Below are 144,179 nucleotides of genomic sequence, written 5' to 3'. Positions count from 1 at the left end.
CAGAGAGATGTGGATTTCAATGCAGCCCACCTTCACTCAAAACATTTTCAACAGGGCTGGAGGCGAGTGAATAGTTAGTGAGCTATGCAGCTAAGAAAGAATGCTTTTTAGTAATCAAAGCATCAGCAGGGGGACAGACATTTTGTCTCCATCATTGATCTCGCCTCGGTTGTTTGTTTCATTTCTGTTTCCAGCTTTCAAGCAGACTTCTGTCTCATTACAACTCTCAACGACTTTAAAGCCCCGTCACTTAAAATCTATGCAGACGCGCTGAAGTCAAGAGAAATCAATTTCACAGTGAGCTGATACAAAACGATACTGTTGGAATGACTCAGCTCAACTTGTGGCAGTGAGATAAACTCAGATTGAGAGCCGTGCAGAGATGTGTGATTAGATCATCCATTTTCCCCTACTGCTCTGGTTATTCATGCTATTTTTTTAAGAACAATGTGATGGAAATGAAATTTGCATACTTAAAACATAGCAGCAACTGTATTCAAACTAAATAAGTCAATATGTCAGAGAAACTATAACCACGTGTTTTTTGTGCCTAAACATAGCACATTAACCACAATGGTGTTGAAATGCAAAGTTTCAGAGTATCCATTGTATAATAACATAAAAAATGTAACCGGCAGGTGATTTGAAGAGGGGTGAGGGAGCATTGTTAGCATAATGACCAAAATGTGTCCAACTTATTAACCTCCCAAATATAACCAATACATTATAGGACATTTGAATTTTGATGGAGTGTTTCAGTTTTAACCAGTGCAGCAGTGTAACACTGGTTTACTGGACTCACAGACCAATTGCGTGCATTGAATCATCTCAAATCATTTGATGCCAATTAAGTCTATGCATTCCAATAAGCGTTGCAACTCAAGAGAGTGAGATACAGAAGACAGAAGACAACAGCCAGAGAAATAAGAGATTCAGAGAAAAGTAATTTCACATGGAGTGTTCTAAATAGAGGAAAGTAGACAGCAAACGCTCATATATCCAAACTGAGAGCACAGAAAACAAGTTATTATTGATGACGAGGAATCACTGAATCACAACGCAAGTTATCATCAGGCCATTAGTCCATCCCTACATTACAAATGAACAAAAATCATCCATTAAATGTTACATATCTGTGGCCACATGTAACAACACCAGCAGAGTGGTTAATGTTAAAAAGTAGCACAGCAGTGGCATGAAGCACTAGTTAGTTAGCTGGCTCAGAAATGGCTGCATGGTGGCTTCATTAGCCACCATAAACAATTGGTCAGTTCAGACCAGGGGCGCCGCCAGGAATTTTGGGCCCCATGAAAAAAAAATCACATTGGGCCCCCCTACTGCGCAGCTGTTGTCACCACATCTCTAGGACCTAACTGACCCATTAAAAGCTTCACATAACTCTAACTTTGAAGGCTTGCAACTGTCTTGCTTCTTGTAGGTCAATACTACCAGTACAATACTTACTGCTAGTTAGTTGTACATGCAACAGTCTGCATACAGTATGCAATTCACTATTTGATGCAAGATTAAAAGCAGCCATAAAAAATGTCCTAAGGGCCATCTTTTACAGTCTAAATGTAATTTTCATTGTAAAATCCCAAAATGGAAAATTCTCTTAACATTAAAAAAAATAACTTAAATATACATTAACTTTTCAATCAAAATAAATTAAGATCATCACCTCAAAATAATAAAAACAGCAGATTTTTGAACTTAGTTGCACATATATGCCAACAAGAAACCTAACTGGATTATTTTAATATTGCCTGTAACATTAATACAGGCTGAGTTAGGCTACTTAATGTTTCCAGCTGTCCAGCATACAGTACAGACAGCTGTAGGCTGGTTTTTATTACATAATAATCATTATGCGGAAAAATAATTTGTTTGAATTTCTGTCATAAAAAATATTTCGTTTTCTTTTCTGTAATGGTAAAAAAGAGCAAGAGAGAGAGAGAAATTGCCACAGACTCCCTGCAATGATGCTAACTGGCATGTCATTCAACACAATGTTGCTCACCTTCTTCACTGGGACGGGGAGGGGTAAAGTTATGGGGAGACAGGGCTGCTGCTGCTGACTCATGTGTTGTTGAGTCTGGTAAAAGGGGCAGGGACAACTGATTTAATATGAATATCCTGCTAAACATTTATCCGCACTGATTAAATGCAGGTTAAAAAGGAGTGAAGTGTAGGCTAACACTTGTCTGTAGCTAGCTTCTTTCACTGTGAACATTAAGCTACCACATTTCTACCACTCACAGACTATAGGCTACCCACCTTTCTTGGAGAAAACTGGCTCACATTGACACCCTTTCTTTTGCCTCTCCTCTCTCTCCTTTCTCTCTTTACGTTTTTGAAAACAGGATTTTCTTTTGGTGCTAGCCTAGGTAGCATGATGATGACTGTAGCGTTCTTGCGCAGCTGTTAACTGCTGCTAAGCACCGTCACCGTCAGTGCGCTAAGGCAGGACCAAACCATTTCATGCGGATACAGGGGGGTGGTCAGTCAATATGCATGTTTACTTTTTGGTCAGTGGGGATATTAAACTTTTACTGCCAAACACAAGTAAAAACGAGACCATTTTATTACTATATTTGAAAAAATATATATTCTTAATGATGATGGTTTAATAATTTTATATTAATTTTTTACCTATTTTTGGGCCCCTGTCAGTTAGGGGTTTGGTTCAGACTAAATAAGGCTGTAGCAGCAAAACTCTTGAGTTCTCTGATCTGAGTAAGGGCTCATTTATGCTCCCTTCACGTACGAAAATGTATACGTCTGTTTGAAACAATGTTACCGTCACTGCCCACATACTTCCATGCGCCCTTTACGTTGGCATGGATGTTAACCAGTATATCCACCAGGAGGCAGCCCAGCGTCAAAAGTTTATGACAACAACAAACTCAAAAACAAACACGGCGACTGTGGAGGAGATATTGATAATGTACCTCTTGCATAAAAGACAAAAAAGGAGGCAGCGTTGTAGGAGGCAGTGGTTGGTGAGGCCGTTAAATACATCGCGACTGGAGGACGGAGAATTCTTTTCTCTAGTACTGCCGATCAGAGAAATTGAATTGTTATTTCTTCTTCGTGTCTCACGGGAGCTGCGTATCGGGTAGTGACAGCAACACTGCCCCCGCATTTCCCGGTGGTACTGCTCCATTTGGCCATATCCGTAAGCTTTATGGAAACGTGCAGAAATACGGACGAAATGAACGCAGAGCACGGACAGAAGGCTCCATCCGTATCCGGATCCTTATTTAACGTTGAGCATAAATGAGCCCTAAGGGAGCGATCACACCGAGATGAAATGCTAGAAACGTGACGCCAGTAAAACCATTGTTTTCCTATGATACGGCGCGTCTGACTGGCGTTCAAGCGTCTTTTTAGAGAGCCATTTTTCCGGCGTCTTTTAATACATGCGTTTTTGTAGGCACACGTTTTTAGACACGTGTAGATGCTGAAAAGTTAAAATATTTTCAACTTTTTGAGCGTCAGACACCAGTAGCTAGCGCGCATTGAATAAGCGCTTCCAGCGTTTCAAGCGTCTTTGAAGCGTCTCATTTCTGTGTGATCACCCCCTAAGTGTGTTTTATTGCTTATGAATTCAAGTGTCCATTTGTAAGATGAGTTTGTGTTTATTCAGTACATTTACATGCACAGTTAAGTTGAGCTACAGTTAGCTAGCTCCACTAGGCCATTTAATTGGACTTCTGTCCTTGTCCCAGTATACAAGCACGGGAGAGGAATCAATTTATTGACCAAAGTTTGTCTGACTCCACTGTGGAGATATGCCCCCTTTCATCTTGTTAGTATTGGACCTTTTTTCTGTTGACCTATTGCATCACAGACCAAACAATCAACCAACAAGTTAGCTAGAGGCAAACTGGTACTGGACTTTACAGCTCTGTACATTTCATCCTTCCAAAAAATGCATGGCTCTGGGTGTCGATTTCGCCATGTTGTTACCAGCTTCTTCTTCTGTTACGCACTAAATGCTTTCGATGCTTTCATAGCCAGGGATCTACACTTTGGAGCATGTGCCAAGCACCTAGGCCAGTTTGGGTCTGATTGACTGTTTACATGCAGGAGGAATTCGACTCCCAATCACATTATCAGGGCATGTTAGTCCAGCTTTGAGAAATTTGATTTAGTACAATTTCATTCGCATTAACATGTATTTTAAAAGTCTGGTTTTAGCAGACTAGCACAATAAATTGATTTTCTTTAATGTCATGTAAACAAACAAAACATATAGAGTTTTAAGCAACAAAAAAAACATAGCTGAAGAGATTGTGTCTTTGCTGTTGGCCGCTTGCTGCTAATAAATGTTAAGTGTTTCACTGATTGCACCTTTAAGTTGCAGGCACAGGTATGGTGATAGTGTCATTATTTCTTCATGCTAAGAGACCCAAAAGGGAATACATGTGTTGTTTAAGATGCTGGTACTATTGTTAGGGCAGCAGTTACTCTGACTGTTCCAGCCTAATTATGCAATCAATTCAAGCACCTGAAGAGTTTATGCATTTGTTCGTCGTTTTGCTTGTTCCCTGATTTTGTTTTAATTAAATAAGAACATGGGGCGAGCTCAGTGGGTAGAGTGTGTGCCCCATGTAGGCTGAGCCCTTTGCTGCATGTCATCCCATACATACATATGACAGATGCCTGAACTGACAGCCTGCAAATTGACCAGACTTTTCTTGTTTATCGTTCACTAGAGGGCAATGGTGAGGTGAGGAGATGAGATTCAGAGCAGTGACCCTGAGGTTCAAGTGCTGATCCTTTATCTCATGTTGCAGGAACAAAGTGCATATTTTGTATCTCAGGCTGAATCTGGAATGAGTGGAATTCAGATGAAAATCGAGCAGTCTTGTGATAGCTATGTTGTCCACACTGAAGAAAAGCCCATTGGGAAATATCTATGGATATGTTATGAGGTCGGATGCAATCACAAAGCATAATGCAAAGGAAGTTCGAGCACATTGCTATTTAAAGTTTTTGCACCACGGTAAACAATGAGATCTATTCAGAGGAAATTGTTTGGGGCATTATGTTGATTTCAGTGGTGATGGGAGTCAATCTGACCTGTGTCACGTGGAGTGAGTATGTGACTTCAGGAGTATTGTATCCCAACAGTCTCCCGCCGCGGTCGCACGTTAGACCCCACCTTGTTGCTATAAATGCCTCCATGCACTCCAATGGCTACACCATCTGGTGGAGTGGGGGAACAAATCCCTCCTGCTTACTCCCCTGAGTGCCATTTAAGAAGGTCAAGGAACTGTACATTTCCCTCAGGCTGAAAAAAGAAATAAATTAAGAGAGTATTATATGCATCAGTCCTTCATAATTTGACTTACTTTGCTTTTTATCCCCTCTAACCAAACCAAGGACAGATACAGCATGTGGGCAGAGGCAGATTCAAGTCAGGACAGAATATACAGCACACATAAACTCCTACACAAGGTTGCAATAAAGCAAGTGTGAGGCTTTCTCCCAGCTCCTTTTCTCTTGCATTAGCAGACTATGATGAGGACTCTCGTATCAACACATCTCAAGCAATTCATACCAGTGAAACATTCTTCAAGCTTTAGAGATGAGCCTATTTTGTCAGGTTGTTCTGACCACCCTTGAGAGATATTCAGAGTTGGGAAAACTCCTGAGCACAGAGACCTGTACTCCCACTAGACCTATCAAGCCATAGTTGATAGACCCTACCCAGCAATGTGTGGAATTAAGAAGGTCCACCGACAACACAACGCAAACTTACTCGGGATGTTTGGTGCAAGTTTGCAATTTAATCTTGTCTTGCCTAATCTGTGTTTGTTTTTCTCCCCTCATCATTTGCAGAGGGGTTTTGATTTTTATCTGCTCTTTGAATGATAAAATATGTTGGCTGTTTTCACCCTTTGTCATCTGTCATATAATCTATTCCATCAGTGCAGGATTATTAAGAGCCTTGTCATTAGAAAATAAGCTTACATCAGCCGCTAATAATTACCAGAACATCCTCATTTGTTTTTTCTTTTCAAACACTGAACCTGTTTTCTGATTGAAAACAACAACAGGGTGATGACTGAGCGTTTCCATTTCATCTTATGCAGTGATAAATAGCAAACAGCATCCATGCGATACAACAAACCCCAAAATTCCATTAATGAGAACTTCATGGGTGGCCTGTCGGGCCTCTGGTGAATGCAAGGTATGCCCTGATACCAACACAGATAAAGTGATACCTATATGGAGCTCTTGACCTTTGAGGCAAACCTTAAAGGCCCTCCAGAATGTCACAGTTGATATGTAATGGTATATATTTACACTTAATGACTCTGGAGATCATTAAAACTGATACGGGGGGATCTACATGAAGCTCTCAGTGATCACAAGGATGTCTTTCTTCCCTCAAATGATCACAGGTTTACCAAAGTTCACAAACCCCAGTTGTTCTGTCCCAGTTGAGTGTGATCTACCAGAGCGCAGATCCAGTAGAAAATATTATTGAATCAGAAAGTATTTGAAAGAAGATTTGTGGTTTTTATGGAGCTTTTTTCCCATCCTATCCCATCTTACAATGGCAGGATACTGAGTTGAAATAACATGCGGCCCATACCTTCCTTATTTTGAGTTCAGCAGAGTGTTATCCTAATATTTGTACAAGTTCTTTGTCAATACTGATGTTTCCTGTTCTCCCATTTTACTTTCCCCAAATAATCTTCATCATGAGACATTTGTAACCAAATCTGAACCACAATGCTCCAGTCAAAGCCACTCTGAGGGCATCGCTTAGGTCAGGGCAGATGCGAAAAGCAGCAATTAACGTCCTACACAAAATGAAAAGTTTGGTTAATCTTTGCTTTTTTGCAGACGTTACCGTTTTGTCTCGATTGCTAAGACATGCCAAGTGAAACTGGGATCCACTTGATCTTCATCATCCCCTCCTTAGCACAGCAGAAGTCTTCTTTTGCCAATGTGTAAGGATAATTTTCACACCCTTTTTCAAAAATAGTCAACACAGACACACATTTATTCACAGCTGATATTAATTACTTGCATAATAATGAATCTCTAATTCACCTGTGCAGGGTACAAAATAAACAACCATCCACTGGCAAAATGCTGATAAAATATGCAGCCAAAATTGCAGTAGTAATGTATTGTAGTGGCTGGTAAAATCTAAATATTCACTGTACAACTCTTCAATCAGCATCCCTCCTCATCCACTCGTATGGTAAAAAATGTCACCTCTATGTTGCTTTTGGATGCAGCATGGATCAAAGAGGCCAAAGGAATGAGAAAATGAATAATGAAAGTCATTATATGAGTGATGAAAACTTTCTAAGAAAATATCTCCTTAGTTTTTACAGTATTCCAATAGAACATCTAAAGAAGTGCAAGTGCAGAGTGTAGCAGGGTTTGTTATTTGTTTCAAGTCATGCTGTCTGCTTGCTTGACTTTTCTGACACTGCACGGGGGTCACGGGGGCAGCAGGCCAAGTAAAGTACTCCAGACATCCCTCTCCCCAACAACACTTTCCAGCTCCTCCTGGGGCACCCCAAGGCGTTCCCAGGCTACATGAGATATGTAATCCCTCCAGCTTGTTCCGGATCATCCAGAGGGATGTGCCCACAACACCTCCAATGGGAGGCGCCCAGGAGGATCCTGATCAGATGCCCGAACCACCTCAACTGACCCCTTTTGACGCGAAGGAGCAGCGGCTCTACTCCGAGCTCCCTCCGGATGTCTGTGCTCCTTTCCCTATTTCTAAGGCTGAGTCCAGCCGACGCATGGAGGAAACTCATTTCAGCTGCTTGTATACATGATCCCATTCTTTCAGTCAGAGAGCTCATGACCATAGGTGAGGGTTGGGACGTAGATGGACCAGTAAATCAAAAGCTTTGCCTTCCAGCTCAGCTCCCTCTTCACCAAAATGGTCCGGCGTAGTGCCCGCATCACTGCAGAGGCCGCATCAAACTGCAGATCCATCTCACACTCCATTCTTCCTTCACTCGTGAACAAGACCCTGAGATACTTTAACTCCTTCTCTTGAGGCAGTAACTCTCTCCCAACCCAGTGGGGGCAATCCACCAGTTTCCAACAAAGAACCATGGCCTCAGATTTGGAGGTGCTGACTCTCACCCCGACTGCTTCACATTCAGCTACAAACTGCCCCATTGCATGCTGGAGGTCACGGTGTGATGATGCCAACAGAGCCACATCATCTGCGAAAAGCAGAGATGCAATTCTGAGGTCCCCACACCAGCCCCCTTCCTCCCCCTGGCTGCGCCTCGAGATCCTGTCAATGAAAATCACAAACAGGATCGGTGACAAGGGACAACCCCAGTGGAAGCCAACACCCACCGAGAATGTGTTTGACTTGACGCTGAGTATGTGGAGGCAGTTCTCACTTTGGTCACACAGGGACCAGATGGCTCGTAGTTTATATCTATTTATTTATTTAGCGAATGCAAATTTCTCAAGCCAAGCAGTAGCCTCTTGATCAATATTGTGGAGGGAAACTAGACCTCCTTTTAGTCTTTGGAGAGGACAGGCTTCAATAATATGCTCCATGGTTTGCTCCTCTCCACAAGCACACACTGGGCTCAAGCTGCTCCCCCATCTGTGAAGGCTGGCCAAGCAGGGACCTTGACCAGTCCTAAATCTCTTCAAGGTGGACCACTGAGACTGGTTGAGTCGGGTCTGACACTACATGTTTGTTTGGGATGTCTTTGGATTCCCATTCAGTCACCCAGGCAGACGGGGCATCAAAGTCAGTGGGTGGGGGGTCCTTCCAAATTGAACGTCTAGATCGGAGACGAGCAGGTGGTGGGTTGAAGATGTCGGTGTGGATTGGTAAATGGGGGGAGTTTTTGACCTTTTGGAGCATCCTATAGGTGAGTTCAGTTCGTCTAATGTTGGGGGGGAGTATGTTAGATAGGACAGGGAGCCAGGGGAGCGGTGTTGAACGAATAGTTCCAGTTATGATTCGTAGTTTATATTGAAAGCTGTATTTTGTGTTTTGTTGACCACTGTGTAATGACTGTGTGTTCGAGCATTTTGCAAACGAAACGTGTCATTTCAGCTACCAACTTTCAGTTTAGACTTGTGCGTGAACTGTTTTGAAAATGTACAACAGAAAAATGTGTTAAAGCAAATGAGAAAAACCGTAGACAGGCTGAAGGAAAACTGGGAAAAAGGTGACAGACTCATTGAGCAGCAGTTTTACACACATAACTCTACAACAGGTGATAAAAATGGTTCTAGATGGCCGAAAATGAACCCGGTAGACCGAGCTGTTCCCCACTCCGCATATGAAGTCACATTAGGCGAGTCCATTATAGCTTATTCCATTTAATTTATATTGGGCACCATGAATACATAATTTATTCAGAATTACCCAAACTGAGTTGATTTGGTTTCTCAAGCTTCTGAGCATGTTCTTGGGAAGCAGAATAATCAGGAGCAGTGCACTTTGGGTAGAAATCAGTTCCTCTGTGTGAAAATGGCCACATTATCTGATGTGAAGGGATTGTTTTGAGTCTGTTATGGTTGGCCCGGTGCAATAGTGTTGTGTAAGAAAACATGATAATGTTTTATCTGTCGCCTGGATACAAAAGAGTGGAATTGGTTGAACAAGGCCTATAGTTTGTGAGAGAATGTTTCAGCATATCTCTGTATTACAGACTTTAACGTGTTCAGCAATCAAATCAAGTTTTCGATGGGTTTAGTAACAACACCTAAGCTGAGTAAGTTGATCTTTTTTTCTTGCAGAAATTTATAAAAACAATTTGTGGATTCTGCACAGGAAGCTTTTCTGTAAAATACACAAGTTCCAAATAAATGCCGACTGGGCTGTGCGCTTGTGAATGGAGCTCACCAGCTACCCACTGGGACAGGATGCATCGAACATATCAGACTTTCCAAAAGAAAACAAGCCAGCCAGTCCAGTCTGGAAGGCATGTTTTCAACTTGGCAAAAGTCTGTCACAATGACTGGCCCTATGCCTGATAGGCCCTGATTTATAGACGACATCTGCTCTGTTGCTACTTTAACTGATTGTGTAAAATTCTCCACGGAATAAGAAAACCACTGCACATGCATGCACACATCCTCAACATGTATGCATAATTTATTGTGAGAGCTCTGCAGTCAGGTTTTGGCATTTAGTGACATTCTCACAGCCTACAGCATGATCTACTGGTCTTTTGTTTAACAGGAAGTGAGCCCAGTCACTATTTAGTGCACTGATTGACTGGGATGTTGCTTTAATCAAAGCAGTCTAATTTATTCTGTGTACATAGGGTAAAAGGAGAAGTGTATACTGCATGCTCTGAATCAGAATGCCTCTCGCCTCTTGTAGTGACTTTTCGCAGACATACGTCACTGAAATATGACAGGAAAATTACAGAATGCTCTAACTGCCCAGAAAGACGGATCATTTCCAGACAATTTGTGGTGACTAATAGGACTTTAATGCTGAAACAGCTGATGATTTTCACACTTATGCCAGCCATGCTGCTATTGATGTGTGAAATTGCAACATAGGAATAGACAAAAACATTTATGCTGTCTGTTCTCCAAGGTTAGTGACGAATGTTTATGTGCTTGGTTTAGTCTTCAGTCTTGTTCACATCCTGAGTCAGAGCTGCTTCAGCAACGGCCTCTTGGCAGTGCTCTCTCATTAACATATAGGTCTGAAACAGCCTTCTGCTCACACATTTGATCCCTTTTCAACAGAGGGGCCTTACACCCGAGTTGCCTCAATAGCTTTTTTATTCCTCACTATGGGGGGTTTGGTAGGAAACGGCATTAAAAACGGTAGCAGATCCTTTCAGTGCTGTGTAGCTGGAGAGAAAGGGCCAGCATCCCATCAGTGGTTTCAATAAAAAAAGTAGAAGTGACCTTTTCAAATACCAGGGATTTTGTAATTACACTTTGTGATATTTATATTCTGACCTGCTCTCATTCAAAGAGGGAGAGCGCAAAGGTGGCCTGTAGAGGTCAAAGTATTTTATTCCCTCAGGTCTATTCCAATTGCAGTTTCATAACCTTGTTCTCTGCAACTTGAAATTAGCACATATCATTTCCACCAATGAGTGCTGTGATTACACGAGAGGCTTTACATCTGAGGGGGTTGATCTGCATCAAGTGATGTGACATTCAAAGTAATGGCTTGAAAACTGCACCTCTCTAACCCCATTAAGCAGATGGGCAGAGACGAAGATGTGACTATTTATTCATCCGGAGGGAAAGATTTGGCATGTGGCTCTCTTACTGCTATGTTTGCTACTTTTTTTGGTGGGACAGTATGTTTTAATGGACAGCGCACAAGTGTTACTGTGGTACTTGAGATTTGTCTTTATCAAGATCAAGATCTCGGTCCCGTCTTGGAGTCAGCTATGTTTTTCATTTGCTGTCTGTGGGTGTTTTTATGGGAATCAGGATCTCTGAGATCAGTTTGAGAAGTGCCTATGGTTTGCATGTTCCATATATTATCTTAATGTAGTGTGGGACTCGCACTGGTCTGGTCTGGTCTTGAGTCAGTCTCAGTGCTCAAAGTCTTGGTCTTATATTGGTCTTCATGACGTAGTCTTGTTTTTCGTGATCGTGAAACTGCTGTTTTTGTCTTTCTCATCAGGGACCTGGGCTCAGATCTGAGTACACTTTAGCCAAAGTCGAGATTGTGCGATTAGTGTGAACACTGTGTACTGTGTCCTGGCACAGTAAGCTGATCTGTGCCTGGGTCCACTTGAAAAGGTGGTCTTGAGTTGGATAGACACAGAGTTGGACTGCTGTTTAAGGTGAATACAACCAGTAATGAAAAAGCCTCAATTTAACACTGATGCCTCTACATCAGATGTCAATGCAGCCCGCTGCAGACAGGCCCGGATCTGGCTCTGCTGCCGCCTTCGACCTCCTGTCCATCGGGAGGCTGAGAGCTCCGCACCCAACAGCAGCTGTTCCTCCTCCGGCCAGGAGCACAGCTTCATCTTGCTGCTGCACCAGTCCTCGCTGATGACCGTCCCCGGGGAAGCAATGTCTGTCTGCAGCACCCTTTTCTACACTGTAGCATTGCAAGCAAAATTACCACATAGATGATAAAGGTACTCAGGTATGGAACAACAATATTAATGTGAAAGCTCAATGGTGAGGGAGTAAAGAGGAGGGGCAATTGTACTCGGACACTAAAATGAAAACGCCCTTAGTTATTGGCACTACGCGTGCCAAGCTTTTCACTCTAGCACGTCAGGAAATTTTGAGCTGAATTAACTCCAAACTCTGCAGCCACATTCAAAGTATTGCTCATACAACAGTCCCATGCACACAGCTTCACCATGTGGGGAAATCCAAAGCATGACAGGCCTGCTGTCCCATTGAGAGAAAGGGTTTAGCAAACGGGCAGGCTGTTTGAGACTGATGTGGTTGCTGACTGATCACTAGAGAATAATGAGAGGGCACCAGATTTAAGTCCTGGCCAGGTGATAAGAATATCAGCAATAACCTTCAGATGGCTTTAAACAAGCACCACTAATTTGACAATCTAGAAGCATGAGGGAGGGTTGGAGTCTTTCGAAAGATAAATCTAATAAAGTGCACCATTCCCAAGAGAGAAGTCCCCTAAACTCCTTGTGACTGATGGATTCAGCTTGGGTGAACTAGCGTTAAGGGGAAAGTGTTGGTCGTGTTACAAGTCTCTTTTGTAACAAGGCCTAGCTGAACAGCCGCCCATGATTTCATTGAGCTGAGAACATTAATACAGCGTTCACTGTTCAACCTGTCAGCAGCCCTCCCAACATCCTAGCAAAGTCTACCGCTCAGCTCCAAACATTGCTGCGCATGATCGGACATTCAGTCATCCATCTGTTCTCACACTTGCTTAAAAATTGGACTGAGTGGTGTAGCAGTGAGGCCATATGTGACAGATAGCATAAGAGAAAAGTGGTGGTTAAAAGTGTCAATGTTTTAATAATGTGGATGTGGTCCAAGAAATGGAAAAGGACATCCTCTGTTCTTCTACCAAGTTGGCATAGTGTGTTTTTTGGCAGGGTTGTTTGCCAGAGGAAGTGAATGGATGGGGCTCTTACTATGCAGCTGCACAACTCAGCTGTTAAATGGATTTCAGGTGGAGGGACAGTTACTATTAGTTGGAGGATAAAAGCTCACCCAGGGATTTTTAAGAGCACCAAATGATGAGTGTGTAGGAAGATATGTCCAAAGAAGGGAGAACTGAACTTCTTATCCATGCACTCCCAATTTAGGGAGCTGTCTTGCATATTTACACTGACTGTTCTCACCTATAGTTTATAACTACATACCAGGTTCTTTATAATCTCCGAGGTTCCTCTGTTTGTTTCCTATTAGTCCAAACAATTGATATTCCTAGAGAGCACAAACAAACTTACCTTGAGCCACCCGTAAGCATTATCTCCCTCCTGCTGACTTATGCAGCCTCCTCTCACTAGGGGGAACAATAACACACAATGCAGGGAAACAGCTCTCAAATTATTTCCTTCCCTTGATAAGGCAGTGGCTACTACAGAATCGGAGACAGGAGAGTCCATTCGGCACCCTGGGGACCAGCACTGTGTGAGAAGATCCTGTGACTTTGGAGCCAACACCTGCCCTATTGCCACCCATGAACTCCCGCTTCTGTTCCCAGTCGACCTCCCGCTGATTATCAGCCCTCGCTGCTTTCCACCACACAATGCTGTGCATGTCATATTTAGCGCTGACACTCAGGCATCTAGGAAATGCTTGCAATGTGGTATTATTGTCTGTCTGTGGTTTTGGGAGGAGTGAACAGAGTGTACATAATTGTTTTGTTTTTTATGCAATCAAGATTGGTCACTTGGTAAGCGCCCAGGTTTCATAATGAAAGAATAAATTCAAGTGTAGTGTTGACGGCCATGTGGACTGAGTTGTGTAGCCTCAGCCTGTCACAACTTAAAAAAATAATGGGCAATACATTTTATATTTTTTATTAAAGCAGTGAACACATTCACCCTCAGAGATGCTGCAAAGTTTGCTCAGCATCTCCGAGGTTTGAAATGTTTCCTCACTGACTGATGTCCATAAAATCCTCTGGTCCTGTGCCAAGATCGTTGCATGCACCTACACTGGAGTTTTGTGAAATCACAGCTAAATATGCTTCCGCCAGATCTTAGGGTGAAGTCAAAATATACAATGGAGTCTCTGTAAATAATAGCTAACTGTGATATATATTTGTTTGCACTTACGTCAGCCCGGGAGCTGGCAGGGATACTGTGCCTTGTTTAAAACCACTTGAGCTTATTAACATGGATGCTAAAGCCACTTTCCCCATGCAGTTCAAGGACAGTTCCTCTGCCTGCAAGGCCACTCAGAGGAACCTGAATCCCTAATGTGACTCTCTCCCTCACCAAGGAGCTTCTACTCACAATACTGTCATTTATCATTAACACAAAACTACTTGGACAGTTTGGGACATTGTCCAACTCGCTCAGCGTTCCCCCCACATTGTTCTAGCCACTGATTTTTTAACCACATCAAAGACCCCGACGCCCATCACCACTGACTCTCACAGAGACAGGATTTCTTGGAGAAGGTGGTGAATATGGGAAGGGAAAGAGAAGTGCTTTCTCACTTCCCAGCATGCAGAATTGTCCCTGTGTAGTTAGGAAGACCTGAGTGGAGTCGTGCCGACAAAGGATTTTATCACTTTAACACAGATATAATTACAGCTGCAGCTTCTTTTAAACGTTGCCCGTCATGATGCACAAAATACTTTTTTGCAAATTATCAACAGCAGCCACAAAGGTCAACCTGAGGTCAACCTCACTGTTTTCTGACAGTCAGTACTCCTCATACTTTACCATTAATCATCATAGTCACTGGACATACTCTAACAGTGAGTGACACTATGTCATATTAGTGAGTCCAGAGGGGAAACCACAGCCCTGTCCAAACATCAACAGTCTGCTAAGTTTAATCTGCATCCTGGCTGACACGACTGACATTTCACTCCATCCTTTCCCCAGATAGCATTCTTTTGTCTTGCTCAGTCTATTTGTCTTGGGTGAGGCTGAGGCAGGGGGTCCCTTCCAACTCTTTTCCTTTTCTTTAAAAAAAGTACAATTCTGATGCATTTCCACTCAGAGGAAAAAGAGAAACTGATGATGGGATAAACCTGTGATGTAACTTTCTATTGTACTATCTGATCTCTCGCTGCTACAAAGATCTCGTGGCAGATTGTGCACATCTGCAATTCCTTGTATTGTCAGGGGGCTGAGGTCCTCTCCAACTACCTTCACACTGACCAACAATAATAAGAGATGTAAAAGCTGCCCTGGCAACAAATTGTTCCAGCTCCCTTTTCTATCCCAAAAAAACATGAGGATGCTTTTTCATTTACTCATGCGCCCCTCCTGTGTGCCGTGTCCATAAAAACAGAGATACTGCACGTTGCAATTATGAGAAGAAAGAAAAAAGTGATGAAAATTAAAAAAGCAGACATCAAATCAGCACTAAACAAATCCAGTAAATGCGTGGTAATGGTGTAAGAGGATGATTAGAATTGAATTATGAAGAGCTGAGTGCTGAGAAAAAAAAGAAAAGACCTTGAAAAGCATATTGTTCAGTTTTTTATTTCCACATCAGGAAGAAAAACAATCTAATCAAGCACATTAAACAATGAACAAAATAATAGCAACTATCAGTCACGTAGTCATCACTAAATAGCAGCGTCTGAGAACTGCAAGACTTATGGTTTCTTATAAGATAACAAAAGAAGTTTTCCTAAACTGCCTATTAAATAATAATGATGATAATAATATCTTTCTTTGTAGAGCACTTTTTGAGCTGAAACCACAAAGTACTTTCCAATGTAAAGAAAATACAAAGCAAAAGTGATACTAATAAAACATAAGCATATACATACCCGAGCATCAGAGGTGGGTAGAGTAGCCAAATATTGTACTCAAGTAAGAATACTGATACTTTAGAACAATATTACTCAAGTAAAAATAAAAAGTAGTCATCCAAATAATTACTTGCGTAAGAGTAAAAGAGTATTTGGTGAAAAAATTACTCAAGTACTGAGTAACTGTTGAGTAACGTCTAATTTATTTGTAAAATAAGAAAATGAACGTAATCAATCAAAAATAATAATCTGCAAATTCATGTATTTTAAACGATACCCCTTTAACTAAAACAAAAATAAATTAAATCTTTACAAACATAACAAGTAAAAAGTATTTTGCATTAAAACTACTCTGAAAAGTACAATTTATCCAAAAAGTTACTCAAGTAAATGTAACTGAGTAAATGTAACTAGTTACTACCCACCTCTGCCGAACATATACACTCAGCCAAGGGGTTTCCTATCTGTGCAGCTGAGCACCGCAGCACCTCCACGGACTATTACATCCAGTCGGTCCCGGTGTTTCCTCCGCAGGCTCCACTTCACTCAGCTGCCCGATAAACCTGCTGCTCCTTACCTGAATAACAAACTAGGGCTCGGTGATCCGGTTGGATCCAAACGGAGAGCCGGGGCTAGCTCAGAGACTAGCGGAGGCTAACTGGCTGTGCTTCCCTCCGGTCATGCTGCGGCTAACGCTCTGCTAGCCGCTCCCAGCTAGCTCCAGTTTGTTATTCAGGTTAAAGTGGGAAGAAGCAGCGGGTCTGTGGGGCAGCTGAGTGAAGTGGAGCCTGAGGAGGAAGCACCGGTTAGCCTCGGTTTCACTACAGGCAGATTCACTCGCTACAGGGGCGAGGGAATAAAACCTGAACAGCCAATCAGAGTGATCTCTCTCACCGACAAGCTCCACCGCTGATTCAACATGCTCAATCGGCCAAAAAGACGCTGAAGTGCCGACGGTGCAGGACACGCCACAAAAACTAGGGCGACAGATGCTCACCAACGGCCGACTTTGGTCGACGGCCGACAGTCAGCTTGGTGTGTCAGGGCCTTTAGAAGACCCAGACTAGCAGACCTGAGGGGCCTGTTTGAGCAGTACGGTGTAAGGAGCTACATACTCTGGTGCCAGATCTTTGAGAGCCTTGTATGTGTTTTGTGTGTTTTTTTTGTTTTTGTTTTTTTTCTTGGTCATTTTGCCTTTAATGGACAGGACAGCCAGGTGTGAAAGGGAGGGGGAGAGAGAGAGAGGGGATGACATGCAGCAAAGGGCCACAGGCTGGATTCAAACCTGGGCCGCTGCGGCAACAGCCTTATACAGTGGGTGCGTGCTCTTTCCGCTAAGCCACCGATGCCCCATGTATGTTATTATTATTATTATGTTGTGAATATTCTATATAAGTGTGCTCTCCAACTGTGTGAAATGTGAAACACTCAGCCCACTGTTGGCTTAAAGTAAAAAGATTTGTAGCTTGCTTCAAAACATGCAGATTTACACCAGTTCTGAGACCACTTTGTGGAGGAGTCGTTGCTCTTTCCCCCCAATTTATACAAAGTTTAGATGAGTTAGTGCTTTCCCCCGCAATAAATATGATTCAGGGACAGAGTTTAGGTATTCGAAGTCCCTAACCCAAACCAGGCAGCCTCCATGAAGAAGAAAACAACAAATGTTTAACAACCGTCTTCCAAGTTCAGGAGATCAGTGTTTCAAATGTACAGTTTGCATACAGTCTCTTTCAAAATAAACACACTTCATCGGCACTACACTGCAAATTGATGTTGTTTCCCTTCAACAAAAAACACTAGTGGTTACATTCGGCCAAAACTTGCATGTGGTTGGGTTTAGAAAAAAATAACGGGCTTTACAATCACATGGGAGGCGAACACTGGCCTCCCCGGTGCTGTTAAGCAATAACAATAAGTATGATGCCAACGTAAAAACGCTAACATGTACCTAAGTCCATTTACACCACTGTGACGACAAAAAAAACCGATATTGTATGAAATCATAATGAGAAACTCTCTCAAAACAATGACTCCGAAAGTTTCTTACTATTTAAGATACTAACTCATTATTTTGAAAATCTTTTTATTTTCAGATCCTAAGTCAGTGTTTCACGTTTCTCATTATTTTGAGAAATTTTCTCTTTATTTTGAGATGCTAAATTATCATTTTGAGAATGTTTCGCATTATTATGACTTACAGGATGTATTTATATACTTCTAAGACCTTTCTATAGAGAAAGTCATCAATGTGTAGAAGGGGATTCAATGATATAATTTGCTGAAGCATGTTGATTGTATTGTAACAAAGATGTATTATTAATTTATTACAGTATTATATTTTATTCTGTACCTATCTGGCTGGTAGCTGCTTTATCAATGCAATGATCTGTCTTCATCTGTCACTGACTGGCCTCTCTGCTCTGCCTTTATTTCCCTTAAGCGCTCCAGTCATGTTTTATAGCTCTTTCATGTTTCCACAGGCCGTGGCTTCCTCTGCTTCTGCCGTTGTCCGTCTTTTGTCCCCTTTCTTCGCAGACTCTTGCCTCCCCGTGGGCTTGCATACACTCTGCCACCATGTGCTGACTCTGTCACTGGTCTTGCGTAGTCGTTTGTTCACCGCTTCCTTTCCCTTTTGTCGTATCTCGATCTTCTGTGTGGGTTCTGCTGATAGCCATTCCTTCTGTTGTTGTTTCCTTGTACCCGGCACTTGTTGATAGGTGAAACCTACTTTACATCCTGCCAGAGGGCATCAAGGTGGTTCTCCTCCTCATATAGCTCCTGATGTGGCTGGAATATGAGGCTGAGTGCCAACCTGTAATCTATCCGGATCTCTGGGTCTTTCAGGAGCTATACATTCAACTTCTGCCTTTTGTTTTACCTCATTGTGAAGTTCTCTCACAGTTTCCTGCTCAGTCTTGCGGTTAGTACAGGGTGGTCTCTTTTTACCACAATGATCTCTTTTAATCACCACTGGATTCTGGTTACCCATTCATTCATGCTTCTATCACTGAGCTTGTCCAAAGATGCTTGACTGTACTGTAGAAGATGTCTGTGCTTCCACACTCTGCTCCAAAGGTCCAGTCAACGGAAGAAAGTTCTGCAAATGTACATTTCTGCAAACCACGGATGCGTTACATTTGTATGTTTCATATATACCATATCAAAGTTTCTAAAGTGAAATAGTTCTGATTACATATATTAGCTGACCTTATCATTGGGAGGTGGAGGGGATGGTGGATGGCAAGACAGCGGCCAAGCTGCAGACCTCTGATCGAGACCCAACACTGGTTGATTTTCAGCGAGACATGGCTACGTTTCCAGCAGGGACTTTTTGGCAAGTCATCCCTGAGTTTCCAGCTTTTGCCATATTGTCACTTCTAGAAATGTCTTGGCTTCAGAACCAGGTGTTTCAATCCAAGACACAGTCTTTTCCTAACCATAGTCAAGTGGTTTTCATGCCCAGATATAACCACATGTTAATCACAGTGTTGTTAAAACGTTCGCTAAGTTTCAAAATATAATATAGACGTGCAATACCAACATGGGTTTTGTCCAAAGCAGAGGAGTTTTTCTCTTATTCATTTCGAACGTGGTCATTATTGTTGACCTTGGGCCTTTTGTGAACTGCACCTACTGTCAACATAAGTCCTATACTCCATGTTCAGGGTGTTATCACTCTCATGTCCAGAGTACAACGACACCTCTGCAGTTTTCAGCCTGTGTTGGTCTGACTTCAGCCATCTGGTCTGTCCCATAAAAAAACACCTCCAGAGGCACTAAAGGTGGACACAGGTACAGCTCAAATGCCTTTCATTAGCACCATTTGCTAGTATATTACAGCACCCTTTCTTGTAAGTCAATCTTTGTACCACTGCTATTTATGCCTTAAAACTTATTAACCCCATGTCACAAAATATGCAGTGAGAGCTGTGCTGGAAGGACATGGTTTCTCATCAGTTTGACACTGCTGCCAAATGATCCCAGGTTTCTGTGGTGGTTTAGCAAGTGTTTTTTTTTCTCCATGATTAAAGTGCCACTCAGTGTGCGACCTAAACCACCTTTAGAAACTTCACTTTTGATACAGATGCACATCTGTTCCTTAAAATCAGAGACCACTCTTTACCTTATTGATGGATGGAAAGTTTCTGGGGTTATGAAAAATGTACTTATTGGTACAAAAATGCCCTTTCCCTTATTTTTTCCTTTTAGTATGTATGTGAGAGAGCACTAAAGGATGGGAAGATAAGATATCTTATCAAGATGTCAGTGGAGGGTGCCTTTAACCTTTTGAAAATCTACAAAGGTATTGCACTACTGGCGGTCCAAGGAAAGGTTATTCGGAGAATTTTGTCGGAGGGATGAAAGACTTCGGTGTGAGACCAGAAGATGAGAGACGAATGCTTTTCTGAGGACAGTCTTGCATAAGATCCTTCCACTTCACATAATCATACCAATCACTGGAGTACAATTCTTCTTCATACGTTAACTATATGTAAAAGAATAGACCAGCTATTTAGAAACTTGCAGGCATGGCATGTGGCCATTTGGCAAGAAGTTTTAGGGTTAAAGGATAGACAGGGGTGCCTGCCTGTCACCATTTCTGTTTCTAACCACCACTGACTGGTGAAGACAGTATTCACTATAGAAGAGAGAAGGAATCCAGAACCTTGTGGACACAGTTCAATGACCTGCACTTAGATGTAGGTGAACTTGTCTACACTTTCTCAAAGACACCGATAGATGCAGATGATCTGTAAATCAGTACCACCAATAAGGAGCCAGTCGTGTTAGAGGCAACATCCCTGGTATTTATCAGAGTACAATTTGTGATAAGACACTGATGCAGACGTGAGGGCAAACGTTTGTTAGAAAACATTAGAAAGTCTAATACGATCAGGCTGCAAACAAAGATATAACCACCTCATTCACACATAAAGGCAGTCTTATCATCCAGTCCAAGATAGTGAAGAATCTCCACCTTAATCTTGTTTAACTGATATGTTTAAATCAGCACAATCAACTAGAGGCTGACTCACTCTTTAAGTCAAAATCAATCATGTGAAGTTCATGTCCAGGCTTTTAGCTCATACAGAGCTGGTGACTGCCAGCCTGTAAGAAAATACAAACCTCTATAATAGCTGCCTTTGACTGATTCTACATATCCATTATTTTTACATGCCCGCTCAAACCACACAGAGAGGTGTTTTCCTCTATGAAATCATTTGTCTGTGCCTTCCAAAGCTGTTGTGCTGTGACAGGATAACTGTGCAATCAGCAAACACAACACATTTAATGATACTGGGGAAAATGGCATTTAGAGTATTTTCATTTTGAGGATGATGGGTAAAATGTGCGCCAGTGTAATGCCTCCTACAGAGGGAAACTCTTCTTTCCTAGTATCATTGTTCAGTATTGATGAACACCTTAAGGCCCTGACACACCAGTGAGCGTCTGTCGGCCTAGTTTTTGTGGCGTGTCCTGCACCGTCGGCACTTCAGCGTCTTTTTGGCCGATTGAGCATGTTGAATCAGCGGTGGAGCTTGTCGGTGAGAGAGATCACTCTGATTGGCTGTTCAGGTTTTATTTCCTCGCCCCTGTAGCGAGTGAATCTGCCTGTAGTGAAACCGGGGCTAACCGGTGCTTCCTCCTCAGGCTCCACTTCACTCAGCTGCCTGACAGACCCGCTGCTTCTTCCCACTTTAACCTGAATAACAAACCGGAGCTAGCTGGGAGCGGCTAGTGGGGGGTTAGCCGCAGCATGACCGGAGGGAAGCATAGCCAGTTAGCCTCCGCTAGTCTCTGAGCTAGCCCCGGCTCTCCGTTTGGATCCAACCGGAGCACTGAGCCCTGGTTTGTTATTCAGTGAAGTGGAGCCTGAGGAGGAAACACCGGGATCGTCTGGATGTAATAGTCCGTGGAGGTGCTGTGGTGCTCGGCTGCACAGATAGGAAACCCCTCGGCTGACAGGATGTACCACTCTCTCACTTCGCTCTCTCTCACGCAGGCGCAGAACGTACGTGCCACTTGGCCGTCGGGTGTAGTCCGTGTGGTGTGTTCCAATGCAACTGACACAGGGCGACGTGGGGGGCAACGTAGACGACGCAACAGTTGGCTTTCGTCGCCGCTAGTTCTTTGATGTCGGTTTGGTGTGTCTGCACCTTTAGATATTAGGTTGCACATTTTACCAACAATGATATTTCTTCATTTAGCCTACTTGTAAGTAAAGTTAACTAAAATCACAATATCAGATAAAAATGTATGGTGTTTTAGTTCTATTACAAAATGTATATTATCAATCAATCAATCAATCAATCATTTATTGTACTTTAGTCCTTTTTGCCTCCTCTTACTTTGCAGGCTGCTGCTTTATAACTGTCCATGTTTTCAGAGGGTTCTGGTTATCCATGGTTTTTGGATGCTGAATGACTGAAGTGTAGTTTTGGGAACAGTTCCTTATGTTGTTTTACAAATTAAATCCACCACTGAATCAGTCAATTCATTGATGTTATCGGGGATGTTGACAGTGGTGTCCTGAATGTGCTCCAGACTCTGATTGGCCCCAACTCACTCGTCACTGCGGCATGCGCTGTACTTTGTTTACATATCTTGACCTCAACAAGATGGCCACATGGTCGCCCCTCCCGAACGCAGGCAGCACCTCAACTCTGGAGCCGACACTAAACAGCATATAGCAGTAATATAAGGTGTTTATTCCCATTGTGGTGCAGGTGAGCAGGAACAGGACAGCACCTCACAGTCCTACTGTCACACATGCCTCCTCCCCTTCTCTCGGCAGAGTCCTCTTCTCTGTCAGATTAGTATAGAAAAAGGGGCACCTGTTCAAATGCTGTCCGGTGTTTCTGGATTTGGCCAAGTTTCGTTGAAACAAAAGCTCCTGGTGTCCCGTTGGAAACAAATGCGGGCACAGAGGTTGTCCACTTTGTCCAACGTTGTGCAATGGCTGGCAGGATGCTGAAATCATGACCCCTCTTAATTTGTTTAATATCTTTTTATTTTATTCATAAAAGGGTTGCACAATCATAAATTCACACATAATAAGCATACTGTATATGAAAGGATCCATTTTGATATTAAAAGAAATCACTACTTAATCAAAATCAATAAACCATATTTATTTTATATAATATATTATATTATATAATATTTTTTGATGATGTTTTGTCCTCTTATAAATATCTGAGGACAGTCTGAGTTTTGGAAAGAGCACAGCAGGACTTTTGTTGCTCTTTCTCAATCTCAGTTTCGTCAGACAATAACTGCTACATGGGACCATTTTGTTTTCAACTTTGGAACCACAAGGAGGGAAAATTTATGGACCCTACGTGATGGGTGGGACTCCAGTTTGAGCTTCAGACACTCTCTGTGAAATTAAAAATATTTGAGGATCCGTCCTCCCCTGACTGCCGACCATATTTGCAACCATTGTCCTCCGACTACTCTCCCATGAAAACATGGTGTGAACATGTACGCAGGGACCATATGTAGCGTCATATGTGTTCCTCCTTGATTACGTAAACACAGAGTTGTACACCGAGCACAATGACTCGCCCACTGCCATGTGCGATATAATGCAACTTACTATATGATAAGGAAGTCCGTTTTGTTGTCATTTCTGGCCTCCAATTGCTTGTCTCTTAGGACATAGTCTAATTTGGCTTCATTGTTTCCCTTCAGTATGAAAACAGATGGCCTTACACACCCATACACACGCCCACACCAACTCTCTTGTGCATCTACACACAGATGTACTGTATATATAGTAATGTCGCACTGAATGACCCCCCTTTATTCAGACAGGGGAATGAATTTGTCTTCACCTTGTCAGTGGTGGTAATCATACGAATAAGTTGTAGCTCTATCTTTTCTTTTAAACCCGTCGTTGTCGTTGGAGACACAAAATATAAAATGAGTGTAGTGATACTTCATTTAAGTAAAGGCGGTTGACAAATACAGATGACCTTTTACTCAAAACTAGCTCTAAAGATGTTGCAGCAAGAGGTTAAGTAAGAAGGGAGTCTCCACCACAAAGTTCAGAGGGTCAACCGCCCATGACGGCAAGTATCCAACCTCATGTAAGAACACTCTCGCTCTTTCAGTGTTGCCAAAAGAGATAAAGTGAATAATACTGATGATGTTTTTAGTATCCAATGTGCCTCTGTTACAACATCGCTGGCTGCTTTGTTTAGCATGACGGTGTTAATTGATAGGCATTCTGTGAAATGTTTATCTACATGTGTTAAGCTGACGAGAGAGAGGTTTTTGCAGACTCCGCTGAAGAAGACATCAGTGTTTGGGATCAGTGAGACGCTCCTTTTTTTAGAACCATGAAATTTTACCTTAGATGACACTCACGATGTGTTCACTTTGATTAGATCTTTTCACATTTTCCTCAGTTTGCATCTTCTCTTTAGTTTTATTGGGAAGCACCCAGCCTGGATATCAAATTGTTACGGATATTTTTATCTCAGTGGGTATGCTTGTAAAATCCGAGCTGATTTGTAAAAGATAATCATTTGATTAGTTCTGCCTGAATAGTATGAAATAACCCAGCCGAGACAGTGGTACCACTGCTTACTCCTGTTTCTTATCTTGAGCACTTTAGAGTTGCTGAGATGGTTTGAAAGAATGAATGTTGTAATGATATATTATATATCACCACTAAGATTTACTATGGTATATGGAAAGGGTCTTTCCACAATTTATCTATGTATATACAGGTCGTCATAAATAACTGGTAGTGCTGCTCTGTTTAGAGAAGAAGGATCGCCCTAATAGTGCTGTTTCATTACAAGCAAACCTCACCAGAGTTTATCTGCCATGAAAGCAGCTTAGCATCTGATGAAACAGTGCTTGTTCTAGGAGAGAGATATATTTTTGTCCATAGAATGTACAACACTGTTTTTTTTTAATTATTCCCCCAAAAAAGATCCTTTAAGTATTTTCAGTAGTTTCATATTGGATCAAATGACCATGTGTAATGTGACACTCATAGTGACGCACCTACAGACAGTTATCAATGTTTCTTTCCTTCTCATTTTAGCATCTTTCAGCTCATTGTTTTGATTTTACAGCCTGCAGCTTAACTATTTTGGTTCAGTCTCACGGCCCTCATCAGCCTCATTTCCAGCAGCTGTTAGCAACTACCTGATGGAAATAGTGAAGCACGTCAGCAGCTGCAGAACCATATTTTTTGCTCAGGAGTTGGTGGAGACCAAAACAGTTAAAAGAAGAGATGACTCACGACCGCCAGGTGGACAGAAACACAAACGAAAATGAGTGCTAATGTTGCATTCAATGTCGATTTAAGGGGGGATCAGGAGGGGACGCCATCCTTCTTGTTAGCAAATGACCTAAATGCGTCCCCCTTTGCTAACCGGCACATCCCCCTCCATCCCCCAGGTCCAGACCCACACATCGTTCTATCAGAACCTGGAGCAATAACTACTGAATTATGGACAAGATTTTGACAAAGCATTTCTATTTTATCCTCCTGAGACCCGAACTCTTGTTTGGTATGCATTTTTAATTTCTCCTAGCTATTTGGGATCAGCAGGACCCGATAAGTATAAAAAACTAAACAGTGTCAACGATAACAAAGTCCCAATGTCTTAAAACGAGTACTTCCTAATTAAAAGCATCTTATCTTTTTACTGTTGCTAAAATCGGTCAATTTTGTTGTCATATCAAACTACAAACATTATTAATCGTAAATAAACAAGTTTAAACTATAAAATGTTTAAACTTTTGTATCGGGATCAGCTGCAGACTGACTCTGCAGAGATGGCCGTCATCTTGTTTTTACATGGATTAGTATATCTAGGTTTCACTACTATGGAAGCGTATTGCATTCACTTGACAAATAAAAAAAAATCCGTTTTATTGAGTCATTTTTTCTGTTTATCGGAGTAATTATTTCTGTTTTTCGTGATAATTTTTTTTCAGAGCATTTTTTTTCTGAGTTAAAAGAACAATAGTAAGGTGCCTGCGTAAAGTCGACAAACTAATGATAACACCATCTATATGGCTTAAAGACAAGAGTGTCTCCCAGTGTCTCAAACCCAAAACAAAGTAAAACTGGATTAAACTAAAAAACAAGTGCTTCATGTTTGCTTCCATTATATTGAGCTCTCAAGAAAGAAATGAAAGCGTCTGTTGTTCTATTGCTCTCTTAACTCAGAAAAAAACATTCAGAAAAACAGAAAAAATTACCCTGAAAAACAAAAAAAACCCCACGAAAAACAGAAAAAAAATTACCACAAAAAACAGAAAAAATTACTCCGAAAAACAGAAAAAATTACTCAATAAAACATTTTTTTTTTATTTGTCAAGTGAATGCAATATGCTTCCGTACACCACCACTAGATGGGCCAAAAAAGTGTCCACTAATGAGGACTACAGGTCTAATATAAGTAGAATTTAGCATAAGGTCAAGTAAACCCAAACTGTGATGTCCTCATATGAGCACATAGGGTCTCAGGAGGTTAACCAGCATAGCATTTGTAGCACTGGTTAGCAACCAGGAAACCAACAGACCAATGACATGCGTTGAATCGTCTTACGTGATGCTACTCAGCTACTCAGATCTGTGCATTCCAGTGAGCATTGTGACCCGAGTGTGTGAAATACACACAAGAGAGAGAGACGAAAGACAACAGTCAGGGAAATAAGAGAGTCAGAGAAAAGTAGACAGTGAAAACAGAGCTTCTTATCAAGAATGGACAGACTACTACACGTGCATTCTTCTGATAAGCAGTTAAAAACCAGCATGTCTCATCATGCGTTTCAAAACTGTGACAATTACTAAAAGCGGCAATGTAAAGCGTCACTATGAGACAAAGCACAAAGCATTTTTTTGAGCAAATACTCTCATTCCAATTCAAACTGAGATGAACAAAAAATGTTTTTTTTATGTGTCACTGAATCACTGACTCATAACCCATGTGAGATATTAGTAGGGGTGTGTGTGTCCGTGTTCAAATCATGCTGGCTGCAATAATAACAAAACAAAAAGTTGGGATTGAATGGAGACACGCTGGAGTGGAGAGCAGTAAGTTATGTGAACCACTGTAAAAACAGAAGAAGTAATATTACCACTCTGGTCTCCCCCTAAATCACAGGAAAATGGTTGCTCCCAGCTGTGTTAACACCTCTACTGCTTACATGCATGCTGAACCTGGTGGCTCGCATTAGTATGCCAAGGCATTCACCCTAACAGAACATGAGTGTGACAGCTTGTTTCACTGCCCACAAATGTTCAAAAAATGTTATCATTAATGATTTAAATGAAACATGTACATGTAGTGTTTGTGATCTTTGGACTGGAGAGATGTTTGGACGGATATGCACTTCCATATAAATCAATGAAAACAATTTCTTCTCTCCCTGAACACTGTTCCAGCTGTTACAGGGAATGTAAATAAACACATCAAATCAAATTGGCCTCACGGGGGAGTTTAGTGCTAATACCGTATCATTATCCCTTTTGGATTAAAGCCAGAGATGAGCTCGCCGACAGTACGAAGTCCATCCTTATCAGTTGGCACACTAAATTTTATTATTCTATAAACTTGTTTTCATGCCAGAGAAGTTAATGTTATCCGAAAGCATCCAGGATGGCAGCTCGCCATAAAGTCCTAATAAAGTCTCGTGTTATCTGAGAGGAAAAAAAGGTTTTATTGGGAGACAGCTCCACTTTACAGGACACTGTTATTCTACAACGTGTGAAGCCATTGTAAAATAATCACGTATTTTACCCATAATTGAGAGCATGTGTCATTTGTGCCATTAGTTCATCAATCAAAGCTTCAATGATGTCAGAAGTCTGATCAATCTCACATCACAGTTTTCCTGTTCACAGCGATCAATGTTCAGCAGCAACCCACAGAGCTGCTCCTCTGTGCCAAAATCCCAATGTGTTTAGTCATAAAGGTCTCCTTGGTGATCTCGCCACAGAGATGCGTAAAACATGATATGGTCTCCGAAGCGGGAAAGAAGTCTATAATGTTGGAGCTGTTGTCATGGCATCAGAGACCCCCGACTAAGCCTTTCAGAAATGTTTTTGTATAGGTTCTGTTGAGGTGGGGGACACAGGCGAGGGCCTTTACAATGGTAATAAATAGGCAAAGAGCCACATGTAACAATTGAGGGGAACTGATCCTTCTCATAAAAGGCCCCCTGTGTGTTTGTGAGTCTGCTGGTCTTCAGAGGATAGAGTGGAAATATAAATCTCAGACATATGTAAGCATCAGCCCAGGACCAAATTGCAGAGGCTGGTTGGATGCACTTTATATCAAAGAAGCTTGTTACCGAACAAAAATAGTTGTTTACATCTGAAATAAATCTTAAAATTCACCACAGTTGTCTCATTTGGAAACTAAAGGAAGCTGCATTTCATCTAGCGAGCTCAAGATCTCCTCAAAGACTAATCGGTTAATGTGTAAAGTTTATGAACCCACTACAGATAAGAGTCTTTGATGCTCTCGCAGCGATATTGTAAAACAATCCGAGGGTGTTGGCAAAGTTATTTGTGGCACTGAGGAGGTTTAAACTCCTTCCCTTCACTGAGATGAAGTAGAAACACAACCCAGGTGTTGGCATGAGCTTATTACATTGATTTATTCACACAGCTGTTACACCAAAATCAATTTCATGAGCTGCTCAGTTTGCCTCAAGGCACTCACAAGCTGACGTCCTGCCAGAATCGCTCATCAATGGCGAGGAGGGACATAGAAAATGTACTACTGTTCCTCTGTCACGAGACACGTGCTGAATAAGAGGATATCCTATGATGGTTGTTGCAAAAATAAACAGTTTCACCTTATAACTCGCTAATTGCATTCCCACTGTGGAAGTCAGATAAGCCAAAAACCATTAAAGCGACATTAGACCTGCTAATGCTTCCTCTCCTGAGCAACCACACCAAACATTACACCTTGGATATTTTATAAACAAATAAAATGACGCAGAGGCAGCATGGAATTTGGGATGTCATAACTCACCTGTCTTTTCTAACAATATCTGGACGTAGCGCTCTTTCACCACATTGGCATTGTTGAGAAAAAGTGATCAATCATGAAGCAAACAAGCTTAAAAATAGCCTGTTAATGCAACCTGCCTGAGAATCTGAAGGAATTTATGCACACTTTTCTGATTGTGACATTTGAATATAGCAACAATGAGAGGCTAATTTGATCCTCTTTATTTTAAATGCTTAATGTTGGTTACATAACTGAGCGTCCAGTCTGCAGCTCACCAGCGCACTGACCCGGACACACTGCAGTCTCATGATTGTGATTTGCTAAGAAGCTGCTCACCGGTGATGATTTCAGAGTGTGTGTAGGGGTGTGAGAGGAGTGTGTATCTGGAGGTTTTCACATCATAACATTCAAGCACATGGTGAGGAATAAGAGTCCTAGCCAATCATTTAATTTGTCTCTTTTGTCTCTGTCGGCTTGCAGCTAAATTCCTCTCCATGTCAGAGTGAGGTCATCGTGAAGAATGACCTCTCTATTATCAACCTTACCATCAAGTGTTTTTTTTGTTTTTGTTTCTGTAGTTGCCTTCACAAAATGTTTAATCTTTTGTTTTTCTGTCAGAGGAAATGATGCAAGCTGAGATGTGTTTTTGTTTTGCTGTGACGACTTTTTTCCTTTGGACACAAAATACCTTGTGAGCAAACTGTAATTAGATAAGTTTGAGCAATTAGTAAAATGAGTTCCTGACTGTCACAGGCGGTTTCGTGGGTCACTGGATTTTCCGCGTTGTCCGTGGCCCCCCACCTTTAACCCATCAGCCTGTTTGTTCAGCCCACAGTTTTCCCGACAAACACTCGGAGCACGATTTGATTTCATCTGTCTGTTTTTTAAGCACATTGTACCACTTTGAATTGCTGTGGGAGAAACGGTGTGGCAGGAAAGAGAGATTGATGTCTCAAAGTGATAAAGTGGGCCAAAACATGATGACTCTTTCTTGTCAAGCTTTAACTAAATTTGTTTTGTTATTCATTGTGATCCGACAATTACGACCGTGAAAAATGGCTTGAAGCAGATCCAATATTTGGAATGGCATTTCCTAAACTACAATTCATTCATCATGTACCGCTTTCAGTAACGACTCAGGAGATCATTTATCTATGTGCATCTGTCTTTTGCAGAAAAAAAATTACAAACAAGAACAAGAACAAGAGCTAATGAGACATCAGCATAAATAAAGAACTTAGCTAACAAGCAATAATAATAGATAAACAATAAGAGCAAATTTCATCTTCTTTTTTATATTATTTTATTATATTTTATTTCATTTTATTTCATTTACAGCATGGTGATTCCGTAGATGAGGGTCCTCTTCCTATGTAGATATAAAGTGCTCATTCGAAAGAAACAAAAACACGATTCATATTTTCATTTCATTTTAATTTATTTTATTTTATCTTATTTTTATTTTATTTTCATTTTCATTTTCATTTTCACTTTCATTTTTATTTTTATTTTTATTTTTATTTTTATTTTTATTTTTATTTTATTTTATTTTATTTTATTTTATTTTATTTTATTTTATTTTATTTTATTTTATTTTATTTTATTTCATTTATTTTGTATAGTGCCCCAGACGGCTTTTGCCTTTTCATTTTCTCTTACTCTTATTCACTCCTATAATGGAGGACCTAATCGGCCATCTATGTCGTCTGCAGAAACAATCACCACTTCTCTTTTGGATAGTGTTTTTACATATTTAGCACATTTTCTTTAACACATTTCTCCGTGTTTAACTTTCTTCTCTGTTATTGCACAAATAGTGATATTGTATTAATAGATAAGTGAGCTATTTAAATTAACTGGTGCACTCTTGCATAACTCCATCCTCACACACCCTCACCTCCACCCAACACTACATTTCAGCAGCTATCAGCTGGCAGCAGATTTAAAATTTTGCAGCATTGAAGCAAACAGCAATGTCCTGGAAAACAGCACCATTTCTATACAACCATTTTCGTTTTGAATAAGAAGCAGTTCCACTTGAGTACACCTCACTTTCCAGAAAATGAAAAACGATTTTCCAAAAAGTCGGAGAGAGTTTCAATTTGCTGGTCTTTACAACTTTTTAATCAATATACAGACTTTTGCTGCCTTTGTACAATAATTTATGGCTGTATGTACAATCTGCTTGCATGGTTGGATCTTTGAGTCTTAATAGGAGCAACCTCTGTGCATAGTATGCGTCACCTTTGAACCTAAATACCAAACCAACTCATGTGATAATGAGGCCAACATGATCTTGACCTTCCCTTGACATCTGCTTTCTGCTGTTGTTATGGTTCCATTAGCTGGAAATTTAAAAGGTTTTCTTTTTTCTGAACATTTATTTAAACTCTTACATAAATTACTCACACAGAGCTTCTCAGTGTGTTTATACTTTGTGTGTTTTTAAGCATTCTCCGCATTCCTCTACTCCGAGCACCTCACAAGTGGCGTCTCTCCACAAGCTCCAGCAAAGGGATGGTGCAGAGAAAATATCAAAAGCCTAAGTGCTCGAGGAGACTGATAGCATCCAGAGATTATCTATTGAACGGTAAACTGTGAAATATTTGTGCAAACACTTATTATATCTGAGTTTGTGGGTTCTGGTGTGTAATGTGGCACTTCAGGCCACACCTGATGGTTGTTGATGTTCATGTTTTGCACTACAAAACTGAGACGATAAGCATGAAAATTACAATAGCAAAGTTTGTAATGTTTATGTGAATGGTTCAATTGAGTCAAACTGTTGTTATGTTTTATTTCTGTTTTCTCCAGCATTGTTTTGGTCGCACTTAGCTTCAGATTGAAGTAATGATAAAATGAGTATTGGAATTATAGAAATGAAATTCACTTTTTATGATTGAAATAAAGTTGAATATAATGGGTACAGGGCTAGAATACAATTGATATGGCGTTTTTATTTTATAAGACTTAGCTAACTCACACTTCTACATGAACCATATATAAATAATGTACATAGCCACAGCGATGTCACCCTTTGGTTTGTGCACTGCTGTTTCAACACTCAGCTGTCACCATCTTAGTTTTTTGGAGCCAGAAGTGACGATATTTGGACAAGAGGGTGGAGCTGTGGAGGAGTGGGGGTGGATCTGACTCACAGACTGTGGCAACGCCTCACAGACAGCCTGTCACTCAAGTGGCCCCACCCTTGATTATGAATAACTTTGAGCCTTATTAAAATGTAAACAGGGGAGTGAAACAAAAATGTACTTCTCGTACAGTTGGCATTTCAACCATGGATGTATAAAGAGAACTGGATACAGTGTTGGAGACGACACCCGTTCTTTATGAACGTTGCTCAGTGGTGAATGAAGCCAAAAAGCTTGACTTCCATGGTTTTAAATGACCTTATATTATCTTTGACACTGTGGGCCCCGTAGAGCAAGAACACTGGAGACTTACAGCAGCCAAGCAGCTAACTTCAGGTTCAGCCCTCCACTAACTTGAATAGGGATAAAAATGATTTCATCGTGCAGCTCTTCCAGGCTTTTGAAATGCTATCGGACCTAATGGATCAAATCCAGATAATGAAACTAGTCATTTCAGTCATGTATCCACTGATTTACAGATTTCTTTTTCACAATGTAAGTCAATGGGAAAAAGGCTCTTTGGGCCCCAGAGCATCACGTGATGGACTCGGACCTTGTAATTCTATATTAGGCCACTATTAACAACCAACCGCCCAGGGTACCATGGAAGCTCCATGACCAAATGTCAATATACGACAAGGTCTGAGTGAGAATGTGCTGTCGAAACCCAGCACTGTTCCCGGGGGCTTAATTTTAACATGGATGTCAATGGGGATTTACTTGCTTCTGGAGCCAGCTTGATCAAACTGCAGTTTTTGGTACTTCCATGGTGGCTTAATGTTTCAGTCCAGGAAGTTGCTGCTTGACATGAACACACATATGCTTTTTTCAGCAGGACAGTTAAGTGCCTTCGTCAAAGGAAACATGGTTTGTGTTTTTGCACTTCTGGGGTTGTCTTGATTTTCAGAGAGATAATCTTGGTTACCACAGGTTTTAGCTGCTTGAAATTAAAATTAAGTTTCCATAACCTAGCTCATGACAAAGCTGCAGAAACTTACACTAGTGCTGTCACAGATGAGTCCCAGCCGCTCCCTGAATATATTAAAGTGTACTGTAAGTTACACACTACATTATGTAAGCACACACTTGACATTTTCCATCTTAAATCAGATCCATATTCTCTGACATTGTTGGTATGACCTCAGATGCTGAGTGTTGCCAGCATCTGCCTGATCACTTTTAGATAGCTCGCTTTGCAAATCTGCTCAAAATTCATTTCATTCTTTATAAATTCATATCAGAAAATTCAACTGAAGTCAGGTTGCACATAAAAGACTTATCAGATGTGACTGATGAAATGTGAAGTATGCCGATTAATAAATCATTTATTAGCTCTTTTATCAGCCATCAAGTTTTCTCTTTTAAACATTAGCGAGTCATTACCTTTAAACCTTCTCTCCGCTGCTGTCAGGTCACCCTGGCGCACACTGGAGCACATCGCTTTTAAAGGGACTGAGAGGAGTTGTTTGATTGACAGATTATCTTATGGCTCTAAATCCCAGCTCATTTTGACTGTGCTGTTTGTGTACTGCATTGCAAATGTTCACCCCTCCAGCATACACGCACTTTATTCAGTGTTTCCATTATAACACCATATTCCTCGACCTGGTCCTCGGGCTACACCTGTCCTGGAACTTTTTGCTCCAGTGCCACTCCTGCACGCTAGATCCAATGAAGGAGTCATGAACACGTGTAGCACTTAACTGCATCAAGTATGCAGGAAAGGACCTGGAACGAAATGTGCACAAAACAAATTTTATCTCAAGAGCTGATCTGAGAAATGTTCCTCTATCCAACCACATCGACCTCTGCAGGTCAGGATTTCACTCTAACATGAATGTCCATGTTTCCAGTTTGAGTGTCGCTGCAAGTAACAGATAAGAGGCAGCTCACTTATGAATCTGTGGCAAAATAGGGTTCGAATTATTGTAGAGTTTATTTACCTTAATCTAATTTCTTGCACTATTTAATTCCCGGCATGCTCCAGTCAGGCCAGACAACAATATGGACTATTTTTTGTTTGTTTGTGTTTTTTTGTTGTTTTTTTTCCCCCAGTTTGTTTGTTATTTACTACATTTTTACATAACGTCTTCGCTCACAGTGGAGGAAAGTTTAAGTGATGCCAAAAATAAAATTCCGTTTTCCGTCTTCTATTTTGTCGCAGTAATAAAATGCTTCCTGTTGGTTACCACACATCCTTCCGGACATTAACTTACTATCAAAAAATCAGGTAAAACACGGGTCACTGTGGAAGTCAGACTATCAGCTCCAGCCGTTCTCACAGTAACCACATGCACTGTCTAATCATCTATAGACTCATCTGCTGTTCGTCAGGCTCTGCTGGATCAGTGCTATCATTAGCACACTCGTGTTAGCACTGCCATGTTAGCACTGACTTCTCTTGCATTAATATTGATGCTATCTCAAAGTGCAGACTGATATATGAAAGAAATGTGTAGAGCAGCACTCAACTATACTAATTAAAGGAGCAGTGTGTAAGATTTCTTCTCCTGGTTGGAATTCCATCAGTGTCATTTGTTGAGGAGGTTGGTACCAGAAGCTGAATTACCCACAGAGGTCTCTTCATCTCCAAAACAATGGACTTGGTGATTAAACAGGCCAGGCCACACGCGCAGCACCTGCTAATGCGTGCTCACCTTTTTTATCTGATAACTGAATATGCAGACTTTCAGGAGATTTTTAAGGGGAGCCAAATTATCCACAGAGGTCAGTGACTCTCTAAAACAAACAGACCCTGTGATCTAAACCAGTAAAAACACAGAGTTAAAGGAAATGGCCACTTTAGAATGAAAACACAGACAGTACTTACTCACCCTCATGCCGACAAGAAGTCCAGTGTAGTTTTTTAATCCACAAAACTCGTTCGGGGTATCGGAGGATAACAGCTAGCCGGAATAACAGCTACACTTGAAGTGCATGGAACCCTCATTTTGAAAATGTAATAAAACTCCACTAATGCATTTCAAAAACGTCAGAACAGCTCGAAAAGACTTGACTTGAATTGACTTGAAAAGACATAATTTACTCCACTTTTATAGCATCATTTCTCACTGTGGTCAGTTAGCCTGCCCGAGACTAGCTGATGGCTAGTGGTGGTGCTAGTTATTGAGTCTCGCGCGTGCTATAAAAGTGGAGTAAATTACGTCTTTTCAAGTCAGTTTTGCATGCCGTGGCTTCAGGGCACTTGGATTACAACGGACAAGCCGTTCTGACGTTTTTGATCTGTGCACTTCAAGTGTAGCTGTTATTCCGGCTAGCCGCTATCCTCTGATACCCTGAACAAGTTTTGTGGATTGAAAAACTACACTGGACTTCTTGTCGGCACGAGGGTCAGTAAGTACTGTCTGTATTTTCATCCTAAAGTGGCCATTTCCTGCCGTTTCTTGTTTTAAAAAAATGAGTGTTTTTCCAATGCTGTTGTTGCGTAGGGGCTTCTAAATTTGGTGGTCAATGCGAAAACATGAGTGGCCCTTGTGCCATCATTTAGTGTGTGCATTCTGGGCTACTGTAGAAACACGGCGGTACAGCATGGCGATTTCTGTAGACGAGGGCCCTCTTCCTGTGTAGATATAAAGGGCTCATTTGAAAGAAACAAAAAACAATGATTCATATTTTTAGGAGATTATACACTAAAGAAAACATACTTATTAAATTCCATTTCTGCCTGTGTATCTCCCTAAATCATACTGGACCTGTAAGTATAATTTAGTTGCACATTTTAATTTTCTGCTTTTTAATATTGTAATTCCTCAGTATTCTATGATACTGTATTTTTGTACTCACTACTACACTATTACTACATTGGGTTGGAAGCTATACCTGGTTGTTACTCTGCAGAGAGCAAATTTCTCTTTTATCCTGGAATGTAAAATGGCCCCTAAATGGGCCCTAAATGCTTCTTTCATGAACCCAAGAGACTTAAGTGTGCCTGCTAATAACTGAGTGTGCTGCGGTATATCTTACATATGTATTACGTGCTGGACTAAAGAGGATATGTCATCATTCCTTATTGAAAAATGGCCGTTATCTACATCCTTTTCCTGGGCAGCAAAGCGCCCCACAGGAATATTTAAGACAAAAAAAAAAAGGAATGAGTTGTAGGTGTGTCCTGGTTACAAATTTGATGTGATAAAATGTGCAGTCAAAACAGGTATTTTTATGCATACAACCCTTTTCTTTTTACAACCGTAATGTTGTAATCTCAACTGATGACACAGTACTGAGCTAAATGCCATTAGTCACTGTGGGTTAGGGGCATGTTCCATGGAACTGCGAGATATAACGTAGGCTTAAGCAATAGTGTCACTGTCCCCGTCGCTCTCACCCCTCAAGAATGTGACGAATATGAGCCCACTGAGCTCGTAAGAGTACAAGCTGGCACAGTTAATAATTAAAAGGTCATACAGTTGTTTAAGGACAGAAACCTTCTCTCATCTCCCTTTGATGCTGCTTAGAAAAACAACCTGTCCTGTAATGATAGAATTAGTCACAACTGCATGAATATTAAACAGGTATTGTAAATCCTTCAGGCTACATGATGCTGTAGCTGCATTACATCAGGGGAAATAATGTGTTGTAGTAACACAGTTATTTTTTTCTAACTTGAATCGAATCAGACACTTTATATGGTCAGAAAGTAAAAATAATAGTAATATCTTGTTAAACCAGAGCACACAGAGACTTGCAAACATCCACAGTAGCAGCAAAGTCAATTCCATGACATATTTTGCAGTGGCCTGGCTGCTGTTTGTTGACACACCCCCTCGTGTTGGGGCCCAGGTGCAACAGGCAGCTCATTTTCTCAAAGTTGATGTTTCACCCTGCTCTGACTTTTTTTCCTCTACAAAACACCCAATAATTATTTAGCAAACATGCATTCAGATAATGAGTTATTGTTGCTTCACCTATGAGAAATGTGTATCAAAACTAAATTATCTAAAGAAAATAAACATGTTTTCTGTAATCTAGTGCTACACGTGGTTGCTAAAATCTGTCTCATTTAGTTGTCCTCTTGAATATATTCCAGTTTAAGCTAAAAAACAAAAATGAAGGCTTGTTTTTATTTTTATTTTTTTTCTCTCAACTTTTATATTGATTCTCTCTCTGCCTCAAAACAGTGTATGTTAGAGTTGGTATGTGAGAGTATTTTGGGTGGTCTTGTAAAAGTTTCAAAACCTTGTCTGTGGAGGAGAGGGTGAGACCTGAAATGACTATTTGGGAGTTGTCTGGCTCCCCTCTGGCTCTCCCTTATATGCTGCCAGTAACCCATGATGTGATTCACAATCCACAGAAGCACAAGACACACTTATGCAAACTCTCTACAGCTGAAGCACAAACATAAATGGAGCAAATTAAAATGAAAGTGCTTATAAATTATCTGTATTTAAAGCAAAAATATGTTTTTTCAACCAAAATGCCACAATCAGAGGCTCTGTAGTAAAATATAAATGCATGGACGTGTGGAAACTTTGCCTTTGGATACAGCTATTTGAGGAACCAGTTCAATTACTCACAAAAGTCCAAAGACCAGAAAGTGGTGCACAGGGAGGTACTGGGAGAGGGGCCGGAGGACAGGGAGAGGAGGAGGGACGGTGAGGGAGCAGAGGGAGGGAAGTGAGAGACCAGTCTTTTGGATTTCTCATTAATTCAGTGTGGCCCTCTCTTTCAGTTTTTTTTAAAGCCCGCCCACTGACTATTATCAGCCCAGGCCTTATATATGCAGCCTGCCGCTGTTGTTTGTGAGTACACACACTTTACAGAGCTTGAACCCACAGCCGGACAGCCACACTCCCGCCACCATGAGAGAGTTCAAGAGCAAGGATTTCTGGAGGGCTGTTCTGGCCGAGCTGGTTGGCATGACCCTTTTCATTTTCCTCAGCCTCTCCGCAGCTATTGGGAACACAAACAACACCCATCCAGACCAGGAGGTGAAGGTATCGCTGACCTTTGGACTGGCCATCGCCACACTGGCCCAGAGTTTAGGCCACATCAGTGGAGCCCACCTGAATCCTGCGGTCACCCTTGGGATGCTTGCCAGTTGCCAGATCAGCGTGTTCAAGGCGATCATGTACATTGTGGCACAGATGCTGGGTTCAGCCCTGGCCAGTGGCATTGTGTATGGAACACGTCCAGGTACCACTGTTGCACTGGGCCTCAACTCTGTGAGTACATTTCATATAACTGCTGTTGACAGAACATGTGATAAAAGTGCTTTAAAACTGGGAGCTGTAAAACATCCCAGATTACTAAGAAATGTGCAGCACTGCAACATCATGCTTGCATTTAAAGTGCATTTGTAGTTTAAATCTGAAACTTTGTGAGGATGTGAGCACTTCATTTGGCACTGTTTGTGTTGTTCTTTGGACATCCTGTCATTGCTTATTATTGAAAAGTGATGACACATGATTAAAGCACACCTCTCTGCAACAGCTGACAGAATCTGCAAATGAAAAAATGCAATGTCAACTCTTTGACATTTCTCCTCAGCTGTTTGGATAAAGCTGAAGTTTTGCATATTGAAATGCAAAAAAAACAAAAGCTCCTCTTTAACCTTTAATCTGTAACGTGTGACAGCAGCTGTGTTCTTACCCAAAAGCTTGTGAGTGTCTCGGCATGATATCTGCTCACTGTGGAGAAACCGCACTGCCCCCCATATGAGGTGCACCACAGCTAAATTACTCTAAATAACAACGATCAGGTTTTCCACAGATGAAAAAGGAATAAGCAGTGTGGCACTTTGGAGCCTCTGCCAAATTGCTGTCAGACTTGCAGGGCGATGCCAGCGGCTGCTAAATAGGAAGTGGTCATGACGGGAAACTCTCCATCTAACTGACACACACTGACAAACTGTTGTTTTGGATTCCTCCCTTACTCTCACAGCTCAGCGGTGTCACTCCCAGCCAAGGCGTGGGCATAGAGCTCCTGGCAACCTTCCAGCTGGTGCTGTGTGTCATTGCAGTCACTGATAAAAGGCGGCGTGATGTCACCGGTTCAGCACCCTTGGCCATTGGCCTCTCAGTCTGCCTGGGACACTTGGCAGCCGTAAGTTGCACCTTACAACCATCTCCAAAACTGTATAAATGTGTATATTAGGATTAGGCACAGTGCATGTGAGCAATGTAAACAAGCAATAGATATGACAGAGCTTTTGGAGTGAAGGAATTTCATGCATTTTTATTGCTAATCCCCCCTCACCCCTGATTATACCACCAGGCCATGTAGCTGAAGATATCCTCTTATGCTGTCTCTATGCTGTTGATTACAGATCAGCTACACAGGCTGCGGCATCAACCCCGCTCGCTCCTTTGGTCCAGCTTTGATCCTGAACGACTTCACGAACCACTGGGTAAGTCAGACACAGAAGCGCACAAGCTCTTCACGCATGCTTCACATTTTTCTGCATGCATATTACATGTCAAGCTTAAATAATCCAATAACTCCACAACAGACGGATGACTCCATTACCCGAGAATCCTCCTTCACAAGTTAATCAGTGATAGCTATTGTTTTACAATTAGCACGGCTGTGATATCGACACAAGTAAACCTTTTGAACTTGGATCACTGTGTTGTATCTTGCTGTGATAACAATGACAGGTGTTGACCAGTGCAGATCCAGAGACTGATCAGAGTTATTCATTGCAGGTGTACTGGGTGGGGCCGATGTGCGGTGGTGTAGCAGCAGCCCTCATATACGATTTCCTGCTGTCTCCCAAATTTGATGACTTCCCCGAGCGCATGAAGGTCCTGGTCAGCGGCCCAGTGGGTGACTACGAAGTTAACGGAGGCAACGACACTACGACTGTGGAGATGACGTCAAAATAGTCCCACACAGCCCCGACCACTTAGTTTCATTGTATATGCTCCTGTAAAAAAAAAAATCTTTTGAATTTAGTGTAGGATGTCAGAGTTTGTGTGCTATTTTTTTTAAAATGCCAATGAGGATTGTGGTAACGGGTCACTTAGTGTCTCTCTCTAATTCACTCCTTTGTTCGACCCCCACACACAAGCCGCTCAAGCATACAAGTCAGTGTGTGAGTTGAATCTTGACAGAGCAGTGTGCTGAGATGTTTTCCCATATCAGTATTCTATGATGAGCCATGTTTTTGTATACTCTATGTGCCTGTATCACTTTTTATTTCATATGGATAATGTATTTTGTGTACCCTCTTGAAATGTCTCTCACTTTTTTAAGTAAATAAAACACTTGTTGTTAACAGCTGCTAAATCATGGGCTTCCTTATTGAATAAATGTTCATAACCTCATGCTGTAGATTACACTGGTCAGCATTAACCAATCAGGCATACAACCCCTTATGACTGAACACAGGAAAACAAGCATACTTCAAAAAAAGAATGGCAAGGGAAAAGCACTAAATCTCATGCATGGAAAGACTTTTGCTGGAAAAATGTAGTTTGATTTTTCACTCCTCTCATGACAGCACACTGTGACAATGGAAGTGCTCAGTGCTGGAGGATCTGTCAAACTGCAAACCACTATCATGTGTTTTAGGAATGCCAAAAAATAATATTGGAAAGAAATACACAGGGCAATACAATCCATCTTCACTATGCATATACCATTGGATTTCAAAGCTATTTTCTCTACTGTGTTCTCTTAGATGTTGCACTGAAACATGCAATTTGTGGAGCCAAACTGCTGCAAGCATTTTATTTACTTAGTTAGTAGTTGTTAGTTGTTATATCCCTGTTTCCATAGCCATCCTTTGGAACTGGACAGAAATAGAATATGAGTCAATAGAAATGAATAAAAAAACTTTAAATATAGAAAATAACCCATTACATTGTAAAATCTGTTTTATCAAATCAAATTAGATTCATCAGATTCATCCATGGCCAGATTAACCTTTATGGGGGCCCCAGAGACAAACTTAGCCGTTGGGCCTCTTCCTCTGGAGCAGTGATCACAAACTGGTGGCCTGCGGGTCACATACACCCCGACAAACCTTCCCATCCGGTCAACAGTATATCAGTGAATTAAAAAAAATGTATATATAAGGAGGAATCTGGTATCTGGTTTTTAGGATATGTAGCTTTTTTCTGTCCCATCTTGAAACAACCCCAAAAACAAATCAGCCCCATTTATGTGCGCCCCACCCGCAAGTATTAAAGATGTTATAAATCCATCTGTCAGCGTATTATGGAAGCCTAATAGTGATGAAACATAATGTGACAAATCAGCGCTCTGAGTGAGTTATTAATTGCCTAACTCACTCAGACGCTATGTGCAATAATGCACCTTCAGCTTTCTCTAACCCCCTCTCTGTCATTCCTCGTTTAACTCAGTGGAGTGGAGTATTTTTTTTTTTTTTTGCTTTGTCTTATTCAATTTAATTCAATGTATTTTATTTTATTTTATTGTATTGAATGACAGTGTCTGCTTAAAAAAAACTCTGTCAATAGAAATTAATTTAAAAAAAAACTTCAACTATAGAGAATATCCCATTACACTGTAAAATCTGTTTTATCAAATCAAATTAGATTCATCAGATTCATCCATGGCATTAACATTTTTGGGGGCCCCAGAGCCAAAATTAGCCGTTGGGCCTTTTCCTATGGCGTTTTTGAAGCCTCCGGAGCAGTGATCACAAACTGGTACCCTGTGGGTCACATACAGCCTGACAAACCTTCCTATCTGGCCAGCAGTATATCAATGAATTAAAAATATATATATAAGGAGGAATCTGGTATCTGGTTTTTAGGGTATCAAGTATTTTTATCCCATATTGAAGCAACCCCAAAACAAATCAGATGGAAATAATTATCTCAGGAATTATTTACCAGTCTCATTTATGTGCGCCCCACCCAAAAGTTTTAAAGATGTTATAAATCCATCTGTCAGCGTATTATGGAAGCCTAATAGTGATGAAAGATAATTTGACAAATCAGCGCTCTGAGTGAGTTATTAATTGCCTAACTCACTCAAACGCTATGTGCAATAATGCACCTTCAACTTTCTCTAACCCCCTCTCTGTCATTCCTCGTTTAACTCAGTGGAGTGGATGGATTCAAAGGTCTTTTCATATTTTAATTCAATTTAATTTAATTTGAATTTATCTTATTTTATTTTATTTTGTCTTATTTTATTTTATTTTGTCTTATTTTATTTTATTTTTTTTATTTTTTTTATTTTATTGACAGTGGTCGTTAAAAAACTTCTGCCCTTGGACTAATGTAGTTGCTGACCCCTTCCCTAGAGGTCTGAGGCCCCTGAGGTTCGCCCAGCTGATAATCCAGATAAGAAAAGAGTGTACAGAGGTCTGCATTCCTGAAGAACTTGAGCCAGTCATCTAATTTCTTATTCATTCACCAACATGTTTAAGCTTTTCTATTTCTCAATACAATTCAACAGAATAAGAAGCTGAGTTATGATCAGAAAAGTGTCATGTGTGGTGGATGCTTCGCTGATCAAATGATGCATGAACAAAGAAGAAAACTAAACCAAAGAAAACTGGACAGGTGACCTGAGGCCGTGCAGGAGAGAACAACGTGAGAGGGCAGATTTCCTCACTGACAAATGTTAAGTGTGTAAATCTGAAGAAATCACAAAACACACAAAAGGTCAACCCACTAAAAAATGACTACACAGGATGGGAACCTGCTATCACACCCAGACTGATTGACACGTCTTTAATTACACATGCAAAGATTAGACAAGAGCTTAATCTGAGTAATTAACATTAACTGGTGTTAAAGGTTGATTTACTCAAACAAGTCTCTAAAGCTCCTCCAGCTGTATTTGAGTACACCCTAATTTATATGGCCAGATAACTAATCTGGGCCTAATCCTCATAAACTGTAAATGAGAATTCTCCTCAATTTGAATTGAGAGGAGGCAGAAAACACGGTCCACCCTATGACACCATCACAGTATGAAGATTCGTTAGCGAGGAATAATAGCCTACATTTTGGCCGTGGATAATCAGCCACCCTTCCAATTTCATTGTGTTTTCTTTGTACCGCCCAGCTGTTGTTGCTGATTGATAGATAGCTTCTCTCACTCGTGTTTTCAACAGATCCGATGGCAGGTTGCCAGGTTGGTGAGAGCTTCTGCCAAGAAATAGCACATACAGGAGGTTTCTGAGTCACTCTTTCTCTTAAAAAAAGTTGGACCTGGCTCAGTTTTGGACTGAAGGCGTTGAGGTGACCAGTCAATTATATGTGAGCACATAGATTCATTTGTATTTCTACTGTTTACCTTACGATCACCAGGGCAAAGATAGAAGTGTTGCTGTCTTTGTGTCAAGAATAAAGCTGAAGCGACTGTCAGTCATTCTGTTTGCTCCCACATTCAAAAGGCCACCTTGGGATGTAAAATAAATCAAATGACATTACTATGAGTGGCAGGGTAATAAGATGTGACTAAAATCCTTATTTAAGGAAAACCTACAAGGCTCCGGAGTCCTTTTTCCCGACAGACTGGATGAACAACTGCATCTGGGACTGGGATCTTAACTCAAGCTTAAACTACTAGAGATAAACAGACTGAACTCTCTTTACACTAGAAACAAATTTACCATCATTTCTTAAAGTCATTTTTGGATGCTTTTTCTTGGTCATACTTGCTGTTTAATCACCATGATTTTAATTCTATGTTTTCACTTATGTCAAGCAGCTGGGAGGGGAAAACCTTTGAAGCCGTAAGCACCGTTTTACTCTGCTTAACAGACCAGCATACATATTGATTATATACTTGACTTGCTTCCATGTCTGCATGATTAAATTCTCTGTGTTCATCCTATAATCTCTGAGTTAGGTTGAGGTCCAACTCTCCAGACAGACAACAATGAAATCCTCTCCTCTGGGGCGGGCGGGGGGGTTCTTCAGAGTACCTGCATCTTGATGATATTTGTGCCTCTGGAAGACTGGATTCAGGGGGATGGGTTCATATTTGTGTCTTATTTACATGTGAAAGCCAGGGGTGTGAACATCATGGCTGAGTAGAGGGCACACGTGATGAGGTGTTCCCACTGGCACAGGATCAAAACAGGTCTGCGTGGGCTCTCAAACCGTCTTTGACTAGATAAAACAGTCAGTTGAAAGCCATCCTTCTCTCTGGTGAGAAATAAATCGTATCTACTTGATATATTAAGGAATAGTGATGATAGTTCTGCAGCTTTATTTTAAGCACTTTTCCAAATATCTTTGAGTGCAATCAGGACTATTGAAAAACTGGTCAGAAGCATGTATTATTCCCTGTTGCATAACAAAATTAATGGGTTCTGCAGCCTGCTGTCATCACTGCTGTGAGATGAGCAAATCCTGCTGTGTATTGATTTGGTGGCTGATGTGATAATTATAGTTTAAAGCTCAGGTTCAATCAGACAACTCACATAGAATAGATTATCATGCGCATGTACTGTAGAACATGTACAGAGTTAATGTGTGGAATTTGAACCTCAAACCTGGCACAGCAGGGAGTGGGATGAGACAATGACAACTTCCTCCCTGCAGACTCTGAGCCTACAGGTGGATCCAGGGCTGGAAGTGTGGTTTATAAAATGCTCAGTGGCACAGTAGCAGATACGCATGCTGAACCAAAAGGAAATAAAAAAAATGATTTCAGCACATTAAATGGGCGGCAGGAGGGTTGGCAGGCCAACAGGGTTAGGAAGCATAACCTCCGTCCTTCCCGTCAGTTTTCCATGATTATCTCTCCACTGTCCTGTCACATTTACTTTATTATGTGCAGTTCATAATGATACACCTCTTCTATCATGCTCCTCTGAAGCAATAAATCCGTCATCCTCCCAATTATGTTATTATCTCTCATCTTAGATATCTTGGCTGCAAATGCTATAAAAGTATCTGCAACAGGCATCTATGGGCTGGTTTTAAATGTTAAAAAGTAGAGCTTTTATGGAGGAAAAATGGGGATGTGCTCTTCTTTTAGGGTGGAGCATTGTTGCCCAAGTCAAAGGTGTCGCTTTGACAGGTTTCTCTTTCTTTTTTTACTGACAAAAAGACAAGAAGCAGCGTGACCCCGTGACCTGTCACTCCGTTCACACAGAAAGGCAGAGTGGGAGGCTGGTTTCCTTGTTGTGAATTCAAAAGGTCCCATTTCCTTCACAGCGGCACATGACTGAAGTTAACTTCAATGCAGGCGGCCCTGCATGACACATGCTCAGAATAGAATAAGTAGATAGAAAGATAGGGAAACCATTGACAAAGACAAGAAGTTACGGGCAGTGAGTGTCCTTCATGCTGATAAACGTCCCTCACACATACAATATCTCATGTGTCTGTGTTCCATAACATTAAGATACCTGGATCATGTGTAAGGATAGCCTGTTTAACATTTTATGTTACAGCAATAATAATATAAATGCAAATTTACAATTGGCTGAAGCATGGATTGAATTATTCATGCAAGCCATTCATTGCTGCATGTGTTATTTTGTACTATAATGCACAAAAACCTTCACATCATACAGTTAACACTTCTCCTCACACAAAGTATTGGTCTGGCGCTGTCTTTAATGAGCTGTGAATAACAGAAAAAGCAGCACCGCTTTCTGTTAAACTGGAAAAGTACTGAACAGTACAGGAGACGTTGGAGGTCATTCTCACTGGTTGAAACGCACATCTCTCAGCTGCTCCTAATCAGGCCTGATTTTTTAAAGCCACACACTTGATGAATGCTGGTTACCTCACTCATGATGTTGCTGGTGGAACCAAATCTCTGCCTGTGCCACAGTCCACTGAAACACTGGCCAAAATGTGTTTGTTAGCATGAAGTGGACGTTATCTGAGCAGCCATGTCAGAAATTAAAAAGTGGGCGTTCTGGATGGCAGTTCTGGCTGAGTTACTGGGAATGATCATCCTAATCTTCATCGGCCTCTCGGCTGCAATAGGGGACCGAAATAATTCCTACCCTGACCAGGAGATAAAAGTGGCATTTGCCTTTGGCCTGGCCGTTGCCACATTAGCCCAGTGCATAGGTCACATTAGCGGTGCCCACCTGAATCCGGCCATCACCCTCGGCCTCCTGGTCAGCTGCAAGATGAGTTTGCTCAGAGCCCTTTTCTACATGATGGCTCAGATTGTGGGAGCAGTGGCTGGCAGTGCTATTGTGTATGGTATCAGGCCAGAAACCACAGACTCACTCGGTGTTAACAAGGTAAGGCGGAATCCATGTGTTTGCAATTTTCCTGAGTAATGCTCCCCTTGATGAATGACATGTACTGCTCAGCTTGAGTGGCATTCTGGGAATTGCCTCCAGCCTGATGTAGTTTTCTTGTAAAAGCCAGACACTCGTTGTCTAAAGTTTTTATGCTCTAATCTCTAAGACTTCCACATTTGCTAACTGCTGGTGATAAGTTGTTTAATTTAAATGTCAAATTTTGAATCATCACTCCTGGTTTGTGCCTGTCATGCAACAAAGACAAGCCTTCTCTCACAGGGAGTGTTTACAGGATGAAAGCTTGTCGTCCTCTGCAGCAATTTATGGACTGAATCAGTTGCACAACTGAAGCATGGTCCATCTGCTTTTTTTTAGCAGCGTGCTTAGTTCCATTTTAAGTTTCTAATGGCTTTTTAATGATGCTACAGATGCAGAAGTGGAGGCAAAAGAACCCCCTAATCATAATCAACAAAAGAGGAAGAGTGCAAACTGAAGTGTTTCTCCTCTAATGCAGCTGAATGAAATCAGCCCTGGTCAAGGTTTTGGTGTAGAATTCCTGCTCACCCTCCAGTTGGTCCTGTGTGTGCTTGCAGTCACTGACAAAAGACGGGATGTCAGTGGATCTGCACCTCTGGCGATCGGACTGTCTGTAGCGCTGGGACACCTCGCGGGGGTGAGTGTATCAAAACATTTCCACGCTCATTAATTTGGTAGATGGTTTCTCCATCCTCGCTGTGGCCTGATACAATGGATTGGCATAGGATGAACTGGCTGTAAATCAAGCTTGTGTGTAATCTGCTGATGTACAGCCAGGGAGGCAAGTGTTGTTTTCCTCTGATATGGTTTACAGATCAGCTTCACAGGATGCGGTATTAACCCAGCTCGATCCTTTGGGCCTGCAATTATACAAGAGTCTTTTGATGACCATTGGGTATGTACTGGGGAGCTGTAAATCAGATATTTTGCAATTGTCTGACTCATGAGTCATTCCCATTGAAATCAGGATGTGACCGTGTTGCTATTTTGTTTTTCAGGTATACTGGGCAGGACCACTGAGTGCTGGTGTGGCGGCAGCTCTTCTGTATAATTATCTGCTGGCACCCACAGATGAGCCCCTGAGTGAAAAAACAAAAGTCCTGTTCTGCTGTGGCTCAGCACAGGAAAATCAAATTCATGAGCCTCTTCTGGAGGATGTTTAAGAATGGGAGCAGGTCTTGAGAAGAAATTGCTGCTATATGCTATCCTGCTTGTTTGTAACAAATAAAATGCTGTTTCAGAATGAGGAGTTTCAGCTACTCTCCAGGACTCAAATGTATGACCTGAAATCTTGTGTTCCTCCTTCATCTGTTTTTTCCTCCTCTCTGCACACAAGCCTCTTCACTATAAATACTGAGGCACTACATGTTGGTTTAAAGGGACCGTTCAACCAAAATCCAAATTATTCTTCCTCATATCTGTAGTGCCATATATCAATCTATATTGTTTTAGTGTTGGAGATATCGACCGTAGAGATGTCTGCCTTCTCTCCAATATCATGGAACTAGATGGCACTCTGCCTGTGGTGCTCAAAGCGCCAAAAAAATACATTTTAAAAAGTCAACAGCAATGTCTCTTTCCAGATATCATGACCCATGGTACTCAAGATAACCCACAGACCTTGTTTTGAGCAATTTCATGTAGGAACTATTTTCTTTCTACCAAACTATAACCATCTACTGTATCACTGTGCAGAAGGAAACGTGCATCTACTCCCTGATAAGACGCTTGTGCTCGTGACAACATTAATGGCATTTTGGCTAAGCTGAAGCATTAGCTAGCTCAGTGACGCTAGAGCTGTCTCAAATCGCGTACTTCCGTTCGTACGCTTCCATACTTAGCCTATGTGCACTATACTTACTGGCGTAGTGTGTGAATTGTGACAGGGTAGTGTTCTCTCAAACCAAACACGGCCGTTGGGCACTTACCGGAAATGAGGACCGCAGCTGTTAGCTAGTTAGCAAACTAGCATTAGCATTCGTCTTATCGTTCGCGGTACCAAATCTAGGGTGACCATATTTTGATTTCCAAAAAGAGGACACTCAGCCAGCCGCGACATAGCCTACTTAAATGATACTCGCAGTTTACTCAAAGATGCCTTATCATTTTAATATATTTAAAATTTATATGTATGGATAGAAAATTCAGTTATATTACAAAATAATATCTCTCAAAGACAGAAATTCAGATAGGCCCCTATAGGGACACACACACACACTAGAGTGTGGCGATCCGAGCCCGATGGGTCCCGACGGGTCGGCCGGGTTTGGTCAAAATGTAGCTATAAATTGTATTCCGGCTCGGGTCGGATTTGGTCAGCTTTCAGTGAAAATATAGTGTAAAAATAAATAAAATCCTATTGTCTGTCCTGTTTATATCTTGGGCGCTGTTATTTACGTGACAACACCTGAACATAACACACATACACACACACATTGGCTGTTTGTTTCTACCTCTCTCCTCACTGGAAGTCTCGGACCTCCAGCCGCCCGCCTCCGCCTTGATTAAACGCTGAAAATAAAATAAAAGAGGTTTTTCCTATTTTATCTTATTTTGTTATATTTCTCCCTCTCCTCTCGCTGGAAGCGTCGGATCTCCCGCCTTCCACTCCCGTCTCAAATACGGAGGTCTCCCTCTCCGCTGAGCACGCCCGGCCTGTAACTGTAACAACTGTGTGACACAAACTCAGTGCTTTGGTCATTAAATAATGTCGGGCTCGGTTCGGGTTCGGACAGAAATATGCGGCCCGTGCCGCACTCTAACGCACACACACAAACACACGGAAAACCGGACATTATCATCAGTTTATAAAAGCCCCCCGGACACCTCGGACGGGACGTGAAAAGTGGACATGTCCGGGCAAAAGAGGACGTTTGGTCAGCCTACCAAATCGTTACAGACTGCTAAATGAATCCAATAAATATGCTGCTGGCTTATACCCGACAACAGTATAGTGGTGCTTGGTGCAAAAAACACGTATATTTGTAAAATGCAGCGACTTTCAGGGTCGCACAGTCCTCGGCCGCTATTTCCAGTTTGAAAAGTGAACTGTCCCCTTCCGCTACGTAGCCAATATGCAGCTATTGAGGGTGAGGAGTGTCCATTCCACACTCAACTTCTTGACTGTTTTGAGTGCACCATCCAGGTACTCATAGTGCACTGCTTTTTTCCATACTGCTCAGTGTGAACGCACTTATGCACTCAAAATATTAAGTGTAAGTACAGAAGTATGCGATTTGAGACACAGCATGGGTGAGCAAGCAGCAGATGCACACTTCCTTCTGTGCAGTGATACAGTTTGCAGGTGTAGTTCGGTAGAAAATAGTTCCTACATGAAACTGCTTACAACAAGGACTGTGGATTATCTTGAGTAACTGGGTCATGATTTCTAGAAAGAGACACTGCTGTTGACTATCTAAAATGCATTTTATTTTATTTATTTATTTTTGCACTTTGAGCACCACAAGCTGAGTGCCATCTAGTTCCATTATATTCAAGAGAAGGCAGACATCTCTATGAGCGATATCTCCAACACTCCGCACTCACACCAAAACAATCTAGATTGATAAATAGCGCTACATGCAAGAGGAAAAATATTTTGATTTTAGGGTGGACTGTCCCTCAACACCCCAGACAAACTTAAAGCAGACATGCCAGGAATAAAAAAAACTGTGTGTTTTTATAGGGCTGTTCCTGTCATATTCTTTGGTATATCTGCTATCTGCTCAGAAGCTGAAGGTGTCGCTGACCTTTGCACTGGCCATTGTCACACTGGCTCTGAGCTTGTGTCACATCACTGGATTGCACTTGAACCCTGCATTCATTTTAGTCTTCCTGCTCAGCTGCCAGATCAGTGCCCTCAGATTCTGGGGCAGTTGTAGCTAGAGCTATTGTGAATGAATGGGCACAATGGATCCCTTGGTATTAACAAAGTAAGGGGGCATCCTTCCTTTATTCTACAGGACGATTATTAAAAAAAAAAAAAGCTTTTGTGTAATTTAAACCACTGCTTTCGTTCTAATTATAAAGTCATTGTCCTTTGCAGTTAGATAAAGGAAGTGTAGGACAATTCGTCATGCAGCTCCTTGCCACCCTTCAGCTGGCTCTCTGAGTGATAGCACAGTGACTGATAAGCGACAGAGTGATGTTAAAGGCTCTGCTCCGCTGGCGATTAGGCTGTCAGTGTCAGTGGGGCTTAGACACTTTGAAGCATATAATTCTGCCGAATCTGTGGTCGAATTTTACAGCAATTTCACCAACAGGAGACAAATGTGTGTGGTAGAGGAGACTCTTAATGGAGAAGGTTAATACTTCAGCTGAAATGAGTATCCTAGTGATAGACAGGGTTTCATTTGAATAGTAGAGGCTGGATGAAATAGAGGCCGAATCTTTTTTATTGAATTGATTTTCACTGAAGACTGTCAGAGGCGTTGATGCTTGATACTTTTAGAGGTCATTTGAAGTGAATATCCTGTTCAGTCAGTGTTGGTGAGGGTCCACTCGAGAGTCCTGGTCCTGTGCCAATACAGTTTTCAATACCGTGTTTGACAGGAGTCGTCATGAGTCCAGACTTGTCCTTCCACGCCGCGTTACATAATTCAGCAGTGTGTGTGTGCCAGCAGATCAGGAAGCATGTGCAGTAAATCACAATTGCAACGACCACTACGCAAGTGTCATGTTAAGGTGAGTAAATACATTCATGTAAGTGTATTTTCCTGGCAGTATAAGGCCTGCCTACGTCGCTGGTGCCAAAACTAACATATATAATGTGGCTATGAAAAGACTTGTGTTACTTGGCACAGGAAAACAGCATTAGAAAGAGGAGCAGTGGTCACAATAAAGATGTAACGATGACCAGCTTTAGAAGAGCTTTAGTCAGGAAGAAAACGTTTGCTTTGATCAATCAACACATTTGAAAATCGCAAATTCTGCATGTCGACAGATTTCACCTTGGGAGGTCAATGCCCCACACAGTTAGCTTGTACATGCATAAGCTGCTTACATATTTCCAAACTCCTGACATGAATTATTTCATTCCATGAATACAATTTGGTGAATTATTTACAGATCAGTTTTCCTGGATGTGGTTATCAGTCCTGCTCACTCCTTTGGACCAGCTTTGATAAAAGGCAAAATGGAGAACCACTGGGTAATATCATGAAACGCTCTGGAGCTTTTCCTTTAGAATCCCATTTTCTCTATTTTATTTTGTCAGAGACAAATGTAGCTGATCTCTGCTTTCATTCCAGGTGTACTGGCTGCAGCAAAGTGGGGCAGCGTAGCAGCAGCTCTTATCTATGATTTCCTTCTCTATCCATGAGCACAAAACTTTAGTATGTGCAGGAACCTCTTGTGTCATGGTCCAAAAGATGAAAGCAATGCAGTTGGACTAACTGGAGAAGGCAACAGCAGCCCAGGGACAAGTCAGAGGCAAAACATATGCAACATTTAAGCTTTTCTCAGTCAACACACCTGTAAACATCTGATTCACAGATTTGCTTTAAAGGAGCTGTATGTGAAATTCAGAGTGTATAGCATAGCAGCTAACGATGCTCACAACAGCAACAGTGCTGACAAAGCTAACAATGTTAACATGAGCAGCAGGGGACAAGAGGATGGGTGTTATACTCTCGTGACAACACCCTTCCGCCATCAGGGTCAGTACAGCTTTATCACCAGTAGGTCCAACTGCTGTATGAGCGCATTGAAGAGCAGCGTTGATTACCCAGCCTGTGGGACACACAAACAGGGACTAACATGCATGGGGGATCAAACCAACCCAGTCTCACTCCGAAGTCGTCGAAATCCGGCACTTGTGCAGTGACTTGCGGCATCAGACACTAAGGAAAAAGCTGTCCTTTAACGTCGCCATGATCCGCGGCCAGTTGCTGTTATAGTTTAACGGTGCTTGGTGGTGTCAGAGGGAGAAGCGGCAGGACAAAGATTAAAGTTAAGGCGGCAAAGAACTGAGTAGGGTGGACGGGTCCAACAAACACTGGCTTTCACCTTTCCTAACACCTACCTTTCACGTCGTATCTGGACGTGGACCGTCCATGACCAAACGTCGATATGTGACGAGGTCGGAGTGACAATGTGTTGACCAGACCGTCTACCACAAGAAATAACAGGAAGCTCGGTTAGAGCACACTGAGAGGGAGTGTGACTGCATTCTCTGCTCAGGACACCATTACTCCACTAGACCTTTACAAAGCAAATAGTTGTTTGCTGCTAAATTAATCTTCTGAATGTCATATACAGGACCTTTAAATATGGCTATTGATTTTTTTGTGTATGTTTTTGTGGCTGTTTTTATGAATGCATTACAATAAAGATTCTTTTTTTTATCCAGTTTCAGTGTTTTCATCTCAAATTATTTTCTAACCTGCAAAGTTCAAAGCAAGGTCAGCATATCCTTATTTACATTACCACAATAACGCAATGTATATTTAGATTTGCTCGACCTTGACATCAGTTTCTTTATAATGTATCACATACTGTATTATTCCATTCAAGGTGTTTGGCGACAGTCCTAAGAATCGGAATGGTGAAACAACACGAGGATGTGGATCAGGTAATTGCACATAAAAGCACTTTAGATTCATCATATGAAGAAGCATGATTAGACAAGATGTGGCCGTCACAGAGATTTCCTGTTTGGCTGTGACACAAGAATGTCCTTTCTCCATCTACGCACACGGCTCCTCTCACATCCCGTTTTATGGCTTATGAGTATCTAATGGTCCCCACACCCTGGGCTAATCATTGAATAACTGTCAACTGACTTTAAACTCCACAACTGAACATTTCTTAACAGAGGCCCTGCAGTGTGAGGGCAATCCAGACAAGGTCGTTTAAAGAGACACAAGTGATTGTTAGTTAAGCACCAATCAGGGAGCGGGATAGCCGCTGTGGTTGGATGCACATCTATTCTGCTCTGTATGAGATGATCATTAACGAATGTCCGTGTCCCAAATAATTTTACAATGCCCTGTGAGGGGGTAAAGGTGTACATTTTGTTATATTGTCAGGTCCAAGTTCCACTTATTGCCACACAGATAGGCAGGTGGAAAATCACTCTTACAAACTTTAATGCAACATTAAGTGTAAACCCAACAGAGAGCCATCCAAGGGGAAAAGGCTATAAGTTCCTGCACAGCATCATAAATCAGCATATTTTATTATATTTAATTGCAACAGCTGCTGGAACAATCAGAATGAAGATCTACATTCAGTATATACATCATTCTTTATGGCTTTCCTCCCTTCGAGGAGGAATATTTCTCTGCTCTGGTGAATGTTACCACAACTCTGTCAGGTGGGTTCCACATAAACCTACTAAAGTGCACAGTGCATTTAATTTTATCAATGAAGGATAGCTGCGCTGATGGGTTTATCTCACTTATGTGACATGACAGCTCTTCACATGATTTTTTATGGTGGAATTTCAGAGGCCGGTCATGTGACGGCGGCCAATCTAAAATCCCCTTTCTTTGTGTGCTTAACCTCGGAGGTCAGGGCATTGTGTTTAGCCTCTTGTTTTGAAGTTTGTCCTCAACAACATGGACAATGCTCTTTTTGTTGCCCCTCAGTCATTTTGTCTGAGACTGTCCTTCATCAAATTATTTGGCTCTCGTGTTGTGCTTGATTATTCCACGACTTGGCATGGGAGGGTGTTCAGTGGTCCTCTCATTATATTTATCTAGACAAAATAAACATTCGGGGAATGAAGGCTTAACCTGATTTAAAGTGATGTAGGAGTGACAAGTTAACAGTAGAATATTTAACCTAACAATATGGCCTGTCTGACACACACATCCTGGATATTCTTAACAGTTTCCGTGACAGAAAACCAGTGTCATTTACTTTCACTTTTTAAATTAATAGTAATCAGTGATTTCTATTGACCAAAACCATCAATAAATCGGTACACCATCATCGGCACCTTAATGAGCCACACACACACTGTCCTGCTGCAGTAAATACTAACTAGCTCGACAAATGTTTATTAATCAATGCACTATTTACTTCTGTTTGAGTAATATTCACAGACGCTACAGTGTCCAGCTGTTTTGGAAAAATTGCTGAGTCTATTGTGAAAACAAACCCACATAGGGTAGGGCGGGTATGTTTGTAAGAAGTTGTAGTGTGACCACTTCCCTCCTGGCTTTGCATGTGAAATTTCATAGTGGTTTGATGACGTGCAGATATTACAGCCATAACACTGATTTCTAGGTATGAAAGTAATTTTGTGGTCAAGTCTACGCTTTGGTCAGTACTGATACTGTTGAAGTTACAAGTATGTAACTTGTATATAACATTAGAGGGTAGTGTTTTAGGTAAAATGTGAGGCATTTATCTTTGCTTATTTCAAATTGCTATGCTACTACAGCTAGCTAAACAAATGTCAGCAGGGGTGAGGATGGTTCTAACACCTTTTAAAAAAAGTGTTACAACTAACCCCAGTGACAACTAAACATATTTTATCTATTTATGTTACTCCTCTTTTCAGCATGCCGGGAGTGTTGGTGAGAGAACTGATAGGGGTGCAGCGAAGTCTGCATCAGATGAGGTGAGGCAGATAAAGACATTAAGGCCTGTCCCCAAAGAATACTCTATCTGCTATGTGACATTGAGCAGGGCAGGTACTGCGAGAACTTACAAAACCTCAGATAAAGAGGATCAACACAGCTGCAACGTGTGGGATATCGCAGCAGTCGCAAAGTCTTAAGTGCGCAGGAGGAGGATGTCTTGACTGGTTACTTGACTGAGGCAGCAGAAATAGATTTTGGACTCACTCTGCATGGGGTACAAAGCACCTGACAGGTACAGGTTAGCAAGTTCGTATCCGTTTTTTTTAGGTAACTGCTTATCCTGTTGGGGGTCGCCGGGGGCTGGAGGTTATCCCAGCTGACACTGAGCGATAGGCGGGGTACACCCAGACTACCACAGGGCTGACACATAGAAACAGACAACCATTCACACTCACATTCACACCCACGGACAATTTAGAGTCACCAGTTAACCTGCATGTCTTTGGACTGTGGGAGGAAGCTGGAGCACCCGAGGGAAACCAACGGTGAGACAGGGAGAACATGCAGACTCTGCACAGAGGGGCTCCCCCACCCCAGGGTTCGAACTTAGAACCCTCTTGCTGTGAGGCGACAGTGCTAACCACTGCACCACCGTGCCGCCCAGTTTTTTTCTTTACATGCAATCTTTAAGCTTGGTAGTGGGGCAGGTTATAACAGTGGAAGTCCTTGTATTTGCTATATTTACATTGCTATTAGTAGTAGACAAAGAAGGGTACTAAGGTAGCTCTAATACAAAAAACTCGACAAGTTATAGGTGCTGAGAAAAAAAAAAAGTTACAACCATACCCAGTCTCCCCTATTTATGACCTGTGCTTAAAGATTTCAGTCTTAAAAAGGAACAAGGGGCACTGAGTCCTTCAGACAGGGCACAGAAGACAAACATGATTGAGAGACAAACTTAACATATTGTTGGTTTTTGGTCTTTTAATGGGAATTGTTGTCAAAAAAAAGAGAAATACAGGTGAACACCTGCATTCAAAGTGACACACACCAGCTTCTGTAGTATCCAGCAGAACATATAGAGTTACATCTCCAACATATTCAACCGTAACCTACCCCCCTTCAGCTCTCTTCACCCCGTCTCAACATACTGACTGATGCCGGGCTCTTATCTGTAAACTACTTGCCATGTTCACTCCCTCTCTGCTTTTCATCAGTTTTTGGCAAAGTTTCAAAAAACACTGTGTCAGACAGGGGGGGTCATGAGAGGTGGGGCGGCGTCAGATATTTGGAGGACTGTGTGCAGAGCTCTGCGTAAGAGAAACGTGGTGCCAATCAAAATTACTGGGTAAAACCCTTCTCACTTCCTCTTTTTATGACCACTGTGACCACACTGATGTGATGAAAATGATCTCTCAGCTCTTTAGATGACACTAGTAGCCTACTTTTTCCACAGTGTACGTGTTTTTCTCCACACATCAGCTCAGCACCTTTAGGTTCAGTTAACTGCCTTCGTAACGGCAGGGCTGTAAACACTTGTCAGAGGGTGCAGAGGGTGAATGGTCCCACTATTGCAAGCTACTTCAGAGGTCCTGACCCGCGAAACTGCTTGGTAAACACTACCAAAACAGGGCAAGGTGTTCACATTGATTCTGTCAAAGTCAAAGGCAGAGTCCTGGGTTCATATAAACTAAAGGGTCGCCCCAGCAACAAGATTTAAAACAAGGGATTGAAAACTGAAAACTGAATATTAACAGGAGTTTTGAAGGACAGACTAACACTTGGAAACAACAACATCCAGGTTATTAATGTTTCATGGTGTTAAAGGTTTGTTCACATCAATAATGTTTGTAAATACAGCAAACAAAATTCTTGTACACGTGAACTTGATTAATAAAGTCTGATTTTACATCTTAAAAACCAAGACATGTCCAACTAAACCTGCAAAATTAAATCAAATACTAATGTGAAGACACTTTAAATTGATTTATTTTAAAAATGACAGATTGACGTCACATTGTAATACTGTGCTGCTCCTAATGTGCTGTTTGACATTGAACAGTAAATCCTATTAAAAACACACAGACCCTGCACCTCAGTCATTTTAATTTAAAATGTATGCCCATGACAGGACTATAGCCAGGTCCCTGACAACACAACCTTTACCTTTAAGGACACATACAATCCAACATCCTCCGTCCACCAATTAATAACTAAAACAATGAGCCTTTTCATTTCAGTGAAGTTTTGAAATTAAATCTAAGAAATGAACACAGTTAAATAGACAGAAATGTTATGTCAGCAGCAGCATGTCCATGTTATGTAAAATACTACAGGGATTATCATCAGGAAAGGGTGGATTTCAGGTCTATCCTGCTGTGGGTACAGAACGTCCACACGTACACACACAGACGCACACATGGTATATTGTACTTTTTGCTCCATTACAATGATTTGGCAGCTTTGATTAGTTTGCAAATTCAGATTTGTGCACACAAAAGATATGAAAATGTACAAGTAGAGCTAACACAATTAGCTGATTCATCACTTGACAAGTAACTATATTCTGACAATTGCTGAGTCATTTTTCATGCAGAAACGTAAAAACATTTCAAATGTAAAATCCTGCTTTTACATGAATGCATGAGTAATAATATTCTGCTGATATAACATGTGATAGTATAATGGTCACAGGGGACACTGAGTACTTTAAATACATTTTCCTGATTATTGTAACATACTTTTATGTGACATTTTCAGTGGATGACTTTCAGTATATTTAAAGCAGATTATTAGTGCTACACTTAATAAGTAAAGGATCTGAATAAATCCTATACCACCACTGACACAGGCACACACACACACAGACACATGAACACACACACTGACTCACACACACAGCCGCCTCTTAGTAATTCATGTGTGTGAACAGCACTGTATGATCTGACAGCTTCAGCTAGTGGTCTGAAAATAGTGTACAACACTGCCACCCTCTGGTCTAAAGTGGGTCTAGTTCAGGCCTGAATACTGATGGTCATGCAGTTACACCAACAACTAACAAATTTAAGTTTGACAAATATCCTAATATGAGAATAGATTTTAACTTTCCAAAATTCATTTCTATTTCACACAGGCCTTTCAAACAGAGCCATATTAACCCCCAATATCACCCTTTTACTGCCATGTTTGAGTAATATCACTAAGCCCCACACAGACATGATCATTTTAAACATTTTTGATGTTGGGGGGAAAAATTGTAATTGGTTACAGATTACTAGTTACCCTGGAAGAATTGTAATAGCCTAAGTAATGTCACAAATAACTTTTTCAGAGTAGTGTAACTGATTGCATTTGATTCCTTTGAAATAATTTCCTAACAAATGTTTTCAATTGGGCAACAATGATGAAAATGTATGAGTGAATGTTATATTCTATTCTATTTTTTTTTTTTTTTTTTTTTGAAAAGAATATAGTTGGATGTAACCCATTTGTAATCACCTACATTTTGATCAGTAATGGTATGATTAGGAACTGTAATTTAATTACTTTTTTTTTCTCCTCAGTAACTGTAACTACTTACAATTACATTTATATAAGATAAGAAAAGATAGTACTTTATTGATCCCAAACTGGGAAATTCTTACGTTACAGAAACAAGCAATCAAACAGTATGTGGGCATTAGAATATAGAAATATAAAATATATACAAAATAAGTAGTACTACAATTTAAAATATACAAGAAATATATAGGAATAAAATAAAAAATAAAGTTTTTTCAAATTGCTGGAGTAAAAAGATCAAACTAATACACAACACAGTCAGAAGTGAGGTAGAGGTTGTAAAAATGTGCAAAATACTGTAATTTGATATATTGTAATTTGATTACTTTAACTTTAACTTTAACTTTAACATTAAGGTACTCAGTTCTCTCCTTTTTTTAAGACGCTACAAGCTATTTTGGTGCTAGCACTGTGTTTGAATTTTATTTCTTCAACAAATTAGGTTTATTTATGATGAAGAAAGTGTTATATTCCGGAGCAGAGAGCTCCTGAATGCACCCTTCCTCCCTTCCTCACTGCCGAAGAAACCGGAAGCCGTTAGCGGCACTTCCGGTTGCAAAGGAGTAAAGATGTCGCCGTCCTTATTTAATTTTGTCGAAGCTAAAGACAAATTTACGGTGAGAAATCGCAGAATTGCCTTTCTTTCCTAAAACACGTGTTATTTAATACTGTTTGCCTCAATTCTCATTATAACAAGATATCAGGGTCATTACTTTAAGTTACTGCTTATTCTTATTCTGTTAGCGGGTAGCAGGTAGCTAATGCTAACTTAGCTAAGCTAACAAAACGCTATCTAACGATGCTATTTCTTCTCATTAATGTTTCCTCCCTCCCTCTCACACACCTACAGGCGTCTGCCAGACATGCTCTGCTCGGGAAAAACGTCAAACCTTTGATTAACACTTTCAACCAGTTCCCTGGGAAGTAAGTAACGTTCATTTATCATCTGCACAAGTTATGAATAAATATCAACGTACAAATATCAGTTTGGTAAATTATGAGATGTGTGTTGACTGAACTCCCTCGTGTGTTACAGTGAGACAGAAAAGAAGACCACACTCGACCAGGCTCTGAGGGGTGTCCTTGGTGATCAGATTGTTAGTCATTTAACCTCTTAACTTAATTCATTGAACCTCGTTAAATGATCAGGTTCTATATGAAAACCTGACATTGGTGTGTTTTGTCTGCAGGTTGAGCAGAAGGCCAGCTGTGATGAATACTTGTCTCTCATCTATCTGAGTATTGATGCGGTCACAGAAGGTAATTCAGTCTTCATACTGTTTGACTTGTAGGAAAGACAACAGTGACTCAAGGAATATTTCTTTCTGCAATACCCACATTAGGTTATATGGCACATGTGTGTTGTATCGCCCTGATAATACTAGACTGTAAGTAGTTGACCCTCAAAGAAAGACATCAAATACTAAGCACCTTCCTAAATGATAGAACAACACTGTAGGGTGCCCAGTAGCTCAGTGGGAAGAGCAGGTGCCCCATGTGCAAAGGCAATGTCTTTGCTGTAGCAGGTGTGGGTTCGATTCCAGTCCACAGCCACGTACTGTATGTCATCCCTTCTCTTACCCCCTTCCATGCCCAACCTTTTCTATCCACTAAAGGCATAAAAGCCCAAAAACATAGTGCTTTAAACAAACCCGAATTGAGACATTAAAAGCTGCACATATTTTAAGGACTGAGTCGTAGTTCTTCTTGTTAAGGCCTTACTGGTTCCATCTAAATGTAATGACTCTTTAAGTCCTTATATATCCACATTTTCGCACTAGATTCAATTTCTAAGGACAAAACCCAAGTTAAAATGTCTATTCATCTCACACAAAGCTTATGACTTGTGATCAAGCCCGTGCTGTTTTCTTTCACCCTCTCCATGTAGGTATCTGCTCTGCTACAACTCCTTTCCTGCTGCTGGGAGATGTACTGGACTGTCTTCCTCTCGACCAATGTGACAGAATATTCTCCTTTGTGGAGGAGAATGTTTCCACCTGGAAATCGGTAAATAATCTACAACCTTTAATTTTCCAGCATAATATCGATCATACAATCACCGTGTCTGTGCTCTCCTTTTTCCCAGAACTCTTTTTACACTGCCGGGAAGAACTACTTGTTGAGGATGTGTAATGGTAAGGATAGTTTTTCGTCTTGTTGTTGAACAGAAATGTTTTGATTTTTAAAATGGGAAGCTGTCTGTAACACACCTCTGAATCTGTGTAGATCTTCTAAGGAGGCTGTCCAAATCCCAGAATACTGTTTTCTGTGGTCGGATCCAGCTTTTCCTGGCACGTCTCTTCCCTCTGTCTGAAAAATCAGGTAAACCCAGTTTTTGTGTCTGTTGTCTTTGACGTAAAAGTGAAACAAGACAGCATCAACACCTCATGGATCTTATGTATGATGGTTTATGATATGTGGCCACCATCTTCTGACCTTCTCCGGTTGTACTTTTTTTAAATGCTGCCAATTGTGTTGATTCCAGGTCTCAATCTGCAGAGCCAGTTTAATCTGGACAACGTAACAGTGTTCAACAAAAATGAACAAGAAAGCACGCTCGGCCAGAAGGTAAAGTGTTGACACCTGATGATGACTCTGATCATTTTGAATTTGATCTCAAAATCTTAATCTTATCTCATGGTTCCATGTTTGTAGCACACAGAAGAAAAGGAAGAAGGCATGGAGGTCGAGGAAGGAGAGATGGGAGAGGATGATGCTCCTGCACCGTGGTGAGTGATGGTCAGCCGCTGAAATACACAGCAAAGCTAAATACATATATAAATCACACTTTTGCCTTTTCCTGTGTTAAAGTTTGTGAAAACTGAGTCAAATTTTATTTTCAGCTCCATTCCAATTGACTACAACTTGTACAGAAAGTTCTGGACGCTGCAGGACTACTTCAGAAACCCCGTGCAGTGTTACGATAAATTCTCCTGGATGACATTTCTCAAGGTAACGCACCTGACCACAACAGTAGAGAGAATTTTGTTTGTTAGATCACATTACATACAATAGTAGATGCTTGAAACAATGACTCACTGCTGGTGTGAATTTCTCTTTGTGCTATCCAGTTCTCAGATGAGACGTTGGCAGTGTTCAAGAGCTACAAGTTGGATGACATGCAGGCCTCTAAGAGAAAGCTGGAGGAGCTGAGAGCATCTGGAGGAGAACACGTCTACTTTGCCAAGTTTCTAACAAGTGAGAAGGTGAGAAAACTCTTTGATCCTGAGAATACACAATTGTCTGTCCACAGACCTTGTTGTGAGCAGTTTTATGTTAGGAACTATTTTCTTTCTACTGAACTGCACTCACCAACTGTATCAGATTAGTTTACAGCTAACAGAGACTGCTTGCTCACCTGTCACGTCTGAGCTAGCTAGCATTACAGCCTAGCCGAAGATGCCACTATTAAAGTTTATATCTTGCGTTGTCTGTCAGTCGATGCACGGTTCCTTCTGCGCAGTGATACAGTTGGTGGGTGTGGTTCAGTAGAAATAAACAGTTCCTACATTAAATTGCTTACAAAAAGATCCGTGGATTATCTCGAGTCTTTGGTTTATGATTTCTGGAAAGAGACATTGCTGTTGAGTTTTCAAATGTATTTTTAAATATACTTAAGATGCTTTATTTCTGTAGAATTAGAACTTAACAGTATGTCCATACCTTCTTGAACTAATGTGTTCTTAAGTGTATTTTTGTGCTGATTGCATCTGTGTTGAATACGTTCATTTGTATTTATGCGATCATATGGTTTGGACATCACCACACTTGTATTTTTTTGCTCTTCATCTCCAGCTGATGGACCTGCAGCTCAGCGACAGCAACTTCAGGCGGCACATTCTGCTGCAGTACCTCATCCTCTTCCAGTACCTGAAGGGTCAGGTCAAGTTCAAAAGGTGAAGCATGTCTCTGCTCTGAACACGCAGAACAGTTTTCATGCAGAACTTTCAGTTGTGTGACAAAAAACTGTCATCAGTTGTTGGTGTGTAATATTTAGTTACGCCTCTGTCCTCGCACAGCTCCAACTGTGTCCTGAATGATGACCAGACTACGTGGATTGAAGAGACAACTAAACTGGTTTATCAGGTCAGTCCTAAATCACGCGGATGTACTGTATCTTATAATTGGCATGGCGTCCAGAGAGAAAAGAAAGTAAACGTGCAGTAACCTTTGACTGTTCTCTTGCAGCTGCTGAGAGAGATCCCTCCTGATGGAGACAAGTTTGCCAACATGGTTGAGGTAAGCCATGCTTTAGGAATACTCTTATCAAATATTAAATAAGCTGTGTCTGTACATACATTCAGTCAAGGTCTCCATACATTAGTGACACTAGACATGTTTCATCTCTGACAGCATATCCTCAACACAGAGGAGAACTGGAATGGCTGGAAAAACGAGGGATGCCCGAGCTTTGTGAAAGAAAGGTACAGCAGCCAAGTCTTACAGCATAATCGTGGCAGATAATTATTTTTATTTGATTGATTTATATGTTGATAAGTCCATTTTTACAACAAAAGAGTGTGATTGATGTGTGAGCTTCAACTGGCATGCTAAAATGACACTTGGTCCCACTTGTTTTCCTTCTTTAACAGGACAGTAGATGACAAACCCAAGAGACCCACCAGGAAGAGACAAGCTCCAGAAGACTTCCTGGGAAAAGGGCCGGACCGCAAGATATTCATGGGAAAGTATGTGATGTAACGCATAAATCATGATTAAAAAACATAAATTAAATCTCAGGTTTGAACCCTGTTATAGTGAGTATACAACAGTTAGATCCGACCAGGCAATCTGACTGTATACACAGTGTCATTACAAAGGAGTTTACTGACATGGATGGTTGTTTTTCAGTTATTAGTCAGACCCCATGTATTCCCAGTATTACACTTGAGGATGAGCTTTACTGTCACTGTTGGCACGACAGTGATGCGGCTGAACCAAGGTGCTTGAAACACGCCTTTTCGTGTAATATTGCTTTAGCGTTCATCCTGTTAAAATACTCAGTGCAGGTCATGTGTTTGTCTGCAATATGTGGATACAAAAACAGATAGCTCTGTGACCGTGCCTGAAGCAAAAGCGGAAAGAAGTTTAATTCCCTATTTAACACTCTTGTTTGTTTTGTTAGTGATGAGTTGACCCGGCTGTGGAACCTGAACTCTGACAACATGGAGGCCTGCAAATCAGACAGCAGGTCAGTGGTTCGAGCAGCTCCCAACTACAGTCACATCTGCCTTTTTGTTTATAACAGTAAACAGGTTACTTTGTAAATTTTTTGTTTTACATCTGATGTGTGTCATTCAGGGAGTTCATGCCATCGCTGGATGAATTCTTCGCGGAGGCCATTGAACAGGCTGACCCTGCTAACATGGTGGAGGAAGAGTACAAGTAAGTTTGCACAGTGACATGTCAGGGTGACAGCACTCTCGTTTTAGTGTTGTCCATCCTTTTTCCAACCAGCTTCAAATGATCCTGGCTGCCTTTCCATGGGAGCCGTGCACGCCACAGTCCAGCTCTGGGTCTAAAAGTTTGCTTTCACTCACCTCTGCAGCAGCTTCTCCTTTAAGCCACCAATCTGGTCTTACCATGTCTGATTGATTCAACCAGAAACTGATCGACTAATCACTTCTTCACCCTGCAACTCAATAAACTGCTGCTGAGGTAGAAGAAGCTGCATTCTGTTCAGCAGTGTACTCCCTACTCTGCTCCCTGTTCAGGGAAGGTCAGTTAAGGGAACTTCCCTTGACAAAATTCCTCCATTTGGAACACCCTGCAATGTCCCCATCGCAGACATCACTTCCTCTGTGTGTTTCCCTGGTAACATAAACACCTCGGATACCTGTTCCTGCTGCTGTGGAAATATTAGACTCCTGAGATACAACCTCAATTCCAAAAAAAAGTGCTTTGCTGTGTAAAAAGTAAATAAAAACAAAATATGTTCAGTTCAACAGCACAAAGACAAGATATTTAACGATCAAACTGATGAATTTCATTGTTTGTTTGTTTTTTGGTGAGCTGCTGTTCAGTTCTTACCTACACAGTTCACAGTTCCCTTTGAACTGATCACCGTTTGCTCCCTATGGTTTGAAGTCCTACTTAGCATGGCTGAATACCCTGTGCAGTCCACTTCGCAGTGATCTACTAGTTGATAGGGATGCACCCAAAGTCGTAAAGGGACACAGAATGATCACAAAAGGACCCACAAACACACACAAAGAACCTGACAGTTTGCTGATGTACCCAAAACCTTTGAAAGTCACTTTATAAGAACAGAGTCCTTTTTTCAAAGTGTGAAAGAGCTTCTCCCCCAAAGGAGCGTTACTGGCCTCAGTCCCAGTTTTCCTCTCAGTACGTGTTTGTGTGACTCTTCTGTTTCTTCTTGTAAATAAATGCAGGGTTGTGCGGAACCCAAACTACGGCTGGCGCGCGCTGAGGCTGCTGTCCAGGAGAAGTCCTCACTTCTTTCAACCAACCAACCAGAAGTTCAAGAGCCTGGCAGACTACCTGGACAGCATGGTCAGCAAACTGGCCAAAGAATTGCCGGTGAGGATTTTTTTTCTTTTACTTTAAAAAAAAAAAACTGCATTCATCATTTAAAATGGCCACAAATCTGTTGACAAACACTGATATTGTGATTCTCATTGCAACATACAGAAGGATATTCCCTCTGAAGAGATCAAGACAGGAGAGGAGGACGATGACGATAACGGAGACAATCTGCTCAAAGACAGTAATGACAGTGAGTTTGAATACGATACCTTTTTGTTTAGGGTTATATCCACAATGTAGCCAACCAATATCAGCCTTTTCCCCTTCTTTCATATCCATCTCTTTTAAACACAAAGATTAATTTAATTCAGGAGAAGCGTGAATTCACTTAAATGCCCAGCGTGCACGATTTAGGAGGCTATATTGGCAGAAATACAATATAATAAGTGTGTTTTCTTTAGTGTATAATCATTGGAATATAAGAGTCATTGTGTTTTTGTTACCTTAGAGTGAGCCGTTTATATCTTCATAGGGAGCGGGTCCTCATACATGGTGTCAGTCATGTTGCACAACCATGTTTCTATGGCCATAACGGAAAAACCAAACACTGGCTCTAGAGCCTTTCGCGTCTGTCACTGTAGTAAGAAGCTCCCCTTCGTGATGAGAGGGTCAGAAAGACACTGACTTCTTTTTTCAATCAATCAGTTATTTATTTGTCACATGGAAATTAAACAAGGAACAACTCCAGTGAAATGTGAACCCATCAGCTCCTTTATTTTTTGCACTGTTAACTAGTCCTTTTTGAATCTTCTTACATTGTCACTGCTGCGTTGTAGTTGTCCATGTGTCCGGATGCTTCTGGTATTCCATGGTGTCTGGTTGTGGAATGATTTAACCGTCCACACATCCTGACTTTAACAAGACGTCCGCAGGGTTGCTCCCCCTGAACACGGCAGCACCACACTACAGCCACCTTTAACAGAGATACACAGCAGGACCAGCCAGGAGTGCACATTTCCCACTGTCACACCAGTCCTTATTCACCATAAAGCACGCTCTTCCTCCCGTGTCTCGCCAGAGTCCTCTGTGTCACATCAGCACATAGAAAAAGAGCCTCCTGGTTCAGTGGCTTGTCCAGGATTTAGCCAAGTTATGGTGAATCAAAGGATGTTACAGTTCCTGATATCCTGCTGGAAACTGATGCAGCATGGAGATGACCTGTTTATTTTCCAATGTGAAACCGATTTAAATCACCGGGTCTGTTTGTTTTTGAGAGGAAGAGCACTCTGGATTATTTGGCTCTCGGTGAAAACCTTTTGAACGTCTGGATCTTAAGTAAACCACAAAAGAAAAAGTGAGCACACATTAGCAGGTGTAGGCCAGCAGCCTGTCTCCAACATGCCAAACAGCACAGTAACATAAAACATCTGTACAAAGTGGTTTTGGTGGTTTAAATCACCTGGTCTATTGGTTTTGGAGATGAAGAGATCTCTGTGGATAATTTAGCTCCTGGTTAAAACTTTAACCGTGGACACTGAAGGAATTCCTGCGGGAAGTTTCAGGTGGTTGCATTCTGCAGTCCCCCTACACGCTACTAAATCTTGCTTGCTGTTATTTTTTTGGAGCGTTTATTTACATCTTAGACACATCACACATCAAATTCACTTGAAATTTATCAGACCTTTTGTTTACCCTTTCCCTTGTTTGACCTCTGTATTATTTTAAGCCCATTTCGATGATGAAATCACCTCATCCTCCACGCATCTATTTTCCACCCTTCTGAGATCAAGTCTATTTTTACCCTCCCTATTGTCTTCCTTCCAGGTCCGAGCATACAAAGCAAGATGGTGACAAACCAGCAGATGGATGACATCGCAGCCAAACTGGGAGCGCAGTGGAAGACGTTAGCGTCCCACTTGGAGATGAAGGCAGCGGAGTTGCGCGAGATCGAAACAGACAGCGAAGACATCGACATGCAGGCCAAACTGCTGCTCGTAGCCTGGCAGGACAGAGAGGGCACACAAGCTACTGTGGAGAGCCTGGTCACGGCGCTTAACGCTGCAGGATTCTCCCAGATTGCAGACAGCCTCAGTGAGGCTTAAGGTAGAGCGTTTGTTTAGTGAATAATCAGTACCTCCATTATTGTTGCAGCGTTCTTTTTCATACCAAAAACAATAACATTTTTGTATGTAGTTTAGGTTGAAACTCAAGTTTTTCACTGTAAAAAATCTAATAAATGGTTTTTTTTTCTAATAAAACATTTGTCAGACCACTCATTAAGATCCCACGCTCACATTAAAGACACTCACAGTTTGGTATAACAGTTTATTTTCACCACCTATGAAAAGCAATCAATCAATAACTTATTACAGATTGTTGATGGTTAGGTCTTACACATTGTGGCAGGGTGTTTAGGAGACCTGCGAGGAGAAAAAGTGAAGCATAGCATTTTACGGGTGGAGATGTCAAAGTCTGAAATCAGTGTCAGCAAAGAACAAATGTCTAAGGCTTGTCAAAATCACCACGGTTGAATCTCAAGTCTTTGACCGCACCACAGTTCATCACAAGGTCAACCTGTTCTAAACCAGTTCCCCACACACTTCCCCCAAAAAAGCATTAGTGAAGATTTGGCAGAAAGAACCTCATCTGTCAATACATTTGAGAACAATTCCAGGAGATGATGCGAGCCAAGCACTTAAGAAAAGACCTGAGATTGAACCCGAGTTTCCCAGAGGGCCAACAGGTGAACAAGGGCAAGTCTTTACAGTGTTAGGTGAAAATCTCCATAATACATCTGAGAGGATACAAGCCAGAATGTCAAACAGCTCGGCTAGGCATTTTTGTACAAGTTGATTAAATGACTAAAGAGAAATATTTTGCTTTTATGATATGAGCACCTTATCAAAGGTTTTAAAAAATATACAATGTGTATAAAACATTTAATGAAACTGCAGAGCTAGACGTAAAACCCTCTTTCGAGGATCCAGTCCAGAGATTGCCTCCCGTCATATCTCCATTTTCAAAGCCCACTTTAGTTGAATATTTAACACCATTTGACAGAATTTGTTTTACAAGCATCCGTGTTGGTTACAAAAACAAAACAAAAAAAAATTAAGGTCATCAAATCTTTAAAGACACCAGTTTTATTGCACATCTATGCAGACAGTGCTTGGAAATGGCATTTTGTACGTGTGTTGGATGTTGTCTTTGTCTTCTAGGAAATCTTCCACAGCTACTGTTCCTCTTCAAGTATTTCCAGCCGCCGGGGGCCGTACAGTAGAACGTAAGCTATATGCCAGTCCCCGCCACCAGACAGTCGCAGGATGTCCTCTGGAGACACCAGACTCACTTTGTCATCGTCAAACTTGACCCACTCATCTGACGGAGGCAGAGACCACAGGAAATATTAAGATCCTGAACATCTGTGTGCGCTCGGGATAAGGTTCCTGTATGCCTTTTATGATTGTGACTGATCTGAGTTATGAGACGTACGTGCTGAATGTGCCGCGGTGTGAAACAACTGTGCTTACCTTCTTTCCTCTTGACCCATCCCACATAGTGACCTGATGAGCTGGAGCGGCCCTGGTGTGTCAGCACAGCCTGCAGGTCATAGTAGCCACTGTTGTTGGAGCCGAGGTCTGCGGGAGACGTAGCAGCATTTTACAATTTCTTCAACTTTGGTTAATAACTGACTGAAATACCAGACATTCTTTAAAAGGAAAAGAGACCCTCAAATGCAACTGCACTGCTGGATACTAAGTGTGGTGCTCAGGATAGTGGGTGAATGAAATTTAGTTTGTAAACCTTTAAAAATTTGACATTTAATTTTTATCTCGTAAGTGCAACACACAAGAAAATAGCTATCTGCCTTTTCAACAATATTTTTATTGTTCAATACTGGAAATTTGTAGGAAATTGTTAAATCTAAATGAGAGCCTATTTTTCTAATGTTTAAGACACCAATGGAGCGGTGCAGGAATGAGTCCAAAAACCCAGAAATGGCAAAGCATTTTTCAAGAAGAAGATGCACTTTACACATCCCTGAAGGGAAATTCAATTTCTTTTTCACTCTCTCATACAGGCCCGAAATACACACACACACACACACACACACACACATCCACAAACAGGAACTCTACATGCAATAAATGGAGAGATGTTGGAGCGATGGCTGCCTCTGACAGGTGCTCTGAGTGGTTGGGGGTTCAGTGCCTTGCTCAAGGAGGCAAACTGGCACCTCTTCAGCTACCAGTTGAGACCGGGACTTGAGCCGGCGACCCTCCAGTTGCCAACTCAAGTCCCTGTGGACTAGGGCTGCAATGATTAGTCGACTAATCGATGACTAATCAACTATTAAAATAATTGGTGACTATTTTAGTAGTCGACTAAACGGTTTGAGTCATTGATGTCATAGATGAGTCGACTAAACGGTTTGAGTCATTGATGTCATAGATGACATCATTTTGGGGTTCGGGAGAGACAGACCGACATTTTTCAACATTTTTCGATAAAATGATTAGTCGACTACTCGAAGAAATAATCGACAGATTAGTCGACAATGAAAATAATCGTTAGTTGCAGCCCTACTGTGAACTGAGCTACTGCCGCCCCATTTTGTGCCCTCTTCTAGAATTCAATGGGTTTTTTTAAACAGGTTTTTGGTTAGATGCCTGAAACTAACGTCTGTGGTTAACACAAGCCTGAGAGATGTTCACGTTTTGTTCAACACCACAAAACCTGTAGGTAAATTCCGCAGAAATTTAAAGCTTTTACGTGTTTAAAAAAAGGCAGCTGCTAACAAGTGGCTGAATTAGACAACAGAGGTTGTTGGGGACATTAAACGTCATCACGCCTAACAAGCTTCGTGGTGGTGACGCTGAAGTCATGTGACCGTGGTGTAGTGTGTTTATAACCTAACATTAGCCTTTTACTTCTGGCGATAGCATTTATACTTACAAAATCATAATATCTGTGTCATTTGGGAAGATTATCTTAGCGAACAGAACATGTTATGTGTCAAACTTCTGTTTACCAAAGATCTTATTTTCTTCAAGAATCCAGAATCCAATGGAAAAATCCCACTGACTATTTTCAAGTGAACCGGTTGGTCTACAAAAAAAAAAAAAACCTCAACGCACTTTACTTGATGTTTCAGACAGCTGAACACACGTTCACCTTTTGCTGTTAATCCTATAAGCTGTATTTTTAGAATGGATAAGCCCATATTAATTACGGATTTTTATTCTTAAGCATCCGACGGTCAATTTTTTTTTATGCCACACTATCTACGGGTAAAGGTACACATTTTCTCGCCATCCTAGAATTGTCTATATTTCCTCAAATGTATATTGTGATAAATACACTGCATGAAAAATGGTGAGATGTATTTACAATGTGTTTTGGGCAGTATTTTAGTGCGGATTCCCCCTTCAAAAATTGTACAGAAGGTGTCAGTGTCGTGTCCCAACATACCGTCAGGGAATGAGAAAGGCTCATATTTCACTTCTTTTGCTTTTGCGTCTGGCTTCTTCATCACCTGATGCAAAAGGAAAAGGAAAGAGAACATTGTGAGACACTGAGCAGAACTGGTAATGACACTGTGTGATAAGTTGAGTTTTTCTGCTGCAAATCAAAGCATGAGAGGGAGCAAGACAATAAAAATGAGAGCTATAGATCAGACTAACCTTTTTCTGCTGCTTCTCTAGCTTCTTGTCCTCCATCTCCTTGAACTTTGACCTGATGGGCAGCATTTTCTCCTGGACCTCCGCAGTGCACAGCTCATAGACATCCAGCATGAGCGGGAACTTGACATCCTTTAAAAGCAGACAGTATGTTAGACTTTGCATTAAATGATTAATTATAGTGAGCACATATAAAGATTATGCTGAATCATGACAAACCTTAAGGACTTTTGCATTAACAGACTCCTTCTCTTTGTAGAAAAATCGGACCATTTGAACAGTCAAGTAGGCAGGGAGACGGCTGAGTTTTGACTGGGACAAGAGAAAATTCATACATTCAAATTTGTAAATACAGCATTGGACGAGGCTACTTCTTTCAAATGCCCGAGAGAAATAACAGAAAACTTTAAAAAAGCTTACGGATTTTATATACAGGGCATTTCTTTCCAAGGTTGGAGACATTTTTGTGATTTCTTCCTGCAGTCTCTGGAGAGGAAAAAGAAACAGAAGCATGATTTAATCCTCGTCTTTCACTCGACAACTATCCAAGGATAGTTTTAAATAACCACGATACCCAAGGTGCTGCCTTGATAGACACAGTGAGACACTTCTCTCATGAAGAAAACACACGCTCCCGTTTCAACAAATTTTAAAACATATTCAGCTGCTTTTTTTTTGGAGTCTGATACATACCAGCCTTAGTCCTGTTGCAAGGTATTTGACTTCTTGGTTGATGAAGCAACTGAGCTGGAGCTGGCTTTCTTTGCCCTTGATTGGCTCCTCCTCCTCAGACTCTGTGCATTTCATACTGGACGGGACAGTTAAGAAAAAGACCAGTGAAGTCACACAGCTGGGAGACCTTTGCTGGGTCTCACCTCACGACACACCACTCTTAATGACCAAAATGATTAGAGCAAAACCACACTGAATTAAGACATAATATGTAGAAGAATGCAATCAGCAAAAGGCACCCTGCAAGGATACGAAGTTTCGAATTCTACACCGAAATACTGATCGATTAAGTTCTTCTTTGTGGTGGCAGGGGCAGCTCCACTCTCAGAATCACTCTGAAGATATGAAGACAAAGAGCAAAAATTGAACATATTACTTGTCAATAAATCCCTTACATGTCATCCTTTCATCATAAACCACAAGGTAAATAAAAACAGACTTTACCTCCATGGGAGTCTCGGGCTCTAGTGGCTCCAGCTTTTGCTGAAGCACTCTCATCATCTGCAGCCAGCACTCGTTGGCATCCTGAGAGAGAAAACAATTAGCAAGCACTGAAACCGTGTTCTCATATTTTAATTCAGAGTTCATTATAAGAATGTAGGTACAAGATAGTAACTGTGATGACGAGCTGCTCTCACCTGCTGGAGGTACTGTCCCTGGTCCCCCTTCTCAGCAAACTGTGGGAAGGCCATGTGAAGAAACTGCAGCAGAATGATGGGTGGCAGGCTAGATGAGGTCTTGTCCATGGTCTCATACAAGTCACGAAGGGCTGAGGATGCAAAGATAATATTCATTTCAAATGTTCATGTTCATTTTATGTGCATTGGTAAGTTTAAGACATTAATATATGCCCGTGATTTCACTGGATTAATAATTCACCTGCTGTGATGTACTGTGATGGTGCATTCGCGCCTGAAGATCGCAGAGCACCTGAATACCTACAGGGAGAGAGACAATTTTAGCACCCATCAGGGAAGGAAAAACACTAAGTGAAAGACAAAATGCTGATTTGAAATAATGCATGGTGTAATGTAGACTACTTAAACACTGTGTCTCTTTATATTCAGTGTCTTAACCTTCTCGATATATTGTGAGAGTCAGTAATAGAAGAAAACCCACCTTCTGAGTGCAGTTTTGAGCTCTGGCACAGAGCGCAGACACTGCACTGTGGCATTCATGTAACAGGTGTTGCCCAAGTTTGTCAGCCCACAAGGCAGCTCCATCTGACAATAACAAAGAGAGGGATACGGAAAATACGGTAAAATATAGTTTAAATGTTCGTGGATGTTTGTGCCTAACCACAGCTGTGTGGAAATTATGTGCAAAACTTTATTTTTCCCCCACATTTTATGTTTTAATGTAAAGGACAAGTTTGAAATTCATCTTTAAAAATGTATACAATGCACACTTGCCAGTGAAAGTTAAAGTAAAAGCCAACCCCAGAATCACTCTTATTTGGCATTTCACCTCGCTGTATTTGCATTTTTCGTTGCTGTGAATCTCAGGTGCTTGCTTCTTATAGTCTAGCACCTAGTCAACACCTTTTTATAAAGCCGCGACCTCACCTACGCTCTGTGGGGATACAAGAAATACAGGCAGAGTCTCTGCAGAAAAATACACTATTACTCACTTCTATTGGGTCGTAAGTGGTGACAGAGAGAGATTCATTTTGTACATGTCTATACTTAACATAGACATTGTTGTTTTAGGAAAAGCCTTCACAGTATCTTTAATTTACAGGCTTTATTACAGTATCCTGGAGTTTCCATTAGTGCTGAGTACTTTAAGTGCATGAAATAAAGGCATTTGTGTGAATTTAAAAGAAGAGTTGGCATCATCACAAAAAGTCACATCAGCTACTTTCTTTCCCTTCTTAAGTGAAATGAGACTGCAGACCAAACAGCAGCGCAGTATCAAGTGACACAGCAGTTTGTAGTTGATATACATTTAGTGTCCACTGCACAATTCCTCCTCTCCTCCTTATTTTTTATAAGTGCGATAAATGCATGACAACAACAAAACACTTTGCTGACTGCAGCTTCATATGTTAAAGCACACTTCTGTCAGATCAACACAAACGCTGACCAGATGAAGCTTCTTATTCTAAAAAGCTGATCTCCCAAAAGGGGCATGTACAGTACATTCACTTTATAATGTTCTCCACTTGGTAAACATCACAGCGAGGAAAACATGTTTAACTGGCCAAGTCTGAACAGAAAACAGCAATCACCATATTTGATCTAGGCGCAGTGGTAATTTTCAGGCTTACTCACCGCTGAGGCCAGCTGCTCCTCAGTCATGTCCTCCACAAACATGGGCCGGACAGCAGGCTCCTCAGGCAGGGCTTCTGCTGAGCCCATCATCAGCAGAGTCATTCCCTACAAAAGAAATTCACTCACTTATTTGTTAGAATGCCTATGGCAGTAAAGCTCTACGAACGAAACAAACAAAATGCTTCAAAACACATCTTAAATACTCACATTTTTCAGTTTAATGTCGCCCCATTCATCATCCTGGAATAAAGATAAGACATTAGATAGGTTCCTAAAAACTGTTTAAGGATAAGGCTGCTGTTATTCTCTTACTGTCAAAAAAAAATCACATTAAAAAGAACCTAACCAGGAGAAAAATATGTTCAATTATAAAAGAGATTTTGACATGTCAAGGTCCTGTATTTCAGTGCAATCAAGGAAAGACTGATTAATAAATAAGATTGGTTCACTGCCAGCAAGAAAGTGACTGCAAAGAACTGGTACAAATCTGAGCCTCAAAGCTTTAAACAATGGATGGACAAAATCAAGGAGATCTTTATAATGGAAAAGATGACTTTTTCTCTGAGGTCTAGACGAGCAATATGCCTCAGAAAATGTGAGAAATGTGCTGTCTTTATTTCAGACGACATGGACGCAGCTTCACCGTGAATGTCTGTGGATGATGAAAGGGCATTTAACACGTGGACTCATGAATACTCAACTGTTGTGCCGCCACACAGTGTTCTCTGCGGTGTTTCTGTTTTGACTAAACATCTAAAAAATACTTTAAATTAGGGCTGCAACTAACGATTATTTTATTTGTCGACTAATCATTTTATCGAAAAATGTGTTAAAATGTTGAAAAATGTGTCTGTCTCTCCCAAACCCCAAAATGATGTCATCTAATGTCTTGTTTCGTACTCACGCCAAAGGGTCTTAGTTCACCGTCATGGGAGAGTGTGTAAAGCTGCCAATATCTGAACATAAGAAGCTGCAATAAGAGTATTTTGGGGTACTTTTATAGTACTTTTTTATGAAAAATGACTCAAACCGATTAGTCGACTACTAAAATAGTCATTGATTATTCTAAGTCAATTAGTCATCGATTAGTCGACTAATCGTTGCAGCCCTACTTTAAATAAACAGTTAAAAAAGAACATAACCAACAATTTGTAGGTACGCCTCTCAATACTTTCTGAATTCCCTACCCTGGCTGTGGCATCAGCCCCAAACCCATTTGTCACATAGTTTAATGTAAAATAAAATTAGAAAATAAACAGCTCAGCAAACTCCTCTCACAGCTGGGCATTGTAGTTTTTAAGAAACACTACACAAACAGGAGTAGGTAGTACATTTGCTGGGTACTATTTACAGCTGTGGATTGACACACATTTAGTGCTCTTCTGAATAATGACAAAGTTTTGGTCTTTTCGTGGGGTTTGTTGACAACAAGAGAAATACAGAATATTAATATATAATCCTCTGACAAAAGAAAACCTTCTGGATTTTCCCATATGCACCCCAGGACCAGATGTGCGACTGCTGTTCATATCAGTACCTTGAGAGTACCTCCTTTCACCATGACCTTCTGTCTGTCTGGCTGAACTCCTGTCAGTGCAAAGAGCTGAGCCTTGAACACCATGGGTGGTTCCTCAGTGTTCAGCTCCACTGCATCAAACTTCTCTTTGCCCCATTTCACATTTACTGAAAGAAAACAGAGGGACAGCACAGACCTACACGTCAGCCTCTCAGTGTGAGTGCTGGCAAACACCCTAACTTTGTCAAACTGCTGCCATGTATGACACAGCATCTTGCTAGCAACAGTAGAGTGCTCCATGGAATCAGAGCTAGCCTTAGTGTTACAGCCTGAGTGACTACTGAGCTAGAAACACAAAGTGAAAGCAGACATTACAGCTGCCAATTTAATGAACTACAACGACTGGTTGGCCATTTCAGGAAACCATATATCACCACTATCATGTTAAACCGGCAAACTCTCGTGCTGGAAGCTTTGTTGGTTTCTAAGAAGCCGCAACTGCAGTAAAGGGCTTACAAAGTGTACACTCATGATATGGCTAGCTTGATTAGCAATGCTAGCTCTGCTACAAAAAAGGCGTCATTCTATATATTTTATACTGATAGAAAAATGAGACATGTACGTGGCTTAAAGTGACAAGACTACAACTAAAGTGGTTAGGTTGTGCTGCGAAACAATGCCCTTAAATAACTAGTTAAACCACCTAACTTAACTGTCACCTAGCTAACCTTGCTATATTAGCATAGCTAGCAATTAGCAGCAGTGGCTGCTTTTTTGATTTGCGTCAGATGCCAGTTGGCGTAGTCGGCTTCACTCAACACATTCTGTAAACTCCACTGAAAAACAGTGACTCAATAACAGTAGTGTAACACTGTTGTATGTTCTTGTGTCTCGACATATTGTTGACAGGCTGCCTACTACCGTTAGCATGCTAACTGCATACCATGCTAATGCTAGCTAAGTTAGCATGCTAAATGTAATTTACGTTACTGCATTACAACACGTGTAAGACGTTGTGTTTTTACATTATTTTTCAACTGCCATAAACACGCTGTATTAAAGTAGCAACATACCTGTAAACACCGGCATGTTTGGCAACCTTTTACTTCCTCAACTCTTTGTTTTTTCCTGTTTCAATCCACCGGGGCGCGAATGAAGAGTTGGCTAGTTCTCAGCCTGAACTTCATTCAAACAGAATGACGCTGCAACAACACGCTGAGAACTTATCGATGCGTGCTGACATCTGCTAGCCATCCTGCCGCAGGAGATCCGTGCACTGCACCCAGACTACACACCCAGATCTCCCAGGCACATTGATTACAGTATTTATGAGAGGCAGGGTTGTTGTTGCTGAGGTTTGCTCAGTCCACAAAACTCAAGGGATGATTTTTTTCCCCCACTTCAACCTGTGTATCCCTGTTCCTCATGCACCATGGGTGGATCCACCTGCTGCATAGGGCCAATATTCAGTGTGTAGTATGTACACTTTACTGAACACTATTTCTGTAATATGTGGGCACACAACTGAGATAATGTTTTCAAAACTAGACTTTAGATTTTGGATACATGCAACCTTCAGATGTGGCTTCAAGCCCACTTAAGGGCCCTTAACAAGCACTACATATTCATAAACAAAATCTGCAATTAAAACAAACTACCAGGGGCGTTGGTGGCTTAGTGGATAGAGCAGGCGCCCCATGCACAAGGCTGTTGCTGCAGCGGCCCGGGTTCGACCCCAGCCTGTGGCCCTTTGCTGCATGTCTCTCCCCCTTTCACACTTCACTATCCTATCAATTAAAGGGAAAAATGCCCTAAAATATCTTTAAAAAAACAAACAAACCACTATGTACACAGTATGCCTGGTTGGTAATCCAGTTTTGAGATGAACCCTGTACAGGGTTTCTACAAATTGAATGCTTTTAAAGACCCATTCAAGACAACTTTTAACCAAATTTAGGGCCGATTTTTGGACAAATCATGCTTTACTTATTGTAGCATTGCAGGTAAGCTTTGCAGGCAAGTAGTGTACATGTGGTCTTATGTCAGAATATGGTTATTAGAGTGAGTTAAGTCAAACTACATGTTGTCGACAGGTAAATTCAAGTATGAAGTAAAATGACTATTACATTTTTTTTAGAGATTTGTAACTGAAATGTGGACTTTTACATAAAAAAGGCTTCACATATTTGCACAAAAAATGGATAAATGAAATTAGATTAAATGTCTGTGGTAGTTTAGACCTCACAAATTCAAATTTAAGACTATTTGATAACTTTTAAGGCCTTATTGTTGTAACATTGATATAAGACATTTTTAAGACATTTTACAGACCTGTAGACACCCTGCTGTAAGCTGCTGATAAAAATATGAAACCCAGGATGGATATCTGCTGCAAAAACTAGCGTACAATTAATGATAAAGATATGTTTATTGACATATCCATCAGTGCGGACTCCAATGCAATTAACCATGCAAATTTTCCAAGACAAGAGTAGATCATAGTTCCAGTGCTTTTTTTTAACTGAACAAAATGTTACAAATAAAAAGATTGCGGAGGTATTCCATAATCCTTATGTCTCTCTCATTATATACACTGTGGGGGGGTTTGCATTAACGGGACATTACCATGTTAGAGAAACAACTTGCAATTGTTAACACGGACAATCATTGACACAGGCGGGCTCGCTTAAGGTACACCATCCCAAAAGAATTTGTCTTATGATATGAACCGAGTCCAGGGACTTTTGTTTTTTGACACGCTAACTCTATTGCAATGCGTCCATAAAGAGGTAATCTAATATATATACTTTATATACTCAAACCAGAGAAAAGAAGTTCCAATAAAACCACAAAATGTGTGGCGATTTCTTAAAAAATAAATGATGGAAGAGTTAAGAGTTTGTCTTGTTTTGGAGGAAAAGAAAAACAAACAGATATGGCAGTAAAATCAATATCCAAACGTTAAGGCACTAGGTGGGCCAAATGCTACACCTGTTTAGTCTTCTACAAATAATTTACAATTCAAACAGTGCAGTTTTACATTTGTTAACTTAATGTTTTCCTTTTGAACCATGTATCTATGAATCAATGTAAGGCAATACATTACAAAAAAAAATACAAGGAAAAAAAAATATTACAGAGACAATGTACCAAATAAACAGAAAAAAATCAATTAAGTTTTAGGACTCCTATATGCCACTACAATGGAATATTCCTTATGGCTTGGAGCAATAAAAATAATTATAATAATAAAAATAATGCATAGATTTAAATGATGATCTTGCATGCTCCTCACTCAATACTCAAAAAACATCTAATACTTATGTCCCAATACTCTGTCCCAAACCTGATAAGTGACTTGCAAAGTGATAGAAATAAAGGCAAAAAGGCCAGAGATATTAGATGAAGGCATCAGTCTTTTTTTTTTTCTTTTTTGTTTATAGCTGAAAACAGAAGTATGCTTGCATTTAGCTCGAATGTGTCTGTCAGGTGGGGGAAAAAAATTACAAAATAGATATTCGTTTTCCACCCCTGAGAAACCACCACACACTGCAGATCTGCAATCCCTGTATGACAGTACCTTTAAACTGAACACATACTTGCAGGAGTCCCAGCAAAACCCCCTTTTTACCGTCCCGTTTCCATCATAACTGTCATATAATATGAAACACAGAATGTCTCCATGACATAAGTCCCTCTATCGCTCCACAGTCCATCTTTAGTTCAAGACGAGTGTGCCATCTTCTGGTAGAAATGGAGAGCTGCAAGTTTGATGAGTTGAATGAGGGTTAGCTCTGGAGTGAAGACAGGTGGCAGAGGGAGGGGGGTATCAGGCCTCATAATGTCCATGATGCCTTAGTCTGACATGTGTTGCAATTTTCCAGCGCTGGATATTTATTGATATATTCTTTCTTTTTCTTTTTTTTTTAACGACTTTTCTATGTAATACAGGTTTCTCCGTTTTTGAGGATGAGGAAGGAGGGAAAGTTTAGAGTCCAGAAAAAATCCAAACCGTTCAGATGGTTAGCTGAAACAAAAAAAAAACAGAGACAGATGTCCAGTAAAAGAGAGATGCAAAGTCGTTACCTTGGTTAGTAACCCATTCTAGGTCAACATATGACAGAAGAGCTGGTTTACAGACACTGCAGCACCGTTAATTCCTTTGCATCATGTTTGACAGGTAATGTAAAAAATCTTTTATGTGGACCACTCTAACAAAGAGTTGCATATTAAGTCTATAAGTTAGTTACTGAACCGAACACATTAGTGCCAATTAGAAAAATCCCAAGTGTCAACTGAAAAGAGCCCAACCAAGCAACCAACCAACCAGGAAGTGTCTCGTGTTAGAAACACCCAGTAACAAAATTAATAAATAGACAAGTTTAAAGCTGTAGAGAAAAGTCTAGGAAAAAAAAAAAAACATCAACACTTTCTGTTCTGAAGAAGTTCCTGTCAACAAGTGCTGGATGTTGTGTCTGCTGCTTGGAGGCTGGACTGCGCTCTGCTACAACACAGGAGACAAACAGCAGGTCACGCGACTGACTTGACCACATCTCAGCCCACCAGATGGGATATAATAAGACTTCTGACTGCAGCACACCCTCTCTCACTGCCTAAAACAATAGCACAGTGCCTTATTGTACGCCGTGCATTTACATTATAAAAGCCTAGACGACAGTCACAAATTGTCAAGTTACCTCAGCTTTCCTGTATTGCTTTTAGGGTTCTTGCGGAAGGACTGGTTTGGTCCAGAGCGAGTGGACATAGAACGAGGTGAGGCTCTTGAAAATGTGGATGGTGGGGTCTTGGGAATCTTCTTTCCGAGGTGGCCGATCCATTTCTTCTGCTCATCCTGGGTCAGGGCCAGCAGGAGCATGTCACGGGCAGAGGTCACATCGTAGTTTACTGCAGGTGAAGAGACAAGGTGATACAGATCAAGAATCAGCTCTAAATATGAGCTCAGAACTAGCCTGCATGACGAGGTTGACCACTGACACATACAGAAATAGCTTGTTTTGCTTGATCAACAGACCCAGAGACAGTTCACGACAAAAGATTAATCGACTCTTTGTTTCATGGTAAAGTTAGTCAAGTGTGTGACTGTATTTACTGTATGAACTCACTCATTATACATCTACTCAAAAGCAAATAAACCAAATAAGGAGTTTAATGCACCATTAAGAACACTAGGTAGCAGCAAAAAGAGTTACTAAAGATGCTCTTTAACTAAAGATGACACATTACAAGCTGTGCCAAAGGTATGAAATACTACTTCACACTTTAAATATTGAAAAAGGCAATGTTTTGTAGGACAGAAATGCACTCAGCATGTCTGTTAGGCCTCAGAAATACCCTTAATGCGTTTTGGGGGGTAAAGCGGGATTTATAATTGTGCATCAGCTCTATGTAGAGTCGTAGCTTACACACGTAAGCATATACTTGTGCGGTGGTGTGTCTGCGTCACTCTGCAGTTACACCTCCAAAACACTAGTCGGCAGCAGGGTGTGTGTGAAGTGATGTCAAGTTTAGTTGATTCAAAACACTCCCAAAACACACATTAAACATGGCTTAATAGCAACAATTTCAAACACAAGTACACAAATCAGCTTCACTATAACTCGCAGCATTCACAGACAAACATTTGTTTTTATCTGGACACATTTTCCCCACTAATACAACATGCTAACGTTATTAGCACAAGCCTATGGCATTTTACATTGTATAAATTAGCCTAGTGGCTAACTTTTTTCTTTACTCATATGAAGCCAGGGACAACAGCAACATTTAACAAAGGTAACGTTACAAAATTCAGCTCCATTACAACTCACGAGGTTCACCGAAATGTTTTCCAAACTAACTAGCCTATGGCATTTTACACTGTATAAATTAGCCTAGCAACTAGCGGAGATTTCCTCTGCTCATATGAAGCCGAGATGAATCACACACAAGACTTCAAATGCTATTCTGTGGAGGCTTTGTTGTCTTCACAATTTATTGTTTCTTATCTGTAAAATTAAAGTAAATAATCACTCTGTTTCCACTGAGGGGAATGGTTTCAGCTTACAAAAACAGACAGGAGGTCTGCGTTGCCGCGATGTGTAGTTACATTTCTGGGGAGGTGCATGTCAAGCTACGGCGTAGGGTACGGCGTAGATTCGAGGCAGCTTCACACTGGATGTAAACAGAACTTGGGTCTGTTTACAAGAAAACTCCACAGGCGATCTTTAAGCTACAAAAGCTGCAGGTGGCCCGTGTGCCACATTTTAACTCAAACTCCTCAAGAGTCATTGTGACTATCACCAATGCTCATACATTTCTGTTAAGTACCATGAAAACATTTACACTTAATGACCGCTCGTCTTCTTGAGAAATAAAAATGTTTGTTCATCATAACAGCTTAGACTGCCAAGGACAGGACTTTACCTTTGCAAGGAGCAATAACATCCTCCTTTTTGTCGAGGTGGTCCTTGTGGCACTTGACGTGGCAGCGGCGACACTCCAGGGCTGGAGGCGGCTTGAAGACGTGCCACAGAGGCTTGGCGCAGGCCTCACAGTTGGAAGGGAAGTGATATAGCGTGGGGATGAACTCGTGGCCTTTGTGTGGGAGACAGTTGGTCTTGTCGCCCTGAGGGACTGTTTCCATGTCCGCCTCCTTCCTGCACTCTCCCTCATTGGCATAGAGAATCTGTATACAGACAGAGAAAGAGAGAGAGAGGGCCTCTGTCAAAAATAATCTGCACTAAAATAAGCATTTCTGAGGCTGGGCAGAGCTCCGCAGAATGACTTGATATTTTGACATCAGACATATAGGCAGAATGCAAATATGAAAATCTAGAGAAATCTCCAGCACAGGCAGGAGCCTCCAACCTGGAATATTCTTGGAATCTCTTCTGTCTCAGCTCGGTACACGTCTCCCTGTGTGACTGGTCTCACGTGAAACAGTTTGCTGCACAAGAAGGCACAAAATTAACAATTAGATATCAATAACAAAACCCCTGCATCATCACCTCTGTGAATAACTAAAAGGAGCAGAAGACAGAAACAAATACTTACTCGATATCTAGTACCATCGAGGGGTTGGACTGTTCCTTATCCTGCTCATCATTGTAGAACAGAATCTTCTTGCTGCTCACCACCACATACTGCGAGTATAAAAGAGGACAATGAGAGGAAGACGGATATTGTCCCCAAGGGGTTTATAGCATTCTCAACAAACCATAACAGACTTCAACACAATGCAGGTGCGCAGAGGAAGCACCAACTAAAACACGACATACCTGCTTCTTCCATCCGTATCGCTTGATATTAGCACGGTTAGGAATGGACAACCAACCCTCCAATCTGGATTCTGAAAAGCAGCCGAGAAGAAACAGAACTTAGAGAGATATGCGGTGAATTGAAAGCACTGTGGGGCAACAGGTCATGCAGTGTTTAAATCCAAACTCAACTGGAGAAAAAAAAGTTAAGTGACAAAGGTCATAATTGTTTCAAGACACCAAGTGAACCCCTGAAGGAGTTCTGCCAGCGTTAAGGGAACTGCACTGGAGCAGGTGATTAGAGATGAGTTTAGATGTCCCATGCTGCTACGACACACTCCCCATGCAGGAGGGTGAGTCCTTCTTACAACATGTTAGCAGAGCATGTAATGTTTTATCATTTCAAATTATATTAAAAGCTCTTTAATAAGAATTATGCAGCAGGAATTAGTATTTTTTTCTCAATTAGCTTGATCACTCACTCCTTTCACAGAAACAACCATGTACATTGCAGGTTATATTTAATATCTGGTGATAAAATTATAATTTCAAGAGCATGCTGCAGAAACAACACAAGTTAAACGGGAACAGTGAACTAAAGGGGGGCTTGTCTACAGTGTGAGGAAGTCTTCGTGTCCAAACGAGCAGTACTTCTAGGTGAACATGCCGACAGAAAAACAATAAGAGTGTCTGAAGCACACAGTGCCATGAATCAAAAACAGCCGTTTCAGTTTCAAGACACGTTTTGAAAGGTGCTGAAAGTGAGGCGGTAAACCCCACACAGCCTAATATGATGATAACCTCTGGTCTGATGTGGTTACCACACCGTTGGTGCTGACCTGGTGACATTAAGCAACTCACTGCTTAACATCCCATTCAAGATAGTCTTATAATTTGGACTGATATTTTTCTCTCCACTCCACTTCTTTCAAAAGTCTTGTTGAATACCACTAACAGAGATGGCTTTCTGACCCCCGGGGAAAAGAATATTTAAGAATAAAAAAAAAAAAATTCAGGGGCAAAAAGACACACAACAGCTGCAGCACAGGCCAGGCAAGAAGGGCTCGTCCACACAGTTACTCACAGAGGGAAAGGAATAGACGTTACAAAGACAAGAAGAGCAAGGAGAACCGACTGGACATGAGGGGAATAAAGAGAAAATGATTTAACCACAGACACCAGCACATATGGAAACATCTAGAATCAGGCACAACTGTAAATAATGAAATGTGTTAGCAGACGGTAGTACTATGAGATCTGAACAGATGTTAATCATTGTACAGCTGTAAGTATGGCAGTGTGACTTTACAACCTAAATTGGGAGACTGCCTCAGTTTAAAGCTAACCACAGGCACCTGTTGAACAGCGCTCAATAAACATCTGCTGCTCTGTCTTAAATACACATAAGGTTGCTTACAGTGAATCATTCCCGAGAGCACAGATTAAACACTGCTCACGAACAGAATGAAAAAACTGAGAAACAGACTGATGTTACCTGAAAGAATGTTCAGATGTCAAAGGTAACAAAGCTGGGCAAAATATTGACATTATATCGAGATCCTTACAAGATAGTAAATATCGTCTTAGATTTTGGATACCATAATATTGTAACTGTTGTCTTTTCCTGGTTTAAAAAGCTGCTTTGCAATAAAGTGATGTCATTTTTTTTTAGCTGGCCAGGCCTTTCTAGCTGTTCTATTATTTGCCTTTACTCATTAAGTCATCATATCCACATTACTGATGATTATTTATTATAAATCTTGCTGTGTAAATATTGTGTGAAAGCACTAAGTCAGCCTTACAATATCGTTGCAACATCCATGTCGAGGTATTCGGTCAAAAATATTGTGGCATTTGATTTTACCTCTATTGCCCAGCCCTTGAATAAAGTACAACCTTTTGTTAATGAGACAATGTACACATGTCTGAACTTGAGCTCACTTAATACAAACATAACCATTTAAACTCATACTTGTGTTAAGCGGATGTTAAACACTGGTCCTTTACATTTTTTGTCAGTTTCCTATGAGGGCATTTTTAGGAACTTTGTTTGTACCAGCTATTGTAACCAAAACCTGGCAAGTTTACACATATTTGAAAAATATGTTACTACACGGAAACACAAGGAGGAGAGGGGTAAAGTGTGGTATTAACATCTTTCCTTCTTAAACATGTTTATCATAATTTGGTGCTCAAAAACAAGAGGGCCTCTGTTGCTTTTTATTTCTCATGACTGCAACATGAATGGCTCACAAAGTTGGTGGGTTTTTGCATCCACAAGGTAAAACATATTAAACCCTAGGGCTGCCCCCGACTAAGAATTTTCCTAGTTGACCAGTAGTCGCCATTACTCAACTCGTCGCCCGCATGTTAACAATATTAATGTAATGATTAAATGATATATTTTGGTGGTTTGAGTTGAAGGTGTGAGAAAGAATAGTATCAGTAACATTGTTAACACTGTGCTACATTACAGAGAAATACAAAACCGTACTAATGAACCTTCATTAATATAGGCCTATATTTTATCTACAAGTGCACGTCACACACTGAGCGAGCCGCCTGTTAATGACGCTGTGGGCTAATGGGCATGTAGCTACTTCCATGTTTCAGATGATACGTCATGTTTGTAGTCGACCAATGAAGATGAGTTTACATATCACCTTGGGTTCGTCCTTCACCTTCTCAAAATGATCCCACACTTTGGATTTCCTGCCCGACATGTTATTAACTAGCCTGTGGAATAACCGCAGGTACCAGCCCTGGAAATTAACCTGACTTTTTTTTTATTGACAAGGCACAGCTCCTAATAGAGTTTCAAGTTTGTTTGTTTGATTCTCTGCGACTAAGCAACCAATTAAATCTTGCCGACTAATGACCTTTCTGGTTGACTAACGTTTGGTCAACTTTTAGGGGGCAGCCCTGTTAAACACATCTTTCATTGTGTTGAACAAAACACTTTGTGTTTCTATGCAACTCCGAGACTATTTAAATGCCCTTAAATTTCCCAAACTCTTCTCACATAGCGGTCTGAGAGGAATCCTGCATTTTAGACTTGAGTTACTTATGGATAGTAAAAGTACAAACAGCAGTGTCTCATTCGGCCCTGCAGGGACCCTACCTGCGATGTTGCTGTCAGTCTCATCTGTCTGCAAGCTGGTGACACTAGAGTTATCCATGCGCTGCTGGAGATCGTTCAGTTTCTCCCGAAGCTGCTCGATGTCGCTCTCCTTGCTGTCCAGCTGCATTTGAAGCTCGTTGCGATACGTGCATTCCTCTGCCAGTTGCTGTTTGTAGAAAAGCCACAATTTGGGGTTAAAACACAAGAGAATTTTTTGATTTTACAGGCCTGTGGTGTTCTGACTACTCTTCAACGTACCGCTTGCATCTCGCTCAACTCCTTCTGATACTTGATGGCCATGTGGTTAAACTTCTCCTTCTCCTGGTTAAGGTCCAGCTGAAGCTTGCGGTTCTCCTTCTCCTTCTTCCGCAGGTCGGCAGTGCTGCCCTTCTTCTTCTGGTCCAGCTTCATGTCCTTGCGGTTCATGATTTCAGCCAGCTTGTTCACCGCCTGATAAGTTAATGTAGGAAAACAGTTGGAAAGCATCAGCCACCATTCTCCACTTGCATTACTCGTGTTTGCAGTTACCTTCTGAACTCAAACTGTGCATCTTTACCTGAGTCTTCAGTGTGCGCTCTGTGTTGAGGACCTTCTCATAGTTGGCCTTGATTGTATTTACAATCTCTTCCTTCTGAGCTGCATACTCTGTCGAGAGAAGGAGAGTCAGCCTGTGCAACAACATAATTATAATGCAGCAAAGAAACATGAAGGTCAACAAAGGGGCAGTACCTTCATCCAGAGTACTGAGTTTCTCATTTAACTCAGCCTTCTCTTTGCTGAGGTTCTCCACATCTTTGGTCAGAGTTTTATTGGATTCCTCCAGCTGCAGAAAAATGTTCAATATTGTCATTTTTTCCCCCACTCAAAATTGAGACAGTAAAGTTGCATCTCACTAAACATACAAGGTGGGGGGAAATAAATAATGGTGTTGAATTTGCTTACCCGTGCAATAGTAGAGTCCTTCTCCCCAATCTCCTGTTTATGTCTACTTGCTGCCTTCTTGTTCTCCTGGCTGAGCTCAAAGTACTGTTCCTCCTGCAGCGCCCGGGCAAGCTGCTCTGACTCGGCCTTGGTCACTGTCAGATCCAGCTGGGCAGACAGGGAGTCCCTTTGTCCAGGATAAAAGAAACTTGATAAGTTTGCTGTTTGCTCTCACAAGACACAATAAAACTCAAAATAATAGGACACAAACCCATCAGCTTATATTTGGGTGGTTATATCAATAAAGTGATGGCCCGGAGTCTCTTACCTTTCACTGCCTAATTCCTGCACCTTTTTATGAGCCTCTTGTACCTGCCGGTTCCTTTCTTCAAGCTCCTCTTTTAGCTCCTTGACCTGAGTTTTGTAAAGCGTCTGAGGGAGGATGGACAGATAGTTCAGCCAGTGGCGTTCACGTTAATAAAGAGGACAGAGACATCGAGTAACTGAGATTTATACTTACAGAAAAATACTGTTCGGCCTCAAGCTGGTCCTGAAGTTCCCTCATCTGTCCCTCGTTGCCTCTATATTGTCTGTTGACACATCAACCAAATACATTAAGTACTTTATTTTCATTCATTCTAGGCATCTAGGTAATTTCCCTACACGTTCCAAACAACACTCTTTAGCCAGGCAAGCAGAGCCAGCCTCTCAGCCCGCCCCCTGTAGTAAAATGTAACTAGCAGCACAACCAGCGGCACTGGCTGCAGCACTAGCCAGAGGATTAGCAATGGAGTGGATGGAGCTGGACTCTAAACTCTAATCCTTTGATATAAACACTGTTGCAGAACAGCTTTGGCATAGTCAGCCTCTAAGCTGGAATAATAGCACTTATTGGAAATAGCAGGCAATTGTAGGGCAATTTGCGCCTTGACTTCCAAAGAGCATTACCGGCCGGTGCAGCAATAACAGAAAATTAGTGTTTCTGGCTGGTGCTGCTGCCAGTTGATTTCAGAGTAATATTAACTGGCACAATGGCGGAAGTAACAGCAAATTTTCCTAATTTCCTACCACACATAATACAAGTGTTTCATCTAGTGGTCGACTGATAGTGGAGGCCAATAGAAAAATGATAGCTTGGAGCAGGAAAGCCAATAGGCAATCGCCCCCCAAGAGTTTATTCTATTTATTATAATTTCTATTGATTTTATGCACATTACATAGACACAACGTAAGATGGTAAGTGGATGGACAACATCTGCAACATTTCATGACAAAAAACAAGTGATCAGTTTTACAATTGGGATGGATTTATAATTGTAGTACAGGATGACCACTCACTTGGTCAGCTGTGCCAGCTGGAACTCCAGCGAGCGTTTACTCTCTAGTGCTGTGTTGATCTCCTGTTTGAGCTGCTTCTCTGAACACCTGAGACGGTCAACCTCCTGCGTGCGGCTCTTCAGGTCGCTCTGAGTCTGAACACGTTTGCTCGACTCCTGTTCTCCCTGTATCCTTAGATTCTTCACCTGGGGAAAGGACGACACAAGAGAGGTAAGATATCCCTGACACAAGGCACACAAGTGCTAAAAAATATATATATTCATTAAAGTCACTGCAAAATTGAGAGGGATGACTGACCTCATCTTCCAGCCTTTCTTTCTGCTTCATCAGCTGCTCCATCTTCTGCACAGACTGCTTGAGGTCAAACTCTAACATCGAGCACTGCTTCTCAACCTCCACTACCCGGCTCTCCGCTCGCATCCTCGCTCCGGTCTCCTCAGACATCTTCTGCTGGACAGCTAGAGTGGGACAGTGACAGAAAAACAGTCAATTCCATCTTCTACTGATAATAGACAGAATATCAGAGTGGTAACCCAGATTTCACAGTAAAAATATAATCTGAAAAATGTCTGAGTATCAGGAGAACAAATGTGAAATACAAAATTAGATTATCAGAAGCTGATGCACATTTTGTCACTATTTTTGTCATATTTTTTTTATTTCAGCAGCTGTATTTGTTCCAGTAGTTTTTCTGTAAACTACTGCAAATAGTGTGTTTTTGGAGCTGGAAACACAACGTGTGAATGCATGGTGGTGTAACATCCAGATGAAAAACAGGCCTTTAACCTACGTCCATTAATAGGCACAATAATGAGCCTTAACTATTATTAGAAAATGAACTTAAGTCATGGAATTAAAATCAGCCTATTTCAGCATGAACAAGTTGAAAGGTGAGAAATCACCTGGACAAGTCATCATCCTATTGCAAAAATACTGCTTTAGAGCCTGGCTTTAATATGCAACGAGGCGTTGCCCTGACTTGCTGACTGGCTTACACACCCTGAATTCCTCCCACCCAAACATCCCCTGCAGGTGAGTCCGATCAGATGGTAGACAAAGAGGAAACAGGAAGAGGAAGATGAGGTCGGAAAGATTAAAATACAGGTGGAGAGGCAATAAAAATTAAGAGACGGGGAAGTTCAAGAAGGATTCAAGAAAAAAAGGAACCAAACAGAAAATGCAAAAAGGAAAAATAAAGTGGGGCAGGGCATGCTCCGACACAGGACTGACATACCATTCGTGGCAGCTGATTTGGCTTCTTCAATCGACTCGTATTTGTCAGTGAGCTGTGCCCGCGTCACCCTGTGCTCAGTCTGCTCCTGCTCCAGACGCTGCTGCAAGGTCTTCAGTTTGTAGTTCAGGTCGATCTCCAGGTTGTTCTTTTCCTGTGAGGAGGGGGAACGACCAGGAAAACAACATGAAGGCAAGCTGAGAGTGGAAGCATTTTCGTACATAAATACTACTTGTACTTTGTGTGTATACCTTCTCCAGGTTATTGCTCTTCTCCTGGGCATGTTTGCGCTCCGCTTCCACTTTGGAGAGGCTGTGCTTCAGGTTTTTGTTGTCCTCTTGCATCCCTGCCATCCTCGCTGAGAACGGACGATAAAGACAAACAGTTATTTTTATGGTGCTTATATTATGAAGCTGGCGTTTCCATTGCTTTGTCTGTCTGTTTTCAATACAATTATCATGAACACTGCTGTGTGCAAAACTCTGGTTCTATCTTTATGGACAATCAAGAATACATATGCAACCAGGGGGCAAAGAACACACTGGCACCATGTCATAATAACTTATCTAGAAGTTTCACCACAAAAACACCTAATGCTTGTTTGACAAACTGTTTTGACCTTCACATAATGACTTAAATTTTCCTCCTTCCCCTCTACTGCTGTGACTTTCAGAGGCTTGTTTCCATTAAAAGATAACCAGCTGACAGATAAATCAGAGACTGATCTGACTGCTGTGGGCGTCATCAGTGCTTGAGCATGTCCTACCTCAGTGTGAGAGTGAGGGATGGCTTTCACAGCGTGGGATTTCTGCAGCTGTCCCAAATGTCTTAATTAGATTTTTAAAAGATGTATTACGAAACACACTGAGATGGTTTAATATATATTTAAGTGTCCTGCTTTCTCTTATTCAAAGATCACTACGATATATGTTGCTTTAGATACTTAAAATGAATGCTTTTAAAGACCTTAGATTATACATAAATTAAATATAATTTCTGAGCAACTTTAAGACTCACTGTCAGTGAGCGTCTGTCGCCCTAGTTTGTGTTGTGTGTCCTGCACCGTTGACACTAGTCGACCGTTTTTTTTTAGCCATTGAGCGAAACGGTTCATAAATGTTTGTGTTATTGTTTTCTAGAGAACAGTACACATCCTTTGCTCTTTGAACATCAGGTTGTGATGTGTGCTAGCTGGCTAAATAGCGTCTTAAATCCTTCCTGTCGCTCTTCCGGTTTCAGATACAGACTACAGCCGCCTGCTGGTATGAAGACTTATTTCCACTCATGCAGGCGGAGAATGTACGTGCTAGCTGACTATCGGCTGTAGTCTCTGAAGTGTGTTCAAGGCAATTTTGTGGCCGAGACACAGGAGACGTGGTGACGCAACAGTCAGCCTTCGTCACCTCTTTTTCTTTGATGTTGGTTTGGTGTTTCTGGGCCTTAAGACACTTGAAGACTTTTTAAAGACCTGCGGACACCCTGGTGTTGGATTTGCATTTGTCAGCATCCTCATTTGTGTGACAGTGGATCACCTTGCAGCTCCCTGATCTCCTCAGAGCCCAGGCTGTAGTTCCTTCTCTCTGATTCCAGGCTGCTCTGAAGTAGCAGGAGTTCCTTCTCCAGCAGGGCCTTCTCCCCGTCCGCTGCACGGCACCTCTCCTGCAGCTCGCGATTCAAGCTCTCCAACTGGCTCATTGACTTTGCCATCTCTGTGTGGCTCTTCCTCAGTCTCGCCGCTGTGTCCGACTCTGCGCGCAGGAGGTCGTTGGCCTCTTCCATCTGTCAATCGAAATAGAGAGGACCAGAAGGGAAAATTGAGTGTGATGCATTGTCCTCCACTGGTCCAGACTGAGTGTGTCTGTGTGTATGAGTCTATTGTTTACCTGATTCTGCAGCTGGACGATCTTGTCATTTGAGGCCTGAGAGTTCTGGCTGATCTTCCTCATATCTTCAAGCTGCTCTTTTAAAGTCGACACTAAAAACAAAACAGATGGGAAATAAATTAGGCAGGGCTTCATTTATGCTCCCAAATCAACCCCAAACAAAGTCACGTCCCCAACTTCTGTAACAGCTTATTGCTTGAAAATCAATAGGAAAGTCAGACAGAGATGTGCCTGGTTTAACAGTTAACTAGATCTGTAGTAGCAGTGAGCAGGATGAAGGTCACACCAGGATGCCAGCTAATCCTTCCGGGACCTATGTCCTGACCAGATCAAATGATACTGAGAGCATAGGGCATTAACATGCAACATAACTATGTTCAAATACTGACTGCTTCCGCGCTTCACTCTGCAATTATACTTTAATTGCACAGTGTCTGAATCATACGTCAGCAGCACCTCATTATCTTTACCCTCATTCTCCAAATTGCGTCTCTTCTCCGCCTCCTGGTCAGCTTTTCTTTGGTACTCAGTGAATCTGTGCTGCAGCATGATCTTGTCCTTCTCCAGCAGAGACATGCTGGCCTCCGCACTCTTCCTCAGGTTTGCCTGTGGCAAGGAACAACAGAGCAGCTGTGATGTGGCAGGAAGAATCCAAACCTTAATCTAGCCCCTGATTTTAAACTGTAATTTAGCATCATCATTTGATTCTACCATCACACTTTTTGAACACATTACAAAAACAAAAGCTGTAGATGCAGTTTCATTTTATAGATGCAATTAAAGCAGCATCACTATTTTATAATTTGTCCATAAAAAGAATGTTTAAGATGAAAAAAAAAAAAGAATCAGCATTTAACCTCTTCATCCAGTTCTTTCATGATCTTGTCAATCTTGGTGTTTGATGTCCTGTGGAGAACAGAATTTGAGAAGGACACTTAACTTCAGAACACTTTACTTAACCAGAAGTGTGGTTTACTCTTTTTAAACAATCAGGAATACACATGATGCAACCAGGGAATAACACATTGGCACTGTCTCATATTAACTTCTCTATGGCCCTTTTTGCCTAGAAACAATAAAATGGCTATTTTTTTTCTCTGCGTCAACGTAGAGCCTCAACATATCCTACACCGTAGCCTGACATGCACCTCCCCAGCAATGTAACTACACGCTGCAGCAACCTTCAGGGATTTAAACTTCATATGAGCAGAGGAAATCTCTGCTCATCGCTAGGCTAATTTATACAATGTAAAATGCCATAGGCTGGCGCTAATCTTATATTTGTTTGGAAAACGTGTTTAGTGAACCTTCTGAGCTGTAATAGAGCCGATTTTGTAACATTACCTTTGGTAAATTTTGCTGTTGTCCCTGGTTTCATATGAGTAGAGAGACGTCCACTAGCTGCTAGGCTAATTTATACAATGTAAAATGCCATAGGCTTGTGCTAACAACATTAGCATGTTGTATTTGTGGGGAAAATGTGTCCAGATAGAGACAAGTGTTTGTCTGTAAATGCTGCGAGTTACAGTGAAGCTGATTTGTCTACTTGTGTTTGAAATTGTCTCTATTAAGCCATGTTTCATGTGTGTTTTGGGTGTGTTTCAAATCAACTAAACTTTACAGCACAGAAACCTCCGCCGCCGACTAGTGTTTTGGAGGTGTAACTGCAGAGTGACACAGACACACCACCGTACAAGTATAAATGCTCACAACGGCGTAGGCCATGTGTGTAGGCTACGGTGTAGGGTCTGCTGCTCAAGTATAAATCACTCTTTAGAAGTAAATATCTCACTAAATCTGTGCTTTGACTACGGATGCAGCTACCTTTTCGTGTATAAATGAAAGTTCGGGTCCGTACCTGCATTTCTGCTCCAACTCATCCTTCAGCTGCATCTCACTGTGGAGCTGCTCCTCCAGCTGGTAGATCCTTTTCTGCAGGTTCTCCAACTAAAACACACAATGAATAATTCTTGATCCTCATAGATACAGACTAATAGTGAAGACACCTGCATTTAGAGAGTTTGAGGTCATGAGACGACATGGAAGTATGGCTGTTTCTCCATCTCAAATGACAAAAAAACAAAAAACAAAAAAAAAGTCGTCTACTCACGTGACTCTTGTCTTCCTTTGTGGAGCTGCTACGTTTGTCACTGGCCTTTGTGCTGGCACTGGAGCTGCGCAAAAGGCTGGAAATAAAAATCATTTTATTATTGATACATGATCACAAAAGTGAAAACTACAACTACCACAATTCCCCAGTAGAAGAACTACCTGTATATAACAATGTAATAAATTACAGGAGCATTTACAGGCAAACAGGAGCTAATACACATCTGCTCAGATATAAGGTATTCAAACTATGTCTACTATGACAAATTGATTTCTACCATGAAAACAGTGCACTCTACGGATTGCTATTAAAGTCACGAGTCATTTTAAGACATGAAATATTGACTGAATAATGCACCATGTCATACATACATCACTGTAAAACCCAGCATTTTTATTTACAAGAAATTATGTGGACAGTTTGGTGTCAAAGTAATCATTCTGCACATTGATTATGAGCACGGTCCGGCAGACTTACTGCTGACTGCTGTAGTAAGTGAACCCTACGAAGGGAAGCTGGTTGCCCACGAAGGCCTTTGGTATGGGGAAGGTCTCCTCCTCTCCCCGATCCTCCTCGATGTCATCAAAGTTACTGGTGTCGACATCACTGCTCAGTTCAGGCACTACAGGGGCAGCCGCTGCACAGGGCATGAAAAGATGGAAGATTAACGATGATACAAGATAAACAAGGCCATCACAGGTCACTATGGACAATAAGCCCGTGTTTGTTAAAGGCACAGTCCATTTGAGAAGACACTCCCAAAATAATTGGTAAGTCTTTGAATACAGGGACAAACACTGGAGAAAACATCAATATAATGTTGCATTCACTGCACGGCACGGCTCTATCAGCCAACATTGTGGGTAGGACCTGGTACTTTTTTTAGTACCACCTTGGTTGTGGTTCCAAGCGACCTGAGCCGATACTAACAGGTGGAGTTCTTCAGACCACTGGCTGGTCAGAGGGAATCATCACTTGCACAACAGAGACATCCTGCCAAATAGCGAGGTTGCCATCAATCGTGGCCGCAATTTTTTTTTATTCATTTGACCCAGGTTTAAAAAATGGCAGCCCGTAAAGCTACGCCACACAACTGATGAAGTGTAGATGTTCCTCTGCTTGGCTGCCAATGAAAGGATTCAGCGAGTGTCACAATGAAAATGATGTCCATGCAGTTTCATAATGTGTCGCGATGGCAATCAGCTGAGAATTACATCTACAATGAGGGGGAAAAGAAACGGAGAAAAGGGCCTGGTACCAAAAGTTGAGCTGAACCATGCAGTGGAAATGAGGCATAAGCTCATAATGCTCTGTGATGTGAGTTTAAGTTTGGTAAATATCAGTAAACACAGCAGTAAAGTAAGCCTAGAATTTAATTATTAATAATTAATGCAAGTATATCTTTAATCTGTAGGCTCATATCACTACGTTTTTCTCTTCAGCCTCTATTACTTTCACTTAATCTTCTCTTTATGTGTCTTATTCGTATTTTAAAGTAGATGACCTTCCAGATAGATAAAAGACACAGAAACAAGTGTTTCACTTTCCTCTGCAGAGTTTTTCTGGATCATAGCTCTCTATTGAAACCCTCTTTAAAACAAGGGAACGCAGCCAGCTAGCAGAGCTGTCAGCCAGTGGAACGACAGGGGTGGCCAACACCAAAGTGCTGACTTCAGCCTAGTAAAGTATTAAATATAAAGCCACTAAAGAACTGACTATAGCTCCTGGATTTAGCCCTACATTTCTAATCTCTCTCTGCTCCAGTGTCAATCCCGGCGCATTAACATTTGCCATGGACTGCTTCCCCATTGCTGGCCTCAAAAACGATGTGCTGCCAATTATTCCTCTGAACAGGAATCACGTTTAGTCTTGGAAAGGATACTGAATGAATGGCTCGTCTACAAGAATTTCCTGCAACTGTCTGTAGTAGGTCAGATGGAAAACATGATCGTTGGCTACATCACTGCAGTAATAGTGAGCAGACTGCCAAATGCAATGGGAGGTGTGAAAGTATAATGAGTAACAGGGGAGGTGTTCTTACTCTCTCTGATGTTCTCCCATGTCCACTGGTCATTCTTGAAGAAAGGATGCCTCTTGATCTCATCGACACCATTACGGCCAAGTCGAACTTCTCTGCGGGGGTCAGGGAGGACATGCTTAGTTTCATTCTTGATCATTTCAATAGTGTGTCATTGTCATAACACCAGTAGAAGCAGTCTTTCAATATCTCCATGCAAAGACACACATCTTCTTTGTTATTACATGTCAATCAAGATTCTTTCCACTGAGGGCCCTCTAAGCTGGGAAACAATCAATGCCTAAACAAGGCAGGGGTGTAATGATAAGGACCCACTTCAAAATGCAGTGCTTAGCGTGCCACTATCTAACCTGTCAGTCAGGAAAGCACAGATGAGATTCTTGGCGTCATTGGAGATATCGCTGTCATCAGGGAAGGTCAGGGCATTTTTGTGGTTCATAATTTTGCTGTAGGTCCCCACCAGGGAGTCTGCATAGAAAGGAGTGTCGCCTGCACACAACAGAAGACAAATAAGAGCCATGGGTTACTGATATGTCAACAGTAAGAACTGCGTCACACATAGGCAATGTTTACGCCTGCTATTTACATGCGTCCTGGGTGTTTGGATCACAAGTGGTGAACTCTAAGTATGGGTGTGAATGCGACCTCAATGCATCTTGAGATCCGATCGCTCAGACCACATCTGGAGGTGGTCTGGGCTGCATATGGCCACATTCTTTCAGCAGTGTGTACGCTCACGTGTCCTGCGCCACAATGAAGGAGCGCCTACCCAGCTGCTTGTGTTTTAATGTGCAAAACAACAAGACAAGAGGTAGTTTTGGTTAGCCTGGAACACGCCAAGGAATACACCTTATCTTTACTGTTTTGATTTTAACCGTGCGCCAAGGTCTTTGCAAACTTCTTCTTCTTCTTCTTCACAGGAAGTACATGCATTGCTGCCTCCCACCGGTTAAAATAAACAATGCATTTGCTCTTAGCAAACATGAATGATGCAGGAGTTTATTTACATATGGAGAGGGGAAGTGATATACGATCTCAAGTGGTCACCCGAGACGCATGTGGGGACACTTTCTAATGCCAGGTAAGGCACATTCTTACAACTGAATCACCCAAAATACATAATACCAGGTGTAAACAGGGCCATACACACTGAACATGGAAAAAAACATGCAGTAAAATTTAATGAAGTCTCATTTTGGTGTTTTATAATGTAGAGAAAGGCAGAAATGATCCCGGGGTTTTGTGACTGTAGGACATTAACTTCATGAAACAGGTATAGTAACATTTAATGACGTCCTGTAGAGGAAATACTCGATCAAAAACTCACCAACTAGCATTTCGTACAGGAACACTCCCACTGACCACCAGTCACACTCCCTGCCATAATAGCCATCTCCTCCTTGGGATTTCAGTACCTCAGGCGAAATGTAGTCTGGAGTTCCCACTGCAGTGTCGCATCGTACCATACCATCCTGAGGAGGGAAAATAATATTTAAAAATCATTACAATTTCAATTCTTTTTCATAGTAATAAATCTGTCAAATTGTCTTACAATGTTTTTCATATGCCTAAATAATCATTAAAATCACTAAAAATCTCACACTTAAAATATTAATAATGTATGTGGTGTGATAACATTTAATATTGTGACAGAAAATAAATGTGATACCTTGTTCATTTTCATGCAGGTCCCAAAGTCTGCCAGTTTCAAGTGGCCTGCTTTGTCTAGCAACATGTTATCAGGCTTCACGTCCCTGACGAGGCAAAAATACAGCGATATCAAACACGTACACAAAGCACAAACAATACATCGAGCATATCACAAGAAAACTAGATTAGACTTTGCCTGTGTGTGTGTGTGTGTGTACAGTTAAGGTTAGAGCTGCTTGAGGGTGTCACTTGGAAAAATAGCCCTCCAAATTAGAAGCGTGTGAGGGTGCCGCAGTGTTCTGCAGTGCTAGGTGAGATGTAATGAGGTATGAAGGAGGCCGGGGAACTGAGAGAGCAGAATTTATGTTTTCTAAAAAATTTCCTTTCGCTACTACTTCCAGCAAGCTAATGGGAAACAGCGAGAGAGCTATTTAATACAAATGTCATGGTGTGAATTTTCCATCATTGCAGCTGTGCACAGAGCTTAGTGTATAGAATACATCAGTAGCCATTTAATAAAAGAAAAAATGTATAGCTGGAGTGTATAGAAAGTATATCATAAAGATGTGGCTCTGTCCAGTGCAGAGAGATTGATCCCCCACTACTCGAGAATATATTACAGATCTACAGGCAGCATCATGGAGCTGAATAAAGGCAATAGACCATTTAAGTCTCATATAAATCAATGCTAACACAAACAAGACAACAGTGACAGCAGTTCTGAATCACTGTTAGGCTTTTACAGGTTTCAGACACCGGTAGAGACAACAGGTATTAAACTAGGAGAAAAAACACATTATATATGACACTGTAATGCTGGGAAAGCATTATGTCTGAGTCTCAGTTTTGAAAACAAGCAGTAATGCAGCATGGCATCTATAGCTGGAACACTAGCACAGCCCCCTTAGATCACAGGTTGCCACCACACCTTCTAGATCCTTCTGCATATCCCACAGTGGTCAAGAACCATAAAAGAGAAATTTTTACATGTTCACTTTGGACGAGGTTACATAAGCAATTCCCAACAGCTTATGAAACCTTACGGACCTCACTGACGTCTGAAATACTGCAGCGTTTTCCGTCAGAAATGACTCACATCAAGTGTTTGACTTCAGCCAAGTTGAGAGCCAAACCAACAAACACAAAGACGACTGGGAACAGGGAGAAGTTTTGCTTTTACCTGTGGATGAAGCCCATGGAGTGGATTCCGTCCAAAGCAAGAACAACTTCAGCTGTGTAAAAGCGGGCCCACTTCTCTGGGACGTCATAGTTGCTCATCAAGTTAACCAAGTCGCCACCCGGCATGTATTCCATCACCATGTAGAGGTAGCGGTCATCTTGGAAAGCAAAAAAGAGCTGCAGAATAGAAAAGAGAAGAAATAATTAATTAAAACAATACATTTAAAAATGAACTAATGTCTTACTAATTCATTTCAGATTCACACATACGGCTGGGTTTATGTATGTGTGGCCTACACGCTAGGTTAGGTTAGATCATCATACCTGCACCACCCATGAGCTGTTGGCAAAAGCCATAATGTCCCTCTCCTCCCAAAAGAAAGCAGAGTCCGACCTCTTGATCATCTCAAATTTGCTCAGCAGCTTCATGGCGTATACCTTGGATGTGGCTTTGTGTCTGACCTGGAAAAGATGAGCAGGTGACAATCTAGTTAGGCTCATTCAAAAAAACACTGTCTTGAATAATATATTGTTATTTAACTTTCTAGACCTCTCTTACCAATTGTACTTCTCCAAATGCTCCCCTCCCAATAACTTTAACCACTTCATAGTCATCTGCTTTCATGCGTAGATCACGAATTTTACTAATGGTTTCCTTATCTGGGAAAAAAAACAAGTAGAGACAAATGTTAACAGAAAATAGAAAGCATAGAAGCCAAAGTTGTTGCATTGACCTTTAAGAGAAGGCCTATCCTTCCAGTTGATACAGTATAAGGTGCCTGAGAGACCAGTGTTGCATTTTGTATGACGATCAGCTCAGTGCTTCTCTGATTTTATTACCCAACATCATTTAGGTGTCATGTAATGTCTACATTTAGCAGAGGTTGACATTTGTAGGAACATCCAGCCTGTTGGCAAACAGATCAGAAAAAGCTCACAGCGCCTCTGCACAGCTGAGAGCGGCAGTTCGGGGAAAGTTTGTTGCTTACTGAGAGTCGGCCTCTCCCTGATGTAACAATGCTCGCTCCCCTCTGGGAGATAATATTCACTGTTCAGCCAAATTTGGTCATAGCTGAAACTAGGGGGGATCATTTTCAATTCACATGGGTCACAACTGGCACTGGAAGTCATGGAAAAGGGGGATGTGGGGGCATGCAAGTTCAATAGATCTAAAAATAAAAAGCAAGGCCAGAGTTATTAGAATAAGAACATTTAAGAGTGAGTCATTTCCACTGTGATCACGAAAAATCCCAGAGGACGAAAAAGACATAAACCATGTTTAGAAATGGTACAAATAGGATTTTATGTTGCTGTTACAGAGATATACTGTGCGTGGGGGTGGAGGATTATTTCCAGTAGGTCCCAGGCAGCACACATACAGTAGAGCAATCAGCTGATGTGATCGGGGTGCACAGCACAATGCATGGTGCAGAGAATTCAGAGTAAAGAGCCCTTCAGGCGTTGCATGGTACTGAGGACTAGCTGTCTCACAAGACAGCTAGTCCATTAGTCTACATCCATCAATGCATTTCCAACACTTGGCTGCTACACACAAAAGTACTGTATCAAGAGTAACTGAGGAGATGTGTAATGGCAGTTTTAGCCCAGGGGTCTACAGTGGGCTGGGTTGATGATCAGATATGAAACCGAATTTTTGTTTTCCTCAAACTGATAAAAAGCCCCGACTCTATTGCATTTCCTCTCAGCCACGTCTCATGGAAGCAGGCTGTCCCAACAATTTCATGACCATCTTCACTAAAGTCATTACAGTTTAATAGATTTTATACCTGATTATTGGAAACGCAGTGACAGAAGGCCCATGTGCAAAATCTGTGCACATCCTGCTATGGAAGTGCACAGTTTTGTCACAGTGTAAACACAGCTGCAATCATTTCCCCATGAAAACTGTCACTACATCATCAATGCTGCACATTAATCTCAACAGATTTCAGTGCAACATTTATTTGATGGAGAGGTATTCTTGACAAACAGAGGAAAATTAAAAATGAAGGCTACAAAACATGCCACAAAGGAAGAAGGCTGTGCTCACTTATATCAGAGGCAGCGGGAGTACGCATTTGTTGTTTAGTTTGGTTGTGGGTGTTCTGGTAAATTATATATGTTTGTATATATGTAGTTCAGGAAATTAAAGACACATCTCCAAAATATAAAACTGATGCTCTGCCCCCACCGCAGACATTGCTGGCTGAGATAAACACTTTAATATGATGGCAGCCATTCCCTAAAAATGTAAATGCAAAGAACTATACAGTCATACTAGATCTATCCAGGTTTAGCTTCACTATCTGTTTTGGTTATGGGGTTCCCCAGTCTGAGGGCACTGCGAAAAAAGAGAAGCCATCACCATCGGCATCATGTGGGTCACCAGCCATTTATGAAAGCCCCTTTGTTGGGGACACTAAGCAGCAGACACCTATTGTGTCCAAGCCTACATAGAGGCGGTGACCCAAAAACAGCCTTCTTTTCTGAGCCCGGGCTTAAACCCGCATGTAACAGGGTCTGCAAACACAAATGGTTCAAGTGGAAGACATGGAGAGATCATGGTTAAAGGAAAAGCTTTATGTGAGCCACTTACATCTACTCAAAAAGTTGTCAATGCTCTTGTTTTTCCTCAGGGCAGGGAAGTCAAGGTCATACACCAGTGCGTCCAAGCCATCCTGAAGGGAGAGGAGAAAGGGTTAACATGCATGCAGGCAAACAAAGCTACAGTGTCTACCACTGCAGCGACATCACACACAACACGTTAAAAGCAAATACAGTGTCCTGTCAGGCAGTTGGCCTCCGAAGACCGGCTTTACGCAGAGTTCTGCAAAAAGCTAGCGGTTAGCTTCCAGACTGGATTACATTAATAATGTCTAGGAGGGTTTTAGCTTGTTACAAATATCCGGATTTTAGTGTGACTGTAAACTTTAATAGTTTATTAATTGATTAATGACAGATCCAGTGAAGGATCTCAAAGGGCAATTGTTTATTAAAAGACGCCTCGAAGCATGTCTTGCATGTCACCTGCCATGGACCACCAAATCACTGTTGTAATGCCAGCAGAAAATCTTTAAAATGCATGCCATGCATCAAAAAATGCACGGGAGGAATTAAACAAATATTTCAAACAAATATTTGAATAGGCTGAACTGATATCTCAAGCACTCATTTGTGTTTCTATAAGAGGCTGCAGCATCACTTACTGTAGCAAAGCCCACTGCCAAAAAACTAAGGAAACATATCTGGTTTTACTGTTGTCAGTGTTATAACACTGACAGTCATACAGCTGGAGGTGTACATCTGCACAAGAGAGCATATGCATTCTGAGCAAGGTTATTATGTCTGGGAGCTTGAGTCAGCTGCAGACCAGAAACACGTTTATGAGCTGTACTGCTGGAAAAACTTGACGAGAGAAAACATGGACACTGTAAAAAAAAAAAAAAATCACAGTTCTACAGCTTCTCTACAGTGTATTAAAGGAGCTGTATGTGAAATTCAGAGCACATCTATGATTAAGAGCCTGGGCCGGGATTGTCTGCACACGGCTCTCAACATGGAGGTGAGTGAGCAGCTAGTGAACAGTGCTAACAGAACTAACACCGTTAACCTTTTGCACCGGCGCCATTACAGTACTTGCTCTCCCACCACCATGGGTCGGGACAGCATTATTAGCAGTAAGGCAGCAATTAGCTAGTGGCTGGATCAGGGGTCGCGTTAACTGGATATTCTCGGTCACTGACCGTTTTTTTACAACAATGACCGGAAAATCTGAAGGCCATCGGTCATTTTGACCGGTTGCAATTACCACCCCTGCCCACATGGCGGCGGAGTGCACAATCAGTGGCTGCCGTTTTCACACTGCAGAGAAAAAGTCATTCATCTGCTTCATGTACGTTGTTGAGCCCTGGACACACTGGACGCGTTACGCTTGACTGTCCACACAGGCAGCGCATTTCTCCTGCGCTCTCCGCACCGGTTAAACAGGCAGCGCATTTCTCCTGCGCTCTCCGCACCGGTTAAACATCGACTCCACTCGTCTGTTCCCGTAAGTACTCGTTTTTTTATTTCAACAGGTCATTTTAAACATGGGTAACTCCATATTTTAATCATTTTTTATAACGTTATAAGTTAATTACAATTTGTCATTGCATGCCCATGTATTGAGCGTGTTGGATAAACACTGAATGAAAAGGGCATATTGTTCTGACCATTTTATTTATGTAGTTGTGTCTGTAGGCTCGGTGACACAAAATTAAAATTGTAATGAAGTGATTAGGGTATTGAAAAATGTGTTCGGTTATGCACTGTTGTGTTATTTCAAATTATAAACACGATATTTTCTCCTCACGTTCCTCAGTGCGTGCTGTTGGTATTTTATTTTGAAAATTGGCCGGATTCTCTCGTCTTTTCTGTGTCCGACTTCCTGTTTGGTACGATCCGCTCTATCCAGCTTGACAGAAGCGCTCGCGGCTCACATGAAAAATAGACCAGACGCCGAACTGAAGCACTGCCTCCGCGGGCGCTCCGCTCTGCTCAGCGGCCTGTGTGGACAGTCAGATAGGTTAACATGGGCGCCGACTGAAAACTGCCTCCGCTGCTGGGTGCTGCGCTTCGGTTCCGCGTCTGGTGTGTCCAGAATGGCACGGGTGTGTGGATGTCTGTTCATCTTTCCAGAATGGCACGGGTGTGTGGATGTCTGTTCATCTTTTCGTTCATGTCCTTATTAATGCACACTTGCTTGTTGGATTTATTAAAAACGAATGAATGAAAACTAAATATCTTTGAATATCTTAAAGGAAAATTAAAATGACCGGTAAAAATAGATTATGACCGGATTTTTATGACCCTGTCGGTCAAAATGACCGGCGACGAAAAAGTCTAGCGCAATGTCTGGGCTGGATGCACAACTTTTTTCGTAAGAGTGTTTCAGACTTTATGGAACACGCTAGTGGGGTTCACACACGGACTAACATGCACCCGCAGCTGGACCTGGAACCACAACAAAGAACAGAGAGGCTAAGATTACAACATACAAAGCGGGAACTTCGTGAGTGACTTCATTCTCTGCTCAAGACACCACTACTCATCTATATCTTTACACAGCAAATAATTGTTGCTGCTATAGTGATGCTATATTAATGTTAAAAATGCACCTTTAACATAAAAGATGGCTATTGTAAAAAGGTAAACTTGAAATGGATGATCAAAAGCAAAATCCCCCACCCTGGTCACAAAGATTCTTATACAAGTAACTGAAGCTACGAAATACATTTTGATGACTAGGGCAACAGCGTGCTTAATAAGTGTACCCTGAATATAGCGCTGCAACATCCACTGACTCTCATTAGAAACCCTTTCACGACAACTTGAACAGCATCGTCCCTATTAGCTGTAAAAACGAGTTAAGAATGATGGTGGTGATGAATAACATTAAAAAGGAGCATGCATAAATACCTATTTCAAATTATGATGTTACAGCTACAGCTTTGGAATTCCAAGAGCTACAAACACACATTACAAGCTAGATTGTCTCTGGCTAGGCAGGAGCATAAATGCTACTAGCTGGATTTAATCTAATCTTCCATAATCCAGGATGGCTGAAAGAAGTCAGGCACACAAGCATTTGAACACAAGATACTGTTATGCATTCCCTCTAGCGGGTGTGAACCAGATGTTGAAATGAGCAACTCCTGACTCTCTGCCACGGGTCACTTAGCCTACAGTTCTTCAAAGGTAAGAGATAAATGTAAGAGAGAGATAACAGCGCTCATCTGCCCATGAAATATTTAATTAAGAACGTTGTTTCACTTGTTGACACGAGCGACATTATTCTCTGAAGTCACTGTTATCTAAAGAATCTTGTCATTCCTGTCTTGTGAATGATGTTCTGTTAAATATTCAGAGGATTCCTTTTTGCATCTGAGCAAAACAATGATGACACATGGTGAATCAGCAGCTCAGACAAGGCGAGGAATCCTCTTAAGTAACTCTGCCGCTTCTGGAGGTCAGGGCCACCCCCCTCACCCATCCAGCCCTGCGGGATGGGTGGAAGCAGGGAAAAAAGCAGATGGGAGGGGAGAAGAAGAAATGGGAGGTGAAGAATGGCGGGGTGGGAAGAACAAAAGCAACGTAGACAGAATGTGGGAAATTAATGACAGGGTAGGTTGTGATCAGCGCACATGGCTGAGCTGAGAGCCATCATCTCCTCAAAAAAACCTAAATTAAAGTCAACTTTTAGGAAGGAAAATTTACACAAGACAGACCATAGGCTGGGAGAGAAAAGGGGCCTTGTTGGTCATACAGTATCCAGCCAGCCTGGGCTGGAAAAAAAAAAAAGCTGAAGAACTGAGTCCTTCAGGACCCTAATCACAAGGCTCTGTGCTCAGCAATGCACGTTTGCATAACTTCCTGCCGCAGAGAACTCTGGACAGCCACAGTAACATTCCTTAACAGGACTGTACACGTCAGAGAGCTATTTTAGGTATGTGGCCAAACAAGTTCTCAACAAAAAGTGAAGGAAGGGAGGAAAAAATCCCAAGTACAGAGTCACATAGTGAGCCTTATTTTCAATCAGCGCTAGTGCCTAACGCTATGACGGAAAGGAGGAGGGGAGCAGAGGGCTGGTGCATGTGGGGCTGGCTGGTCCTATAGTAGAACAAATGAAGGAAAAAACAAAGAAAAATCGGAAGACAGCCATGCGACGAGTTCTCTACTGAAACAGCAGTGTGACAAAAGAGCCAGGTTTAGACAGTGAAACACTGCAGCATGGAAACAGAATCAAGGATTTAACTGCTGAACAGAACAAATCAAACCTAAGGAACAAACTGTACAACATCAAATCAGCAATCTGACGCAGTAAGAGTGTGTAGCATTGAGTGTGATCAGCAGCTGTGCAAGGTTTAAATCTCAGTATTTGCACTTCTGCTGTGGCGTCAGCTATCTTAGTAATATATAGTGATATAGCAAATTTTCTGGTGAATCAGTGGAGAAAGTATTCATGAATAAAGTGCCTGTTTTGGCTATTCCCCCATATTAATAACTGAATTATAATGTTATTCCTGCTCATTGACTGGCAATGCCTACAATGGTCACACACAGGTATTAAAGTGATAGCAACAACAGTACAAACAGTACAGAAAAATCTCCACCTGTAGACAAACTTACATTGTCTCAGGGTGTAGCCATATTGTCCAACTCTAAGAGGTGTACCTAAATGCATCATACATCAGTGTATCTGTATATTTACCTGCAATATCAAGCAGCAGCACCATAACCGCATAGAAAAACTGCATTGTGTTAAAAAATGCTATACACTCACAGAAAAAGGCAGAGTCATCAGGTTCAACGTATAAATACGAAACCTAAGCAGCTACAGCCGACTGTTTTGGTCATCAAGGTTGAGGGTCAGTAACCAAAAATCATCTGTCACTATCTGGCTTTAAACCACTCTGCCGCAGGTCCAGATAGAGAAGCCAGGAGCACAGACGTGCCTCATCCCAAAATCAGCTCCAGGCTACGCTAACTAATATGAGGCTGACGATCCAGGGATCTCTGACAAAGCTCTCTCTTAGCTAGTAATTCAGCGTAATTTCCAGAGGTGAAACTGTTCCTAGATAAGCACTTCTACCGCACTTCTTGCAACTCTGAAATTTCCAAGGCCCAAGGAGTTTGTCTGCTTTCCAGTCAAACAGAAGGGAAAAAAGGCATCGATGATAAAAATGTGCAGCACAAAATGGAAAAGAAAATGCTACACTAGTGCGGATAAATAGTACCAGGGGTAAATATTAAACGTGTGTGGATCGAGCCTTCAGCCTCAGAGACTGTGAGCACAGCCCTGCATCAACCAGGCAAGAGCGTGTGAGAATATTTAGGGTTAAAATAGAACACAAAATATCTAACAGTGGTCCTCACCACACAGGAACACTAAGACAGCATTGTTGTTGCACTAAATAGCCTCTTTTTAGTCACACTTACAATTTAGTGACAACATTATTTTAGGGATCGTAAATGACTGCTATTTTTGAAATTAACTTATTAATATAATCTCACGTTCACCCTGCAGCACCCTGGGAAATATATCCATATTATATCAACATCATGATATGAGACAAGATGTCACAATATCAAGTGTTGACTTCATGTAATTTTGTCAACTTACCACGCTGCTCTAGCTTTTCTTTTATTTCCCTTTCCCCACTTAAGCCATTTAGTCAGAAGAATAAGGTCTGGAGTTTCTCTTTCACACATGCACCACACACCAGGAGACTGTCTGTGTCAGAAGCGCTCTCACCTACTGAACACACACCATTTGATTTAGGCTCCAGCCTTTACCTACATAAGTTTCCGATTCTCGTCATCTCTCCAGTTAGACATCTTCATTGCTGTCTTCCTATAAATGACCCTCCTTCTTCACCCTCGGGTGTTTGTTGTCTTTCAGTTTTGCGCAAGCCTTTTGATAGGAATGTCATCAACACGCCCACTCGCTCGCTGTCAATTCTCTGGACAATTATCAGCTCTATTCACATATGGGCTCAATCAGACATTACATAGATTTTGCACTAGAGAGCTGGCAGGGTAAAGTCAGTGTAATGTCCGGTCAAACTGCTTCAGACATTTGCGTTCTCACATGCAGCTCCTCTGGATGATGTCCACATAATTCCAGGTTTGCAGTGCATGCGTAAAAGCGGCTTTAGTCATTATATCCACATTACTGATTTCTAAAAAATCTCATGGTGCAATTGTTTTTTAAAGCAACAATAGTCAACCCTTTAAAGTAATCGCAATGTCAATATTGAGGTTTTTGGTCAAAAATAAAGTGATATTTGAGTTTCTCTATATTGCCCTACCCTACCCTAGGGGCACGTGTATCCCTATTTTAAAAAACACTGATCTACACTATTATATACAGAGTAAAACCATGCATAAAAGTCACTCAAGTACAACAAGCATTGGGTGGTAGCAGTCCACAGGCTATGTTTTACTTTGTGGCAGTCTTGGGAAAAATCACTGGGAAACCAAACCAGGCTCTCAGGACTCAATGTTATCCTATTTCTGCTGATGCTGCTTCAGCCAGAGGGCGACACATCCCTGGGATTACTAAATAATAATACGAAAAACCATCTCATCACCCTAATAATAAAATGTGGTAATTATGTTGAAAAAAAATGTATAGTTATACAAAACGCACAAGCCAGTGGTTGACATTACATATGGCAATTATTTCTTTAAGCTTTAGGGGAGAGAAATCCACACACAACACACAAGCTCTTTTCCAGACATTAAAGTCTGAGTTAAAATTTCCATGGGAGACTCAGCCACATCATCCCTTTCTGCATGCCAGCACAAGGCATGTGGACTGGCCTAAGTCGAGCCCTACTTCTCACTTCCTTTTCTGCCACCTTTTTAAGACAATATGCTTTCCACATGTGAGCAATTGTGCAGACAGCCGTTCAGTTTGCCATGCAAATAAAGGCAGTTCCATCGCAGGCTGTGCCCGTGTAAACACAAATGTGATCATACCATGCAAACCAATGACGCCATTCAAAGCATGAAATACCACAATGCTTCCTCACTGCTAACGTTCAGGTACAGGCACTCACATAGAAATGGAAATATAAGCAAATACATATCCATCTGCGTTGGGATTTAGCAACTTGTATCCCTGAGAGATTTGCTCTCTGTGATATGTTTTTTTAACTAAGTTCTTGATCCTAACTCCTTTTGTACTTAACGTCTACTGACAGAAAATCCCACTTACCTAGAAAGACTGCATATCTAACAAGTCTACTGGATAAATGGCAGTGACAGTGAACCCAGGGGTGGCAAAACAGGGGCATTCCATTTCCTTATGAGGTCCCAGTGAGCGAGAATCACTGTCACAAATGCTCTCATGTCAAAATATAATTGACTTATTCCAACAGTGTAGAGCACTCACGTGTTTCCACTGACCGGGCTCTGGATTCTCAAGCAAAAACTCTGCTGTCCTGCCTGCTCTGCCCAGGATTTCTGACCTCGCCCCAGCAAATAACCATCTTATTAAACGTCAACTCGGCTCACTTCGACCATCTTTACAGGATAGGGGTCGCAGGGGGTATTTGTAAGTTGGACAAACTCACTACGACTGTAGACCTTCAGGAATAAGATGAAAGAACAGCAGGAGGCTTTAAAGTTCAGTGGGTGAATCAAATGAAAGTGCGTTCCATTATTAAAAGACTGGATCATTTTAGTATGCATTCCTGCACATAATCAGTCAGTTGAGGGAATGCAGAGCTACAAATAGCTCAGCCAATTGTTGTTCCCATAGCTGAATAGCTGAGGAGAGCACTTTACAACTGACAGCCCTGAACCTTTCTGACAATGGGGATGGATCAGATGCAGACAATAACCATTACCACAAATACATGTTTTTCAACTCAAAGACATGCAATTTATCATTTAAAGGACCAAAGTAGTAGTTTTCTATATTTTAGCTATGAAAATCATAGCATGCTTCAAGTAGGTAATCCACCACTTTTACTCTTTATCATTGTTACTGTACATTAGCCATGCAGGGTATGACCTAATTGGGATCAGGGACCATTTTGCAAAAAAAATGGGGGTGTATTTAAGTATGCTGCAACATCCAAGACTCCAGCATGAGTTTACATATCAGTGTTTCCTGGCAGCTGCAGTACCATTTGACAATAACAAGGCTGAGCATTAATATCATAATATTATTAGCCTATATATTTGCCTCAATTATCATAAACCGGTCTGTGTATAAATACAATATATGCAAAACCTTCATTCAGCATTAAAGGTCGTTACTCTGCACACTCTTTGCTTTGAGTGAATATGTGGAAAAACAACAAAACAAAGTAGAAGCATGTGACTAAACTGCTCTGTCATAACCTGAAAACAATGGCCGCCTGCACTGTAACTCAACCTAAACAGATTACACTGTCACTATCAGTGCTGACAACACCTTGCAGGTAAGGTTTGTCCATTAAAGGCAAAGGTCACTACAACAAGGGCAGGCACTCTTCATGGGCAAGACAAGGACTGACTGTACTCTGGCTGTTACTCAAGTTAAGCCACAGCAGATTGCCGACGCAAGGCAATTAGGAAGCACTACAGTAAAATGGTTCTACATATCATGCAGGCAGTTGTGAAAACTGTCACACCTCTGCCTGTTCAAAAGTTCTCCATGGCCAGACCATTACTTTGCTATATGACAGTTTCCTTTGAGTGCCTCAACTCTGAGAACTGGGCTGAATTTTGCTTGAAATGGAAAACATGGCACATTCTGACTGGGGCAGTGGGACTGTAATTGGAGGTGAAAGAGCAAAAAAAAATGTAACATAAGCAAGTTATGTTTTACACTAGCAATTTTATTCCATTGCTTCTTTGCCACACAGCACCATTAAGAACGGGGTTAGTTGTAATGAGCACCTCCTTCAGTTAGTCAACACAGATATTGTTGTGAAATGAAATCTAATTTGAGTGGCAAATACTGGCAGGCGTTACCCTGCAAATATGATTTTAACCCCTTAGTTAGCCTATGTTATGTATTTAATAAAGCATTTCTTCATCTGTAAACTAGCTCGGAGGAGGCACAGTTCATTTTGCCCTTTTGTATCACAGCAACCTACCACATGCACTGTACCACTTACAGCATTGTTGATTCAGCCATACCAGCTTATTCAACTGATATTGTAAATCACTTAAAAATAACAGCATCCACCCTAACATGTACATGCAGCGTTCACACAGTCAATCACTGTCCACAATCCTGGTTTACTAGACTTGTGGTTTCCTGTAATTACTCTTATTACAGATTTAGAGTCCAAATAGCAGATGAAAGAGGGATCAAAACACAAAGAGGCCAACGCACCCCAAGTGTCAAAGTAAGAACAGACAGAAGGCCTTTATGCATCTCAAATAGAGGCAAAGCCCTTGTAAAACAAGTTCCAACATATCAACTCAACAAGTCTAATTTACCAAATAATTACAGACTTAACCACTTAACGACCAAGTGAAAAAAGCAACTAGCAATTTCTATTCAATATTTTGAATGAATTTATAAACGCACCATTTCCTCTATGCTAACTTTCAGAATTATTTGATGCAAAACACAGATCGTTGACAAGAGAAAAACTCGTATGGACAATACTCAGACCCTTTATGTCAGAGAGCTTTCCCCTCACAATGTCAAGAATTCTGTCTGTTAGAGGGCTGCCTAGAGCACAATGATTAGGGAGGGGGCAGCCCATCCAGATAAGGCGTTCTCCTCTCCAAGCAGGATTTATTTAGGGGGTGAAGATAACAGCAACAGGGTTGGAATACTGTGCTCAATGGGCCAGCCCAGAGCTGAGTGGTAAGGTGTAGGCCAAATGTCCCCATCACGCAACACAGACCAGGCTTCCATGGGAAAAAAAGCATAAGTCCAACAGCGCTATACTTCAAATGGAAAGCAATGCCAGCTCAAGACTCAGGTACAGAAACATGGCCAGTAAAAGGCTTGCATTGTGCATTCTGATGGAACCTATTACTCATAACCGAGCATGTTGGCTGCTTTATGAGTTAAATGTCCTGATTCACGGCCTTCAGAAACATGAGTCTTCAGTCCACATAATTTTGGTTTATGGGTAGAGAGAAGAGCCCACACCCAGCTACCTCAGAGCTGCCTGCCTGGTCTCAACTCTCTCCAGACGTGCAGAATGGCTTTGGGACACACAGGGAACTCCGGGCCAGTCAAAGACAAGAGGTTATTTGATTAGCATGGAATTTTATTAAGCTGTGGGTGGAGTTGCATGGTGGCAGAGAGAGCCTCAGCAAAAGGCCTCCATTCATTGATCAGGCAAGACTGCAGAAAGGGGAAAAAAGAGGAACAACACCCTTGTGTGTGTTGCTGCCAGCAGGAACAGTCCCCACAGCTTTTTGCCATTAAAAATGCAGAGCGTGTGCACTTTTAGGTGAGTTTAATTGCCTCTTTCTGCAACAGGATGGGAGGTCAACGAGACTAAGCAAGTTTTCTTTTGAAAAGACAGCTATCTACAGCAGCCTATACACAAACACTTCAAGTTGGGTGTGTGGGTGGGGTTTTAGGACAAGCCCCTTTCCCAAAATAGAGTGCTTCCCTGATGTTCCTTTGCTTAGAAAGTCAGTCTGTGTGCTAACACGTCCCATATCATACAGCCAAGATACAGGAGTCATTAATCAAACAGAGTAACCTGGTGTGAACAACCCCTGAATGAGTTAAGGCGAAACTACTACTTGAATGAGTTACAGTGAAACTACTACCTGACTGAATTACAATGATACTACTGTATACACACTCAGAGCTGCCAGTCATTCCTTTTAGACTCAAGATGTGAACCCTAAGCAAAAACTCAGTCATATCTACAAATACGAAACTTGTTGCCAAGGCATATCCCTGGAAATCCAGGCCAAAAAGTTCAATCCAATCACATGGATCTTAGTTTCATCACACTAAACATCTGAGCGCAGCTACTCCCATGAGTCAGTAAGAGCCCAAAACCTTGTGAAAACACTCAGTGCCACTGTCATCCAAGCCGAGAGGATTCTGATAGCAACAAACACTTGACACAACAACATCCCCTTGGCATCCACTCCATGGTGAGTCAGTTCCTGGGATTGCCGCATGTAATAAAAAAAACCTATGAAGGTGTTGCTTTAGGAGTTAGCACGTGGCAGCAGCCGCCTTCTTTCCTCAGACAGCAGAGTCACTTCATGAATCGTCACCCATAGACAGGAAGCAGCCTGGGCGAACTCCAGCCAGCAGGTGTACTGATGCAGCTGGAGGCTTGCAGGTTACAACAGGCTTGCATGCAACACTATCACTTCAAATAGGGCTCAGATAAGTCAATCTAGACAAAACAGCACACCTAACCAATGATTTCCTTGTGATTTAAAAGCGCACACTGGTGACACCAGACAGCATTATCAGTTTGTAGTGGGTGGAAAGGAAACTAGTACAAGTAACATGTTTTCTTTTACCTTGCCTGAGCAAAAATAACCTGACAAAGTGTGTCTGTATCGTGGAGAGTAGACACACGGTTGCCATCTGTCAGTCTAGTTCAGTTACCATTGCTTTTTAATTAGTTATTGAAGCTATTTCAACGGGTGCTGACAGTAGATCGCTGTTAAACATTAATCTTACTGCTGGAAATTAGAGATCCATTGTTTTTAGCTGCGAGTTTATGATTGCAGGATACCACAGCTTCAAAGTGCTGGTTGTTTTCCTTCCGCAAATCCTTAATATATATACGATTACACACAGGTGTTTGAAGATGAATTAGTGCGTGAGGCAAACCGGCCTGTCGGCGTCAATATCAGTACATTCCTACAGTGACAATTGAGACGACTTGTTGGTCTCGGAAAGAATTTCTGCTCCAAGGAGTAGACTGACCCCGAATGGTTGCCTCGCTAGCTGCCTAGCCAGCTAGCAAGCTACAAACTTACCAGAAGACAATCCGTGTTTACTTCTGACTTTGGGTCCTTCAACATGGCATCGATTTTTTCAAACCGAGCCGCCATACTTTCCCCAGCAGACATTTTTGCTGTTAAACTCAGTCCCGGTGTTGGGTTGTGAACAAAAACAGCTCACTGGCGAGGCAGAAGGCTGGCTAGCTAGCTTTAGCAGCCAGCGGTAGCTAGCTAGCCAAATGTTCCTTTCTTCGTGTGAACTTTACACCGCACTTCAAAGAAAATACATCGTTCTCCTCGAGCTCTCACAGACGATGAAACGTTTAAGGTTGCGTTGAATGTACAAAAGCCACATTTTCAGAGTCCAAAGATGTTTTCCCAGTATGAGAGGCAAACAACTTCAGTGGCAAAAGATAAATGCGGCGACAGATTAGTCAGCCTCCGCAGGATGCCACTGAGGATAAGGGCTTAAAATGTTGGTGCATCCAAACAAAAGGCAATTAAAAGTTAAATGTAACGTCTGTTTGAAAAGCACAGTTTGAGGGAAGGTTAGTCCAGGCCCGTCCCCATAGCGGTGCCGGGCCCTTGCAGAAAACGACAATAGTTTCTGACAGCTCAAAAGTAGAAGTGGTGGGGAAAAAAACTTCTGCTTCTTCCAAATTTCGACCAGTTTAAACACGGAGTCGTTACAACGTTTAACGGCAGTCCTTCCGCTGCGTCCCGTGCACTGTCACTGACTGTCGACTGTTTCCCGTCCTCGCTGCTTTAGCTCTCAGACGATCGAAGGCAGATAAACCGGGTTTAGATGTGTGTTAGTTTTCGGAAAAAAACAGCAGACGATGCCCGATTTTCTCCCACAGTCTGACCAACATGTCCGCCTTCCTGTTCAAACACCCCGGAGAAGCAACTTCAAAATGTCAAGTACTGCGCATGCGCCCTGCCGAGGCGCATTCAAAGCAAAGAGTTCACAGAGTGATGATGGCAACATGTTGCTGTTCCTAAATGTTACAGCGTTAGCGTCTCATTGAGAAGCTACAGTCAGAGGGAGGAGAACAACACAATTAATATTTGCAGAGAGGGTTTCCCAAAGTTTAATCTTTAATTCTATTATATTATGTGAAATTATCCACATGGGTCACAAATGCTTATGAGTCATAATCATGTACAGGGCCTCTCATAAGAAGGAGTAAAAAGGGGAAAGCTTTTGGGGGCCCAGACGCTTAGGGGGCCTAAATATAAGCAATAAAAAGCAAATTTTACTTTAAGCATTTTTTTTTTTTTTTTTGTAGGAAAAAAACACTGGACATTTTCAGAGACCCAGCCATTTTTGTGGGCAGGCCTGATTTATTGTATTGTGTTGTATTCTATATTCAATATTATTCAGTAGCTGAAATTATCTACATGCTTATGGATCATAATAATGTACAGGGCCGCCCAAAAAGGGGTGAAACAGGAAAGCTTTTTTGGGGCCCAGGCGCTAGGGGGCGCTCATGGAGGCCAACAACATGTATTAATCCTAAATAAAAGCATTATAAACCGAATTTGACTTTGAACCAAAATGTTTACCATTACTTACTAAAACAACAAATATAAACATTTAATGTTTCTTTAGTAAAATATAGCCTGTTTCATAATGATATCATAATATATATATTTTATTTCTTTTATTGTTTATTTTTTATTTATTTATTTATTTTTTGCAAGGGAAAGGGACCTTTTCAGAGGCCCAGACATTTCTATGGGCAGGCCTAACATTATGCACATGTGTTACAGATGCGTACAGACCATATTCATGAACAGTGCCATCCATAAGGGAGTAAAAAAGGGGAAAGTTTTTTGGGGGGCCAGCCGCTTAGGGGGCCTAAATATAAGCAATAAAAAAAAAAAAAAAAAATTACTTTAAGCTTTGTGTTTTTTTTTTGGTAACTCTTGCAGGGAAAAAACACTGGACCTTTTCAGAGACCCAGCCATTTTTGTGGGCAGGCCTGATTTATTGTATTGCATTGTGTTGAATTCTATAGTCTGTAGTCTATATTCTATACTATATTACATTATATTCAGTAACTGAAATTATCTACATGCTTATGGACCATAATAATTTACAGGGCCGCCCATAAGGGGGTGAAAGAGGAAAGCTTTTTGGGGGCCCAGGCGCTAGGGGGCGCTCATGGAGGCCAACAATATCATATTAATCCTAAATATAAGCAATATAAACCAAATTTGACTTTTAATAAGTAATGGGAAATATTTTGGTTCAAACAACAAATATAAGCATTTAATGTTTCTTTATTAAAAATAGCCTGTTTCATGATCAGGGCCACCCATAACGGGGTAAAAAGTGGAAAGTGTTTTTGGGGCCCAGCTGCTAGGGGTGAGGGGGGCCTGGAGGCCAACAATAATCATGTTCAAATAAATAGGTTTTTTGTTTGTTTGATTGATTTTGTAGTTGTTGTTCTTTTTTGTGTGCATAGATATTGATCATATATATTCTATAGCCCCTGCAGTGTCCATTAAGATCTTTAGTAATGGATATTTATTTGTAAGAGTCATTCACCATGAGCTAATCATCTTTACTATCTTATACTGCAGTGATTTAAAAGTTCATCCTCAGATCACAGAGATTTATCCCAGCAACTCTCAGTTTGTAGTTTTCTTTTCTCATTTTGACACTAGGAAAAATTAGATTAATTCTAATCCAGGGTAATATGCTAACATCATTTCCAAATAAGTTTTTAGTCCATGTGTCTTATGACTGTTTGTCACAGTTAGTTCTCTGAATGAACAAATGAAGAACAGGAAATGCATCTAGGACGTGATGCTCCCTTGAGAGTGGTAAATGTCAGCTGGTCTCATGTGTGGCTTATTTCTCTTTTATATCTATTATTTGCAAAAATTGCACTTTTTTGTTCCTATTTTAATGTAACCCTTTAATAATGATATGAAATTAGCAACTGTGATGACTTTTATATGTGTTTGTTGTCACTTTCTGCTTTTGTCCTTTTCAGCAGTGATCCTCTCCGAGTCTGTGTCTATTCTGCACTTCACCCAACAGAGGGCGGTGTTGTACAACTTTTATGACGAGAACTTAAATGTGCTCAGAAACTTCAGGTCCATGATGCTGATGTTAACCTCACTGAAATGTCTTAACCTTTACCTGCTGTGTAAATTACACCTTGTATGTATACCAGTTATATAAGCAAACAAATTACTTTATTGTAAAGATGGTTTGTGTGTAACCTGTGTAAAGGCAGCTGAACTTAATGCATCAGTTTTATATTTCTGCCAGTAGAGGGAGACGTTGTAAGCTTAGAGACTGTAGAAATACTTGAGGTTGCTTCATGAGTTGTGTAATTACAATTTTCATATGCAGTTGAAACAAAAATGTGTCTTACAGGTTGACTAATAAGAAGAATAAGAATGTTGTGTGTCTATTTATGTAGAAAATATGCATGTATTATGTATGTTAGGGGTGGGAATCACCACAACCCCCCCCAATACAATATTATCACGTTACAATATTATTGCTATTTTGAATGTTTTGCAATATGCTAAGTATTGTGGTAACATATCCTGTGGTATATTGCAATATAATTACATTTATTCCCCTTTTCAAGTGCAAATTGAGGAAAAACTTCTGCTTTTATCTAATAAGATAGAGTTTCAGTCTGTTCATCTCACTTTAATCATTTTGATTGCAGGAACATGTGTGTAGTGGAAAAAACAATTGATTCTATATTCTAGTAGGCTATCAAAAGTTTAATTTGTATTTGCAACATTTATAATTTAAAAAATTAAATATTAACACTTGGCATTTCTATACTGATGGAATATTGCCACCTAATATATTGCTATACTATACTGTATACATTTTTCCCCTGCCTCAAATGTATGTGCGTATGTAGGTATAGGAAGGTACAGGTATGAATGCCTACATAATATATCCTCATATACATGTCTTTATATGAGGACATCACATTTTGGGTTTATTTATACGTCATTGTACTTAACTTAGACCTGATGTCCTTATTTGTGGACAATTTTTTGTGCCATCTAGTGGTAGTAAGAGCACAATACACTAATATATGTAACAACAAGATGGCAGCCATCTCTGCCAAGTCAGTCTGCAGCTGATCCCCACAAAAGTGAACAAGGTCCAAAACCTGATCACATGGCAACAAGTTAGACCAATTTTAGTGACAGTAACAAGCTAAGATGCTGCTAATTAGAAAGTAGCCTACTGATTTGAGGACATTGGGACTTACTCTCTTCTCATTTGAGGACATTGGGATGTAGTCGCGTTTGAGGACACTGGGACTTTATTGTTGTCCCGTTTGAGGACACTGGGACTTTATTGTTGTCCCGTTTGAGGACATTTGGACTTTATTATTGTCTCGTTTGTCGACATTGGGATGAAGCCTCATTTGAGGACACTGGGACTTTATTGTTGTCCCGTTTGAGGACATTTGGACTTTATTATTGTCTCGTTGGAGGACATTGGGACGTAGCCTCATTTGAGGACACTGGGACTTCATTGTTGTCCTGTTTGAGGACATTGGGACGTAGTCTCATTTGAGGACATAGGGACTTTATTATTGTCTCATTTGAGGACATAGGAACTTTATTATTGTCTCATTTGAGGACATTGTGATGTAGTCTCATTTGAGGACATAGGGACTTCATTATTGTCTCGTTTGAGGACAATGGGATGTAGTCTCATTTGAAGACATTGGGACTTTATTATTGTCTCATTTGAGGACAATGGGATGTAGTCTCATTTGAGGACATAGGGACTTCATTATTGTCTCATTTGAGGACAATGGGATGTAGTCTCATTTGAAGACATTGGGACTTTATTATTGTCTCGTTTGAGGACATTGGGACGTAGTCTCATTTGAAGACATTGGGACTTTATTATTGTCTCATTTGAGGACATTGGGATGTAGTCTCATTTGAGGACATAGGGACTTTATTATTGTCTCATTTGAGGACATTGGGATGTAGTCTCATTTGAAGACATTGGGACTTTATTATTGTCTCATTTGAGGACATTGTGACGTAGTCTCATTTGAGGACATAGGGACTTTATTATTGTCTCATTTGAGGACATTGGGATGTAGTCTCATTTGAGGACATAGGGACTTTATTATTGTCTCATTTGAGGACATTGGGATGTAGTCTCATTTGAAGACATTGGGACTTTATTATTGTCTCGTTTGAGGACATTGGGACGTAGTCTCATTTGAAGACATTGGGACTTTATTGTTGTCCCATTGGAGAGCACTGGGATGTAGTCTCGTTTGAGGACATGGGGACTTTATTGTTGTCTCATTTGAGGACATTGGGACATAGTCTCATTTGAGGACACTAGGACTTTATTGTAGTCTCATTTGAGGACACTGGGACTTTATTGTTGTCCCGTTTGAGAGCGCTGGGATGTAGTCTCGTTTGAGGACATGGGGACTTTATTGTAGTCTTGTTTGAGGACATTGGCATGTAGTCTTAATTGAGGACATTGGGACTTCACTATTGTCTCATTTGAGGACATAGGAACTTTATTGTTGTCCCATTTGAGGACATTGGGATGTAGTCTCGTGTTAGGGCAGTGGGACTTTATTATTGTCTCATTTGAGGACATAGGAACTTTATTGTTGTCCCATTTGAGGACATTGGGATGTAGTCTTAATTGAGGACATTGGGACTTTACTATTGTCTCATTTGAGGACATAGGAACTTTATTGTTGTCTCATTTGAGGACATTGGGCTGTAGTCTCGTGTTAGGGCAGTGGGACTTTATTATCATTAACAATGTTTAGTTTTTTTATTTATTTATTGGTTCCTACTGATCCCAAATAGCTAGGAGACATTAAAAATGTACACCAAACAAAAGTTCAGGTCTCAGTGAATGAATAAATCATACATTATTTTTGACTTTGTTTGCAAGTTTGATTTATTTGTTTACTTTATTTGTTTGATTCCCTTCCTAATTCAGCCATTTTTACTGTCTGTACATTGAATAATACAGTATAGGCCTATATGGTTTATACTGTAGTGTAGTGTAGTGTAGTGTAGTAGGCTGTAACCAGTGTCTCTGTGTTCTCCTGCTCATATTACGTCACAGTTAAACTTAATTTTGGTTGGTTTACCGGTTAATTCGCCAGTTAGCTACCTGGATAAGTTTGTGTTTCCATCCTCTAATCGGAGCAACAAGCTGAACTGAACTTTTCCTCCGCTGCACTGAACCAAACGGTGAGTTACGTACAGTAATTCCCTGACGTCACTTGGCGGCTCTCTCGCGGAGCTCAGATCAGCTGTGGCAGAGCAGCAGCAGCAGCAGCAGCAGGCAGCGGCGGTGTGGACGCAGACCTAACCCACAGACCCGAACCTACGTGGACATGGCCGTGTAACGCGTTTCCGTGTGGATAAAGGTAGGCTTGCTCCGTGCTGCTTTTCTATTCCTTCACACTTGGTTAAAAAACACATGTCATGGGGAAGCATGTTGGCGATCATGGACACGATCAGGCTGGTAACACTCTCTGGAGGATGGTCGCGCTGCAGCCTGCTGGTGGTGTGGTGTCCGGTGTGTCAGCGGGGCTCAAACACATGCTTTAAGTTTGTTTAATCAGTGAATTATTACATGTATTAAAGCTCCTGCTGGAGAATGGATGTTTTACAGAGAGGGGTGGTAGTTAAGGTATAACGAGAGGCAACTAATCCAATGATAAGCAAGGTCTCTTAGTGAGCCTGCATGCTCTGGAGTACTGCATTAGTGGGCTGTCATTTAAAAAAGCTTTTTGTGGAATATTTACTCTGCACAAATTGACAAGCCTTGCCTAATGTCGTGGCTGTCAGGGTCCACATGTATGTGCAACCTGACCTACATCTAACAGCCTAATTAGCATGCAGAGTATTTAGTAATTAACATCTCTGACAGTGTAATAAGAGTATCAGTGTGGGGGTTTACTTTTTATTAAACCTGTAGCAGTAAAGAATCCCAATTCATTTTAGATCAGCAAACAATTTATCTGGATATGTAAAGTGTTTTAGTGCTGCCTTGAAATGCAGATTTTATTATTTTATGTCATCCCAAAAAATGCCACTGTCACTTGTAACAGTCATGTCAAGTATATCTGGAACCAGTCCACCAATTTGCATGTTTGTTAAATACTGTTAGAGTTGCCTAAGGCTCCGTGTTGAAACAGGCTTCAGCAGCTTAGATAAGGTCATATCAGATAAACAGGACCAGGAGATGGATTTGGTGGTTTGTCATTGTAATTACAGGCAAACCAGTCCGTCTTGACTTCATGTAATCTGCCATTCCTCAGGTTTATTGTCCCAGAGGTTGCATTCCTGCCTTCTCCACTTCCCCCCTTTTTGACTTAGAAATGTCATCAGAGTTAATAACAATGACATGCATGTTACCCGGTCACTGTAACGTCAAACTGAGCAGCCATTTTTCATGATGAAACAGCATTTTGAATTTTTTTCAGTCTGGGTGCATAGAGACTCAGATTTTTGAGCTGTATGCATGACAAGAAATACATCTAAAAGCCAAATTGTTGCTGCGTATTTGTGATATCTGACAGTCACTGTTGTCTCCTGCAACTACATCCTCTCTAAAGAGCAACATAGTTTACATCAGACACGTCGCACAGTGTCATGTGAGTGCCTGCTCTGCACCAGGAGTGTGGATTGAGAATTCGCTGGGTGGCCTGTCTCAACCGAGAGCACGCGCAGCCCTGTCAGAGAGGGCAAGGGCTGGAGGGGTCAGGGGGCTCTGAACGCTGACCATCTGGCCCTTGGGGGGCTGGTTTCCTCCCTGGCTGCCTTTGTTCCCGCGGAACAATTGGGAGTTAATCTGGGAGGAGATAAGTAAGGCCCGCTGTGACGCCACTCCTGCGCTCGGACAGGTTTCTCTCCTTAGCCTTGACGGAGACATCTCCCTCCAGTGTTGCTTTGTGAAGGCCTTGAGCTGTGGAGGTTTGGAGGTCATTTCCTTCATGTGAGTGCGGCATCTTTGAGGTTTTATTTCTCAAATAAATTGGCTCTGAGAATATGGCAGGTGAGCTGAGTGTGGTTTTCTGAGCCTCATAATTTCCCCTTTCACAGAAGGTTTGCTGTGAGCTCATAATATCGAAAATGACAAACTTTAACTACATGTCATTGAGAAATAAGCACATGCAGGTTTTCTTGAGCAATCATGATCAACCAAAATGAGATAAACCCAACTAAAAGTCACGTAGTCATTGCTCATCCCTGTTCACTCTTAAAAGATGCCCTCTTGAAATCATACTTCATCCTTAGCATGTTGTTTTGTCAGTCTTATACGTTGTTGTATCAATGGTTCCCTTTCTTTTTTTTGCCAAAGTTTAATTCACAGTTGTATTGTGCAGAGGACCTGCTGTGAGGCAGAAAGATTTTCCAAAAACACATGTCATGTCTTACATGAAAAAAGCTCAACCAAGCTAAGCTTAGATGACAATTTGGGCGTAAGGCAATTTTCACCAGGGTAACAGATTGACATATTTTCCCTCATTATTCCCCCACTATCAAGACTCCTCTTTTGCTGTTAACGCCTTGTGTCTGCTCAGTTGGCCCTCAGCATTTCTGCTGATTTTCAGGAGAGAAGAATGAAGACGCATGCTCATTTGAAACCCAGCATTTTCCCCTCATATGCTCTCTAATTATCGCTCTCTGTTATGACACACTAGTGTGTGATAGATCACTTGGATTTGCATTCGGTGTCATAACATAAAGGCATACATAACAATTGATTACCAATGCAGTCAGTAACAAAGAGGTCTCAGTTTCTGCTGTGGCTTCAGAGACGTATCATCTTAAATATTAATCAATGAAGCAAAATCATTCACATGAAACACCCTCACGGATCATTCGCAGGACCGATTTAGATCGCAAAAACACCACTGGGACTGGTCAGCAATCGGGCAGATGCTTCTCTTGATCCTTTCAGAGGAACTCCTGAGTGGCTGTGGGCTTCTCTGATCCTGAGTACAGATGGTACAAGGGACTAAATCCCAGCTTCAGAGATCAGTGCTATTGTTTCTCACTTTTTTAAGCGCAGTGTGACAAGACCTAGAAAACAGGTGGTCCTTAAAATACTGGTCATTTATCAAACTGCTGAGGAGTCAGGACCATTTTGGAAAAGAAAATGTTCCTTGTGCCTCTTGCTTATGTCGACACGGAGAGATGATTCAGTCATTAAAACACACTCTGTGATCGTGGTCACATCGAGTGGTGGCAGATCTGGTTCAGATCTTATAAAAAGTAGCTGTGCAGTTGTGTAAAAATACTCCATTACAAGCCCGTATTCAAAATCCTATTTACAAGTATTATCAGTGAAATGTGCTTGAAATATCAAAGTAAAAGTATGCATTATGTAAGTGTTATATTGTTGGGGTAATATGGAGAAAATCAAATCACCAAATAGCTTGATATCGATATTGCAGTGATATTATAGGATGGCATATTGGTGCTTTAACAAAATATTTACACAATGAGATTTTTGATAAATAATCATCAGTGATGTGGATATAGTGACAGAAAATTACATCGCTTTACTGTATTGCAGCCTTAAAAATTAGGAAGACAACACTTACGATATCAAAGACGAAGCAGTCTTGTATTAATACAATATCAATATATATTGCCCTATTATATACTGTATATATATCATATTATTGAACTATTTTTATGGTTAAATTGTCTTTAATGTTGTATCTGTTGGGAGTGAAGCTAATGCTAACTGTTTTATACAGTGTTGTGTTTAATCTGTGTTATAAAGATTTTATATTTTGTGTGTAAAATATTAAGCTGCAAAGTATCTGTAGCTGTCAAATAAATATAGTGGATTAGAAGTATGACGTAGCATCAAATGGAAATACTCAAGGAAATTATAAGTAGGGCTGGGATCAAATTTAATTTTAATTTTTAATTTAATTTAATTTTATATACTTTATTAATCCCAGAGGGGAAATTCAATTTTTTCACTCTGTTTGTCAATTACACACAGGTCCGAACACACACATGCACAAACAGGACCTATACATGCACTAAGTGGAGAGATGTCAGAGTGGGCTGCCCATGACAGGCGCTCAGAGCGGTTGGGGGGTTCGGTGCCTTGCTCAGGGGCACCTCGGCAGTGCCCAGGAGGTGAACTGGCACCTCTCCAGCTACCAGTCCACGCTCCATATTTTGGTCCGGACGGGGACTTGAACAGGCGACCCTCCGGTTCCCAACCCAAGTCCCTATGGACTGAGCTACTGCCGCCCCATTTCACAATAGTTTTGACCAAATACGTCGATATCGATATGTGACAATATTGTAGCTTAGGCTATTAGTGCTTTTGCAAATTATTTACACAGTTAGATTTTTTGATAAGTAATCACCAGTAATGTGGATATAATGACTAAGTCGATAAAGGTAAAAACCGAACAGATATTACTGTAACGCAGCCTTTAAAATGAGGAAGACACAACATATGCGAAATCTAAGATGATATCTAGTCTCATTTTTTTATTTTTTTATTTAGACGTTTATTGATCAGGGACAAATGCATTAAACATTATTTCATATGAAATACAAAACAGATGTCATGCATACAAGTTTCTAGCTGAAACTAATTCGCAACCCGTGTCCCTGGTTAGGCTTTTGCTATTAAAACAGAGTTTGTGTGCAAAGTTAAGAACAGTACAGAAACATTAATACACAAAACATATACACAAAGACAGAATCAGGACATAAACAATAAGCAAAAACACAAAACAGTAAAGGGCAGTACGCTAAATGAGTACAATAATAAATAAAAGTCAATGTTCACAGGCTTGTTTCAGTTTCAGCCGTTGTTTTACTTTTATGTTAAAAGCCTTGAGCTCTGTCAATGTTTTAATTTCAGATGGTAATGTATTCCATAGTTTGGTACCTATTACTGAAAAGGATGACTGTCCGAATGTTGTCCTGCGTTTCGCTGTTCTACAATTACTGCTTGTTGCACTCCTAGGTCTAATTCCTCTGTTATGTTTGTTTACCAGTTGGCAGAGCATTTCTGGGGCAAGGTTGTTCACACACTTGAAAATCAGTTTTAAAAATGAGAGGCCTAGAAATCACAATATCGTGGAAATACTGATGTATCTTAATGTATTATCTGCTCTTATGTGCTATTGAGTTAATGTACTTTGTGCCATTCACAGTAATAGAGATCCAGTTTACACCGAACTGGATTATACGTTATGTTTCTGAGCAGGGTGTCTGAATCGCTTTAGTAGTAACAGTGTCTAACATATAAATCCGAAATATTCCGTGGCTGCTCAGAATCTGTATAGAATAGATTATAATTGGCTCATCACTCCAATGAGGTCATCAACTGTTTTATGGTTGTTGCCAGAAATAAAAGAGCATCTCCGTGCTGATCCGCACAGCCAAATGTGTTCTGCATGGATGCCAGTAACCTTTTAACCTGTCCTTTTTTTATTGAGGGCCAAGAATGTCAGGAACATGGTGTTCACTGGTGTTTGCTTTTATATAACAGAGAAACAAATATTCAGACTGTTATGGGAGTATCGGGGTTTTATGTTTTTCTTTCTGTAACAGGGAGTCATATCGACACGTGGTTAATGTTTACTCAAGGGCAGTAATGCGAATAGTCTCCAGTTGAGAGGGTTTATTGAACCATTCATTTAACCAAAATCACGATATTAGATTCATGTCATGTTTTGCCTCGTCTTCATCAACGATATCTTAGGAGGTGGTCATTTTGGATTTCAGTGATCCAATCGTTGTTAAAAAATGCAGCATGAGAGAGGAGGGAGGGAAAGCACAGATAAGGTCTGCAGGGGAGGCTGAGGAGGGGAAGAGATGGTAGAAGAGGTTAAAACAGATGTGGGGGTGATGAGGAGCAAAACAAGGCAGCTGGATGCAGACAGCAGCTGATATACACGGCAACATTGTTTTATTCCTCACACTTGTGGCTGGGCCGTTCAGTGAACGGACACATAGTTTGGTCAGAGAGTGCGCAGAGTGGAGCACAATGTGACCCAAACTGTATGTACTGTAAGAAGGTGCATGACACAGTCGACAATTGGATCATTAAAGCCAATCTCACAAAGGCCTGTGCCCCTCCCCCGGCTGAAAGGAGATGTCAAAGGTCTGTGACCTCTTCCATTTATGTGCATTGATCCCTCTGGTGGGGGAGGGGCTGCCTTCTCAAGCCCTCCGCCATCAGCTGTTACATCTTAGTTTCACCTGCAGGAAGCTGAACAGTTATTTTGTATTGTTTTTATTTCCCTCCCTTTAAAGTTAGCTTTGTAGCTGTGGTCAAACGCCATACAACACTTTATTAACTATGTAGGTTATTTTGGATAAAACAAGTGATTGGAATAGGTCCGATGAGCATGTTTTCCCCCCAATTTTTGATATGTTATAAACTAAATAATTAATTGAGAAAATAGTAAAATGAGTTCCACAATCCAGCGCACAAAGTAAATGAACCAGCTAGTCATAGTTGGAAAAAAAAGCAAAAAATTAAATGTAGATATTGGTGCTATAAGTCAAGGAACATATTGCAGAAAACATTAAAGGAATACTCCACCCCTCAAATGAGCATTTGTATATCAATTACTTACCCCATGTTATGTTGAATTCGTGAGGACAACTTTGTCTTTCTCACATGCCTCTGTGGTGAACGAAGAATCCAAAAACAGAGAAAATTCTTGATGAATTGATGTCTTAGGGGTCCACGTTTCACAACAGCAAAACTATATCAAAACAACCTAAAACAAATGTTACACACTCTGATGCAACAAGTGTGGTATAATCCGAGTCTTATTTATCCAGACGGATGCTTGGTACCTCCCAAACACAAACATTTTCACTAAAACCTTAGTATTTGAAACACTACCTCATAAACACTCTCCCGCAGACGAGTTGCACGCCTGTGATGTTTATGCAGAAGGGTTTAAAATTGTAACATTGCATGTGTTTGGAAGGTACTGAGAATAAATAAGACTTGGATTATTCTGCACACGCTGCGCGAGAGTTTGTGAACAGATGTTTTGATATGGTTTTGCTGTTGTTAAGAATTTTCTCTGTTTTTGGATTCTTCGTTCACCGTGGAGTTTTCTTCCCAAATTCAATGTATCACAGAGTGAGTTATTGATATACAAACGGTCATCGGGGGCCTGAAAGTTTTCACACAGCATTTTGCCTCCTCTTTGTTTTGACTTACTGGCTGTAGTTATTTTAAATGTCATGGTGCATGCTAATTAGTATGAAGTATTGACTCATGGTTGATAAGGAAACTGGGGTAAAGTGCATTTGAGCAATACAGATGTACAGTACATTTCAAAGAACAAACACTTTAAACATGAGATTGAACTGACCTCTTTTTTTTTTTACCTTAAAAACCTACAACACATTTAAGATCAGACGTTTGTGTTCAACACACATCTTGCTCAGTGGAGGCCCATACTTTCTAAAGACGCTGCAGCAATACATTAATCAGTAAGTAAAAGCTAGAGCAAACATCTCATCCCTAATTGTCTGACCATGAATTTGTGCTGTTGGTTGTGAGCCTACTTGGCACCTCTGTGTTTATGGCCTGTTTAGGAGTGAAGGGGAAAGGGAAAGGTTGTGACGATGAAATTCCTCTAAGACAAGAAAATGGCCTTCTTTCTCACAGCCTTAGACTGTGGCTTTCAGTGATGGGTGAAAGGAACTAAGAGTCAGGAAGGTGGGACATGCAGTATGTAGGAGTGCAGCCAAAAAGACTGGCCTGAACATCCTGCTCTTTGTCACAAGGGAGGCTTGGGATAATAGCTGTGTGTGTGTGTGTGTGTGTGTGTGTGTGTGTGTGTGTGTGTGTGCGCACGTGCGCATTTATACAAAAGTAGAAGACGACCCGAGTAGATTCAACTTCCTGTTGTCCTGTCTTTTATCTCTGATTCCGACATGCATGGCAGCCTCTTATCTGCCACTGCTGTATTGTCTGATAAACTAACCGACTGACTCACTGAACCCATTCCCTAGTTCCTTTATGCCTTCTGTCTCTATAACACAACAATACTTATTCCTACTCATACAACTACTCTGATGGCACTGTTACAAAGTATTTTGTATTTTGTAAAGGCAGCAACATACAGACCTGAAACAGTTGTAGGTGGCTGCAAAGCTCTGTTTCTCTGTACTCCCAGGCCCAGATCAAAGTCGAAATAGCTCCCTGACAGAAATGGATGGAACTTATCTGCCTCCAAGTCGTTCGTCGGGAAGCGTGTCCGGAGCAAAGTCAAAGGGTCGCCATTAAGCGGGGGCGTTTGTGTGTGTGGGTGTATTTGCAGGGGAGTGATGGCATGTCAAGGTGAAGGAGGAATGTCAGTCTTTTGTTCCCTGAGTTGAATTCTTGCATTTGCAGCCCTAATAAACAAATGAAGTTAATGTCCCCGACACCTGAGCCCTTTCATCTTGCATCGCATCACAGCAGGATCGTGGCATGAAGTGTTTATCTCATATCTACAGTGTTCCTCCTTTTTTTTTTCATTATTATTATTTTTAGATCAATAATGTCTTGGATTTCTGTGGGCTCTGTTACATCAGTGTAAGCTCATGAGGAGCAAAGTGTGCATGCAGCTCAGCAGAGAGCTCTCTGTAATAATATATCTTTATTCTTGCCACTGAAACCTGGAAAGTCTCCAGCTGACAATCTCTTCTGGCACAGCACTGGAGGAAAAGAACAGTTCGTTCTCACAGGNACCCCTCCAGCACACAGATGCCAACCCCAGTGGAACAGAACCTGCAGCCAGACATGACTTCTCATAGCTTACACGTTCTTTTTAAAGAGTACAGTGTGTGCTGTGCCACAGGTTAAATCATAGTGCAACAGTCTGATGGAGTTAATGTTTTTACAGGTTGGGTTTAATTGTTTGGGCCTTGGCTACAAGTGTCAGGATTGTTTTTGCAAAGGTATACAATGTTTGATTCATCAGCGTATTGGGTTTCTGTTTATTTATTAATGTGGCAGTTTAGACACATCGGTGATCATGCTGTGCATTTACTATCATACTCTCATTGTGCTTTAATGCATGCCAGCTGCAGCCCCTCTCATTTCTAGAAAGCCTGCCAAAAATAATATGAATGAGACAACCTGTGGTATACTGAGATTGGAAACAGGGAAGATACAGGAAATAACCAAATATTTACCCTATGCATAATGTGTGGTACCCTTGCCTTTCTCTCCCGCTCCTCTTGAGTTCTTTTAAACTTTATATGTGCAAATTCTAACCTCACCTTCATAGATTTTAGCACTCATGTCTGTATTCTTATTTCAGCCTCGTAAAATGTTCCTTCCCATTGGTGATTAGGGAAATAAATGTAAGATTTTATTGTAGGTTATCTGATACACGTGGTAGAATATGACTCATCCTACAGTGAGGTGTGTCTCAATGTTGTTGTTGTGAAGGGACAGGACGTGCGCTAACGGCTAACAGCTAACAGCTAACAGCTAACAGCTACAAACACCCAGGCTTGTAGATTTCTGTCATCACCACAGCAGCATCATTGCCTTTTCCCTGTATTGACTCCATATCTCCCTGCCCACAAACACACACAAATGCACAAACACCATCACAGGGCATTCACTCTCTTTCCCTCTCCCTCCCTCCTCGTATTGAAACACAAGGTCAGCGAGTGTTGATGCTGCCAGGGTTTGTGGGGGAGAGGGCTGTCTGCAGCAGCAGAAGGCTTTTCCATAGGCTGTCACAGATTGTCCAAGGCTACGGTGACCAAGACCCAGTGCTGTGCTGCGAGGACTCAGTGTTCCTCTGTGGAGGTCATTCTATCTCTCTGTCCCTCTCTTTTCAATCTCTCTGTGTGCACATTTGCAACCCAAGCTGAACATGGAAAAGTATGGGAAATGTAGAATTCTTCATTGATTTTCTCTGTAGATATGTGCACTGCCTTGCTGATAAAATCAATAGCATTAAAACACGGATTAGCATTTTTCATCAAACTAATTCAGTGAAACCAGTTTTGTTACATGTCAATAGAGGGCCCCAGGATGACGTTTTTCCTGTAGGTTGACATAGAAGTTAGAGTCGCGTAGCATCGTCAAAAAGCCATTGGCATTTTTCCATTGGATTTTGGATTATTGCCAAAAATAAGCTTGTGGAATGAACACCACTTTCATGATTGAAGGCTAAGTGCAATCACCAGAGGTAAAAAGCTAATGTTAGGCTGTAAACAAACCACACTAGGGTCAAACGCAATGACGTTCTGTAGTCTCATTTAGCCACTTGTTAGCAACCAGCCAAGCTTCGACACCGTAGCCAACATTTGTATGTGGGGCCCATATTGTCCACAGGTTCCATATTGGCCCCACATGGGTATGTTAGTGCTACCTGGGTACTAAGTGGATATGGGTCCAAAATGGGCATCTTAGCTGGGGCTCACTTGGATAACCCACCCATGTGGGCAATTGGAACGGGACCAATATGGAACCCATGGACAATCCCATTGGGGGCCCATTTTTCAGCTCACTTACCCACATGGGACTCACATACAAATGTTGGCTGGGACATAGAAGCTTCAAAGTTCTCTGTTTTAAAATGAAATGGTATCATCTATTAAGCTTGTGTTTACCACAGACCTTATTTCAGGCATCGAAACAAAAACCCATAGACTCTGAGACGAGGGAATCATGAGTGGTAAAATGCTAACTCATTTCCGGGTTTGAGGGCTCATTCCTGAGGCACTCTGTTTAAGCCTTGACCTAGAAGACGAAAGAGGGATGTGTGTGTGTGAGAGACCTGTTGACATACAGTATTAGGGCTCAGCGACATATTTAAATGGCCTCCGCTGCTATTGCCAGACATAGCACATACTTCAGTTTCAGAGAAGAGAGAATGGAAAGCACTGGGTCTGTGGATGAAACAGAAACTGTGCTAGGCAGGAGATGGGCATCCAGCATACGACTGTGTAATATAGAGAGAAAATGAAGAAGAACCTAGTATATGGCTGGACCATGCATGAAACCCTAGAGGGCTTTTGATTTGGAACAGGAAGCGACGGCGTTCACTCAGTCACGGACTCTCAACTATAGCACTGGCTACGCTTTTGCAATTCAAGCCAAAAAATTTTATGTAAATGTTAAAATGAAGAGAAATCCACTTAGGCACACTCACAACCCACCGATTAAGCTCATATTTTCTCATTATAACACAAGAAGGAAGTGTGCATCTACTGCTAGCTCACCTAGCACTAAGGAGCCAGCTAACTTTACAGCTTAGCTGAGGAGGTTGCCATTAATGTTTACATCTCACACTGTCATGAGCCTCTTGTCCATAAGTAGATGCACACTTCCTTCTGCACAGTGATACGGTTGGTGCGTGTATTTCAGTAGAAAGAAAATGGTTCTTATGAAAATGCTCTCAGCAAGGTCTGTGGATTATTTTGAGTAACTGGGTCATGATTTCTATAAAGAGACATTGCTGTTGAGTTTTTAAATGTATGTTTTTGGCGCTCTGAGCACCACAAGCTGATGCCATATCTAGACTGATAAATAGCAGGTAAGAGGACAAACATGCACTTAGGATTTTGGGGGGAACCATCCATTTAAGCTAATGAGTGAAGGTGGGTGTGTTAACTGTCTTGCTAAACTAGGATTGATAAAAGAAAGGTTATTACTCACAGCCCAGACCAATTGGAGAGTGCTTCCCCTTTGAAATCAGGGTTAGGAAAATATCTGGTTTGGACGAAGTCAGTCTGTGCTTAGCATGAACGATATTACTTGCAAAGAAGAGAAATACCCATGCTTTAGAGCATGACTGATAAGTAGGAACATTTTGAAATTTGCTTTTTCAAATGGCCCACTTATCATTTAACTTCAGCATCCTGGCTGTTTTAAGGACCACAGCTGAAGAAAAAAGAGGAAATTAATTTGAAATTGAAACATTCTTTTATTCAACATTTCTATCACTTTGCACCTGAGTGTGATGTTAATTGTTATTTCCGGCCGGTACACCACATTGTCCAAGGTTCCCTGTCTTAACTGTCACATCTGCCACTTGGTGAAGTATTTCATCTCATCAGAGGGATCAGTGCAAGATGAAGTGCACCAGGCCTGAATAGGTTTACTGTCACTTTTTCTCATCAGCACAGTTTGTGTGGGGGGTCAAGCCCTCGACAAAGGCTGGCTCTGCTTCCATTGTGTCATTAAGACAAAAAAAAAGAGAGCCCTGCTGATGTCGTGGCTCTTGCTGCAGTAAGGAGGACTGATGGGATTTAAGTGTGTGTCCTGTCACCGAGGGCAACCTGGTGCTTATTAATCCGGAGGGTGGGGGGTAATGGAGGAGATGTGGTAAGAGAGGGAGGGGGTTAACGGGGGTGGGGTGCTGCTGATGCAGCAGTGTCGCCTGAGGTCAGGAAGAGCGACATGATGGATACAGCTGATCGCCCGGTAAGGAAGTTTTGAGGGAAAGGGGAGGGGGCGCCTTCGTCGGGACATTGAGAAGCCTCTTTGTCACGGTGTCACTCAAATGGATTCAAGGTGGCTGGGACTTTTTTCCAGGAAGGAAAAGAAAGGAGAGGTCTTATTGTGAGAGGTGGGTCTCTCTCTGGACGCCTGATAAACACAACAGACCTCTTTCTTATGTCCTCTCCATGAGTGCTCAGTGCTCCGGCGTGGCTAAATTCAGTTAGTGTGTCAGCTCTGTGAAGGTTCAAGGAAGAAATCAGAGTGAGTCGGGTGTCTTTTGTATCCGTGCCTTTCATGTGTTTTCCTTTATTGTAAAAAAGGTTTAAAGTATCAAAAATGTTAAGTGAAGCTCTTGAAACAAAAACAAGTGACGTCTTCATCCTAACGTGTCTTGAACATGTCTAATGAGTAGAGCAGGGTTCAAACAATGGCTGTTTTCATCACTGATTAATCTGTCAGTTATTTTCTCAGTTAATGAACTAATGATCTATAAAATGTCAGAGGATAGTGAACATTTCCTAACGCTTATTATCACAGAAGGCAACACATTTGAAAAGCTAAAACAAGCTATTATCGAAATAGTTGTCACTTTGATTCATTTTAATTCATTTAAATGTGTAATTTGTGGTAGATTTTATTTAGTTGTACTATTAATATTGTAACAGAATCTGAATCTCACTCTGAGTTACTGTTGTTGTTCACAAACTAAAGAAATGACAGATCATTTTTGTTTATTTTTTACTGAATATTTGAAGCCAAACTGTAAAACTATATCTTTTATTTTGTTGCGATTATTTTGTTTTTTAAATTAATACTAAAATATTTTTTTGCTAATTTGTCATATCGTCAAGAATATCGTTCTCGCAAAAATACCCTGAAATATCCTGATATTATATCAGGGCCGTATCGCCCACCCCTATTACCAGGATTACAATCATAAAATACCATCAACTATGAACCATAAAATAAAGTGAAGAGAGTAAAATGCAGTTAAAGTTAATCAGTGTATCTTGAGTTATTAGTCACACATAAAGCTTTGGTATTCGTACCACAACTGAGGTGTCGTATTGGCACGCGTCTTGAAAATAGTCAAACAATATGAAACCCTCACACAGTTTTTGAAAGGTTACTTACTAGACACCATCATCTCTTAAATCCCCCATGATCATCTTGCCCTCAGCAGCCTCAGTGTGACTGAGGTGATGTGGAGGCAGGCTGCAGTGCAGCCCCTGGAAACAGAACCTGACCCCTTTGCTCGTTCTGTCATCTGATAAGAGCCAATGTTTTGATAGTGTTGGTCCTCTCAACGTGATCCATGGCTCTCCTTTTACACCCCATAACAAACAGGGCTGTCTAAACAACAGTTTATGGCCAGGACAAGGCCTGGTCAACCATCATCAAAGATCTACTCTGGGATGAGCCATTAGGTGAGGACCAGATGTTAGAAGAAGCTGAGGTGATGGTAGAGGATCAATTTCTATCTCAGAGTAGAATAAAATGCTTCATGTGAGTTCATATATGATAAGTTTAATTTGATCTTTTTTAAGATATATGAGGTTAGGGGGTGATTTTTGTAGTCTTAGAATAAAAATGTACATCTTTAGAGAATGCATTATGATCAGTTAAAATCCAGCATCTGCTCTTGTTTTTAAGTTCTTTTCTCTTTCCGTCCTCATGCCCTTTACCATTGACCGCCGTTTGACCGCTGCTGCTGACAGCTTTACAGTATGAAATAGAACTCATTGTTGTCTTATTCAATATGGCTTCGCTGAATAAGTCCATAAATGCATTAGGGTCCTGTGTCTCTCCCTGTTGTTCCGACTTAGGTGAACTGACGTTCAACCCGGCAGCGTTGTAAAATGCAGATTGGGTTCACTGACAGGCCTTCCATTTTATTACACAGTCATGAGCGGCGTTGTAAACCGTCACTCGTCCTTCACTTTCATTCACTTATTCTATCGGAGATAACGGCTGTGAGACCTGACCTTTCTGCTCACTGGTCACATTATCAAAGAGCTCATTTTTTGTGAAGACTTGTTGGAATTTTTTTGTTTCATTCTTTAACGTGTAAAAGGTAAAAATATGGGTTTCGATATTTATGGGCGTGATTGCCTAAAAATCAGTGTAGATTACATTTTTATTTTTTAGCAAACGATAAAATCGAGAGAAAATTAGAAACGTGATCAGTTGCTAAATAAATAATCACAGCTGTCGAGAGGTTGTATTAAATAATAAAAAGATTTATGTTTTAACTCCAGTCTCATTGTGTTGGTCAGCTGTGTTCAAAACTTTTGGGCATTCGAATGAGTTGAGCTGAAACAATTATTTTATTAGTGCATCAGTCGACTACGGAAGCGTATTGCATTCACTTGACAAATAAAAAAAAATCTGTTTTATTGAGTAATTTTTTCTGTTTTTTTGGAGTATTTTTGTTTCTGTTTTTCGTGGTATTTTTTTCTGTTTTTCTGAGTATTTTTTTCTGAGTAAAGAGAGCAATAGAACAACAGACGCTTTGATTCCTTTCTTGAGAGCTTGATATAATAGAAGCAAATATGACCCACTTGTTTAGTTTAATCCAGTTTTACTTTGTTTTGGGTTATGTGTTCAACTGATTCTGGAGAAACACTGCAATGTCCAGCAGATCTGAATGGGCTTTTCGTCTGAACAACCGCAAAGTCTTAAGGTGCCTGCATAAAGTCAACTAACTAATGATAACACCATCCATATGACTTAAAGACAAGAGTATCTCCCAGTGTCTCAAACCCAAAACAAAGTAAAAGTGGATTAAACTAAACAAGCAGGTCATGTTTGCTTCCATTATATCGAGCTCTCAAGAAAGGAATGAAAGCGTCTGTTGTTCTATTGCTCTCTTAACTCAGAAAAAAATACCCTGAAAAACAGAAAAAATTACCCTGAAAAACAGAAAAAAATATCATGAAAAACAGAAAAAAATTACTCAATAAAACAGATTTTTTTTTTTTTTTTTGTCAAGTGAATGCAATATGCTTCCGTACAATACGCTTCCATATGAAATAAAATGTATTAATATTTTATCATGCCTTCAGTATCGTGGTAATATCATATGGTGGAGCCTCTGGTGATTGCTGCATCTACAATTTTCACAAATTTATGAAAATTATTATCAAAAAAGGAAAATAATTAGTTGCAGCCCTGTTTTTGAGTATAAAAAGAAGTTTTAGGGTTTTTTTTGTCTTCATGATTCAAACACTTCGGCTGCACTTAAAGGTCAGTTGAAAGTATATATATGTCTCATCTGTATTCATTAAAATGTATATACCATTAGATGATTGGCATGTATTGGTAGCTCTGCACAATAAATAGAAATATTATGTAAATCACAATATGGCCAATTGCAATGTGCAAGTTAAAATGTGTCACAACATACCATTAAAGGTGATGTATTGTGGTGCTACAAAGATGCCCCGGCCTACAAACCATATTGCAGACATAAGGGAACATTTGTTCAGCAGGCAGACCCAGGCAAAAGTCACATTTTAATTTTTCTATATTTTTTTTTTTTTCAGAGAAAATGAAGTGCAAAAATTACCATTCCTGGTAAAATCATGACTCATATCGTAATCACAGTATCTGTCACAATAATCCTAATATCTTTTTATTTATTTATTTTTTTGCATGTCATGTAGCCCTACTTGTTTGACTTGTTTGACAGGTTGTAGTGGTGGAATATCAGTTACAGTATTTACCGTAGTTTTACTGTAAACTAAAGCGTTTGCCGTGTTATCCCTGTGTTGGTTACGTTTAACAAGGTTTGTTTACATTTGTGCTGCGTCAGTTATCTGTTTGGTGGGCCCGTGCCATTAAATGATTCTGGCCTTTGCCCGTGGCTCAGATTTAGTTTAAGGTTAAAAGCCTTGCCCTTAAACTCATCCGCCGGGCCAGAGTGTGTGGCAAGGTCACCACTCCAATCAACTCCTGTTAACACAAAGGCTGCTTGTCCCCCTAATGAATTAGCACTACAGTCCCTCAGCGAGTCACTACACCGCCCTCCAGCCCCTCGCAGGCCAACCCCAGCACTGCTGCCCTTTCACACGCACCCCCTAGCCCCTAATTTTGAAATGAGTTTTATAACTGGACAGTAAACTTCCAGTGGCTTAATGATGATGACTTCTTCATCTGCCCAAATGCTCCTTTTGTCCACCCCTCCTCAGTCCCTGTACCCTGCCCCCGTTCCCTCTGGTCACACCAGGCCTTAAACCCTGGTTCACCCCACTTTATAGTTCCACAGATAATCCCCTAGAACACACACACACACATGCACACATGCACGTGCATGCACACATACACCCTGGGGCTATTATCTCCACTGAGCCCTGCTCTGTCTCCTTCTCCCTCTCTTTCTCTCTGTTGCTGCCGACTTCAGCAATGGCATTCAGCTGGAATGTTTGCCTTTGTTTGTGTGGCCCACTGGAAAGCCATGAATGACCTTAGCTCATCTGCTATCCTCACTAGCACTGATTTGCACTTCAGGGCCCAGCAGGCAGTCCCGTGGAGCGGGGGTGAGGTGGTTTCGAAGAAGGTTGTGGGGCTTTTATAAGGAAATTAGAGCCGCGGACTGCCACCCGGATAGTAAACAGCAGTGCGAGTCTTAGCACCTTCGGCGTCAGGTAGCGCACGTGAAGCGGGTAGGAGAGGGGATTCTGCTGCGGGAATTTTCACATGCTGGCAGTTTTGTTTTCTCGATTTGTTTTTTGACAGTTGAGCTGCAGGATCGTTTTCTTATTATAAGAGTCAGACGTGCTACTTAGCACCTTGGTTGCTGTACTTCCTCCCCACCTGATACTCATCTCTCATCTCTTGATTTGTCGGTTGTCGTCCACAGAGCGCTATCAGAGCCTCAACCTGCTATGTTCTAATCAATAGAAGAGCCAGGTTAGACCTGTAGGTGGGTTTTTTACTCCAAACAACTGTCTAGAGTTGCTGAGTCAGCGAACACAAAGCTGTGGCGTTCCTCCGAGAATCCTACCCCCTCCGTATTCAAGAGTCCCAGATCTCCCAGAACCCCCCGCAGCTGATCATGTGACTCGTCTTTCCTCAGGTGGTGGTAGGGATACTTCCCCTTTGTCAGGGACTTTAGCGGGAGCTCAATGCAGCGATGAAGGATGGGCTCAGGGGCGGGCGAGCTTTCAATCCACACTCTTTTGTCTTTTTGCACGGTGTCCTTTGAGGCCAAAGAAAATGCTGGGTTTACTCATTATCTCCGTTCTAAATGGGCCATTTAAGACAGGCCACGTCAAAGTCAGGGGCTTAGACATAAATCACACTGACAGCTCTTTTCCCCCAGTTGAACTTGTGGCTACGCTGCTTTCAAATGGATCATTGTAGAGGTTTCACTTTTGTCACACCTGATAACTACAGTTAATTTACAATATCTTGACCGTGTCAATCCGAGGCACGCCTGAGACCCACTGATATGTCCCCATGTGTGGTCTAAACCAGCAATAGCCGGACACATTTCACAGTCAAACTCAAGCCCAATGTTTAGACAAATGTGGCTGATGGAGAGAAATGAGTGCATGAAAGCCCTGTAAGGACTAATGGACGCCCTGATTGGCCCGCGAGGTGGTTTACAGCAGCCATCGCACTGACTGCGCCCCAATATAACCATTGGAGAGGAGGTGAGAAGAGCTGCACGTGGCTTGATTAAAACAACTGTTGACTGTGTGTCTGTGGTAATGAACTGGAACACCAGTCACACGGCTCAGTGAAGCGAGACACCTGGACAAGAGAGGGAGAATTTATGACAACAAAAATATAACCAGGGTTTATTGTAATCATCCATTACTATTGGTAATCTGTGTTTAACTCTGCCTTTTCTGTTAAAGTTCATCTAAAAACCCAGTTTGGAGACAGTGTTGCATTCACGTTGTTCGTTCTCTCAACTTTATAAAAGCAATTTCATGAATTAAATCGATTCATCCGAGGGGTAATACTAGTATGAAAGAGAGACCTAAAAATGCCTCCTCATGGGAAATGGCGAGTGCATCGTCCCCGCCATCAAGTAGATGAGAGTTTACTCAGACCTACTGTTTACCTGACAAATTCTTGCTGACTTTACTTGGCATTAATTAGTCCGCAGGAAAACAGACGGACAGGAGTCTTAGGGTCTCAGCAGAGGCAGATGGCCACTCACATAGAGTCTTGTTTTTTTGCCTTTTATAAAGATGCGTTTCCTGTCCACTGTCGCACTAGGTGCTTGCTCTTGGTGGGAATTCGTTTGAATTGTTGGGTCTCTGTTAATAAATCAAGTATGATCTAGACTTAAAGTGTCTTGAGATAACTTTTGCTATGATTCTGCACTGTATTAATACAGTTAACTTGAGTTAGGGCGCATTGCTGTGACTTTCCATGTGTCAGGAGGCCACGGTAAATTATTAAGTTACGTTCGATACAAAATTTCAGCAACCTTGAGTAGAAAAGGTTGAAGATTTAAAATGTTTTTATTAAAACTGGATTGTGAATCGTAAATATAGTGTCAAAATACAATATTTTTTATGAGGACTCAGGAAGAGTGATTTAATTGGTCTCATATTGTGAAGTAAGTTTAATATTTTTGCTCAGATGTTGAAGATAACTTCAGCTGCATACATTTGGATCACTCTGGTGGCCATAGGTGTAGATTTCAGGGGGACACGCCTCCTTCAATATGTAGAACATGTGCATTTGTTGCGCCCAGAAAAAAAATTGAAGTAGCAGAGGACTTTACAAAATTAAGACATTGCCACCATAAATCGATACATAAAAGGCAAAGCAAGGCACACATATATCCTGCACAATGTTAAAATGAAACCTACGTCCTTGTTGGAGCCCCCCTTCATTTAGTAACATCATGATAAGGTACTAGCCCTGATCACCAGACTGTGATGATACAGAATCCCTAACATCTGCCAGAGCCTGTTGATTTGCGGTGCATTTCCGTTTATTTATTTTGACCAGATGAGCCCCTGGTATTTATAGCGGGAGTAAAACCCCAGTGTGGGGTCAATCTCGGGCACAAAATGCTCAAGCTGACCTGACATTCTTGTTCCCATTTTGCTGGGGACGGATTCTCCTGTCTGCTGAATTGGCCCCCAATAAAAAAGTCAGCAAGAGACTGAACCGAGCGTGAGAGCGAAAGTTTGATTTAAAGATTCCCCCCCAACCCACCACCCACCCACCCACCCCCGAAAATGAAAACTTCCACCTGACACGGTGTCAGTGCCTTGGCGTGCTGGGGGTCACGCGTGGCAGGGCGCCGCGGCTGTGTGGCAGCGGGGAAATGCTGGATCTTCTTCTTTGTTTCCCCACACAGCTCCGCAGGCCTCCAAGAGCATCTGTCACCACAGGGGGTCAGCAGGGCCATGATGAATGAGCCCCCGGTGGATTCCCTCCCTCCTTGGCAAATGGCACAGGACAGAGGAGGGCATAGGGGACTTAGGGGGAGGGGTCTGTGTGTATGTGTGTGTGTGTTTGTTTGCATGTGAGGGAGAGAGAAAGAGGGAGGGTTTCTGCTGCTCTGAGGGAAGGAGTGGGATTCCCATTTCTCTCCATAGAGTATCATGACAAAGGTGACTTGAGACATACCAGAGAAGAGTGAAACTCCATATGCTGCCTGGATATCAACAAATTCTTTCCCCGAGGATTTATGATCTAAAATGGACTTCATATGAGAGAAAAGCTGCCTTTACATTTGGGATTTACTGCATTTGATTTTGGATTTAAAGAGTTTATCCGCTGGTCGAGCAGTCATGGAAGGTACAGGAGCTTTCTTTTTGTTACTGCTTGCTGTTTGTCGCGTGTGGCTCTGACATAGCATTAATGAGATGGGCTTTTAGCACCTAATTTAGAGAACATGAAGAGATGTTTGTCTTTTTTTTTTCCTCCCCTCTTCATTTCTCACCCCATCCCCCTTTCTCTCATGTCTGATGGGCAGTGTCTCCTCACCACAGCTTTTCTGATGTTAACAGTGTGCTGAGCTCTCTCCCGCATTTCAACCTTAAACATTAATGTATAACAATGAGGTGAAAACACTTTAGATATTTATCAAATTTTCATTAACATTTTATCTCCAGGGATTTTCATGACTTTCAATGCAGCCACCAAATCCTGGATTAGCTCATTTTGACTTGCAGATTTTTAATGCCTCAAGTTTAACTGTATGGACAGTTTCAACATCTTCCTACTTCTGTTTCTCAAATATTTACATGGAATGTAGAAAAACCGGAGAGGGATTTCCTCACATTCATTTGGAAAAGTCTTGGCTTTGACTTGCAGGATCTGCTGAGTCAGAATCTGATGAAACCAGGTCAAGAGGGGAAATAACTTTAATCCTGCCTCTCGCTCTCTATTGTAAACACTGTAATGTAATTATGCAGCTGAGGGAGAAACGAAAGGAGGCAGAAAGGAAAGTTAAATATTTGAAAAAATGTTTAGGATAAATATCTGTCATGAGGATTGATTTACAACATGTGATTGTTGATTCTCCTCTTACTTGCAACATCCACATTCACTTTTCATTTATTTCAAATAAACCAGTTGTGCTTTTTAGAAAATGTACTGAGAAAGCTTTAGGCTTACATCATTTTTGAAAACTGTTTTCAATGTAAAAACAAGGGCGTAGCTTTTGTTTCAACATTTGGAGGGGATACATGTGACACAGACGGTTTAGGGATCACCTGCCAAAAAGTTGGAGTGTAAAACACTTGGTTTTTGCATTCTGGTGAATTTTTATGTGCTAATTTTTGCCTTTGCTGCATCAATTAATAGTGTAAATGTCATTAATTATGTCAGAATAAAACACTGAGGATGACTTGTCCACTGCGTCCCCTCAAAAACAATGCCTATGATGTAAGCACAGACTGATGACTGCAATTTCATGGTTGCATTTGTACTAAAATGTGTTTTAAAAATTCAATAGATTAAATAAAAAATTTGATTTTTCTTTACTGCAGCATTATCATAATCTCAGCTTCTCCTTTCTTTATGCGTTTTTGTACAATGTACATTACACATAACCATAGCCGTACATGATGATTTACATATGCTGGGTGTGTATGCACATGCAGTTGCACTTGCATTTCAAAGTGCCTGTTTAGTTAGGCCTGTGTGTGTGTGTGTGTGTGTGTGTGTGTGTGTGTGTGTGTGTGTGTGTGTGTGTGTGTGTGTGTGTGTGTGTGTGTTCAAGCAAAGCAAAGCGTGTCGGCCTATACATTCCCTCAAATGTCATTACTGGAAAAACAGGACCTGATTAAGCACCTCGGGCCGGGCTCGTGTTGATGTCTAGATTTACGGCTCCTTCATCTTCATCTCGGGAGCCATCTGCGTCTCCTTCTGTGTCTTCTAACCCTTCGCGACGAGATAAGCATCAAAATATTTCAAGACTCTGCTCCTTGGGTAATTAGCAGAGATTTTTGTGAGAACACCAGGCAGAGGGTAAAGCATGAACTTATGTCAGGATAGTACGTCTAACACGATCAATGCTACGTTAAATTCAGACATGATTTTTGTCTATTTTAAACAAAAATTTCAGTGAGCGATTCAGTCGCCCAGGAGGTAGAGGAGTGCAGGTTTCTGTCAGTCATATTGACGTTTTTACCTCTTTGCCTTGATTAGCTGTATCAAGCTGGCTAATCATTGACAAAATAGGTTACACTGTGGTCAGTAAATGCAAGTTGAACCAGCTTATGTACATTTGCCTTCTGGAGGACTTGGACCTCAGATCAACCTCCCTCTTATAGAGTTGCATGATACAGTCACAAGTGATGATGCGGTAGATTGTGACTTTTGAGGGGAACTTTGCTTATGTTATATCAGGTCCTGAGTGACTAAACAATACTTTGTCAAAGGGTCAAAGTAACCGCCAGATCCATTCAGAGGAGACTGGGTGTGTGTGTGTGTAGTGAGTGCGGCTACAAACTAAAACACCCAATTGTGTTTTATCAAAATAGCCCCAGGGCTGCAGTGTCACATAACGCGTTTCTAGCCACACAGTAGTGAGTACATATGGTTTGAGTCGCTGTTAATGTTTGAGTGGCTGTAAGTGCACCCATTCATTCTGTGAATGCTCTCAGTCTTTGGACCGTGAAGACCTGGAGTGCCAGGCTTTCTGGAGCAGGCGTGTTTCAGTAAACAGTTCTTGGCTTTCCATGCTTTTGTACATTATCTCAACGCTGATTTTTATCTGGAGAAATAAAACTTAAGCATACATACATGAGATATGCTGCTGCAAATTTGTGGCTTTTGAGAGTGTCTCAATGAGGCTGATGTCTTGAGAATTTCTGTAATGTGAAAATGCAGTGGGAACAAGTAGAATTTGACTGTCAAGCTCATGTTTATATTAATGTCTGGGGAAAAAATAAGTCTTTATGAGTCAGCCAGAAGTCCATTCATTTCTATGAGAATCTCCGTGATCTCTGATGTGTTTGCGAAACTCCTTATTCCTTTTGTCTATTTTTTCTCCGCTGCAGAATTTGCCTGAAGTACGTTGAAAAGATTTAACTTTGCGGCACATTTCGGAAAGACCTTTTACACAAATTAGGCTGATTAATGTAAAGCTGCTTTCCCATTGCACAAAAAAACTCACCTGCTAACATCTGGCTTTTGTATGTAATGGGAAAGGTTACAGTCGGCATTCACTCCCGGGTCACATGACTTTGCAGTAGTCATGGGTATTTATCGGCTCCGGCTTCCATCTGCAGCGATGGAAATACAGCACCCGGGTGGACATGCTAATTTTAGCCGCTTTACCACGTGCAACCACAAAATACTCTCCATCGCCATCCGAGCAGCGCTCAAACATCGTACCAAATGAGTCTGCATTGAGTTTAAAAGAGCGACTGAATAAATAAGAGATTTTAAAAAAAGAAGTAGCCTTACTACTGTAAAAACGGTTTACTGTTTACTAACCTGTCCATGACGTCGAATGTGCCATGAGCCATGTAGATGGCTCCAGCCTGCTGGCAATGGGAAGCGAGTCTATAGCCGGTTTAGCAGTTTTACTCGTGTTTAAAGCATGCAAACACAGATTTTGGTGGAAAAGGGATATAATACAGCTCTAGTTATTCATTTTTTACAAGTGAAAAGTTTGATGGCATGTTTAGCTAGCTAACATTGGTAGCATAGAGTGCATGCATAGTGGATCATAACTAGGGCTGTTTCAAACACCATTTTTGGGCTTCATATTTTCAGTGAGAAATCCCTACAAATATCCGAAGCTTCGCCGAAGCTCAGCCAAGGGGAAGCAACACAAGCTATCATAAACTTTGTGTCTAATGACGATGAGGACTTCAGGAATTTTCCTTTTTATTGAAGTGAAAACGGCTACAAAATGTGCAGTAATGACATCAAATGAATTGCTGCCACGTCCCATAAAAAAACATTTATTGGCTCATATATAGGCTTATCGACAAATGAGTGAATACATTGATTGTAACCTATGTTAGTGTTGAATAATGTTGGATTACTATTTATGTCACGGGCTACTTGAGTACTTTTGGGTAATGCATAAGTTAAAAAAAGAAACCCGAAGCATTCAAATACTGATTTGAATGTTCATTACCATGGCAACGATCCTAATCATACGGTTTTAACATAACATTTCACAAAACTGTCTGCACACCTGACAGGCTAACCTCCTCATGTATTTGTCACCATGCAATATTGGTCCTGTCTTTGTCTCCATGCTGCTTCATGCACATATTCCACACGACTGGACAGTGAAAAACACTCAAAATGAACTTGTCTGCCAGTTCTTCAGTGGCATTTTTATCCATTTGTAAGGAGATGCATTTCCTTGCGTTGAACACTTGGGGCATACTCCATATACTATACGGAAATCCGGACACGAAACAAAACTGTGTGGAAACGATGCATTAAAACTGAATCTGACACTGAATTACTCTTTATGAGGACTGTTTGATTTTGTTTTTTATTTTAGCCATAAATTTGTTGTTCAAAATTGGAAGCTGTTTACTGAGTTTTTATTGACTTGAGATGAACACAATCATCGGATGTATAATACTGGCTCCTTAGAGAAAACCTAACTCCAGTATGCTACAGCAGTGGCTCTCAACCAGGGGTCCAGGATCCCCAGGGGTCATTGGGGGAATTCCAGGGGCTTCCCAGACAGATGGGATATAGTTTATAGTTTTAATTCTGTGAGTCATAAGAGTCACTATTCTTTTTTCAAATTAGGGGTCCTGGACATAAGAGGTGGAGAACCACTGTGCCACAGCATATCTCTCAGGATATATAAAATGTGTTGTTGAATCGTTTACAGGCAGTTTTTCACATTAAAGATCTGTCTGCTCTCCCCCAGGTCTTGAAGCACTGAGTGAAAAGTCTTTGCTGACAGTTCCTGCAGAGTGGTAGAGATCCAGCATGTAGCAGAGGCAAACAGGTCCCTTCACGCCTGGGAACAATCCGACAACGTAAGTCACCTTGTTTTTATTTCACTGCTCATCTGTTGGAGATTGCCTGTGCTCCCATATTTGCTCTGTCTCTGGTCCTCCCAAATCCACTGAGTGAAGATTATACTTACTTTGACCCGGGGTCACATTCATACAATCTGTTGATGCCACCCAGGAGCCGAGGAGCGGCCTTGACTGACCATCTGACCGACTGAGAGGCAGTTTTAAGTCACTACTGGGTGACATGAACTCCCCCCTTTTCAGCCATTAGTCTTCACACATTAACCTGCGTCTCACCAGTAGAGTCCACTCATTATGTTTGACCATCCATCAAACAGACTGCAGCCACTGACTCACCTGAAATTCCCCCCCCCCCCCCCCGACGCCACTACAACTGTCCTTAGCAACCATCTGAGTCACACCTCGGAAGCATCCGTAAAGCGACCTCTGCCACAGTCACGCTTTGTTTTAAGTTGCGCAGGTGATAAAAGGTCATTCTCTATGTTCACCTCCGGCCTGCATAAGGTTAATGACAAATCTGTCCGCTGAGGCTCGAGGGTCAGCCAGCCGGCCTCTGGAGTCTCCTTTGACTTCACAATCCAACAGGCAGCGGCTGCTTGAAACTGCCCTCAGGCACTCATTTCTCCATTCTGTTTTTTTTCCACCCCCTCTGTCTTTGTCTCTGTGTAGCCACCTTCCTCCATCAGTTAAGCAAGAAATACTGTAGCTTCATTCTGTTAAGCTGCTTATCTCTTTGACAGCACAGTCAGGCACTGTTAATCCTGTCTTTTGTCTGGGTTGGTCAGATTCCTCCCCAGGAAGGTTGTTAGGTAAACATGGGGTCTGGAACCTGTCCAGGCGTGGGCTAAAGGAGACCTGGGAGGAGAAGGCAGCTCCAACTTTGTTCCCACCCTGCCCAGTATTGACAAAATAAAAAGGTTCAGGGTTTCTGTCTGGCCAAAAGGCACTCTGTATCAGGTAGATATTGATTCACTGACTGACATATTCAGTGTGTGGTACAGACAAACAACATAGAAATCATTGATCTGATTGCTAGGAAAGAAAAAGACAGGACCTCACATAGGGAGCTTGGGTGGACA

General features: G+C 41.4%; 6 protein-coding genes and 1 pseudogene across 11 annotated transcripts in view; 5 read left to right on the top strand and 2 right to left on the bottom strand.

The window, feature by feature from the left end:
- Positions 1–37,781: 37,781 nt before the first annotated feature.
- Positions 37,782–40,289, top strand: LOC126382941 (aquaporin FA-CHIP-like). Its single transcript, XM_050033231.1, has 4 exons — positions 37,782–38,224; positions 38,943–39,104; positions 39,328–39,408; positions 39,707–40,289. Exons 1-4 carry the CDS (start codon positions 37,862–37,864, stop codon positions 39,884–39,886), a joined length of 786 nt encoding a protein of 261 aa, XP_049889188.1. The 5' UTR covers positions 37,782–37,861; the 3' UTR covers positions 39,887–40,289.
- A 5,474-nt stretch (positions 40,290–45,763) lies between these two features.
- LOC126382644 (aquaporin-1-like) lies at positions 45,764–47,405 on the top strand. Its single transcript, XM_050032636.1, has 4 exons — positions 45,764–46,203; positions 46,721–46,879; positions 47,057–47,137; positions 47,241–47,405. Exons 1-4 carry the CDS (start codon positions 45,841–45,843, stop codon positions 47,403–47,405), a joined length of 768 nt encoding a protein of 255 aa, XP_049888593.1. The 5' UTR covers positions 45,764–45,840.
- A 1,911-nt stretch (positions 47,406–49,316) lies between these two features.
- LOC126409152 (aquaporin FA-CHIP-like) lies at positions 49,317–51,924 on the top strand (annotated as a pseudogene).
- Positions 51,925–58,857: 6,933 nt separating this feature from the next.
- thoc1 (THO complex 1) lies at positions 58,858–67,072 on the top strand. The gene is made up of 21 exons (XM_050033554.1): positions 58,858–58,951; positions 59,185–59,258; positions 59,371–59,431; positions 59,525–59,594; positions 60,223–60,341; positions 60,421–60,469; positions 60,561–60,656; positions 60,820–60,902; positions 60,990–61,063; positions 61,178–61,286; positions 61,406–61,540; positions 62,130–62,230; positions 62,354–62,420; positions 62,523–62,573; positions 62,688–62,758; positions 62,927–63,022; positions 63,460–63,525; positions 63,636–63,719; positions 64,727–64,874; positions 64,986–65,070; positions 66,645–67,072. The coding sequence occupies exons 1-21, from the start codon at positions 58,904–58,906 to the stop codon at positions 66,920–66,922; spliced, it is 1,965 nt and encodes a 654-aa protein (XP_049889511.1). The 5' UTR covers positions 58,858–58,903; the 3' UTR covers positions 66,923–67,072.
- An 871-nt stretch (positions 67,073–67,943) lies between these two features.
- On the bottom strand, positions 67,944–76,253 carry usp14 (ubiquitin specific peptidase 14 (tRNA-guanine transglycosylase)). The gene is made up of 16 exons (XM_050033281.1): positions 76,096–76,253; positions 75,044–75,189; positions 73,714–73,746; positions 73,507–73,611; positions 72,353–72,456; positions 72,113–72,171; positions 71,872–72,002; positions 71,678–71,758; positions 71,486–71,568; positions 71,195–71,309; positions 70,922–70,987; positions 70,721–70,813; positions 70,505–70,633; positions 70,293–70,356; positions 68,351–68,458; positions 67,944–68,198 (listed from the first exon to the last, which is right to left on the bottom strand). The coding sequence occupies exons 1-16, from the start codon at positions 76,109–76,111 to the stop codon at positions 68,053–68,055; spliced, it is 1,479 nt and encodes a 492-aa protein (XP_049889238.1). The 5' UTR covers positions 76,112–76,253; the 3' UTR covers positions 67,944–68,052.
- Positions 76,254–77,435: 1,182 nt separating this feature from the next.
- On the bottom strand, positions 77,436–113,079 carry rock1 (Rho-associated, coiled-coil containing protein kinase 1). Of its 2 annotated transcripts, none has more exons than XM_050074922.1 (33): positions 112,216–113,079; positions 100,346–100,427; positions 98,309–98,409; positions 98,074–98,211; positions 97,751–97,926; positions 96,590–96,674; positions 96,248–96,392; positions 95,271–95,409; positions 94,924–95,015; positions 93,360–93,519; positions 92,883–92,958; positions 92,631–92,719; positions 91,630–91,678; positions 91,243–91,378; positions 90,773–90,864; positions 90,422–90,668; positions 89,141–89,247; positions 88,893–89,043; positions 87,956–88,116; positions 87,659–87,843; positions 86,841–86,910; positions 86,649–86,752; positions 86,342–86,507; positions 86,129–86,222; positions 85,956–86,044; positions 85,658–85,849; positions 85,400–85,565; positions 82,300–82,370; positions 82,076–82,164; positions 81,890–81,968; positions 81,446–81,707; positions 79,720–79,927; positions 77,436–79,526 (listed from the first exon to the last, which is right to left on the bottom strand). In XM_050074922.1, the coding sequence occupies exons 1-33, from the start codon at positions 112,306–112,308 to the stop codon at positions 79,475–79,477; spliced, it is 4,146 nt and encodes a 1,381-aa protein (XP_049930879.1). In that variant the 5' UTR covers positions 112,309–113,079; the 3' UTR covers positions 77,436–79,474. The 2 variants fall into 2 exon arrangements, with proteins under 2 accessions (XP_049930879.1, XP_049930880.1); XM_050074923.1 differs by having other exon boundaries at positions 77,436–79,049.
- Positions 113,080–118,459: 5,380 nt separating this feature from the next.
- Positions 118,460–144,179, top strand: part of greb1l (GREB1 like retinoic acid receptor coactivator) — a 51,568-nt gene continuing 25,848 nt past the window's right edge. For 3 of the 5 annotated variants that reach the window (XM_050074602.1, XM_050074603.1, XM_050074599.1), the window contains exons 1-2: positions 138,177–138,427; positions 142,989–143,100. The gene's annotated coding sequence lies outside the window, so the exon portion shown is untranslated. Of the gene's footprint in view, positions 118,605–130,894; positions 130,916–138,176; positions 138,428–142,988; positions 143,101–144,179 lie in introns of those variants that run through there. The other 2 variants (XM_050074600.1, XM_050074601.1) reach the window with 2 other exon arrangements.

This window comes from Epinephelus moara, chromosome 21 (genome assembly GCF_006386435.1).
Source record: "Epinephelus moara isolate mb chromosome 21, YSFRI_EMoa_1.0, whole genome shotgun sequence".
Classification (NCBI taxonomy): Eukaryota; Metazoa; Chordata; class Actinopteri; order Perciformes; family Serranidae; genus Epinephelus; species Epinephelus moara.
This window is presented reverse-complemented; position numbering and strand designations above follow the sequence as displayed.

What these genes read in the sequence shown, in the direction of transcription:
- LOC126382941 (XM_050033231.1), top strand. Translation starts at nt 37,862, where the DNA reads ATGAGAGAGTTCAAGAGCAAGGATTTCTGGAGGGCTGTTCTGGCCGAG. An exon ending in GCCTGGGACACTTGGCAGCC is followed by an intron (nt 39,105 to 39,327) that starts GTAAGTTGCACC and finishes TGTTGATTACAG; the next exon opens with ATCAGCTACACAGGCTGCGG. An exon ending in ACGACTTCACGAACCACTGG is followed by an intron (nt 39,409 to 39,706) that starts GTAAGTCAGACA and finishes TATTCATTGCAG; the next exon opens with GTGTACTGGGTGGGGCCGAT.
- LOC126382644 (XM_050032636.1), top strand. Translation starts at nt 45,841, where the DNA reads ATGTCAGAAATTAAAAAGTGGGCGTTCTGGATGGCAGTTCTGGCTGAG. An exon ending in ACTCACTCGGTGTTAACAAG is followed by an intron (nt 46,204 to 46,720) that starts GTAAGGCGGAAT and finishes CCTCTAATGCAG; the next exon opens with CTGAATGAAATCAGCCCTGG. An exon ending in CGCTGGGACACCTCGCGGGG is followed by an intron (nt 46,880 to 47,056) that starts GTGAGTGTATCA and finishes TATGGTTTACAG; the next exon opens with ATCAGCTTCACAGGATGCGG.
- thoc1 (XM_050033554.1), top strand. Translation starts at nt 58,904, where the DNA reads ATGTCGCCGTCCTTATTTAATTTTGTCGAAGCTAAAGACAAATTTACG. An exon ending in GGTCAGGTCAAGTTCAAAAG is followed by an intron (nt 62,231 to 62,353) that starts GTGAAGCATGTC and finishes GTCCTCGCACAG; the next exon opens with CTCCAACTGTGTCCTGAATG. An exon ending in AACTGGCCAAAGAATTGCCG is followed by an intron (nt 64,875 to 64,985) that starts GTGAGGATTTTT and finishes TGCAACATACAG; the next exon opens with AAGGATATTCCCTCTGAAGA.
- usp14 (XM_050033281.1), bottom strand. An exon ending in AGGAGCAGCTGGCCTCAGCG is followed by an intron (nt 72,457 to 73,506) that starts GTGAGTAAGCCT and finishes TGTTATTGTCAG; the next exon opens with ATGGAGCTGCCTTGTGGGCT. An exon ending in TTAATGCAAAAGTCCTTAAG is followed by an intron (nt 70,634 to 70,720) that starts GTTTGTCATGAT and finishes CTGCTTTTAAAG; the next exon opens with GATGTCAAGTTCCCGCTCAT.
- rock1 (XM_050074922.1), bottom strand. Translation starts at nt 112,308, where the DNA reads ATGTCTGCTGGGGAAAGTATGGCGGCTCGGTTTGAAAAAATCGATGCC. An exon ending in CCTGCATGAAAATGAACAAG is followed by an intron (nt 96,393 to 96,589) that starts GTATCACATTTA and finishes TTCCCTCCTCAG; the next exon opens with GATGGTATGGTACGATGCGA. An exon ending in TGTTATTGCTCCTTGCAAAG is followed by an intron (nt 79,928 to 81,445) that starts GTAAAGTCCTGT and finishes CTTCACCTGCAG; the next exon opens with TAAACTACGATGTGACCTCT.